The sequence below is a fragment of the Vicugna pacos genome, chromosome X (genome assembly GCF_048564905.1).
Source record: "Vicugna pacos chromosome X, VicPac4, whole genome shotgun sequence".
Classification (NCBI taxonomy): domain Eukaryota; kingdom Metazoa; phylum Chordata; class Mammalia; order Artiodactyla; family Camelidae; genus Vicugna; species Vicugna pacos.
Genome location: NC_133023.1, coordinates 29451642 through 29595820, shown reverse-complemented (window position 1 = coordinate 29595820; position 144179 = coordinate 29451642). Strand labels below are relative to the sequence as shown.

The 144179-nt window shown below is 38.4% G+C and overlaps 2 protein-coding genes across 8 annotated transcripts; one reads left to right on the top strand and one right to left on the bottom strand.

The window, feature by feature from the left end:
- Positions 1 to 610: 610 nt before the first annotated feature.
- OTC (ornithine transcarbamylase) lies at positions 611 to 55991 on the bottom strand. The gene is made up of 10 exons (XM_006211834.3): positions 55915 to 55991; positions 44182 to 44320; positions 42623 to 42704; positions 32659 to 32746; positions 17717 to 17870; positions 15678 to 15800; positions 10220 to 10273; positions 9990 to 10139; positions 7471 to 7608; positions 611 to 1670 (listed from the first exon to the last, which is right to left on the bottom strand). The coding sequence occupies exons 1-10, from the start codon at positions 55989 to 55991 to the stop codon at positions 1611 to 1613; spliced, it is 1065 nt and encodes a 354-aa protein (XP_006211896.1). The 3' UTR covers positions 611 to 1610.
- Positions 55992 to 80817: 24826 nt separating this feature from the next.
- Positions 80818 to 143014, top strand: RPGR (retinitis pigmentosa GTPase regulator). Of its 7 annotated transcripts, none has more exons than XM_072956683.1 (19): positions 80852 to 81088; positions 82537 to 82662; positions 83151 to 83243; positions 84694 to 84756; positions 86813 to 86971; positions 88853 to 89002; positions 90489 to 90647; positions 95247 to 95402; positions 101607 to 101731; positions 103158 to 103343; positions 104298 to 104469; positions 109250 to 109347; positions 110102 to 110167; positions 112482 to 112671; positions 113281 to 113423; positions 123157 to 123303; positions 124746 to 124803; positions 126104 to 126195; positions 134169 to 134652. In XM_072956683.1, the coding sequence occupies exons 1-19, from the start codon at positions 80926 to 80928 to the stop codon at positions 134373 to 134375; spliced, it is 2553 nt and encodes an 850-aa protein (XP_072812784.1). In that variant the 5' UTR covers positions 80852 to 80925; the 3' UTR covers positions 134376 to 134652. The 7 variants fall into 7 exon arrangements, with proteins under 7 accessions (XP_072812780.1, XP_072812779.1, XP_072812778.1 ...); XM_072956682.1 differs by adding an exon at positions 142846 to 143014 and having other exon boundaries at positions 80856 to 81088; positions 112482 to 113423; positions 134169 to 134350; XM_072956681.1 differs by having other exon boundaries at positions 80854 to 81088; positions 112482 to 113423.
- The last annotated feature ends 1165 nt before the right edge of the window (positions 143015 to 144179 follow it).

Below are 144179 nucleotides of genomic sequence, written 5' to 3'. Positions count from 1 at the left end.
AGGGAGGAGAGGGTAAAAAGAAACAGGAAATAAAAATAGCTTTGGAAAAATTAATATTCAGTTTTCCTCCCCTGTTTTCTTTATTCCTGATAATGAAATAATGTCTTCTTAAGATGAAAAGTTAAGAAAGCAAATAAATTCCTACAAGTTTGGGTTGAGAACAGTGTTAAATAGTGTTCATAAAAAAGAAAGCTCTGGGACATTTTGAGGTAAAGTGACTATATTTTGGCAAGAAAATGGTACAAGTTCTTTCTGATTGAGGGAAGGAAATTATACCTTATATTTGGTTCAAAGAATAACCAGTAAAGAGATGAGAGTTCGTCACCATGGGGGACCATTTAGAAAGTGGGAGGATACTCAGGATTATGTTCTTTGTATGTTGTCAGTTTGAGGGAGAGCCTCCACAGCCCACATGGCACCTTCTGGTTAAGTCGTTCCTATACTTTCTGCTGAAAAAAGATAGTCCACAAAACTCCACTCTTTCTTTCTTAAGCGCTCCCAATAAATGGCCATAAACATGAAAGTCACCTTTGATGTTTGCTAGAAAAATTGATTTTTCCTGTAATATTATAAGCCTTCCCCCTCCCTACAAAATATGTTTTATGGCATCTTCATTGCAAATCTAATTTTAACTAAAGATTTCAAATTATATCATAATAATTCAACAATACAAATTTTGTTCACCCACAAGAGACGTCTACCTTTAATTACATAATAATCCAGTAATGCAAATTTTTATTATCTTGAAGAAAAATTAGAGGAGAAAAATGAGCTAAAATGTGGCAAGCAGTAGATTTATGGAAATATCCAGCATGTAGTGTGATTAGATGCATGACAAGCAGGAACATGAAAAAATTAAATTGCTCCTGCTGGAGAATTTTAACCTACGAAAATGTCACTAATGGATCTTCTGTTCCTAGCTAGGTATCCATGGTTTTAACACTTGTTCACAAAGTCTTCTTTAGGCTTATAACATTAAGTATTCACAATAGAAAAGAGATGTATGCTCTCAAAGGACCGTCCTTCCTTCCACAAATGACTGGAAAAAAAACTCCAGAGTTTGGACACAATTATAGCTATTTTCTAAGATTTTCATCATTTGCCTCCGTAAGTGAATGTCTACCTCATTTGCCTGAAAATTGTACTACATCAGCAAGATGGATCATTTGGCGTCCTTGTTGGTCCTGGGGGATATGAACACAGCCCACAGATCTACCAGCAGCTGACTGCCTGGTAAATGTTTACTTATAAATTAGTGTGGGTGATAATTTATTAAGGTAATAAGCATAGATTGCATTTAATGGCTTAGACATTATGTGTTATGAATGCAGTATTTTATGTTTAGTTGAAGCATATGTATATGATTATTAATATGGTACCCAACTGTAACTCAGAAATTGTGAATTAAAGAGTTTAAACCAAGTTAGGCCATGTATTACAGTGCATCAGCACTTAAATTCAGGAAGGTTTCACAATGGCAAAGCAATATCATATCGTTCACTCATACCATGTATCAGGATTTGTTTATTAGATTCTCTTCTCCTTCCCTCATAAACTGACTCATTCTGTCACTGAAGAACACGGTTTCTCTTTTGACAAGCATCACGGAATCAAAACTTTGGCTTCTGGAGCTGAGGCGAGTAATCTGTCAGCAGGGACACCATGACAGCCTAGGATGATATGCAGAGAAAAAGAAAGAAAGAAATGGGTAAACATTAGCAGGAGTCTGCTTAGGGACCTGTGGAGGGGGATCTGGGTTGCAGCTTTGAAGGCCTGTGGTTGACATGTGTTTCCCCAAGGAAATGATAGCAGGGCAGTTCTGAACTAATACTTATTTTTATTTGGATGAAGACAGGTCAGGAGGGATCAGGGTGACTCAAATATATACACAAACACCATGCTTATTTAGGCCTCATTCCAGGACTAGTCGGGGAGAGAGTTGAAATAAGATACCAAGATGGTAGCCGTGACTGAATTTTCCAGTCATAAGTGAAACATAGGTATTGGTTGGTTTTAGACAGATACAGAGTCCCTCCCATCCTTTCCTTGACACTACGGTTTGGGTAGTTGTAACCTGGAGAAGTTTACAATACATCAGATGTAGAGTAGTAAAAGTAAATCACTTGGGTTAATGAATAATGTCTTTCTGACTCTGGGTCCTCATGAAACAATATTTATAACCAAGAGTACAGCTTCCCATTAGGCTGTTGGCTACGAATGCTAATTGTCACTTTTACTCTTCCCAACTTCCACAATAATGACAATAGTAATAATATAAGAAACAATGGTGACGGGTGTTTATTGAATGCTTAACTGTGTACCAGACTGAGGGCCGTACCATGTGTTAGTCAGTTAAAAAATATTTGCCAGGCATTGCACAAGGTGCTGCAGTGAGGTAGAGAGAAGTGTTTATGCGTGATCTCATTTAATGCAACAACCTTCTAAGGTAGCTTCTGTTACTATCATTTATAGCTGAGGGACCCAATCTTGGAAATAACAGAGAGCACAGAACTGGGTTTGGACCCAAGTTTCTCTGACTTCACTCTTAAGAGGTAGCTTTACTGCCTCTCCAGTACTTGCTCTTTCTTTTCAACCGTACTGTACATGTGACCCTATCCATTAGCAGAAGTGCAGGTCTTACATTTAAAATGCGTTCATTGAACGTATTTATTGAACAGCTACTGTGTGCTGAGCCCTGTGCCGACTGCTTTATGTGCATCATGCTGTTTAGTATCTATGACTACTGGGTGAGGGAGGAAGAGATGTCAAATACAGATGAAGAAACTGAAGCATAGGTATTTTCCTGAGTGGTGGTAGTAAGGGATGGGTCTGTACCTGCCTGGCCTAGACCTTGACCACTATGCTCAGATGACACTTACCTCATTTAATCCTCACAACCTTATGAGTTGTTTCAATTTTATCCCCATTTTCATATGAATAAATTGGGCTTAGAGGAGTTACAGTACTTGCCCAAGATCACACAGAGAGCCAGAATTATAATGTGATTTCCAAAGCCCACGTTCTAGAACCAACCAGTACTCTATATTGCCTTTAGGCTACAAAAATGTATTGAGCACATATTTAGGGGCAGGTACCATTTGTCAGGTACCATTCTAGGTATGATGAAGGACATTACAGACAATATCAATGCTCTTATGAAGGAATTTTCATTATACGGAAGGGACAGGCAGCAAACAAATAAGAAAATATCAAATAGTGACAGATGTTATTAGAAAATAAAATAAAAAACAGGATGAAGGAGGCTGGGGAACCACTTAAGAGTGGGTGGCCAGAGAAGACCTTGTTAAAGGAATGACATTTAAGTTGAGATCTGAATGACAAGAAGAAAGTGGGAAGGTCAAACTCTGGGATAAGAACATCCTTCAGGTAAAATATTTTAGAGTTTTCTATGGTTTCCTGGGACAACATCTCAGGTTTGGTTTTGTTTTTAATGGTCATTATATGTGTCAAATTTATTTTCAAATGTTAAATCTTAATCAGTTTGGAGTAGAGATGCCAGATTTAGTGAAAGAAAGGAAGAGGAGGAAGGGAGGAAAGAAGGAAGGAAGACAAATTGGCATTTTGGATAAATGACAATTTTTTTAAACTATATGTTCCCAGAAATTGAATGGGACATATCTATACTAATTATTTATTGTTTATTTGAAACCCCAATTTAACCAGGTATCCTGTATTTTATCTGGCACCCCTGACTTGGAGAGAAGAGACTATAGAAGACTGTGAATTACATCTGCAATATCGTTGTAGTTCTAAGGGTCATCCTGATAGCAGTACTTTGAAGTGTCAGATTTTTTGGGTCCCTTTAGGTTACTTTAGCTCCACAGTAAAGTTTGTAGGCAGAGGAATGAAACTACCTGACTTTTCGTGAGTCCTTCAGCTTTACTCATTATTGAAAAATACAAAAGCAAACTTTGTGGGGAGGAGAGGGTGTGCATGTTGTTTTTTTCAACAGATCCAAAGGCCTGTGCACTATGGAGAGAATTATGTGATTATTGGAGTGTTCTGAACAGCACTGCTGGAAATCACCCAGCATGGAGGCCTTAAAAAGCTCCCCTGAGTACTGAAAGAGTGCATTTTTGCTTTAAAAATGTCCTATGCTTTTAGAACAAGCCCTTCAGCTTATTTAGTTATTACATCAGTCATTATGGGCACCTTAGGACTTGAGGCCAGATTGTATCTTTCCTTCCTTCTTCTGTCCTGAAATTATGTGTGTAGTAGAAATCATTCTCTAGACAGTAGTGCTATCCAGTAGGACTTTCTGCAATGATGGAAATGTTCTATGTCTGTGCTGTCAAATACAAATAGTGCAGCCACCAGCCGTATGTGGCTATTGAGCACTTGAAATGTGGTTAGTATGTCTGAAGAATTGAATCTTATATTTTATTATATTTTAATTAGCGTAAGTCTAAATTTAAATAGCCATATGTGCCTAGTGGCTACTGTATTGGATAGGGAAATTCTAGAGGAAAACACGTGTTGTGCCTTTGGAACATCCCAGAAAAAACTGTCACAGCAGTGCTGAACCTAAATGCCATTCTAAATAAGCTAAGAAGAATTTCTTGGCCTATAAAATAGGAATTTAGACTTAGACAATCGCTAAGGTCTCATCCCACTTGAAAATGTCATGTTTCTATGAATTGTACAGACCGTGTGGGAACTGCACAATATTCATTTTTTTAAATCTCCAATGCCTGGCAGCGGGCCTGACACACAGTAGACACTCAGTATATGACTGCCGAATGAACTTGACTCTAATCAGATGACTCAGAGACATAAAAAAGATAGCGTGTGTGTCACCACCTCCCTTCCAGAATTCATTGCAGATATCACTAGTCAGTTTTGCCACTTTTTCTTTCCAAGACCACAGGCAAGCTTAGAACCTTCTGAACATAGGACTCTAAGTAGCCTGTTGATGAGATTGCGGACCTAAGATTAAAAATATTTGCCATCTATATAGCTTGATCTGCTTATTTTATCTGTGAGGAAACTAGGACCTAGGGAGGTAACACTTATGCAAGATGACACAGCTGACTCGTATCAAAGACAGAGAATTCACATCTCCTCACTCCTAGTCGAGATTAGATTCTCTACCTTCTTTTAATATGGCCATGCCTCTTGTTTTCTTTAAAATGTATTTTCCCATTAGGGCAAATGGGTACCTCAGCTAGGTGGGAGATGGAGAGATGGTGGTAGGACTTAGAAAGATGGAAAATGGGTGGGCATAAGATTTCACTGTGTGTTTGTATATATATATATATATATGCACACGCAGGTAGATATATTCTTGTAAACATTTCAACTATGTGAATACATTATGTACTTAATTTTTAAAGTAAATTCAATTAAAATATGTACTTAGTAAGCTTTTTAAAAATTCAGAAGTGCAGAGCATCTTCATAAATGATATTTTAGAAAGCTTACTTTTAATTTCCACCTCCCCCCACCGAATTTCTAGAAAGGACCTTTAACAGATTTGGGTTGATTTACCTTTATAACTTCAGTCATATTCTGATAAAGAATAGAGCTTGAGGAAAATTTTTTGCTACATTTCTTCCTGAGGTATATGGTTGGAGAGCTCACATTTTCTTTTTTGTCATCTGGATCTTTGCTACTCAAAATGTGGGCTGCAGGACAGCAGCATCTGCATTACCTGGGTGCTTGTTAGAAATGCTGAATCTTGGGCCCCATCTCAGACCCCCTAAATCCAAATCTGCACTTTAACAATATCCCTAGGTGATCCCTAATGGACATTAAAGCTTCTAGATGACGTGACAATTATCATTTTAGCCAAAAGTTAATGTCCTGAGGTGGCAAGCTGGAAGGTACAGTAAAACAAATATCATCCCTCTTATTAGACAAATTTAGGCCTGATGTACAACTTTTTTTTTCTCGTGCTATACAGTGTAATCTTGTTTATCTATTCTACAATTTTGAAATCCAAGTCTATCCCTTCCCACCCTCCACCCCCCTGGCAACCACAAGTCTGTATTCTCTGTCTATGAGTCTATTCTGATATACAACTTTTCATTGCAAAGGGAGTCATGATTGGCTTCTAATCAGCCAGAATGGAGCTCAAATCTCTCCTGGTCACTGCATTAGATCAACAATGAAGATGATAATGGTGATAATTATAATAACAATATTTACAGTGTATTAGATAACATGAAATGTTTTACATGTATTATTTTAATGATCACAATAACCCTATCTACCCCTATTTATAGATTATATAAATAATTAGCAGACAGTCCTTTCCAGCTTGTTTCTGTCTACTCCAGATGTTGAAAGCTATAAACTACATATCCCAGACTCCCTTGCACCTGGGGTGCAGGCATGCCACTCAGCTGCATCTTGGAGCCATTGTGACTTGGAGCCATAAGTGAACATGCAGTGGAAGCCATATTTGGTCAATTGGATCTCGTGGTCCATATGCAGGTGGAGGTATCTGGTTCAGCTGGGGAAGCTATAATGGAGTATCTGACATTTAGTTTCCAGGGCATTAGGTACCAGGCTATGTGTGGCTGTGTCAGTGGTGTTTTGGCTACAAAATAACCACAGTGTTATTGGGCAATGTTCCTGCCTGTGTTGTTTCTGAATATGTGGTATACAAGAATGATTCACTGCACTCTCTCTCCTAAGAGATTATGGGAGGTGTCTAAAACTTGAACAAATTCCTTTTTCTTTATTAACCTGGAGTGGACTCTATTGTTTGACAGTTAGACTCTGGATGGTTTAGTAATTGAGATGAGTTAAATCACTAAAAGCGGTGCTAAATTGTGGCACTTGAGTATTCTGATTTCCAGAGAAGAAAGTAATGTTTGAGATATTGTGAAGCAGAGATGTGAAGTTAATATTTCCTAGAATAGTGGTGATGAAGATGAAACTAGTGGCATTTTGTTAAAGAGACTAATAATTTTTAAGATTAGTTTTGCTGCAATTCTGCAGATGTTCTATATCTAAAAACAAACGTGTCCGTATGGCTAAAGTTAGTAGAGAACCAAAACAATTATCTAGGCAAGGAGAGAAAGGAAGAAAGAGGGGAGGAAGGAAATAAGATTTCTTTGAATGCCCATTTTGTGCCAGCCACTGAATTAGGGGCTTCTATAAACATTATCAAGGGGATTACAAAATTACTGCATAAGAATTTACAATTTATAATGGTTGGCAGGCAATGGTGGCAGGTGCCCAGGCTGATCAACAACAGTAAGAGTTTGGACTAAAATAGGTATATTTAGATGGGGATCAGGTTTACTCCATTAAAAATACACAATAGATGCTAATAAGCAATAATACTCTATTATGAACTTTCTGAGGAAAAAAATAGATGCCATATCAGCAACTAATGTAGGTGGATAATCCTGGTTGCTTATTATTTACCAAAAGGCACGAATGACCAAGTTGGGGCCACATGGAGAACTCCCTATCCTCCAGTCTCCATTTCTTGCTTACCATGATTGTCCATTTTCTGTTTTCAGCCTCTGGGAAGACTAGTGATCGTGGAGAATAAAACACTTCATCGTCCACTTCTTCTGGCTTTCTGGGCAAGCAGTGTAAAAATGTCCAGTCAGAGGCAGCAACTTTAGCAGTCTAAAGAAAAGATGAAGGTAAGACTGTGTTTTGACTATTTTATGCGGCTATCACATTTGTCGTCTTCAGAGTCAGAGTCTCTGACTCTGACCTAGAGTCAGAGGTCAATGCAAAGGGAGAGATCAAGGGGAAGAGTGAGGGTTTAAGCTCAAGGCACCCAGCGGAAATGCATATGGTACTTTCAGCTTACAAACCTTTATAGTCATTTTTAATTTGGAAGATTATCACTCCAAATTAAACCACTAACTCAATTTTCTGGTACTCTGTCTAGTGGGATAGTGGACGTTTCAATAAAGAGCTCTACTATTGTAATATGTGGCTAATAGCAAAAGTCACCAATTATACCCCAGTATATTTTAAAGGTTGCTTTTATATCCTTGTTGTTATATTATTAGCTTATCTCCAAATTATTGTCTTTAGCACTTGAAGCATACTTCATTACTAGTTAAAAAAATTTTGAAAAAGAGCTCTGAGATGGGAGTGCATTAAACAGGATTATGGGCACTATGCACTAGATGCTTCATTCTTTTTTTTTTAATTGAAGTACAGTCAGTTACAATGTGTCAATTTCTGCTGTACAGCACAATGTCCCCGTCATGCATATACATACATATATTCATTTTCATATTCTAGATGGTTCATTCTTAATGCAAATGTCCTAACAATTTTAATTTTCTCCAACAGTTAATGCCTGAAAGTTACATTTTCCCATCCATTTTCATTGTTCACTTAGATTCAAAACTACATTCCCTCATAGCTTCTTACCTCAAAGTTACTACCTTTGTACTAAATTTTTTTTTGGTTTTGTACAAAAAACAATAGAAAACGGGCCAAGGATATGGTATGATGTGATGTGATATGATGATATGAATGGATATGACAGCAGTTTTATAGAAAAAAGATATGGAAATGGCCAATAAACTTGCAAAGGTGTTTAACCCCATTAGTAATCAGAGAAATGAAAATTTTAAAAAGCACGAGATATAGATTTTTAAATATTAAAAATGTAAATAGCAACAAAGAATGGAGAGAGTGTGGAGGGAGTTTAAATTGTCAATCCTTTTTGGATGGGCAATTTAGCAACATTCCTTGTATTTTAAAAAGTATATGCCACTTCACCCAGAAAGTCTTCTTCTAGGGATCTATTCTCTAGTAATACCTGCACAAAGAAATATATATATAAGGATCTTCATTGCAGCATTGTTTATAATCGGCATAATTGGAAATAGCCTAATTTTTCAACAGGAAGCATTTTAAGTAAAATATGATCCACTCATACTTTGGAATTCAATGCAGCCACTGAAAAGAGTGAAAACTATCTAAATGAATGGACAAGAAAACCTAAGATTTGTTATTTGGAAAAAATAAGTCAGAATAATACGTCTAATCTACCATTTATGATAAATCAATATTTGTGTGTGTGTGTGTGTGTGTGTAGGCATATGTAAATACACAGAAGAGGTCTGCAAAGAGACACAACAAATTGTTTAACAGTGGCTACCTCTGAGAATAGTCACTGTGAAGGGGATGGGGAAAATACATTTTTACTTTTTATTTTTCAAACTTCATTACGTTGTCATGTATAAATAAGGAGCTTGTATTTATATTTTACTTTATCAATAAAATATCTATTGGAATTGCTCGATCACTTTCTCCACCAAAACAAATTAGTTGCTCTGCAGACAGAATCCCAATGTACATCTGACTTTGAGGGTATTCCTGCAGAACAGCGGTTCTCAAAGCATGACCCTGGAGCAGCAGCATTGCATCACCTGGGAACGTGGCAGAAATGCAAATTCTTGGGTCCCACCCCTGACTTACTGATTCAGAATCCCTGGAGAAGTGATTCCTGCCAGCTGTGTAGTAACAACTCCAGGCAAGTCTAAGGCATGCTCGAGATTGAGAAGCATTGCTTCAGTCTTCAAGAAAGGCATCCGATTAGATAGGATTCTCCTGGGAATGCCTTGGAGGCAGGTAGTAAAATTCAACTGAACTTGAGAGTCCTTAGAAAACAGAGGTAAGGACTAGCCTGAAGTACAGAATTAAGGAGCTTTTCTTAGAGAAATCAGAAGAAACTGCAACAAAAGTAACATAATGTCTCTAAACAAAGAGTGAAGCATTCCAATGTCTCCAGCGCTGTGAGAGGGAAAAGCTTGCTTCTTTCTTCTGCCTGGGCTGCAAATTCCTTCATCCCGGGCAAAAGTGTCTTTCCAAAGGACATAGCTAATCTTCAGGAGGAGAGAAATCACTGGGGGATAGTCAGTGAGTCCTCTATAGGAAATGAAAGGACAGTCTGCTCTCCCCAAAGTGAATGAGTGATTAGATGCTTCTGACCTTTATGAATGGAATTAATGAACCTTCAGAGAGGCATCAATTTGTACCTTCATTGTAACCTGGTAACCTTGGAAGGCCTGGAGCCGCCTCTTCTTCTCCTCTTCTTGTCCCATGCTTATCCAAGTGTCTGTAATTAATACATTGCCTCCACGAGCCGCTTCCAATGGATCATTCGTCAGTGACAGCTTGGTATCATTCTAGCAGACACAAACAAGCCGGTTAGAGAACTTCATGGGACAGAGAAGGACAATTTGGACTTTGCACATAAGGAGCATACCTCCTTGGCATACTGCTCTGCCAACTTGGTTATATTGGGATCCGGCTCATAACCCTGCAGGGGGAAGAATTAACAGCTATTTAGGTAATTTTATTAATTATACTTTCTCATATGTAAGAAAGTATGCATTATTGTCCTTTCAACAATATTCCCTCTCTCCCTTTTTTGCTGTAAGTTGTAGCCCAGCCATGTTTAGTAGAATAAGATACTTCCATCTAGAATTTGCAACCTTCATAGTGCTTTGGGGAATTTAAAAAGTTAATCAATTGCCCTGTTTTTCTTTTATGATCTCTGCCCTCTTTAGTCATTCAGACCAACGGGGTGCGGTGCTTTCTAGCTCTTGGTAGCACGTCTTCTTTTTCCTCTAATAGTTTAAGAGGATTATATACGTAATTCTACAACTTAATGCATTTTTGTCTCAGAGTCTTTCCACAAGCTGTTTTTCTTTTTAATGCCTTTTTTGTCTGAAATGCTTTTTCCCACCCACTCCATGTGGATAATGCTTGCAGGTGTCAGCTAAAATGTTTCCTCCTCAGAAAAACCTTCCCTCTCCCCCTCAGTTAAATGCTAAGAGCCCACATGCACACATCTTACTCTTTTGCGCTCACCGGCAGGTGTTCTGAGTGCAGGGCGCTTGCTTTGAAATGGCATTTTCACAGCAAGTATACTGTTTTCGCTGAAATATATTTGTTCGGGATGGTTTGGTGAGGGCAGGGTAGGGGCTTGGGTGAGGCAAGTAAGGTGCTTCGGCACCAAATCTAAGGAGGCACTCACTGTCAGAGTCGTGCAAGCACAAATTTTAGACCATAAGCACCTCGCTTCCTCACCCTGGTCTCAACCCTAGGTGAGGGGACACAGTGGGAACAGCTAAAGCCCCCCAAGCTATTCCAAATCCCACAGGTAGCCCCTCTGCCTCCATCCTCATCTCCAATCTGTTCCGTGCAGAGCAGCAAGAATTGTTTTCTTTGAAGCTTTCAATATTTACTACTTGTTTCTTAAGTCGAAGATGATTAAGGGTATCAAGGCTCCAGGCCAACATCTCCTGCTTCTGTCTCTTTTAATTTTTCTCAACATCTTGCTGCAGGAAAGCCAATCTCATTGTCATCCTTGTACATGTCTTGCCCTTTTCTGCCATCACAGCCTTTTGCCCTTGAACACCTCCCCCTTTTCCCCTCCTGGGCCCATCTTCTTCGGAACTTGTCAGCTCCTCCCTTGTCAAAACTGTAGCCCAGCCTCACCTCCAGACCCTCCATGTGAAAGGCTTGTCAGTCCAAACACCGTAATTATTCTCACCTTCCTCCATCCTTCTCATCCTCCTGAAATCTTAGAATTTATCATGACTTGGTTTTAATAAATTCTCAGTAGGGAATTGTGATGGGTGCTGTGATGTGCCACCCAGACCCCCCTTCGTGAATAAAGGGCTGATTCCCCCAGCTGCTGGGCGTGCTGCCGGAAGATGGCGTTCAGCTGTCAGCCCTCTTTGGGCACTGCCTCAGCTGCAGAGAGCCGAGTCACCCAAGGTCACATACCCTTCCAAGGCCAGCTGCATTCAGTGACTGATTGACGGGAGGGCATGAAAACCTGACTCCCTCCTCCCAACTCAGGACAGCCCTAAATGTCCATCTCAGATCTAGAACTCTCCATAAGGTCAGCCGAGGCTGTTCTTGGCCCTGCATCGCAGCTCGGCTTCTCCCTCCCTCTGCCACTCCTGCTTCCTTCCTGCTCCCCCCCTTCTCAAGGGCACGCCCTAATAAACATCCAGCACATCCTGCAGGCTGAACTCTCTCAGAGACTGCTTCCCAGGAAACTCAACCCACGACAGGCATGTTCAGGTTTATTCATTTGAAATTGCGTTTATTTGCATACGATTGTCTATCATAGTTCCCTCTCTCATTACAGAATTCTTGAGGAAAGAGACTGCTCAGATGATGATGCCTGCAGGCATTTTGGCAGCTTTATCATCCTCAAATAGCCATAAATTCTGGAGCTTTGTATATTGGAATTTGGGAGAGGTAATTGATAAAGGCTTGCTAATTTAGGAATTCATGTTGTGACCATTCATACTGGTGAACATAAATGAAGCGGCTGGGCTATTACCCCATGTACCTCCTGCCCTGAAAATTCAGCCTTCCCTTTGGAAGGCAAGTTTTCTACTCCCTAAGTATAATCATTCTTAGAGAAAGAATCAATAAATACTTAGAGAACCAACAGAGAGGTTTGGAAATTAGAAAATCACCCAACCTTGCATGCACTGGGCCATGACTGAGAATACAAAAAGGAATGCTTTACTCACAGCTCAGCTTTCAATACTAAACCACTCATTGGCTTTTACATAAATCTTAAAACCAGACTAAGAAGGTGATTAACAAACCCAGTTCCATCTAAATATTCACTTAGAACAATGTTAAAATCATTACCATCAATAGTTTATGGAGCAATTTTACAATCAAGGACAAAATTATGTTTTCTTGAGCATGTAAGTCATTCTTGCTTGAAGAATGGGGAAATAGATGAATTATGGCTTTGGAAACTTTTCAGTGCTTTTTTTTTTTTTTAATGGAGGTGCTGGGGATTGAACCCAGGACCTTGTGCATGCTAAGCATGAGGTGTACCACTGAACTATTCCCCCACAACTGCTTCTTAAATTTACAAGTCTTGCTTTATCTTTAAAGGAAATAGGTCTATTTATAAATTGATGGAACAACTTATGCACTTCAGATTTTCCAGAAGACTTTTTAAAACTCGTACTCCCTCCCACCAAGATTTAACCAGGTTTTAGTACTCTTTATCATTTAAATGAGTTTCTGCATAAGAACAGCACTGAAATTACTCTATAATATTGGAATTTTTCCTTTGACGTTAATAAAACATCTTTGACATGCAATAAAATGTTGAAACCATATATTTCTCCAACAGAATAAAGCCTTTCCAAAAACACCTTATAGCAGGGAACAATTATTGTTAATGTATGTTTTATCTGTAAAAACTAAATGCAGTAATAGTTTGCATTAATATAGAGCCTTTCTCCAAACTAGATTTGTAGTGAGCGTGTGCTAAGTCTTCCCATAAAATGAAGAAGAACCGCCTTATACACATGTCAGATCTGGCCCTTTATTTCAGTTCATGCTGAATGAAATAGAATTATCTGTTGTAAGAGTTAACTTTCTCAGTCCCCAAACTCAGTCCCCTTATTACTATGATAGGGTGACTTCTAACATATGCTGGTGACTTCTAACATATGCTGCTGCCTATGCCTGACATTTCTCCTCTGGCAAGTGTATTAGGTAGAAGTGTGTCCTCCAAAAATTCATTCCCAAGCAGAACCCCAGAATATGGTGTTTTTTAGAAATAGGGTCTTTGCAGATGTAATTGGTTAAAAGGAGGTCATACTGGATTTGGGTTGGCCTGAATTTAATATGTCTGCTATCCTTGTAAGAAGAGGAACACTGGACAGAGAAACACGAGCATAAAAGGAGGAAGATGGAGGCAGAGATTGGAGTGATGCAGCCACAAGCCAAGGAAGGCCTGGGGCTGCCAGAAGTGGGGAGAGACAAGGAAGGATCCTCCCCTCGAGGTTTTGGAAGGAGTATGGCCCTGCCAACACTTTGACTTTGGACTTCTAGTCTCCAGAGCTGAGAGAATACATTTCTGTTGTTTGGAGCCACCCAGTTTGTGGTCATTTGTTATGGCAGTCCTGGGAAACTAAGGCAGCAGGGTGTGCTGACTGAAACTGGTTTGGCAAGAATACTAGGGAAAAGCATTTGGTTTGGTTTTGTTGGTTTTATTTGGCTTTGGCGGGATGCAGCAGACAACGTTGGTGCTCCACCCAGATGCCGTCAGAGGACCCCATTTTACAGCTTTCACTCCCTCTCCCAATTTCAGTGCACTTGGAACACCTACCACTCATAGTTCTTCTTCAGCAATTGGCCTCTGGCTAGCCGGCTGCTTTTCCTGCCAAAAGTGCCAGGGGATTCACCACCCCACCTCCCCACCCTGCCCTTGACCAATGACCGCTTCCAAGGATAAGAGCCTACCTTCCTTGTCCCAGGTTGGGAAGACTCTGGGTCATAACCTACATGCCAGAACTCACTGGTCGGATCAGGCTGAAGCCCCCTGCTGTGGGACTGTGCCTGACATGGCGCTTGGGTGACCAAATCACCCTGGTTCGCCTGTGACCCTCCTGGTTTTTAGCACTGATAGTCCCATATCCCCAGAAATCCCTCAGTCCATCTTAAACTCAAGAAGCAGAAGCAGGGGTGGGGGATTTTTAGGCCTCGCATAGTCAGCTCTGAATGTCTTAGCTCATCGAAGTGAACCCACAGCAGTGACTACTGAGACAACAGCAAACACATGCTTGGTCAGAAATACCCGGGTGCACAATATTTTGAATCGTCATCTCTTAATGAGAAGGTCAATTCTCTTACTTCATTTCTGAAATGGTTTCTCTTTAGGGGAGTTTTCCCTTCAAAAGACTCCTGATAGGAAATTATATGTAATGAGAAACACAATGGTGCAAAGAATTCAGTAGAGATGGGGTATATAAAAGGTTCTGTGGGGATCCTTTAGGGCTGGTTTGTGTATGAAACTCTTACAGGATTAGTTTTTATCCCCTAAAAGGCCTATTTATTCTGTATGAAGCTGGGAGTATCTTAACATAGAGCTTCTCCTAAGGGGATCTGCACTTTTTCCTTTGGGTGTATTTATTTATGAATTTATGTTTTTGTGTTGGCAGAATATTTACATGTTAAAAAAATCAAACCATATAAAAAGATTTGCTGTGGAAACAAAGTCTCCCTCCTACCTCTATCCTTGAACCTCCCAGTTCCACTTCTCAGAGACAATTATTACTAGTTTCTTGTGTATCAAAAGGGTTACTCTGGACCTATAAAAGAAGCCACATTTTCCATACATTCTGTGGGAGGCTGATAGGTAGGAAGTACATGAGGTCAACTTCACAGCCAGAACTCAGATTTAAAAGCGCCCTTGAATTTGAATTCTGAAATATCAAGCTGGTGTAGACGCCATCACTTTGTCCTTCAGACTAGATTGATTTTTTTTTTACCGAATTGTAGTATTCGAAAAATGACAGCATCCTCCCCATGCCTTGGAGCACTGTCTAGATTTCATTACTTTCTTATACCTTTGTGATAGCAATGCACAGGAATGCCAGTTATCATAATGGCTGGTTTCAGGGCATCCAAAGGGATAATTCAGATGTGCTTTTAACACAGACTCACAGGATGAAAGACATCAGCCAAGACTATCTCTTATTGTAGAGATCTGAAATTGGGCACTCAAGAGTCCAGAGAGCTACAATAGTAGGGCTAGTAATATAACTTAAATTTTCTGGGCTCACCTGTGCTCTCCTTGAATAAAAGAGAGGTTTGTTTTTCACTAGGTAATTATGTCTAGGAATAATTTAAGAGGGGGTTAGTTTCAAGGCAGAAAGTTTCCCTACCTTTGGAGTAGCCACCTGAAGATGCATCCCGAATTTCGCTGCACTCATCATGATGGAGTGCAGGATGTTATTCCCATCCCCAATCCAGCTGAGGGTAAGGCCTTTCAGAGAGCCATAGTGTTCCTGAAAGGCAAAGGTTGGAGGAGATTACATCTGAGAGGAAATTCAATTATGTGAAACAATTATTAGGAATGGTTATTAAGAACAATAAATAAGGAAAATAAAGGAAACAGTCTTCATCTCAATTTTAAAGGCTTTGTTGGAATGAATAAACTACTTTTTTTGCATTATACAGGGCATTTTGATAACATGAAAGTACAATCACAAAAAAATAGCAAATTGTCCAAATATCTTAAGCCAAGACATCATATGAGCTCATATAGAGACTCATATTTTCATATATTTCAAATCTGAACCTTTGTTGTATTTATTCTTTCATTCAACAAATTGAGACCCATCAATGTCCAGACACTGTTCTTAGCCCTAGAAATGTTACAATGAACAAAGAAGACAAAAATTACTGCCTTTACGAAGCTTACACTTGTTGGTATAGAAAAGGAGAAATACAACGCACCTAGAACAGTGTAGCATGGTAGTTGAGTATGTTCCCATTTATATAAAGTTGAAAAACATGCCCGTTAATACTCTTGGTTGTTTATGGGTATTGATATGTGCAGTTAAAGTATAAATGCATGCTTGGAAATTATAACTACAAACACCAGGATAAAAATTTCTTTGTGGGGTTGGAGGAAATGGGATCAGGGAGAGTTACACAGTGGACTTCAACCCCATCTGTAATATTTTCTTTAAAAACAAAAAATTCTAAAGTAATATTTGGCAAAACTGTATAATGGGCACATGGGTGTTTTACTTTTCTTCAAGTGTCTATAGGTTTCATATATTTTATACATTTATATAGTTATAAAGATAAGATTTTTTTAAAGAGAAAGGCTAACTAATTTGGAGATCATAGAACTACTGGGTGGCAAAGCTAGGATTTAAATCCAGGTCCATCTGATTTCGACTCCATGCTCTTAATAAGGTGCTATTTATTCATTCAACTCCTACTTTGAGTATCTCCTTTATGAATGCATGGTACCAGGTCCTGCAGGGGACAATATGATGAATAGAACATTTCACTGTCCATCAGTGAATGTATTAATATAGTACTGATGAAGCCCCAGGGGGAAGCATTACATAATCTGGCGTATATGTAAAGCCACACCTACAAACAGTCACTTGGTATCTAACATTGCTATATCACCCTCTCTGCATTAATCTTATCTTCATTACCAAAGAGTTTACTTTTGAGTTTAACTTCACATTTGCACGTGTGTAGCTTATTCAAATGAGGAGGAAGATGGACCTGTCCAGTTTGTCCTGTCTCCCCAGAATAGTCCATAGACACAGAAGGTATGGTTGTCAGAATTCCCAGTGGCAAGACTATGTAGATTGGCTGTGGTAAACCAAATGGGACGAATCTTTCAAAGTTATTAACGTTCTTAAGTTGAAGGGCCGTGGCTAAGTTTGAGCCTCAATTCTATAAATTCTGCATGCTTTTAACTCCAGTCTTAAACAGTTTATTAAAATGATAGAAAATGGCCTCCTTGTCAGAAAGTGGTTTAATCATTGACCATTTTGAATATTCAGAGCACTCTCCACTAATCTTCACTCCCAAGCCACAGAGCCTGATGTATGTGGGATTACATAAAGATTTTTGATTTTCTGTGCTCCAGCATTCCCTGTTCATCCACCATGTTAAATATGGCACCAAAAAGCAAAGTGATTGAAAGAACAGGGGATGAGAGAGGGGTTAAAAATGGTTGGAAAAAGGTTTGAGAATAGAATTATCTTATAATCTGTTTTTCACAATGCCCTGTCTTTGCTGGATATCTAGATGCACACATATGCTATAATTCTTTGCCAAGATGATATTTGAAAACAAAACATCAATACCATGATTTAAATGCTTCCATGTAGAGCTAGTTAGGGATTATTTATTGATTTTGCTCTTGTGTTAGGCAAAGAAATAAGCCAACCTGGAGCGTGAGGTAATCAGCCAGGATCTGGATAGGGTGGTACAAATCGGACAGCCCATTGATGATTGGGATGGATGCTTCTTTAGCCAAGATGTCCAGATCTGATTGTTTATACACTCGCGCCAACACTGCATCTGTCATGCTAGACAACACACTGCGGCAGACCAAGAAAAGATCAATCAAAGTTGATTATGATCAATAATTCCTTCTTTAATATAGGATCTTTTTTTAATTGAAGTACAGTCAGTTACAATGTGTCATTTTCTGGTGTACAGCACAAAGTCCCAGTCATACATACACATACATATATTAGGATCTTAAATAGTGATAAGAAATGCTAATAAATTGGAACTTTTATTATGTTACAACTACCTATCAACATGACAGACTGAAAAACTAATAATAAACACGTAGTCAGTAAAGAAGCCAGATGTTGTTCCACTGATGTCTTAGCCAGTGACTACTGATTTTAGCATTTTTACAGAGATAAGAAACCAATTGTAGGCCTACCAGTTGTGATGATGAATTATCATTGATATGTGGCAGTTGGTAAAGTTAAAAGGAACAATACCAAAAAAAAGATATACAAAGAAAAATTAAGGCCGTCTTCTTTAGAGTAACCAGCTACCCAGCCCTATCTGATACCCTAAGGGAATGGGTCCCAAACTTGGGTGTGTATCAGAACTAAGTGAAGGCTAATAAACAAGTCCAAGCTCCTGAAATAGGATAGACCCTGGGTCTTTGTACTTTTACCAAGTTTCCCAAGTAACTCAGAGAACTTTCAAAAGTTTCAGAACCACTGTCCTAAGACAGGCTATTACAGTAGAAGAATTTTAAATCTTCTCCCCTTTTTTCAAAAGCACAATACAAATTCCCTTCCCAGTACAGATATGCTGATGTTTCATACTATAGAATGCAGGCTTTTAACTCTACCATGGGAAAGTTACTTAAATGGAGGTAGATATCCCAATAGGGTCTATAATTATAATCAATTATCAATTCCCTATTTCAGAAGAATTGATTAATTTTATGACACTTAAAATTCTATGAGAGTGGGAGGTTGAGGAGTGTTTGACCCCAAAGGACTTTTTAAAATATATATCACTTCCTACAGTGTGTAGAGATAGGATTTAAAAAATCTGGGTTAGCCACTGTAGTTGACCTTCTGGAATCTCAGTCAGAAAAACAGATCTGACTTCTGTTGTAGCCTCTCAAATCATTTTAGGGAGCTAGGACTATAGGCTGCCAACCTCTTATGACTTTCATGAACTTTACAATGTGTTGTTGAGTTTTGCTAGATTTAGTGTGTATCACATGTAAATGTTATCTTAACCTCAAAAATGAGAAAACCAAGGCCTTTGAAAACCTTGAAGTAATTAGACCAAGGTTGAGAAAGGATGAAGAAAGATGAGGCTGAAACAAGGAGATGCTAGGAGAGCAACTGGAGGAGTCAATGCCCTATATACTTGAGTTTTTCAAGAATATTGAGAAAGAGCAGTTGTGGTTCCCTCCCTTGAAAAATCCCAAGAGCTCCGGAAGCAACCAAAAGGCAAGCACGCATTTACTTGCCTTGTTTATCATGTGGAGTTGGTATCCCTGGACCCTCTGTGGTATACTCCCATGTAATAGTGACTGGTCTGCCTTTTGAGGTTGCCCAACACCTCCTAGAACAGAGGTTCTCGACCATGGCTATGCATTAGTATCACCTATGGAGCTGTAAAAATTCTGATGCCATATTCTGCCCTTTGGAAGTCTAAATCAGAAGCTCTGCTGGGGGCTCACATCGATATTTTCAAAGCTCCTCAAGTTATTTCAGTATGAAGACAAAGCTGAGAACCATTGTCCTAGAAAACAGACTGAGTGAGGCGGTGGGAGAAGCATGGGATACTCTGCTGCTGGGTAGAACAATGGATCAGTGTAGAGGAGGAAAGTCTTAGTTGCTGAAATCTCGTACTATGAGAAAAATAAGGGATAACAACATGATATGTTATACTGGAAAGAACAAGATCTTATACACTTATAACAGAAGTACAGTTGACCCTTGAACAGCATAGGTTTGAACTGCACAGGTCCACTTATACATGGATATTTTTCAGTGGTAAACACTACACTACTACATGGTCCATGGCTAGGTGAATCCATGGATGCTGAGGAATGGCAGCTACTGAGGGCAGACTGTGCATATGTGGATTAAGCCCTGTGCTGTTCAAAGGTCAACCGTGTTTTCCTTTTAGCTCAGTCACTACCAGGAGTGGTCGCATGGCAACAGCAGTAGCTATAATCTTTTCTCCCTTCAACACTTGTTAAGCATCACTAGTGCCCAAATTTTGGTCTTAATATTGTTCTGTACATAAAAAGGGAACCAGAAACTATTAGAGAACAGTTAATTCCATGTCCTTGAGATAAAATCAGTATAGATCTGTAATACTGTTGTTGCCAGGAAGCAAAATGATTTTAAAAATAGCAGAGGCAGTGCTAAAAGGAAAAAGAACCAACTTAAACATTTGTCAAGTTGTGATCATTTACAGTAAAAATCATTAGGCAAAACAAGTTGCATGTATAAAAGGCCATGATGCTCATAAGAGCTAATATAAAGAAAATGTACAAAAATATGATTGTAATATCAAAGAAGGATGACTATTATCACATACATTTAAATTTATTTACTTAAGTAAGTAGGAAAGTGCTTATATATAACTGTATAGATATGGATAGGTATTTCATGGGGTTTTGTTAAGTATATTTCTGTTCATAAAGTATAGATATGTGCCATTTTTCATGTGTGTAAACCATAAATAACACAACTTATAAGCCAAACAGTCCTAGAAATAGTCAAATCTGTAACATAAATGGACAAGCCCATTAGCATTTGTGGTCTTATATGAGGTAGAAGACTAGTCTTGCAGTTAACTAGCACCCGTTGCCATATACAGTTTCCAATTAAAAAGATGATACAACCGTTTATTCCAAACTAATAACTTAGTTAACTGTCCTGACGGAGAAATCTAAATTTTCAAACTCACTTTCCTGTCTCTCTAGGAATGAAACTTCTTGGTGACCCAACTAACTATAAAACAATGCCAATCAGAAAGGCATATATTTTAAAATATTGAAACCAGGCCAGGTAAATATATCATAAAAATAGTGAGGAGGTTATATAGCCCAGTGGTGGAATGCATGCCTAGCATGCACAAGGTCCTGGGTTCAATTCCCAGTACCTCCGTTTAAAAAAAAATGAACAAGTAAACCTAAAATTACCCCCCCATTAAGAAAAAAAATGAAAAAAAGAAAAAATTAATTTAAAAATATATATCATAAAAATATCACAATGACTCATATATTGCCAGAGATTGAAAACAAATAAAAATTAAAGAATATCCCATCTTTTAATTTCTTTAAAAAATCAGAATTCATATGAAAAACAGAATAAGGATCCTATGGCAGACAGAATAATGCTCCCCAAAAGATGTTCATGTCCTAAGACCCAGAACTGTGAATATGTTACCTTACATGGCAAAGGAAGTTTTGCAGATGTGATTCAGTTAAGGGTCTTGAGATGGGCAGATTATCCTGGATGGGTCCAATATAATGACAAGGGTCCTTATAAGAAAGAAGCAGGAAGTCAGAAATGAAAGAAGATGCTAGCTAAGTTGCTGGCTTTGAAAGGGAGGAAGGGAGTCATGTGCCAAAGGATATAGGCAGCCTCTGCAGGCTGGAAAGGCCAAGGAATTGGATTCTTCCCTGGAGCCTCCAGAAGGAACACAGCCCCGTGGACTCATTTTAGACCTCTGACCTGCAGAATGTAAGATAATAAATTTGTGTTGTTTTGAGTTGCTAAATTTCTGGTAATTTGTTTAAAAAGCAGCAATAGGAAATGAATATCAGAACCCATGATAAAAAGTGAGGGAGAAATTGGGAATTTGGGATTATTAGATACAAACTACTATATACAGAATAGGTAAATAACAAGGTCCCACTGTATATACAGCACAGGGAAGTATATTCAATATTTTGTAATAACCTATAATGAAGAAGAAAATATATACACACATACACACACACACACACATATGACTGAATCGCTATGCTGTACACCAGAAACTAACACAACATTGTAAATTAACTATACTTCAATAAAAAAATCTAAAACTAGGTGATAAAAACATATTCAACCCTAGCGGCCAGAAGCTGCAATTTAATTCATCTTGAACTTAGCAACCATTTCCTATAACCCAACCAAAACTAACTGGTCAGCAATCCACTTAAACTGCATTACTAGCTTCTTGAGATGATTTTTTTTCTTTCCAGTCTAGTAAAATTACACACATACATTTAAATTCCAGGACCATATAAAAATAAGAATAAAAAGTAGGGGTAAGAATGTAAACAAAATCAAATCTATGATATTAATAGCATTGTGCTCAGTTTTGTTGTTAAAATATTCATCAGCTCTGTAATCAATGTTGTGTTTTATGTGTATATTTTCCTTTTTAAAATATTTAGAGCATTCAAGGAAATCTGAAATGCTAGGCTTATGATTAAAATAAATGTTTTAAAGCATTTGATTAAGTTGCAATCAATATTTAGATGGTTGAGGACACTTGTTTTGTTCATTTAATATGTATTTGATTTAGTGGTTGTATAAGTAGTATGTGAATGTTTAAAGCAATCGTTCTGAAACTTGAACATGCATCAAAATCACCAGGAGGGCTTATTAGAACACAGCCAGTTGTGTTTCTGATCCCAGTAGGTCTGGGTTGGGGCCCAAAAGAATCGGCATTTCTACCAAGCTCTGGGAACTGCTTATGCTGCTGGTTTGAGGATCACACTTTGAGAACCACTGAGGAATGTTTAATCTTTTACGTTTATAGAAATGCTAAATTCGTAAGATTAATATATTGGACTATAAACTAAGTACAAAGAATACAGAATATTCCTATAGGCAGAAAAAGCCTCTTGGACATTAATGCATCTACGGGCAAAAGAGAGTATGACAAAGCTTAATAGAAAATGTCACTTCAGTCCTTCAGCCACAGAAACTGCAGGTGAAATGAACTCAACGACATGGGGGGAAAGGAGCAACTCCCAAGTTGTTTTCACATTGGAATCACTTGGAGAAACAAAGATATTAAAGGCCTTTAAATAGACAATGAATATTATTTTGTCAATGATGTTGCTTTCTGCTTTATGTTTAAAGTTGCTATAAATCATAGAGAAATCACTGTTCGTATTTTTCGTCTTCCAGTCTACTAAAGATCTTTTAAAGAAAAATCTTTTCACTGGAAACAATGACAAACCTGTAACTCAGACTGGACTTACAGGCCCATTAACAGTAATCTGGGCTTTCTATAGCTCTCCATCAATTTAACATCCCAGCTTTAAACATTGTAAGAGCTGTGTTATGTGTGTTAGAAATGAAAAGTTGACAAGTTAAAAATACTCTCTGGCTCTGTAATGACTTTTCATTTTGCTCTTTTCATTCCAGTTGAATATTAGAGTTCTCTTTGCTTTCTGGTGGATTCCCGCAGCTTTGTAGATAATCTTTGGCATGTGTCAATAATGGTAGCAAAACAGTTTTTGCAAAATCCAAATTACCCAAATTTAAAGTTTCTCACACCAATCAGTTTTCTCTGGATGTTTAATTGCCAATATTAGGATTCGAAAAAATAATTAACAACTTAAAATATTTATTCAACTTGATTTCATCTAAATGTTTAAAATGTGGTCTATTTTTTCCCCATCATCTCTTTTCCTGCTGTTGGCAGAAAAAGGAGAAGCATGGAATAGGACTGAAAATGGAAAGATGGTTCAGGAGATAAAATGTTAACTTTGATTATTTCTGGGTGATGGCAGTATTGGTGGTTCTAGCTATATTTTTAAAATTTCTTTTAGTATTTTCTACCAAAAGGAGTATGTCTGTAATAACCAGAAAAAAACCGTACCATTCAAAAGAGGAAGTTTCTCCCAAACATAATTTTGAAAGTAATTGAAAATGAACTAGGGCTTCTTAGAGTAACGGCTAATTCTCAGCCTTAGTGAAGAAGTGTACAATATGAGCCTGGAACATCTTGCCATATCAAAAAGCCAGGGAGTTATCAAAGACTAATAAAGTTATGTCAGAATGACCCAGTAGCTAACTCTAAGACAGACTGCATTGGCCAAATATGGGGCAATTTGCACACCAATAAGAATAATAACTGCAATGAATTGAAAATTTCAAATATATTCAAATGCATGATTTTATGAAGATACGAAAAAAACAGAAGAGCATTGAGAAGAGTCATAGCAAGATCAATTTTAACTCAATTTAAAAAAGAACTCTCAGTCAGTTTGTATGAACTCTGGTCAGAAAAGTCAGACTGTGTAAAAATGGAACAAGATAGCTCTGTATGTTAAGAATGGCCTGATATTGGATATTTTCGTGTCAGCTCAGGAACAATTTTGAAGGAATGGTGTGGAAGAGGCATAAAAAGGATGCTTGATCTAACTAGCTCATAAAGATCTTTCAAACCTCAAGTTTCTATTATTCTTTGATATTTTTTCCCTTTGGTATAAAATCAAAACTTGTTTAGAAATTAACTAAAACACCCAGAAAGCCAAAACAAAACAATAAATACCATAAACAAAGTCTCCCATGGCCCCAGGAAAGCCTGATGCAGAGTCTATGTGGTTGAGTAAACAGATACTAAAAACAAAAAAAGAAACAAATAAACAAACAAAACCCCAAACCCCGGTAGTGTGCTGGGCCAGATCTTAAAAGCAAACATGGATGTTAATGAGATGGGCAATCATGAAACAATCCTGATGCTCTTAGAAAGAGCTAAGTTGTTCCTAAACTATTGGAACATGGTGGATGTGTTGCAAAAGCCAAAGGCAAACAGAAGTTGTGTTCTCATAGTGTCTTGCCATGCATTCTTCCTTTTGTCCCCATCCTACCTTGAATCACTGTGTGCCCCATAAATTCCAGTTTGTTATCAGTGACATCGCCAACCAGTTGAACAGCGGACTGGAGAACAGTGGGAGGAATTTTTGGCTGTTCATAATGTCACCATTGAGAACCCTATAATCATTCAAAAATGGGCATTTTCTATTTTTATTTTTTATGGAAGCAAGTCAAGGTCCTAGAGGAGACATGGATTTTATCCCCAGTGTAAATTGGTCAAGGAATAAATTTGTTAACTGTCTCCCTCTAGGAGGGAGAATATTCTAGTGGTCTGATATCCCTACCCAAATTATAATTTTAGTTACGTCAATATAAGGATGATGAGGAAACAAGATAATACCTTCAGCACACCTGGGTGGCCTCCTCTCAAATGGGCTGATGTTGGAAGAAGCCCAGGGATGTTGAATGAAATTGCCATATGCAGTTTATTCAGGAAGTTCTCTATAATGGCCAGTTAATTTTGACTCACATGTTAGTTTGTAGTTTAGAAGACGTCGGAGATAAATGGGTATGGCATAACAGCATTCAGAATGAACTCCGCAAAACGTGCTATAGGAATTTCTGTGTTGGGGCAGCATAAGCTTCTAGGAGACCACAAAGGTGGCCAGAATTGAGTCAGAGCTTGTCCTGAGAGATTGCGTTAGGCCATAAGTTTATTCAATCAACATTACTTGAATTTCTTCTGTGTGCGTGTCCCTTAAAAGCACCATCTGATTTATCCTCATATAACTGATTGGGATAAGTATTTGTATCCCCATTTTATAAGTGAGGAACCTAAGACTCAAAAGCAACTGGTCCAAACCACAGGGCCAATGTGGTATGAGCTGTAACTTGGACTGAAGCCCAACCCTGCTTCAAAGCCCCTGCTCTTTACATTATGGCAAACAGCCTCTAAACTATGAATACATCATAGTTCATGTTGTGAAGGACTGACTTCCATTACCATTTATCCAAGGACATACAACTGCCATGCTGCTACTTTCCTGGTGGCCTGTGTAAATATTCACAGAGATACCATATTTCCTATTAGGTACAAATTTATTGGCACCTAGTTAGGTACATATTTCCCACTAGATGCCAATATTTTAAAACATTTTACTAAGAAACCTAAGTAAGATGACCTTCTTTGGTGTTAATATCATTGATATGAATATCTTAAGAACAGTATTCCAGCTTTTCAAAACATTCCTTTCAATGTGACAATAGTTCACTCCTCTTGAGGACTGTGTCTCATCCACAAATCCCTTTATAACTTCCATTATTTGAGCTATCAAATGACAATGATTTGAGACCCTTCCATGTTGCTGCAGGGGCATGTGGATATGTGGTTGTGTAGTGGGTTGAATGGTGTCTCCCAAATTCATATCTACCAGGAAACTCAGAATGAGGCCTTGTTTCAAGTAGCATCTTTGCAGATGTGATTAGTTAAGATGAGGTCATACTGGGTAGGGTGGGCCCTAAATCCAATGACTGACATTCTCATCAGAAGGGGAGAGGATACACAGAGATACACAGAGACGGTAAAGATAGAGGTGGAGATTGGATTGATGCAGCTACAAGCCAAGGAAGGCCAAAGATTGCTGAGAGCCACCAGGAGGTAGGAATAGAGCAAGGAAGGATTCTTCCCTACAGCCTTCAAGGGGAGCATGGCCTCCTGACACATTGATTTTGGGCTTCTAGCCTCCAGAACTGTGAGAGAATAGATTGGTGTTGTTTTTAAGCCACCAAGTTTGTGGCAGTTTGTATGGCAGCCCTAGGAAACAGTGGTTTTAGCTGATTTTCCTTTCTACTGGTTTTACACTGGCAGAAAATACTTTAGCAATCACTACCATAAGTAAATTACATCTATAGGGGAAGTAATTAGAGCAGAACAACGTTACATTATTTTATATGGAGCCCTTCATACACATGGTTCCTGAAGCCGTTTTACTAAGTACCATATTAAAGTGAAAATGACTGTGAAGCTATTATGCACCTTTCAATAGTGGACTCAGAGCATTAGGCTTGAACAGCTGTCATTATGGAAGAAACAGAAAGCCTTGAAATTAGAGTGATAATGTCCCACTGCTGTTGCTAAGTTTCATCCATTTTAACTTCCAAAGAATAAGTGATCTGAGTCATACTAAGGTGTCACTTCTAAAAAGACAAGCCCAGAGTGAGGGGGAAAAAATAGAATATCCAACTCTTAACCCCAGTAGAGCACCAGAGAACTGACAAAATCTGAAAACACTCTTAAATCTGAAGTAAATTTAACTGAATGTATATGTATATCTTTTGTGTCTTTTAATATAGTAGCAGGTGGAAAAGAGTCACTAAGAGATTTTCCCAAAGAGGGAAGTGAGCAGTAGTCGTTCTATCCAGTGGGAGCTTGGCCCCACAGGGACCACACTGAACTGAGGAAACAACTCAAATCTTAGGGCTGTCCTTCCATGGGTGTGCAGTACTCTCCCTTGCCAGTTACATTATGTCTAGGTAAAGGACGTTTGGCAAAATCCAGAAGAGAGATGATAGCCCAGTTGTGCAAAAAAGAGTTAACATAGCACATGGCTATCTTCAGAAGGCTAGCTTACCAGTTTGGCCCTTGGCTGGCATCTGGGAACTTGGACTTTGGGAAGATTTCCACCATACCTAGGAATAATACGGATGGCTCACTACCTAAACTGTTTGTAGAAACAGTATGGATTATGCTGAACACCTGCTTTCCTTCTGGGAGTCTAGAATTTGGGTTCAGGCTAGGCAGAGGGTGCCTATGTGACCAGCGCCTAATAAAAGTCTCATGCAATGAGCTTCTAATGGTCTTCCTTGGAAGACAACATTTCACACATGTTGTCACAAATGATTGCTGGGGGAATTAAGCATGACTTGTGTGACTCCACAGGGAGGAGACCCTTGCAAGCTTGCGCCTGGCCTCCCCTGGACCTGGCCCCATGCACCTTTTCCCTGTGCTGATTGTGCTTTGTGTCCTTTTTTCATAATGAATCTTAGCCATGAGTATGACCATGTGCTGAGTCCTGTGGATCCTCCTAATGGATCATTGAACCTGAGGGTGGTCTTGGGGACCCTGACATACCAGCTCCTCCACTATATCAGTTGACAGCTCCATCTCAGTGCTCCTCTTCACTCCCCACAAGCACCCTCAGATTACACAATGCTCAGCTGAAACTTAGCTAAGGAGAATTCACCCACTATATTATGAAAACTGAACAGGTTTTATTATTGCAGTCAAGTAAGAAAAGAGCAATACATTTTATTTTGAATATTTATTTAGGTGTTTTTTTGTTTTTTTTTTTTTTTACTCCTTGATCTGATTTTTCCTTCCTTTGGTGTCTGAGACAGGACCAAGTTGCAAGGGTACATTTTTTTTAATTTGCAAAGTTTAAGTATGTTTATTTGCAGATGTAAAAACATTTCTGGCTGTCCTTCTGTTCCTGAGTGCATCAAGCTTGTTCTTGCCTGAAGTTTTCATACCAGCAGTTCTTTCTGAGATGCTTTTCCCATAGCTGGCTCTGTCTTTTCAATGAACTCTCAAATTAACTGCCACCTCCTCAGAGAAGTCTTCCCTGACCACCCAACCTAAGTGACCCCCAGTCCACCCACAGATCGCCTTGCTTTGGCTTCACCATAGCACTTACTTCCACCTTCTATTCTATTCACGCTTTATTTCGTTGTTGTTGTTGCTTAGTGAAAGCGTCCTCCCTCAAGAATGTAATTTCCACTTGAAAAAGTATTTTGTTTGATTTGATCAGCACTCTATTCTCAGTGCTAAAACAGTGCCTGGAAGAAAAACTAGGCATTCAACAGATATTTTTGAATCAATGAATAGTTAAATCAGTTGACTAAATAAGTGACATTTTGGAAATTGCATTTAACAGTTTTCAGGAGACGGGCCCAGTTTGCTTTTTTCTTTTTTCTGTTGCCACGTTCAGTGTATTCCCCATCAGGTTCTTTTTTTCACCGATGGGAAGACACTTTTTTTGTTCCACCAGGCCCCCAAGGCAGCCAGAGAGGCAGATAGAGAAGCAACACCGTCAATCAGTGTCAGGTGTGCACTGTTCTCTTGACTCGAAAGGGCCAGCGCTGTCATTTAAACATCATCCAATCTCTCTGCATCTTACAAAGTTTAACTTCTACAAAAGGCAAGGACGCAATTGCTATGGATTGTACCACGTGTATCAGCAGGGTAGATGTCATTAAGATTCATTTCCTTGCTTTTCCTGTTCAATTACTTCTAAGAAAGGCAAGTGGATTTCTCTTGTCTTCTTCAGTTTAGATTTATTGAATGTCTGAATCTCAGCCATATCTTGTTTGTCAGATATTTTGGCAGATTAAGCAGTAATGGGGTGCACAAAAGAAAGTCAGATTTCCACGGTAGCTACTCTACCCCTTTTCTCTCATCCTCATCTCCCATTCCAGCCTCTTCTGATATTGCACTACGCTTATTTTCGCTGGACCCTAATGATTTCCTCCTGTCCCTCCCTAACTGCAGGTCCAGAGCCAGGTTCAGCCTTCTGCAATTCTCTCGCAATGATACTCGGAAGCTCCTTTTCTACCCGAGTTTATACTTCGATTTCTGCAGCTCTCAACTTTACCTAAGGCCTTTATCTCCAGTGGCTCAGGGACATTTGTACTTGGAGGTTTAACCTTTAATGCAATATGTCCAATGCCTAATCTATCACCTTCTCCCCAAAGCAGAAACTCCTTTCATTTTCCTGCTTCTGCTAATATATACGTATATATTGTAAGAATAACAAATCTGAAATTATTTTGCCTCCACTATTAGGATACCCTTCACATTCAGTTAACATGAAACCATATTATTAGCTGTCTCCTCTTTACAAGCATAGACTTACAGCACAACAGCCCAGGATTACTACACAACCTCCCAATTCAGGGGCTCTCAAAACGCCGTCCAGCCACCATTGCAGCAGAATTTGAATAGCTTGCTAAAATACAGATTCCCAGACACCAACTGAACCCCAACCGGCAGAATTAGAATTTCTGAGTGTGGGACTTAGACTTTTGCATTTTAACAAGTTCCCCGACATAATTCTTAAATCAGTTTTAGAACCCTTGGAATTCTCTCTCTTACCTCCTATCTTTGCAGATCCAAATTTCTCTGCATCAGTTTACACATAGTTTACATCGGGGCACACCTCTGTAAGGCCTCTGACTTTATATCTAATACATCTGCATACATTTAAGAATGTAAAATGGACCTTAGGGATGAGACCTCCCCCAATTAATAGAAGAGGAAACTAGGATCCAGAGAAATTTTCACCTATGGAGGTCACAGAGTAGGTAAAGTGGCAAAGGTTGGATTAGATCTCAAGTCTTGTGATTTCCAAGCCATGCAGAAAAGAGTTAACATAGCAGTCCTGACTGCTGTCCTTTGAAAGGACTGCTTGTAAGGTTGGCCCTTGGGTGGAATCTAGGAACTTCAACTTGGGAAGGGTTTCCACCACTCCCAGGACTGATAAGAGTAGCTCAGTATGCCTAAAATGTTTTTACAAACAATATGATCTAAAATTAACACCCACTTTCCTTCCAGGAGTCTGGAATTTGGGTACATATCAAACAGAGGATGCTGTGTGATCATCCCCCAATGGAAAGCCTGGGCACTGAATCTTTAAGGAACGTCCCTGGTGGACAACATTTTACACATTTTGTCACAACTCATTACTAAGGGAATTAAGTGCATTCTGAGGACTCTACTGGGAGAGGACTCTTGGAAACTTGCACCTAGTTTCCTTCAGATTTCTCCTCATGTGCCTTTTCCCTTTGTTGATTGTGCTTAGTATACTTTCACTGTAATAAATCATAGCCATGAGTATGACTAAATGCTGAGTCCTGTGAACCCTCATGGTGAACCATCAAACATGGGGGTGGTCGTAGGGACCTTGTGACACACAAGCCAGTGCTTCCCATAACTTATTTCACTACTTCTCTCATAGGCTTATAGAAGAGACAGTAGGGGTAAGTCAAAACAGTATGGCCTTAAAAAAACGGCATGATTTAAATGCTGACTTAGCTACTAAGCTCTATTACTTCTCTGAGTCATGGATTCGTCATTTATAAAATTGGGCCAATAATACTTACCTTGTAAGAATTTTACAAAGATTTAGAGATAATAGTATAAGAGGTCCATAGTATACACCCTTTAAGGAGGAGCTATTATTTTCCTTTGAGTCTTTTCGATAAGACGGAATGATCAGAAGAAATCCTGTGAATCCAGTTTTACGTATCCATATATCTGTATAGCAGTGGAACTAATTATATGCACTAAAAGGTCCCAATCATGCTGGAACTTGTGAGCAGATTGTTTTTTCCCAGGATCTGTGTAGAGCTCCTCTAACTAAGTACTTGCAGTGGGAATTGTTGTGTGGAGAGCAAGCACAGAAAAGAACATGTTTCTACTCATCCTCAGCTTTCAACCCATGCTTAGCTATTTGTCTCTTGCTTTTTGGGTCCTGCCCACTCCATTGATTTCTGGGCTCTGACCTCTTTCTGGCTGCCAACCTGCACTCCTTAGCTCTTTATTGGATGCTCAGCTATTCCTCTTCCAACCATTAGTTCACACGTAACTCATTCATCATCATTCACTTGATCCTATATAGAGGATCCCCATGGAAATTTCTTTTCTGGTTGTGTCCCTGGCTTTGTCCCTTAACCAACTTGTAATATTTGCTCTTGAATAAAATATATTTCACTTTTGTGGAAATGGAATTATTAGACAAATATAATTCCAGTCAGTGGCAGCATATTTGGAAGAAAAACTCATTTATGTTTATTTATTCTTTTTGTCCCTTGCATCCAGAAGATGAAAACAACACTTCTTAATCCTAACATTGTCCCATCTGAAATAACATAACTAAAAGGTTTAAAGATGAGTTGTTTCAAATATCTTCAGCAATTCAAGTGAGGTGGACCGTTTAGTATATACTAGGGTAGCCGCCATGAAAAGCAAACAGTGCCTGCAAGGAGTTACTTTATGGCACACCATTTTCAGAAAATAATCATTAGTCTTTGATATCAAGGGCAAAATATGTAAACAAAGACATTTGCTCTGGATTTCTCAATCAGACATGATATAATGGTGAGAGCACTGCATGGGGAGTCAGGGGGCCTTTGTTTCAGCCTCTGTAGTATAGTGGTTAACAGCCTTTTCCCACCTCCACTTTCATCTAGGTGGGGGTGAGGGGTGAGCTACTCGTACTTGCCAATAGAATGTGAGTGAAAGTGACTGCTGCTTTCTTGCTAAGGTGGCTTTGAAGCAAGTATCCTGTCTCCATGCTCTCTTCCCCTAGCTCCTGGCTGGATGTTGACACCCAGGATAACCTTGGAGGCCACATGTTGAGGATGGTAGAGCCACTCTCATCTAGAGTCCCTGCATGGCCACATAAATAATCAGCCCTCCCATCTTCTCAATCAGGAACATTTGCACTATGTTAAGCCATTGACATTTTGAGATTTTTGTGTTATAGTAGCTAGTGTGTCCCTAATTAAGTTGTCTCACTTCTTTATGCCAATCTGTTTGGGTTGTTATAAGGATTAAATGAGTTAGAACAATGCCTGACACATAATAAACACTCAATAACTGTTAGCTATTAATATCACTACCTGCTCTGATGCTAACTGCTTATGGGTCATGGAACAATGTCAATTTCCCTGGACCTCCATTTCTTCAAGGGTAGAACATAATAGTCAGGGTTGATGACTAAATTTCCCGAAGGTTGGAATTTTATAATCAGAAACCTCTTCAAATTGCTAAGAAAAAAATTTATCTTAACCCGTGGAAAGTGGCCAGAGGATGAAGGACATCAGGGAAAGTGGTCAGAGGATGAGGGACATTCAGAACATCAGGGAAAGAGGGAAAGAAGGAAAACAGAGAACAGTCCAAAGGATGCTGAGAGGGAAAACCATTATTTAAAGAGAAGCATATTTTCTTTTCGAAATTTGTCCATCAATTCTGAAATAAGCTTCAAAGAGAAGATTTACAAACCGGGCTGTGTCCGTGAGACTTTCATTCACACCCAAATGAATGTCTTGTGTGGTCAGAAAACAGGGGTGTCCTCCCAGAAGTGCAAAACCTACAGTAAAAGAGAGAGAAAAAAAGGCATTTTGAAAAAAAGAATTAACTTAGCAAACAAAATGATGAGGAATTGGCACTATCTCAACTGAAAAGTGAAAATCTTTCACTCTCACCAGCCTCTCTGATAGGAAATTCTCAGGGAGAGCAAACTGAGGAACCAGGAGAAGCAGGTGAAATTTTCTGTACCAGCACTTAACTCTCCTTCAGATGTGTGCCCACCTCTCCACCCTCTTGTTCAGAACCAGGCGATATGGGGCATTGTTCTCTTTTAAGGCTATTCCTCCTTTTTATTCTTTAAAATACATAATGATGTCAACCAGGAAAATGGGAAAATAAACTGTAGTATTGCATATCATGGATTACAATGGAATACTACTCAGTAATAAAAATGAACTACTAATATACGCAACATGGATGAATCTCACAAACATTAAATTGAATAAAAGAAGCTAGACACAAAAGAGTAGATAATGTATAATTCCGTTTACGTGAAACTCTAGAATGGGCCAAACTAACATAGAGTGGCAGAAATTAAAACTGTAGTTGCTTCTGGGGAGGGTGACTGGCTGGGAAGGAGCACTGATGAACTTTCTGGGGTAAGAGGAATGTTTTATACCTTCATAGAGTTTGTAGGTTACATACCCATATACATGGGAATATGTTTTCTTCAACACTTTAGAACTGTAAAGTTAAGAGCTGTGCATTTTCCTATGTATAAATTATACCTTGATTTTTAAAAAATTAAAAATAAAGTGAGCATTGAGATGGCAGTTTCAGGTCACTAAAAGTCAGCATGATCAAAGGGCCATTCAACTGTTCTATTTATCCTTCATCCAAGACAAGGCTAAGATCACTCACACATTACCCTCACCACTCTTCAATCCTCCATGGAATGTGAGATTACTGCAGACATTCCTTTGGTCTGAGGAGGATGACGCAGAGAGGGGTCTACCCCAAACTCTGTGGGCACAAGCAGGGCCCTTTTATCACGTACCCTGGGCAAAATTATGTGAAATGGTGACATCCAATTAGAACTTTACTATTTTGTTGGGGGGAGGGTATAGCTCAGTGGTAGAGTGCGTGCTTAGCACACATGAGGTCCTAGGTTCAATCCCCAGTACCTCCATCAAAAAATAAACAAACAAACAAACCTAATTACCTCCCCCTGCCCCCCCAAAAGAACTTTACTATCTTATTTGAGACAGATTCAATAGGCAGGCTTTCTTAGATACACATGTAAAAAGCAAATAAGTATAATTATAAGATAGAGACTTGTCTGAGGAATCTTGCAAACATTACTTTTTTCCTCCTTGTTGTAATATACCTAACTGATCTTTTGGGAAATATGCAACAGTCACACTTTTCTAATCGCACCTGTTTCCCATGAGAAAGGAGGAAATTATTAATCGCATGGTGAATTGGGGGATGAGGAATCTTAGACCCATGAAGGAGAATTTGGCCCAAAGTTTCATGAAATAACCCACTGAAGGCTTAACACAATTTGAATAATGCAATTTGAATACAGACAGGTATTAAATGAGATCAACAAATCATTTTTGTTAAGTGTGAAAATGATATTGTAGCTATACAGGAAAATATTCTTATTTATTTGAAATATGCACACTGATGTATTGGGGATAAAATGTCATTATAGCCTTCATTTACTTTAAAATATTTCACTGACAAAAATGAATAGACAAGTCAAAAAAGGTGACATATTAACAGTTGTTAGATTGATGTAAGGGGTACTGGTGTGTGTTCATTATGCTCATCTCCCTATTTTCTGTTCATTTGAAAACTTTCTTAAGCAAAAGTAAAACAAAAATATCCACAAGGAAGCAATTGTTCTCATTTCTGTTACTACATTAAAAAATAATTGTATTCTACCTATTTAACACTTAAAAGTATTCCCTTAAATATGCCCAGACCAAATGGTTTTTAGCTAGAGGCCACTATGTTCCGACTCTAGAATGACTATAGTCACAGAGCCCTAGCAGGTGGTGGCACTTCATAAAGTTTCTTCTGTTAAATCCTTCACTCAGACAAAGAGCATATTAGATAGTATTATAATAATTTTATGAGAAAACAAAATTATGGTTACCAGAGGGGAAGGGGGCGGGTAGGGGGATAATTGGGAGTTTGGGATTAGCAGACTATATACAGAACTACTATATACAGAATAGATAAACAGGGTCCTACTGTGTAGCACAGGGAACTATATTCAATACCTTGTAATAGCCTATAATGAAAAAGAATATATCTCTAAACATATATATAACTGAATCACTATGCTGTACACCAGAAATTAACACAACACTGTAAACTGACTATACTTCAATAAAAATTTTTTAATTAAAAATTAAAAAAAATTTTATAGACAGGAGTTTTGAGAGTCAAAGAGTCTAAAAACTTGTTCAAGATTGTTTTTAAGAACCTAGAGCTTTACCAAAGGGGAGCCGGCCCCTGAGCCAACTTCCATTGGGATCTACAGAGACAGGATGACATAGTGGAACTGGACTCAGTCTTCATCTGGAAAATCAGTCAGTTTGCCTAGAGCCCTAAGATCCCTTGCAGATCTAAGGTGCTACATGACAGGTAGAGTCAGAGAACATGAAACACACCAAAAGTCCTACTTGCTATGGATCCTGTAATAAAGTATCTGACTCAATTTATGATGTTTGATTGCTACCAGCTTCCAAGCCCATCGTCACTCTCCCTTCTCCTTCTGCCCTATATCTGGGCAAGCTGATAAGAAGGTGCAGATGCTTCCTCCTTTGGCACTAGCAGGAGGTTCAAACTACACAAGTCCTTGCCTGTACATGGGAATCCTCACCCCAGCCCACCCCCAGCCCCAAGCACAATAAAAGCCCAAGCTAATACCATTTCCTTGCTCTCTAATGCCACTTTTGGACCAACTTTGGAGCCAGCCCACCCTCCCCAGAAAGCCACATTATGTGAGTAATAAACCTTTTCATACCCTCTTGGTGCATGTGTGGTGTCCTCACTGTCAACAATCAAACTAAATTTGCGTGGGAGGCACATCTTGTGTCTGTTGAGTGACCGCAACAGGTCTCAGCCTCACAGCATGGTTCTGAAATGTACTCATTCATTCTCAAGTATGTGTACATTGAATATGTTATATGTTACATATTGACAAATACTATATGAAAAATAGAGCAGGGATGGGAGATAGGGACTGTATGGAATTGGAGCTGTCATTTTACCATGATCAAGGAAGCCACAGTGAAACATATCAGACAGTGGAAAGACCATATCCTGAGGTCCTGAGGAAGGGTCAGGACTGGTGGGTTCAAGGCACAAGAAATTTGGCTTGGAAGGTAGAGTGTGTGAGGAGGAGAGTACTAGGCGGTGAGGCTGCAGAAGGACGGTGGGGAGGAAGCAACAACTTTAACTTTTGTTGGAGTAAGATGGGAAGCCATGGTAGGATTGGAGCAGAGGATGACACGATTAGACTTATGTTTTAATAGAACATCCATAGTGGGGGAAGGCAGAAGCAGGGAGACCAGTCCGAAGACCATTGCAAAAATCTGGCTGAGAGTTGAGAGCTTGGACCAGCATGGTAGCAGCTGAAGCAATGAGAAAATGACTGAATTCTTGATATATGTTGAAAGTAGAGCCAGCACTCAGTTGATAACCTTACTTCCTACCTCAATGAAAAAAATGGTAACAGAGACCTTCCAGATTCCATCACCCCATTTTCTCACCTGCCAGCATTCTACTTCCCTTCCTGTTAAGCATAGATGGACTTGCCATGCCCCATGTGTGCACTGGAAGCCATGCCCCCATTCCTACTCATGGATGTTACTCTAACAATTCTTCCCTTTCTGCCTTTCATTATCTGCATCTTGAATAGGCTCTTCTCATTTTTTCATTCATTAATAAAACATGGAAATGTTAGCTATCTTGATTGTGGTGGTGGTTTCATCTATCATCATTGTGGTGTATACATCTATCAAAATTCATCAAAGTGTACATCTGAAATATGTGTAGTTAACTGTACAGGAATCATACCACAATAAAGGTGTTAAAAATAAAAAATAAATAAAACAACAAATGCAAACTTTCTCTTATGCCTATTTCCCCTGCCAGGTATCCATTTAAGTCTTTGCTTTCCTTGCAGCAAAACTCTTGTTTTTAGTTTCTCTCTCCAGTTCTTGTCTCATTTCCCTTAAATCTATTTCTATAAGGCTTTGGCCCCCCCAACACTGCACCAAAACTCCACTCACCAAGTTTACCAATGACCTTCACATTGCTACATCCAGTGGCCATTTCAGTTCTTATTTTTCTTGACTTTGCAGCATTTAACAAAGTTGTTCACCACTTCTCCCGATAAGCTCTCTTCACACACCATCCTGGACATCACTACTCCTTGCTCTTACATCTACCTTGGTAGTTGCTCCTTTTCAATCTCTATTGCTGGTTCCTTTTATATTCCTTGACCTTTTAATGTTGATGTGCCCCACGGCTAGTCCTTGGTCCTCTTCCCTCCATCTGCACTCATTTCCTTTATAATTGTATCTGGTCCCATGGCCTTAAGTACCATCTGTATGCTGATGACTCTCAAGTATCTCTAGACCAAATCTCACTCCAGTACTCCAAACTAATATCCAAGTGCCTTTTCAACATCTTCACTTGTGTATCTAATAGAAAGATCAAACTCAGTCCTTCCAAAACTCATCCTGCCCAACCTGCTCTGTCCCGCTCCATCCTGCTCACAGTTGCTTAGACAGAAACCTTGAAGTCATCCTTGACGCCTCTCTTTTACCTGATACATCAGGGATCTTGTTGACTCTCCCTTCAATTCATACCCCGCATCTGACCCTCTTGCCCCTTCCTCTGCTACCACCCTGGCCCCAGGCTTTATGTATAGCGGCGACCTTCTGACAGCTTTTACTGCTTCTACCTTGTCTCTGCCCCCAGCCCCCGCATTAGTCTCAACAGAGCAGAGAGACCCATTTACAATGCGAGTTACAAAAATAATTTAAAAATAAAATAGTAATTGCAATAATAAATAAATAAATAGATAGATAAATAAATAAATAAATAGATAGATAGATAAATTAATTAATTAATAAATACATGCAAGTTAGATCATCTCCCTCTAGTGTTCAAAACTCTCCAAAGACGCCTCCATTTTATGCAGAGTAAAAGGTGAAATTCAAATAACAGAGTACATGTTTTTCCCTCAGTTCCAGGCAGTCTTCTCCTTGCTGAGAGCACTTATCACCTTCCAACATACTATATCATCCACTTATTTATTATGTCTATTGTTTATTGTCTGTGCCAGCTAGAATGTCAGCTCCATGAAGGCAGGGATTTTTCTCTGTTTTGATCGCTGATACATCATTCTCAGGGACCTAGAATAAATACTGGTACATAGGAAGTAGTCAGCAAATACTTGTTGAACAAATGTCGGAAGGATTTTGACTCTAGAGAGAGGACCCATTCTTTTCATTTGCGAACATCTCCTAATTTTGTTAATGGAATTTTCTATTCTGTGTAAAGTGAGCTAATGGAATTTAGTGATGATTATAATCACTCATCACTCTTGAGTACTTAATCTGTTTCTAAGCAGGGAAAATCACCCAAACAAATATGACTACTACACAGTCATCAAGGAAGTATTCATCGTGTACCTACTATGTGCCTAGCACAGGGGTGAATGCCATTGAGGGTTTGGGGACTGTGGAGAAAGGTTTCAAACAAAGTTTAAGACCTCCTGGCAGGTCTGCTCCAAGTCATAGTCTTACTTTGACTAGAAGTCATTCTGGTAACAACCCAGGATTAGTTTGTTGCCTTTTCATTTCTCTCTTTGTGCTGTAAAGATTCTCAACCAGCCTGAACTTACAAGGTAGGAGTAGGAAGAGGGTCTACAGAAAGTGTCCAGAAGTAGGAGTCAAAGCCTTCAACAGTTCTTGAAGGAGATTAAATGGAAGGACTTTACCTCCAAGAAGGGATTGCCTCTGCAGTTTTGGTCATTGATCAAAAAGAAGCCTCAGACCCCAGTCCAAAACACAGGTCAAGCATTCACCAGTTTATCAGACCTGGATGGCAATAAATGTTTCTGGAAGGTGTCAGAGATTCTGAGAAGTCACCGGGAGCTGCCATTGCTGAGGAGAGGAGGGCAGAGGAACAAGTTTCTACTCTCTCTTCACTCTTCATCCACAGGAGTTTGTTTTTATCGATTTCATTTGTTTATGCGTACACATCAGATCTTTTTGAACAAAGGATTTCATCTGTTAATATCTCAACTTCTGTCTGGGAAAATATAGTATACCTTATTTTGCTCTTTCTTTTCCTCACAGATCCTTGCAAACTTTAGAAGAAGGGGTATAGATAGAATGCATGCGCTGGAAGTATCAGAGCTCTGAGGGCTCTTGCTGGTAGAACTAAGGCAGCTATTAACCTCTCTGTGCTGCACTTTCATACCTGTGGAATAGTATCGCGGTTTTTATATTGATGCCTTTGTTAAGATGATGCATTCTAAACAGTTTGCCAAGCACCCGCTTCTATTTCACCTTGAAAGTCAAATACCAATGTTAAACAATGAAAAGAACCATCTCTTAGATTGCTCTGTGCATTTTTCTATCAGCTACTGCACTTACCGAGATTAGTAAAAATGTATTCCTCTATCTGCTCAATTAATTTGCAATAAAAGAATATAATCATCAGTAGACACACAGGAGAATTGTGCGGTTTGCCAGGCAGGCATGCACAAAGAGTGCGGGAGGAATGAATGAGCTACAACTACACACAGCGACATCGATACAGCTCACAAACTTAATGCTGAGCGAAAGAAGCCAGACACAAAAGAGCATATGCTGAATGATTCCATTTCTATAAAGTTCGAAAACAGGCAAAAAGAATCTATGAGGTTAGAAGCCAGGATAATGGTTACCCTTGGGTGGGGGTAGTAGCGACTGGAAAGAGGTACAAGGGAGGGCTTCTGGGTGCTGTTAATATCCTGTTTCTCTATTTAGTATTAGTTACAAGCATGTATTCACTGGAATAATTCATTGAACTGTATACTTAATGATTTGTGCACTTTTCTGTAGGTATCTTACACTTAAATAAAAATATTACATGAGCAATTAATATGGCTTTATTTGGATGGAGAATTTTATTTTGTCCCCTGAGATAAGTAGACATGCTGCTGTATCTTTGCAACTCAGGCTTGGGATGGAATCCTCAAGGACTGTCCTTTGAGGAACACCCCATCCCAGAGGCTGGCACAAATCAGGGGTAGTGATAGACAGTTTTAATCACATCCTAGTTTCATTCTAAATACCAAGGTAACAGGTTTTGATGAAAAATTGTGCCAATGGGCAACTATTAAGATGCACATGTACACAATAAAAATGTTCTGCCCTGTTTTGGGTTGAGCTCTACCATTTCTGTAAGCATTTAAATTGGCTGCTTACTCTGACTAATTCTCCTACTGTTGAGTTTGGCAGGATGCCACATGCAATTAGACCCATGGGTATTTATTGAGGATAATGATGAATACTCTGTGAACCATAACTTTTATGGTCATATGTTCCTTTTTCTCGTGTATTTGTTGTTGTCGTTTGTAATTTTGTGCAGATTTCATAGTGTGTCTTTATGGAAAACCGTCATTTAACAAAATGCTTAATGCCACCTGTAGAAACAATATTACCGGAGTAAAACATGTCCATGTGCGAATTAAATTAGATACTTTAAAAATACATTTAACAATGGCTTCCAATCCTGGGTCTGCCATTTATTAGCTAGCTATATGTCTGTGAGCCACTTGCTGAACCTATTTCAGCCTATTTTCCTCAGTGGTCTCACCCTCGTAGAGGGGAAGATTGGCATGAGGATTAAGTGAGATAATCTATGTAATTAATGTAGAGCACTTGGTACAGGGTCTGCACCCAAAAGCTTATTAAATCTTCACTCTTGGTTTTATTAGTAGCTTAACTACCACATTATATGTGAATGGTAAAGCTGATAACAGGGATATTTGAAATAAAAAATAACATTCAAAGAAAAGTGGTAGACAATAGCAACAACTAAGAAAAAATAATTTGAAAAAAACTTAAAATTGAGCAATTTCTACGTATTAATCAATCCTTTTGATGACTTCAAAAAAGAACACCTCTCTAAAGTAATAATGATTTAAAAATGATAACCAGTGCCAAAAGGAGCAGAATCTGGAAACTGGCTGGTTTATACAGTATTCATTTTTCCTTTACTAAACGTCAGGTGTCAGTGTGACCTTTCAAAGGACCCAGCTTTAAAGAGCAAAATGTTCTCATTGGTCTTCTTCCTAGGACTTTAAAGATTAGGTGACACCTTATATGTTTTCTTTCTTCCTCCTTCCTTCTCTCAAGGGGCAAGGGGAGTGCATTAGTAAGAACACTAAACTTGAGATCTGAATCCTGGTGCTATTTGTATTAATTGCATGAATTTAGCAAGACAGTTAATCCCTCTGAACTACACTGTGTTATGTATTTGAGGTACCGCATTACTGATAGTTACAAGGCAATAATTGCATGAAGTAGTTGCTTGCTTCTGAGCCCTAGAAAGCTCTGGTGCTTGTAAGTAGGATAAGATATACAAAGAATCAACCAATGTGTTTTTGTTCATGGTACCTCCTCCTCGATCCTATCCATTTGCCCATTTGGGCAGTCATATTATTGATTCAGCAGAGGTCTGATGGAGCAAAACTGCCGAGAGAAAGAGGAGGTGATGTGTAACAGACCTTTTGAAACTCATTACAGAGATAATAGTTTGAGAAAAAATTGCATTTCAATAGCCTAGGATTTCAGGATCAAACAAGAGACTTGAAAGAATACGTGAGTAGTCAGAACCAGTTTTTCCTCCTGCTTTATCACCTGGCCTCCAATACTGGGAACTGGGAGGGGAAGAAGAGTGAGAGAGAAGAAGGAACAGAAATAGAAACTGATGGATCTTTGACACTGTATCCTGCTGTCTGTCCCCCAGGCCAAGTACTGAAGTGTGGGGAGCATGGAGCAAGATGGAAATTTCAGATGAGTTTGGGGGACTCCAGAGCTGAGAATATCTGTGTCTTCTTTTAAGACAGAATTCGAGGAGAGAGCAAATGTTATAGAACTCCCTGGCACCCAGAAAGGGGAAGGAGCGATAGAGTAGAGAGAGCCTTGCAGTACCTCTGTGCCAACTGCCGCATGCAGAGCTGCCAAGAAGTTGACAGAACCAAACCAGGAGGTATCTCAGGTCTTGTGATCAGAGTGAAGCAGACTCCACAGTGAATGGGAGCCAGTCAAGGTCCAAAAGAGATACAGAAGTCCCAGCAGATTTCAGTATAGACATTTGATGATGGTGTCCTGATTACTAATGACCAGATCCCCATAGCCTGAGATGCCTTGACATTAAGATACTCTCCAGGGCTTAACCACGACGGTGGGGAGAGGGGAAAGAGACTCTAAATTGACAAAGCAAACACTGAAACGAATGAGGATTACCTAACATTGCAGAGATTGTTTCCACCATCCAGCAAAGTTGGTACAAACAAGAAAAATCTCTTTACATATTAGAAACATGCACATTTCTTGCTCACATGATTTGGAGGTCTATGAATTTAAGCCCACTGACATCTTGTAGTGAACACGAAGAACTGTTTGGGACTTTTACGCAAGTCCTCGTGGAATTCCTACAGATGAAGCTAATCTTGCTGCCTGCAGCTTCTGTGAGAATTGGAAAGACCTTTCAGAGGCTTGCCACTACTCCCAGTGCCAGTGTTTTCCCTTTGTTCTTGCTAAAGAGACAGATGCCCCCGGGGCTACTTCTCCCAGGTCCTCACCCTCTGGCCCCCTCGTCAACACAAGTGCCAGTTTGTCTGTGGACTCACCTGTTTCTGTGGACAATCTTGTTCGAGTACTTCTTTTTTCAAAAATCATGCCTAAGGACTTCCCTTGCAATAAAGGCAAATACTGAAAATCAAGGACAAGAATACAATGAAAATGAAAAAGACATTTTATATCCCATATCAAGGATTATGTTTCAAAGCTTATTCTTTACATTATCAGAAAATGTCGAATTATTAACACTGCTCCCAAGTAAGCCTTCAAATGTTATTTAAAAGGTGAATTTGAAGTGGGTTTTTTTTCATGTTCTATACAAATGGGGGAAGGGAACAGGAACTCCCATAGCTTATCGATGTGTAATGAGAAAGTAGGATTAGTTGCTCTGGGTTCAACCTGAACATTTGTCCCAAAGGATATTCACATTTCATACCAGAAGCATCTTCTTACTTAAATTCGTGGCAACCTCTACTAGTGTTCAGTGACCTTAAAGATGCTTGGTTAGGAAATGTTTCCTCAGCTCGGAACGTGCTACTTGGTCACCACATGGGGCACTCAGACTCCTAAGGATGAAGCCCCAGAGTTTCAGCTATACTTTCATCATGCATCCTCGTGAGAGTGCAAAGGGTTTGTTTCTGAAAGTCATTTGGAAACCATCTGGAGAGTTTAGGTGTGGGGTTGGGCTCTTCCTTCCTTCCTCTTCTGTAGATGGACTTGCCAGTAGGATGAGTTCTAGAACAATTAGATTCCTGCCAGCTAACCTTCCTCACCACAAAGTGTGAAGAACAAACACCTGGGGTCTTGGGGGACCTCTTCTCCTTATTTCAGGCCTTCTATAGGAACGTCAACCCTTAGTAGTTGGAGTCACTCGTGTTTTCAGTTCGTTCTTAGAAACTTGGAGAGCTAGTTAACTAAATTAGAAAGTCAAGGTTGTGTAAAACTTTCTCAACCTGAAACCAGCTCTTTCAGATGCTTTTGAACAAGCTTGGAATATGAAAATGCTTTCACAATTAAGCAGTCTAAATGAAGCTGCGGCATTAATTAAGCGTGTTTCAAACGTAAATTGCTCAACATGCAGAATAATGCTTACAGCTAACCACTGTATCCCCTGTCTTAGCCTACTTCGTTACCATTTAATTGTTTCTTTGCTAATCTAAATTTTTTAACACTGTCACATCATCCTGAATTTTCTGAAATTATCCTTATCATGATATATCTGATATTCATCCACAGTTAAAATTCGTTGCTGGGGAAAAAAATGTATCATCCTTATTTTTAACTCAATAGAAAATACACAGAGAAAAGAAAGAAGGTATACATATAAAATCTTTCCAGAGAAATGATTCCTTAGGTTTTGATTAAGTTAATAATGAATTTCAGCATTCCACATGAAAGAAATGCAATGACTTGTCATTGAATAACTGATTTTTATGCTTTTCATATGCCTGTACACTCAGTGATAATCAGTTACCTTGACTGTGTGGTTTCATTACTTAGCTACTGTTTATGAATTTTAATGTATTTTCTTTTCCCTCTTTCTTGGGAAAGGCTGTTTTTTAAAAGGCTGATTGGTAGCAGTGGAAGGTAATATGGAAATGCTACATACCTCTCCTTTCTGTTTTATCCTAAATTTCAGGTCTGCTGATAGCCATAGCATATACTTAATTTCTTCTCCTGTAAAGTTCTTTAGAGTGAGGAGGTCACGACCCTTCAGCTGTACTTTATTTTGTAGTGGTTGTCCACATCTACAAAAAAGAAAAAAATAAGAACGAGAAAGGGAAATTTATATTTAAGAAAAAAAATCATGTCCTACGGTAATTCATTGTTTAATTCTTGAAACAAACCATAGCAATTGGCGTGTAGCCTCATATATCTCTGCAAAGTGCTCATGCCTTGAAATTGGTATGTGGTTTACATTTTAGATATCCAGTATTTGAATGTTGAAAGAAAAAAGAAATTTGAAGAAAGAGGTTAATTTTTCTCTGCTGGAAATAACCACGAGTGGCTTTGTTACTTAGTAGTTGCACAACTTCAGGCAAGTTACCTAACCTCTCTCTGCACCTAAATTTTTCACCTAGAAAATGAATATAATAATCTTACAGGGTTATTCTAAGGGTAAAATGATTTACTACATGGAAATCAGACAACATCTGGCATATAATAAGTATTTGGTAAATTTTAGCTATTATTATTGAAATCATTACATGGTACAAACAGAATTCGTAATGTACATACAATAGAAAATAGTTTCATTCTTTTTCCCCTACTGCCCTTCAAATCTGTTCTTGGAGATTTGTTCTTTTCTTGTCCCTGGTCAGACACAATGGACCCTGTTACTTTTCCAGTAACTTTCAAGGTAAAAAAGGTCCTCTGCTTCCTTTATTCCCTCAAAGAGTCTCAGTGAAAGAATGCATAATTTTTAAAAAAAACTTTTAAGAAAGGTATTGCAAGTTAACACCCTTTTCCTTCCAGCCCTTGCCTAATTCAAACTGGCCTCCTCCACAGAGGGAAGAGGGACCATAAGCTGTCTCCTCTGTTTCTCTGCCTTCAGTTCCTCCAAGTAAAGCCAAGGGAAGGTGAGGAGCTGAGGGCCAGGCAAAGTCTGGCTCTGTTCTAGCAATCTAGCATTGGTGTAGGTGCTTGAGGCTGATTCTCTTCTGAGATGCTTTTGCAGGTCCTTTGGAGAACTCTCTCATCACTGGGAATGTCTCACAGCAGTACTTGATAGTGGACAATTACATTTCCTTTGCCATCCAAGGAAATACATCCACATTTTTCTGCCGAGATCTCCCCAGCTTAGTGCTTCAAAGTCTCTTGGTCATGATGTGAGACCATGCCACACTAAGTATCTTTCTCCATCTATATTGGTCATGGGAAGCCCTGCATGTTCTCTGCCCTGACAAGAGTCAGATCCATCCCAGTACAGACACTTGTTCTGTCTACCGTCAAAACAACTAGCCACCCAGTCCCTCTTACTTCAGATTTTCCAGGTATAGGCCTGACATCACTCTACTGTGTCCCCAAGCTCTCCTCTTGTAGATGTTGGTGTCATTGGAGCCACTTTCCCTTGCTTGAGGTGAGGGAAGAGTACTTCTCCATGTGGGCACATCATCCACAATGGTAACATTTAAAAAATCCTCTTCAGATCTACAACTCATCTCTTGGTTTCTGCAATCCATTTGAGAAGCTGGAGGTAGTCACCAATGAGTTGTGTGAACGAAAAATACTGCAAACCATTTCAGTCAACAAAGGATGCTGAAGCCATCAAGTCACCGGTGGCTGCCACCCCCCAGTGAAGACAAGCCTGCAGCCTGGCCTCTGCAGCCACTCACAGTGGTGCACTCTGAGAAGACTCAGAATAAGAAAGGCCAGGATACTGGCCCTAGATAGCTAGGTGCTTGTCAAAGGGATGAATTCAATGAGCCCACATGTTTGCTTCCTCCCATACATAGAAAAGCACTAAATGCTTCAACTTGAGATGCCTGGTTTTCTTTAGTTAACAAGTAATCTTTTAATGTTCCAACTACCTGGTCTTTGTTGTAAAGCTCCTATATATCCTAGCTCCTCCCCTGCCTCTTAGGAGCAGTCCCTCAGAGCGGTCTGAGAGGCTGTCATCCTGGACTCAAAGGGGTTCGTGTCCTCAGAAATGTCTGCCAAATAAAACATAACTCTAAACTTTTAGGCTGTGCATTTATTTCAGTCAACAGTTGCAAAACTAATTCTTGCATATCTCCTTTGCAAGTCCTGGTGCAGTGGTCTAGCATCTCACTTTGGAATGAGGGAAGAGTCAGCATCTACCGGGCCTGGGCAGAAACTAAGATAGAGTCCCATTTTAACATTCTGTTACATTGTGATGATAGTAATTGCCATTTGGGGTAATCAGTATATAAGATGGACAGCATTTATTCTTTCAGTATTCCCAGTTATCTCTATTTAATGATAATTAGTATCATATACCACGAGAAAACGGGAATAATCAATTAATTTGACTAGGAACAAAACAACTGTCACAAAATGATCATGTTTGAATTTCAACTTAAGAAAAAAAGTGTGTGCTACTTGAGATGAAGAATAAATTCTCTAGTGGAATTTATGTCTTTTTGCAGTAATGACAAGATGATAGGTAGGCAAATCACAAATTCACTCAATTTGTTGTTCCCACTGCATGTTGTCAAATAACTTAGACAAATGAGTATTTCACTAAGTATCCAACTTTCTGACAGAGTTTATTGGTTCATTTAGTGCTCAGTAGGTGAATAGATTTTTTCCAGTAGACCTTCTTTGACATTAAGCCCTTCAGAGATTCTAGTTATTAAGGAAAGGAGCTTCCATAAAAATAGAGGGTTTGAGGGTTAGTTGGCTAAAGGTCGATTGATTTATTTAATATAAGATTTTAATTACATACTCAACTCCAATAGAAATTAGTGTTTTGAGCTTCTATGTGGATCAAAACTTTGGTCAACAATCCTATTTCAAAGAAGTACCATTGTCTTCAACTTTCAAAAATATGTGATTCATATACTCTCCAAATGGAAATTTCTCTAAAGCTGTTGTCCTCCATTTTTTTTATTACAGATCCCTAACATTAAAAAAAACTTGAAATGGATCCATAATGTATGTTTACTTACTTTTAATATACGTGTTACTATTCTAATAGATTATGCACATAACAAAGCATAAAGAAAAATAAATTAATATTCTAAAGTTTAGACTAAGAAGATCCAAATATTTTAAAAATAAATTTATAAATACACAGAAAAATTTTGCTGGCTAAAGAAGTTTCTAGTCTAGATATTCACTTTCTTCCTTTTACTGGAACCCTAGTAAAAAGCCGACAAAACTGTCCAAGATCTGGATAGTGGTAGTCAGTCATTTGATAACTTTAGAGACATGGCAGTTAGGCAGGACATTTGTTTTTACATATATATTTTGGTTTTATGTTTGGTTCTGATAATATTAATTAGCAATAATATTAAGCAACACTTAGAATGTACAAGGACTGCTTTATTGCAAAGTAAAATCTTTGTCTGATATTCATACATTTTTCAGGGTCAGCTGGTTTCTTCTTCTGGGGATCTGTAAACAGGTTTAACATGTCTGGCCCAGAATGGAGGCGTAGCAGCTTAATCTTTGCCAATTCACATTTAGGGCAGCTTTGAGAATATTTTTTCTTCTGGAATAAGGTCCAAGCAACATTAAATCACAGAAGATAAACTCTCTTGACTCCATGTCGTACAACAACACATTAATATTTCATGGCTTAAGACTTCCTCCAATATTATTTTTAAAGGGGAAGGAAAAAAGCTTTCCTAGAAAACCCCAGTCCCTAGGATTCAAGGAATTTGGGAAACATCACTATAATTGTTGAATTCACATCCATCAACAACAGAGAAAACAACCCACGAGCTAATTTTCAGGTCTTTTTTATTACATGGAGCTCAAACTCAGTCTCCTGGCTATTTTGGAGCCCGCAAAATCTGAGTCTCCAAACTGTGGCACTTCAGGGATTCAGTACCTGCCCCCACTTTCAGCCCCTGCAGGGTTTGGTTGTATCTACTCCCCTCTAAATTCTCATGGCCTACAGCTTTCACTTAAGAGAATACCATAGACTTTAGAATTGTGGTGTTGTTAAATATCAGAGAAAAAATTGGAAATGGAAAGGAAATGAAAATTTTACAGGGAACTGAATTTTTCTCCCTCTTTTCCATGAAAAGAAATAGAAAAATAATGATGAAAGAGAAGGACCAACAGCCCCTTTAGCTACTTCAAAAAAGCTCCAACTTCCAGCTCTTATTACCCAAACAGAAGGCAGATGGGGAGAGGTAAAAGGTCTTTGGGGCTTTCTCAAATTTGTCCTTTCAAACAAGTTTCTAAGTTGGAGGTAGGGTTAGGGTTTGGGTCACAGTTAATGATCTGTTGTTGGGGTCATGTTGAGATGCTCTTTTTATTTCTCCATTGACAGATCTGAGTTTAAAGATAGGAAGAAGACACAAACATCCTGCTTGAATCCTCCCTTCTTGTCCAGACCTTTCATTTTCAAATTTATATAGTGACAGAAACCTTATTTCAAATTCTTTTCCTTAGACCTCAAGTGATCTGCAAGTCCCTCTTTGTGACTCTAGTCTCCACATGGCAGCAGCTGATAATGTTGCCCTCACCCCTGTTGCTGTGGGATGACACCGCCAATAAATCAGTAAATGTTAGCAGGTAAGCTTTTTTTTTTAAAAAAATACAGACAGTTCTGGCTTTGCACAGCAATGAGGGAGTGTAAAGAACTATTAAATCCGAAACGGTTCAAAGCAACCTTAGCAATCAATGGAGAAAATCACAATTGTTTTGTGACTTAAATTTTTTGGTCAAAACATTAAAAACTCTCTTATTGTCAGTTATAAATGATTAAGGAAGTGAAAAAAATAGTAAAATTGATATATACTTGATACACTGTAATTTAAAACATTAGAAACATTGAGAATTAGTGTTTTATTTCTTTGTGAAATCTATCAGGAGTAGTTTGAAGAGTGTATGTGTCTTCTTATTGTCTAACTTATGATACAGAGCAAGGATCTTTTCTGTGCTGTGGTGAACTGTCATATTCCTTTCTAAGTGGGTCAACTTCCAACATTTTATCCTTTACACTCCCAGTATTGTGAAATCTCTCTGAGAATTCCTTTTATGTGAAATGTTTTGCTGGTGTCACTTCCTCTGGAACATCTTTATACTTTTTGTCACAACCTCTGTCTTCATTTACATAAAGAAGTTTATCTTCACTAAGTTCCTCTGGCTGCAGAGATAGAACTCCTCGAACAGTAGCGGGGTCAACAATCCCACAGTCAGCTATTTCTTCTAGAAATACATTTGCATCTGATTCAGAGTGAACTGCCAGTGTTACCATTTTTTATTTCTCTACTGCACTTTCATCTCTGTCAGACAATTCCCTCTTTTGATTATCCATTTTTATAAAATGTCCCATGGACTTATCAATGGGAGAAGAGAAGGCAGAACAGTCATACTCTTTGCCTTCTATATGTGAACTGAGTAACAGCTGCACAGTGGGCAATCACCAACAGACTTTGAAAGAAGTGATGTGATTGGTCACTGATCATGATGCACACCTGTGATTTACATAGTGATTTGTAGACTGAAGAGCTAGCAGTGAAGTTTTTACTTTATGCAGCTACTGACAATTAATTTACCATGGCAACTGAAAATTGACCTGTGTACTTGGAAGACTGGTATTATTTAGCTAAACTGTGATAACTGAAATTCCTTCATATTAGGACCATGCAAAGGAAAGACTGCCTGTACTTGAGATGCTTTCCCCTCTTAGCACTCTTTTCAGATATCACTCCCTCTGTCCAGAACACTCTCCCCTCAGCTCTCAAGGCTGGCTCTTTCTCATCCTTAGGCTGGGGGCTTAAATATCACCTCCTGTGAGATTCCTTCCTTGACTGTACTAAGTGGTCTCCACTTTGCTTTCATTTTGCTCATAACACTTGTCACAATTTTTAATATGTATTTATGTGTCTGTTTATTGCTTACTTTTCATCTCCCCATTAGATTATATGATCCAGGTTGTCAGGGATCCTACCTGTTTTCATTCATTAATATATCCCAGTGTTTATTGGGATATAGTAGGCATTCAAAAAATATTTCTTAAGTAAATGGGTAAATGAATGAGGCAGAAATAAATCAATTTGTATAAGAAATTCAGCCAATTTCTGGGAATAAATTTGGAGAGATTTTCCATGATGGATTTTCAATGTCCTGACTCAAGTCTGATGACAAAAAAAGATACCAAGAGCCCCTCAAACAGAATTAATGTTGAGGCAAGAGCAAGTATGGGCCATGGCCCAGGCTGAACGCAAGGCCTAAGAGTCATAGAGGAGAACTGACTGTGGCCTAGTACATTGCTAAAGCTTACATCCCCTAGGGCTCAACCACTCCAGTACAGTATTTGCACTACTGGGAACAATGGTTGGATATATGGATGTGAAACAAAAGCAATATAACCTTGGATCCTAAGGAAAGCAGTCTGAGTCAAGTACAAAAACCTGGAAAACTGGGAAGAGGACCTGGTGAGATAAGTTTGTGCCCATAGCACCATGAGGGCCAAATCCAAAGTACATTAATAATGAACTATACCAAAATTTTGGTTAGCTCTCTCCATGAACCCCTTTTGGACAGAATAAGTCCCCAGGGTTCTTGGGGACAAAAAGGGTGGAGAGGTAGGTCTGTACCTCTGTTGTACCAGCCTGTGAGTGCTCGAGTGGTTAACTGGAAACAGTTTTTTTAATTGTACCTCAACTGGTGAAGAGGGTCATGCTGTTTACACCACTGAAAAATCATTAGAGTAGTCACCACCGTTCTCAATTCTGTCCAGGAGGTGGGGCAGGAAATGTTGGCTTTGGGAAAAGAGCTGTTTTTCATAGATATCAAGAGCTAACCAGGAAAATTTATCACTGGAAGGAAAGCAAACACAATGGTTCCAGTTTAAATTCCTATCCTGTTTACTATGTCCTCACAGACCTCCCCTTGGCTCCAAAATGGAGCTGCCACTCCTTGTTCCCTAAGCTACTTAAAAATTAGAGGAAAGTAGACAAGCTCCACAGTTGTATCATGTTGGCTGAAATGCCTCCACCACAGGTCCCCCCATTTTTTGTGGTCTATATCAAGCATTTCCTGCTTTTGGGGGATAAACCCACGCTCAAGTTAGCCAGGTCAAACTGCTGGCGTCAGTGACTCTTCAGTTCTCAAAGAGACCCCATGCTTCAGTTGGAAGCTGCTTATTCTAGTTCATGAGCACCTGAACCAAGGCCAGAATCACTGTTTTAGTGTTCCCATAAAATGCTTGGTCTCCTTGTACTCAAGTGTGTCTCCTTGGTAAACCAGATCTAAACCACATTATCATTCTTCAGCCAACACATAACAGGAAGGATACAATATTGAAGAAAACAATGGGAACCATGAACAGATTTTCCGTCAAAACTGTCATTGCAGTCTAGTTGAAGCTAGAGCTTTTGAAAAAGGCAAGACTTGTTCATTACATTAATTTTATCCCTGGAAACCCCAAATTTCCGGGATTTCTCAACCCCAAATCACTGAATGCTAAGAAGTCAGGCCAAGGTAATAGTAGATCCTTCTGTTAGCTTTACCCAAATATCTTTCTAGCTAGAAAATGGAAGAGTATTCTCTATGGCAGAATGAAACCTTTCATTAATGGAATCTGCATTTTCCAACTGTAGTAAATTGTTTGGAGTAAGGAGGTGGGGGGACCTGGATATGTTCCCTTCTATAATTGTATTCTGTTGGAAGACAAAGTGCTTAATTTGAGTAAAATGTGGCTCATCATAAACTGACTTTTCCAGAATAGGAAAAAATTCAGTGTTAAATGATATTTTGATCCCCATGGAGAATTTGAGATAAAGACTTTAACTTCTGGAGGCATAAGAGAGGGCTAATACGCCTAATGGCTGAGATTTTGGTTTCTTTAACATTGCAAACTGATACAAAAGGCATACTTTCTTGATGTTTTTTTCTTCTTTACTGAGATATTTTGGTTATATCTTTAAAAAAAGGATATTGTGCAGGGGTAGATTGGCCAACTTGATCAATTTGGAAGGATCAAAATAGTCAAAGCAGTGGAATGAAAAGTGCAGTGGGTTTAAATATTCAAATTCAAGTCCTAGTTTACCCTATGACCTTGGGAAGATCATTTTCCATCTTTGGCCTTAGTCATCTGAAAAAGTAAGAAAATGAACTAAAAATCAGTAATTCTTCATGTCTTTGTCTTCCATAACACTCAGGCAGTTTATAAACACAAGATTTCCCACAGGCCACACAGAAGCCATCTGAATTCTCAGTGACCTAACTTTAATTTCATCCCTTTCTTTCCACCTTGGAAAGCCATATTGCAATGCATGCAAGGAAGAGCCACTCTATTTGCACAAAACCCTTGAATCTGATCCTATTGATTTGGGAAAAATGCCCAAATCATTTCTAAATTTTCTTCATTATTAATAACAATAATAATAATTTATTAATAAAAATATACTTGCAACCTTCCTCACTGTTGCCACATGTTCCTATGTGATCTAAATTACTATTGATAACTGGTTTCTAAGATACCTTAGATGGTCAATATTCAAAAATCATGGAACTTTCCCCTCAGCTGAAAATTGAAGCGTGGGATGAGAATTAGCTTTGTGCAGACCTACAGTCAAAGGGTTGGAAACCCGAAACTGTCGAAAATCTGTGGCTGCCTCTGTTTCTTTTATCAAAATTAGTAAATTTTGAAATTACTAAATTACTGAAAATAACAAACTAGAAATAAAACCCCAAGTCTACTGTTGGCCAAGAGAAATATCATGCACGACCCCATTCCATTCCTGGTCTCATGCCTTGTATAGTTCTCTGAAGTCAAGAAATAGGTTTTATAAAAGGCATTCATTTTCAGTTATGATGGAAAATGTGAATAATCAAAGAGAACTGTTTTCTCTCCTCTGCACAAGAGCACAGATGGCCTGTAATCACTCCGTCTGTGTGTCCACGTGTGTATAGATGGGCATGTGTGGGATGAAGGGGACATAATGAGATCTGTAAGCCCTTAGAGAGGTCTGGAATGAAATACCTGAAAACTAGTCACCTCCGGCTCCAATCCATAACCTCCACAGAATTGGGTGGCTTAGCTCAATATTCTCTGAAGGAATTTCTATTTGTGAGATGAAATTGAACCGCACTTACAAATTGGTCTTCTCTGATAAAGAAAGAGATTTTTTTAGTGGTTTCTTTAAAAGCTATAAGTGGTTTCCTTAATAGGCAACAAATCATAGGACACTGCCTATTATCCAAACACGCAGCCAGGCTCTAGGGCCTTGTTTGTGAGATGAAAAGCCTATGGAATGGGTGTTTTTAGCAGTCTTGGTGTCTGATCCTGTTGATTTTGTAAAAATAATGATGATGATGATGATGATGATGATGATGATAATGATAATAATAATAATAATAATAATAATAATTGACTAAAAATGATTGATCCTGTGCAGATGGCTTCAGCCTCCCTTGAGCAGTGATTTTTATCATATCTATGGCGCTATGGCTGCTCACTTCAAAACTGTGCAGTCCCTGTTTGGTAGCATTGCCAAACCCTAACCACAGAGTTCCTACTACTCTCTAGTGCTAAACTCATGTGGGACATTTTGTAACAAGGGCCCTCCACCTTTCCCAAGTGGGACGAGGAAAAAAAGGACCCCAAATCTCTGGAGAAGGCTGAAAATCAAAGTAAAAGTACCATACAGGCAGAGGTGACGGGGAGATGTTCTCTGTTGTTGAGGGGTCGTCAAAGGCTGTAGGTCTTATTGGAGATCAGCAATTCTGAATTCATCTAGCTGGCAGGTAAGTGTGGCTAACTAAAAGAGTAGGAAAGAAAAATACTCACGCTACATGAAAGTGACATCGTTTCAACGAAATGTCATTTTTCAATGGAGACTCATGTTCTTAAGTTTCTAATAACATGAGTGCTTCAAGGCTTTCATATTTTCAAATTGCAGGTATGGATTTGGGCTGATTTAGCCATGCTTTTGCCTTAGCCCCCAATCACTATGGGAGATGGCTAGCCAGGATTTTCAGAATTGTAGTCTGGCTACTAGATATAGAAAATAGAATATTAGTAAATACCAAAAATGCCTAAATATTTGGATGCAATTTTACTTGCAAAAATTTAACCTATACTAATGGTAAAAAATGAAATCAGTCATCACTGTGATTTTCAAAGACGAGTATAAGTTTAAGTTCCAAGCTTTGGTTATTCATTCAGTTGATAATTTCCAGCTCAGTGACGATTCTTTGTTAAAAACTATGGAATAAAATTTCATCACGCCTTTATCTGGTATAACTCAGTGGGATGGAATGAGAAAATAATGAACATTCATCTGTTGCGTTATAGTTTTCACACACATTATCTCGCTGATTATTGCTAGACTGTGACTTCATGTGTCTGGAATGAAATAGCTGATTTACCTTATTTACCTCTGTATCTCCAACACCTTGCTTAGGGCATGGCACGAAGTAGGTGCTCAATAAGTATTTATTAAATAAATGATTGAACCATCCCGTGATGTAGGCTGAGCAGTGATTACACTTTCTCCCATGTTATAGGTGAAGCGACACCGCAGGAAAGGTTAGTGGCTTGCTCAAGGTTGTATAGCCAGCGAGTTGAACCCAGTTATTTAGTCTCTAAAACCTGAGCTTTCCTTCAGATTCTGGGCTTCTGTGGTCTAACTCTGGCATTAATTAGTAAACCCCATAATCCCTCTGGGCCTCATTTACCTTATCTGTAAAATAAGAGAAGGCATTCTTCTGTGGCTCTGAGGCCCCAACTACATCTGACTCTATGGGCTTAATTTACAGTATTATTCACAGTGTTGGTCTGGCTTCTGAGTGACTGTCATGATGGAGTCCAGAGAGTCCAGAGCTGTCAGGTGGCCCAGAGAAGGGAGGCCCAGCGCCACTTCCTAACAGTGGGAGAAAACTTCAGTCTAGAAGCTTCCAATTTTAGAAGGTCATTGAGGTCGTTTTGAGGTTGGTTTAGGTTGTAAAGAGGCATTGGGAAAATTCAAATTGTTAACATGCAACTACTCTAGGAGCTCTCTAGCAACAGTGTCCGAATTTGATGGCCTTGCTTAATTCATCACCCCTGTCCCTGTCCCCACAGACACACTCCACGCCATCTTCCACCATACGCATGCCCAATGACTCTGAGCAGGATATAGTTTTTATAATGAATTCGTCAGAGATGGACTCCTTTCACATGCTATGAACAATTTCAGAAATAGATTTCAGATTTGGATTTTATTCCCAAAATATCATTATCCTCATCACATACAAGGCTTCTTTGCAGCAGCTTTGTAAATATTTATCTAGCCATTCTTTGGGATCAGTTTTTCCAAAGAGCAAGTCAGTCCCCATGCCCTAGAATGATATATTGTTTTCAAACAAACCCAAATACAAGCTGAAGGCCCTGTGCAAATTAGTTCCTCTAATTTCCTGCAGCCAGTTGCTCCTTTAGAATGTACACAAATGGAAGATGTCAAGAACATTTAGTCTGTTATACCTGCCACAATTACCCCCACCCCCTACCCTCCGGCGCCCAGTGAAATCTGATTACAGGGGACTGAGCAATGAAAGCTCAGCTGGAATTAGAGACAGCTGTCTCCAATAAGGGTCGAGCCTGGCACTACACCCTGCAGAAAGAGGCTGTGGGAGGCTGCACTCCTCTGCAGAATAGAATTTCATTTATCACCATGGTTCCGAAGTCAGACTCAACTCTCCGACCATCACTTACCGAAAATTTCGAACCACGAATCTGGGACCATTTCTAAGAGCTGCATTGTTCAACAGAATCCTGAAATTAAACAGCATCTTCTTTTGACAGTGTAAAGGATGATTCTGTTCTCCTGCAAACGCCTCACCAAGGTCGCCAGTGGGGTCCACGTGAAAGCTAAGAATGCTTCCAATTGCAGTGAGAGAGCAAAGGTAACATCACACTTCAACTACCTTATCAAATTCCTGGTTAGAGATACTGCAGGGCAGGGTACAGGAGCGTTTGAACTTTAAGCCAAGCTCCACCGCTGTGTATTTTTTTTTTTTTGAGAAGGAATCCTGACTCTTTTGGTGCCCAGACGCCTCATTTTTCATAATATATTTATGCTGTCACATACTTGTACAAAATCAATTGACAAGTACTCATTGAGCGGATAATATATGCAAGACACTTCAGTGCTGGCTGCTATGAAGGTACATAGAAATAACTCACTCAGAAAATGTGAATTGGCAGTGCAAAACCCCAGGTGTAGACGTGACACTGAGTATTTCCAGGGGTATCACTTTCCTACCTCTAAGGCCCAGACTTTCCACAAAAACAAATAGGAAGATGTATCCTGGAAGCTATATATATACATATATATATATATATATATTTGGTAGAAAGAAGCTGGAGTGGGGATAGAGATGCAGTTAAAAAAAATCTCAGTCCTGGAGCTTCCATTGTGCCTTGCACATAGTAGGTCTTCAATAAATAAGGAGTTGCCTATTAATTAGAGCAGAAACCCATAATCTGCAGAAGTGAGGAGGGGGTTACCAAATGTTCCTCCCCTGGCAGCCTCTTCGGATCACTCAGGGGCCATCTCAAGCTTCACACTCATTCATTCATCCAAAGTTATAAATGGGATATTTTCCAAATCTATTCTGTGTCAGATACTGGGCTAAGCTGGAATTTCAGAAAAGGAAGATGATCTCACCTTTGCAGAGTTTACAGCTCAGTAAAGGTCACAGATTTGTAAAGAAATATCCATAATACAAGCCCATAGGGGAGGTCCAGATAAAGTGCCCATTGCGGGGAAGAGGGCATACTCTAAGCTGGGAAGGGTGGGAGGCAAGGGAGGAGGGCAAGGGAAGCACTTGCTAGACATTTGTGGAATGCAAAAAAACAAGTGTCATTTCAAAACCAATTATGGCCACTTCAGGGGCAGGGATGGTCGTGATGTCATAATTCATATTAGCAGGGAAGTGAATCTTGGCACTGTTCTTTCCTACTTACAGAGACTGATGTGGGATAAAGAGAGGGAAAGACAAATTCCCAAACCTCTGCCACATCTTCTGTTCTGGAAAGATTATTCCAGGCAGAAGCAAGTGTTTGCAGAGGCATGGAGGTGAGAAGGCATATAGCAAATGCTCCGCGTGGGAGAATAGTTGGCTGCTTTGTTTGAAAGGACCACCTTAAAGTATCATTGAAGAGACAAAACGGGCCCATTGTTGGATAGGTTTTAGAGAGCAAATTTGCTCTACCTAATACAGGAAAGGAAAGTGGATGTTTGCAGGGAGATTAAAAGAGAAGAGGTTAAACTGCATGCTAACACAAAGCCCATATCTTCAGTCAAGTGTGCTACCTACACAAACAGTTCATATGAACAATGCTTGGAGAGAAATCAAGAAGTGTCTGCAGTGCTGTGGTAGGGAATGTGGGCAGCACTTTTGAGATGCCAAAGCAACACAGAAACCCTTAGTTCTATGGAAGTAGGAGTCAGTCCCCCAGAAAGGACTAAGAAAAACTTAAATGCCCCCAGAACCCCCACAGAGATGGGAAGAGAGGAGTGTACCATAAGTGGGATAAGCTGAAAGGCAAGTTCACTGAATCTCAAAAGACAAACATCTCAACGGACATCTGGGTCATAGGTGGAAAAACACCATACAGGGTTTGACATTCATCCTCAGAATACATTCAGGTGCTCTTCTTGACCCACTGTGTGACTCCTCTCATATCTCTTCGACTGCCCGGTTTAGCTCCAGACCTAGTTCCCTATGTTCACCCAGCCCTCTATTCACTCATTTCTCTCTGCTACCAACAATTGTAGGTCGGGTCTCTGTGCTGGGTAGGCTCTGAGGGATATAGTGATAACCAGGAATGATGAGTCTCTTCCCACATGGAGTTCACCATTTGGAATGACTTCAGGTCACAACTTCTGTGTCGGTTCCCTGACCCCATGACCCTAACCAAGAGAGTAAGGCTTGTTTCCTGCTCCCTTGCCTCAGGCCCTGTGGAACCTCCAACTTGACTTATCCCTCATCCAGCTTCCCTGGGGTTGGGGATTAGATGGGGTTCCTGGAGGACATGGCACTGATCCATGATGAATTGGGAAGAATTGGGGAATTGTCAAAACTAGAGGAGGCTACAAAGGATATTAGAGCAAAGGATGGAAGCTGTGAGTAGACCTAGAGGAAGAAACAAATAGGGTGTGTGGGGTACCAACAACTGGAGGGTGAATCCACTCCATCATTGACAATTTAAATGAAGCACTGCACCACCAAGCCTACTATGAAAAACACAAAACCTTTAGTGTCCATGTCCTGCCTGTACCTCCTTGGTCTTCCTCTGCATACCTGCTGCTTCTTAATGCACATGCCCACAGCTCACTGGCTGAGGGTAAACACCTCAGACTCGTCATCCCGGTGTGGGCAACCTCACACACAGTGTCTTACACACTTGTCCGAAGGTCCTCAGTGGGACTAAGCCTCCATTGCCCACAGTAATAACCTGCTGATCAGTGTGCCCTTTATTAGCTGCCTTCCTTCACTGTCTCACTTCCCTCCCTCCCCTACATGTACTTCCTGGGATCATCTCCCAAATGAACCACTTGAACCCAAATCCCATTCTCAATGTCTGTCTCTGTGGGAACCCAATCTTTGCCCAGGTCTACCCTCTCAACAATTTTTCAATGCTCTGCTCCTTATTTTTCTCCCAGGCCCTCCTATCTCTGATTTGGTACCTGGGCTTTCAAGTGTCAACATCTTTGTACCCTCTACCATAGGAAACATTCACTCTCAGATTTGTCACGGTTACCCTACAACTGGTGGTATGCTGGTAAATATTTAATAATCAGCTCTTCAAAAAACAAACAAAGCTCTGATTGGTGGCATTGACCAACTTGTCTGATATAAATTCTCTTACCATGGACAGCTTCAAGCTGCCAAAGTGACATCACTGAACACAGAGTTGGAAAGAGAGGCCTTCAGATTGGCTCTTGTAAGTCATTGTGAGCTGGCTCCAATAACCATTGCCAACAACTCCCACCAAAAAGGAGAATTCTCTCAAGATTAGGAAAGGAATAATGGAACCAGATTGTTGAGGGCCTTGAAATCCAGATTATGGAGCTAAGAATTTAATCTACAGTCAAAGGAAGATTATTAAAGTTTTAGAAGTGGAGCAGACAAGGGGACATATGTCATTATCTGCATTGTGTTTTAAAAAACTTAATCCAGCACCACTGTGTAAGAAGTACAGTGGGGATAAAATGGAGGCCAAGAGACAGAGGTTATTGTGTTATAATAAGGGCCTGAGCACATACTGGGGCTGTGGAAATAGAAAACTAGGGGTGGATTTAAGAGAGATTTAGGGATTAGAATCCACCTATCAGAACAATTGGTTGGATATTCAGAGAAAGGAGGTGGAAAAGCTAATGAGACTCCAGGATTTCAAGTTTATCCTATCACATTTGAGTCTAAAATTCCAAATAGCCAAATGACACCTTTGGGTGTTAGTTTCCTGACATTTAAAATTTGTAAGCATCACATATGAACTTTCAATATTTCTTTGAAATTGCTACTCTGCTTCCCTAGTGAAATCTAAACACTGAAGAGGGAATCAATATTATGTAAAAGAAAGACTTATGGGAAGGATGGTTGAAGATCAGATGGGATCTCTGGCTGAGTCACTAGCTGTTGATGAATTTGACCAAGTCACTTGACTCCTCTAAGACCCTCAGACTCCTCATCTGTCCAGCTAAATGTTTTATAAAAATGGGCTATTACACTGCTTGGGAAACTTAAACCTGCTAACCAAACATGAGGTATAGTGTCTAAGAGTCTTGACATAGCTATTGCCAAAGATCTATTGCAAATTTGAGCTCTGTGCAAATAAGACATATGGCTGTTACTGCAGTAAGAAGTTCTGTTTATTTCAAAGTGTTGCTAATTACATAAATACTTTTTATAGCTGGTTGTCTGGAGTCTTAAGATCTTGAGAAACCACAGTATTTGCATGCAGTACACACTTTAGTTACAGGCTCTGCAGGATTGTTTCTGGTAATCTATCTTCCACTGGATGTGAATAAAGACACATGTATTCCTGTCTGAGACCAGTAGCCATCCTGTGACCATGAGGAGAAGCAGCCTTAGGATGAAACTGCGATTTGGCAGAGTGAAGCAAGAAGGAATCTTAGTCATTCATAACATCCTTGGGTTGTAAAAGCAACCAACCTCATGACTCTCCCTACCACTGGACACCTTGTTACGTCCTTTTTGCTTAAGTCACTCTGAATTGGGGGTTTTGCTACTTGCAGTCAAATGCATGCTAACTAATACATAATTAGGCTTAGGTTTTTGAAGGTTTATTTCTACTGTAACAACAGGGAAAAAGTGATGTCTTTCAAAGGTGTGGATTCTACTTCAGAACTTATCATTTACTGGTTGAATGACCTTGGCCAAGTCAGTTTCCTTACCAGCAGATGGAAACAGTATTCTTTTTCTCACCTTTTTTTTTTTGGTTAAATGAATCTATTTGATATGCTTTGTTATTTTTACATTTTTAAAATTAGCATACAGTAAACTCAACTTTTTTTTTGGTGCACAGTGCTATGAGTTGTCACACATCTATAGATTCATGTAACCACCACCACAGTCAGAATACAAAACAGTTCCATCTCTTCCCCAAACTCTCCCTTAAATCCTTTTGCAGTCACACCCTCTTCTCACCACTAATTCCTGGCATATTGATCTTTCTCTCTCTTTATACCTTTGCCATTTCCAGCATGTAACATAGATGGACTCATACAGTATGTGATCTTTTGAGACTGATTTCTTTCATTCAGCATAATGCCTCTGAGATTCATCTGCATTGCTGTGTTTCTCATTATTTTGTTCCTCTTTTTTGCTGACTAGTCTTCCACTGTATGGATAGATCATCGTTTGTTTATCCAGTCCCCATGAAAGGACATTTGGGTTGTTTCCTGGTCTTGGAACTTATACACAGAGCTGCTACAAACATTTATGTATAGGTTTTTGTGGGAACATACATTTTTATTTCTCTAGGGTAAATATTTAGGAGTAGAATGGCTGGATTATACGGTAAGTGTATGTTTAACTTTTAAAGAAACTGCCGAAGTATTTTCCAGAGTGGCTGTACCATTTTGCAGTTCCCCCAGTGATGTATGAGAGCTCCGATTGCTCCATGTCCTTGTCAGCACTTGGTTTTGTCAGTATTTTTCGTGGTTGCCACCCAGATAGGTATGTAGTGATTTCTGTGGTTTTAATTTGCATTTCCCTAAAGGCTAATAATGCTGAGTATCTTTCCATGTGCCATTCATACATCTTCTTTGGTGAAGTATCTGTTTGTTGTTTAATTGTTTGTTTTCTTATTTTTTAGTTTTGAGCATTCTTTATATATTCTGGAGACAAGACTTTTATTGAACATATGATTTGCAAATATTTTCTCCCAGACTGTAACTTATGTTTTCATTCCCCTGATGGGGTCTTTTGCAGAGCAAAAGTTTTAAATTTTGATCAAGTTCTTTTTATGGATTACACTGTCAATGCTGTATCTATGAACTCTTTGCCTAACCCAAAGTCACAGAGATTTTTTTCCTACGTCTTCTGAAATTTTTAGAGCCTTGCAAATTACATTGAGATCTATGATCCATTTTCAGTTAATTTTTGTCTAAGGTATAGGGTTTAGGTTGAGGAGTGTTTTTTTGGGAGGAGGGGAGAGGCATAAGAATGTCCAATTTCCCTTTTCTTAAGAGATCTCTGTGTCCTAGGTCATATCTAATTGGTGAAGAATCAAAAAAAAATCCTTTGTGTTAATGTCCCTGGAGTCCTTCATAAACTGTAAACCTGTGTCCTGTTATAAGAATGTATTCTTATGTGGCTTGGATCTGCACGGGAATTGGCAAAAGAAAGTAAATTAGAATTATGATAGTGAAGTAAATCACTCATCAGCTGGCTACTATTATGTTCCTCTCCACTTGTAAATATGTCAACCACAGAGCTCCTGATAATCTGAAAATTACTTTTTAATTAACAGATGGTAATGGGACTTTGTCAAAATATTGATTCAGGGGTGTTTTCTTGCTACATCACTGCTAAGTATTTGTTCAAACATGTAGGCCCTCAGGGAAGTTGGAAATCAGTGAAGATTATCTCTGATCCGCTCTCCACCCCCTTTCCCACCATACCCTTTCAACTGAGGCATATGAAAAGGGTAGACAGGGTCCTCCATGAAGACCAGAATTCTGAACCAGAGTGTGAAATGCTGATCATCAAATTCAAGTGTAATCTCTCTTCTCTGTTGTCTTATAAACCACATGTCCATTGAAGTCATTCTTCTGTTAATCATTTACTCCGGCAGTTGTTGATTTTAAACAGAGCCTAGAATTTTTTAGAGCTTAGACAGGGACAAAAAGCTTGAGTTTTCAAACCTGGTGCTCTTTATTTTGTAATCTGGTAAATTTAAGTGTTCGAAAACAAGATTGGGAAATTTAGACACAATTTATGAGGTAGGAAAAGGGTAAATAAATATGATCCCACCTTTATGTCAGTCAGATGAGTTGCAGAAGGCAAGGTTATCTTTCATGAGCACACTTTTATTTGCTCAAGCTCCCACCCAGAATCCTACAGCCATCTCTTCCCCCATAGGCTGATTCCAATTCCTCCCCTTGGAAGCACAGAGGTCAAGTTGTGCATAAAGGAGATTTATTAGCAGACCAAAGGCTATCGGGCATTAAGCAAACAAGGAAATCACAGAGGTTCAAAGTTCACAGTGTCTCGACAATTATCTCTGAGGCTCCCTAGGACTGCCAGATACTTCTAGAGTCTGAGTGATCTGGGGGCCCTGTGAGGCTATTGGCATTGCTTGCTGCTGCCCAGGGCTTGGTTTAGAAGCACTGTCCCAGTAATAAGTTCCGTAGCGATATTCTCCCCTTGGGCTTAGGACACGCATACTGAATATTCTCAAAAACCACTGCTTAGTGAATGCCTTCCCTGCCCATTTCTAGTTCTTGGTGAAAGCTACAGTCATGTTTGTGGTTGGTACCTCTCTCCAGATACTACTTGAGAAGTCCTCTTGATCTGCCTTTTTGTATTTGGCCACATCTACTAAACAAGGGCTCTGCCCTCACCTTAAGCAAATAGGTAAACACGGCCTTCTCTTAAGGCTACTCCACTAGTAACAATTTTGCAGCTTATAAACATGGGACCTACCCAGGGTATGGAAGATAAACTATGGGAATCTTGTCTCCAAAACAAGAGAGAAACAAGCCCTTTTCCTGGAGCTTTTCTGAGTCTTTGGAGTCTGAGTTGTGGGGATTGGGCACTTACCATTACCATTTCATCCTCCAGAATTCTTTCACTGGAGTTCAGCATCCCTTCTGTTAGAGAATCAGGAAATTCATGGATTGTCTGGTGATCCTCGATTGTTACGCAGTGTGTTACCATTAAGGAATAAACCAATCACCTGGGAAGCAATATAAGGAGACCTAATCTAGTGATGTAGGAGTCAGTCCGTTACTGCTGGAGAGCTCTTCATCATGAGCAAATTCCTCAGCCTCCCTAAGCCTCAATTTCCTCTTCTATAACTGGGGGTACTAGCAACTCCTATGTCATGGCTTTGTTGTTTAGATGAAGTGTGGTCATGGATATAGAGTACCATAGCACAGTACCTGGCTCGGGGTTCAATAAATGTTAGCTTTTATTGGTTACTCCCATCAGTACGCATGGTAAGAGCCCCCACTCCTGTCCCAGTTGTTGGCTTATTATAGTCACTTTCCTAGAAATAAAAGTGTAGAGGTGCCCTGCTTTTTTTCACCATAGTCCTCTAAACTAATCAAAAATAAGAAACAAAAACGACGCTTCTCACTGAGGACCTATGATGTGTTTTCTTCTCTCTTTTCCTTTTCCCTCTAAATATGATGGGAAAACCAGGGACTTTATTTGCACTCAGTACTTCAACTGCCTAACTGTTCAAGTTTCTAATCTTTTATTGTCTGATAATTTTCCTTCTGAAACCTTGCCATGCTGACCAACCTATCCCATCTGAGATGAAAAGGAGATAAATTAATTAATGATTGTTAAGGGCTTAGAAAATACAAAGGACTCTATAAAGGCCAAGAGCCATTATTGCCTTCCAGTATAACAAAACAGTATCATAAAAATGGATCATCAAATCTCTTTGCTACCATGGCCACTGCTCCTTTTGCCAGTTAAAATTTACATCGATAGGCTATTTGGTCAAAGCAATGAGGGACACGAAAACAATCCTGCCATTTTCTAAAGTAGGTGTCCCTCATCAACTAACATAAAATGACTGGAGACATCAGGAATCCATTCTGCCAAGTCCATATTGGAATAAAATAGGCACATCATGATCTTCCCCCACTTGCGAGCTCTTTGCAGTGAATGTGCTGTCCCTTTCTCTCCTACATGTATGAGTTAGTTTATATCACTACCAGGTGTTTGTTCCAATGCCCCCTACGTCATAGCAGCAGGACACAGGACAGAGAGGATAAATAATCCAGATAACCTTGGATTAGGTAGAGGGCAAAGAGCCAATGCAATTGAGTTTAGAAGAAACTGTTTAATCAACTTAAAGAGAAAGCTGTTTGCTAGTTTTCCTATTATGATTCCAAACAGGACACCATTTTATTTTATTCTATTTTATTATGGTTTTTCTTTTTTTACTGAAGTGTAGTCAGTTTACAATGTTGTGTCAATTTCTGGTGTACAGCATAATGTTTCAGTCATACATATACATATGTATTTTACTTTTCATATTCTTTTTCATTATAGGTTACTACATGATATTGAATATAGTCCCCTGTGCTATACAGAAGAAACTTGTTGTTTATCTTTTTCATATATAATAGTTAATATCTGCAAATTTTGAACTCCCGTTTTATCCCTTCCCACCCCCTTTACCCACTGGTAACCGTAAGTTTGTTCTCTGTCTGTGAGTTTGTTTCTGTTTTGTAAGTTCATTTGTGTCTTTTTTTTTAGATTCCACATAGAAGCAATATCATATGGTATTTTTCTTTCTCTTTCTGGCTTACTTCACTTAGAATGACAATCTCCAGGTCCATCCATGTTGCTGCAAATGGCATTATTTTATTTTTTATAGCTGAGTATATTCTATTGTATAAATATACCACAACTTCTTTATCCAGTCATCTATCCATGGACATTTAGGTTGTTTCCATGTCTTAGCTGTTATAAATAGTGCTGCTGTGAACACTGGGGTGCATGTACTTTTTCAAATTAGAATTCCCTCCGGATATATGCCCAGGAGTGGGATTGCTGGATCATATGTTAATTCTCAAATAGGACAGCATTTTAAACTAATCAGGTGTCAGTGCCATACCTGGAAGTCCACTTATTTCTTTGTGTTTGGAGAAGCCTGGGGAATTTAATAGGATTCTACAAATGATTAATACATATGGAATCATGCAAAGAATTGGGTTTCCATTAGACAGTCTGAACATATTCACGACCCAGGAGACAGGGTCGTTTTGGAACCAAATTCATATAAAAGTGTTTAATGATTTTGAAATTGACTACAATTTTCAAAACATTCTGTGATATTTTTTCTTTTATATCCCGGCACTGCCCTTTGGTTTGACAAAGTAATGTTGGCACCTGACACTATTCCTTAACATTATTAAGTGAGTATAATTAAAAGTTATTTGCGTTCAATTATTTGCTTATCTGCTTCTTTGATTGTGCTTTCTCTTTTCATCAATACCAATTTTAGCTTCATTTAATCAAAGTGGTGAAATAATTAGATAGATAAGAGATTTAAAGTAAAACTGATGCATCAACCTTGATAAGACCCTAAGGCCTCCTGGAATATTAACTTCCTTTATCACTGTTCTCCCTAAGGTTCACCTTGATTTTTATATGCATTTTAATTTGGGAGGGGGCCGGGTACTGAGGGAGCTATTAAAATCAACATGAAATGTCAAAAAGCGAGTAAGGTCAAAATGCTTCAGTATCTAATACTATAGGAGGAATTCCATAAATACTATGACCTGCTGACATATGTAGAAGTTCCATTTACAAGGAGAAACTGGGTTCAAAACGATCATTTAAAACTACTCATTAGATAAAAGGAAAGATCTTAGACTCTGCATTTATTAAACTTTCATTGTAAGCATAGTACTTTCCTTACTAGATTCTGGAGAGGTCTGAGATCATAGAGTTAGACATGGATGGACCCTAAATATGTTAGTCCAACTCCCTCCTCCAGAGGACTAAGGAAGTACACTGATTTTTCTCAAAATCAGGCAAGGGAAGGAGAAAGAGAAAGCAAGTGAGAGAGTGAGACATAGAAAATGGCTTCTGGACGCCCAGTGAAAGCTCTTTCTATGGCTGACTGACAGAAAACGAGAGATTTTCACTGCCCAGCATCCAAAACCCCCTCCAGTTCTCATCGAGTGAGTATTGGTAGAGTCTTAGTGTAAAACCCTTCCCTCCCTCTCTCCCCCATCCTGCAAAGCCAGGTCATGGGCACGTGATCCAGCAGATGCTCTTACGTGGGGCTTTGAATCTTGAAGGACTAAAGAAAAAGAGCCCAGGAGATGATATTTATTGTGCTGTAATCTACCAGCATTTCTGCCTATGTTCAGTGACTAGCACACTCTTGCCCTAGTGACTAGGCCCAGTGGTGGCTGTGTACTTCAGCAAAGTCAGCAGTAACGTCCTAAGCGAGTCTCCTGCTGCCTAACCTCCCTAGTTTCCCCTCTTTCTCCATTCCTCTCCAGACTGTCCATTAATTCCATGCGTTCCCTGATGATTTCCCCCTAAATCTTTTTTTTTTAACCCCAAGAACTCTGACTCAGAAATTGTTACCACAAAGCGAGTTACAGATGGCTGACCCTCAGGGAAAAGTGATAAAATCAGGATTGGTTGACTGACATCAAAACTCCCCTTTAGAAATACAGTGGCAAAACAGCTGATTAAACCATTGCTTATGGTCACCTGGAATGCTGAATGAGACTATGATTTAAGGAGAATAGTTTGAAGGGCATGTAGAGTTCAATGACAGCCAGTGAGATAGCTGCTTCTTACAATGAATAGCTTGATGGTGAAAAAAGTCATCTGGCTCCGCTGATCTGAGATGGCCAAAGATAAACTCAGACTTTGGTCTGATCCTGTGTGCTGATGAATTACAATATCAGTGGTATTCCCAGCCCTGACAAGTTTCTTAGGTGCATATTGTGGCATTATTTGGGTTAGACTGAAGGCTGGGAAATTGACATGGAAATATATGAGAGGATTTAGAAGGCCCTAAGAATGCTGAACCCTTAATTCTCATTCAATCTCCCTTGTCAGCTCAAGCAATCTCTCCTAGCTTGTCTGATGAAACTGTCCTTTCCTTGATTGAAGATACTCCTTTACTTGAGGGAGTTACCTTGCAAGGTGAAGCCAGTTCTCTTCATCCTTCCCCACCAATCCCCAAGATTGTCAGATTTCAGCATGACCCTGTGGGAAGGAGTGGCAGTGACAAAGTCAAAAGCCAGAGAAGGCCAAAGAACTCCTGGATTTCTAATTTATATTGGAAAAACTCTGGGAAGTGTGTGTGTGTGTTTGTGTGTGTGTGTGTGTGTGTTTGTGTGTGTGTGTGTGTGTGTGTGTGTTAATAGAGTATAAGGATGCTTGATTGAGGATGAGAAATGTAATTTTGGATTGGTCTGAATCCAATAATTCAAGATTCACTGTAGATTGAGCAGCTATAATTGAATCCAAGGGGTAAAGAAGGGAAGTGCTCTTGGGGGCAAAACTTCAAGCCGTATACCTCACTGGCATTTTACCTTGAGGGGGAGAAGCCCTGAGGCATGGGTCTATACCAATTCATGAGCAGTAGTTAATGGTTTGGCCGGATGATTAGGGGCATAGAAGGAATAAAATTAAAGACTGGGGGACAAGGTTTCGAGAAAAATGTGGGTGGGCTTCTCAGAAAAAATATTGATGTCTCTTGTGAATACGCACCAAAAAGCACACAGTGTACGAGTCTCTTATGTCTGTCTCATTTATTACTCTATCCATTAAAAAACAGTTACACTGCATTTTAAGGACATACATATAAATGCTTCCTATATAAATAACAGCTGAAAAAAACCAAAATTGTACTGGAAGAAATACCTGTTCAATATAGATATTAATAGCCCAAGAGTTTAGGTGTTCTATCAGGAAAACATTGATTAAGGTCTTCTATTGAGTGGACTTATTATATTACTTGGCTGGCCAACATTTGAACCCTCAACTAGATTTGAAGATCTTAGTCCTGCTTTCTTGTGTAAAGATCTAGAGAGATAAAGGGACCTTCCTAAGATCAGGAAATGGGGAAGGGAGGAAATGAGAGAGAAAAGACAAACAATTGGAAATAAAAACCAAATCTCTGTACTCTTGTCTGACAGTCTTACTGTGGCAAATTATAAAGGATATTTAGGTCATTTGTTAATGGAGATTTGTCTTTTTTCTAGAGGAGACAGAAAATTGCTTTGTTTTTGAGCTCTTTCTGAACATCTAGAAATCCCCAAATGTGCGAGTCTTAAAAGAAGCCAGCAGCTCAGTTCCCATCAGGGAAGCCAAAGGAGGCAGAGTTTCCTGTCCCCACCCCTTGGCAAAGAGGGTGAACTAGCTTTAGCCAATTGGATGCTCCCGCCCAGGACTTTGCTCTCAAGAATGTAACCGAAAGGTGAAGGGATGAGATTAGAAGCATAGTGAAAGCAGTGGTTTCATCCATCGGTGGCGTCCTAGTCAGATTCCTCCTGCTGGGTGGCTTTCCTTGATCTCTGCCTTTTTAAATCGGTCTCATTCCCCAGTCTTCCCACCAATTCTCTGCACCAGCTGATAGCCCCTAGTATGAGATATCTACCCAGGAAAGCTGATGTGCTTGGGTTTCATCAACGAGCTCTGGGGTCTTCTAGCTTCTGGTTGGCTTTGGCCATTGGAATCCCAGTTGGAGAATGGAGGGAGGGAGAAGGGTGAAGTCAGCAGATTCATTCTCCTGGTTTCCCATGAGGTGGCCATAGGTTGGCTGTTCCTCGTTAGAAATTCACTGTTCCTCTCAAGGTGGCCTACTTTATACAACTCTCCTTCTAAGTTCTAATGAACTCTCCATCCCTCCATCTCTTTGGGCCAAGGGATAGTAACAGTTCCACTGCTGTTAACCTGGGTCCTTGCACTATGCCTTATGGTTGTGCCCCAGCCCCCTTCCAACCCTTCAAAATTTATTCCTTTGTAAATAAACCCACTTCAAATTCTCATATTAAAAAGGTGTTGTCTGTTTGTCAGAAACCTGACTGGTAGGCCTTCAAGCACATTGATTTTCTAGTTAGCTCTGTGCCAAAGAAACCTCGACAGTCTTAGCTTTCTGACAGGAGGGGAGGGAAGGAACAAAGGCCCAGAGTTGGGATCAAAGGTGGAATTTTCAGTGACTTGCAATAAATGAGACTGAATATAGCCAAGGGACCCAGTTGGGGAAAAGTTACCCGTGGAAAGGCACAGATAAAAATATTTCGAAATAGGCTTAGAGTCTTCAAGCCTGATTCCCAATCACAAAGGGCAATGGCAAACAGCTCATGTTAAAAGGAACTTTTGTTCACAGACATACAATTGCTAACAGTCAAGCCATTCATTTTTTTAAGTGTCTGGACAGTCATTAAGTCGTCCTTCCCTCCCAGCCCCTATGGTGTTTTGCACAAAGTAAAACGCGTGTCGGTTCTTCCCCGTCTCCTCCACGGCTTTCTTCACTGTCAGAGAGACACAGCTGCCCCATGTTAGGAAGGATGCAGCATGAAAAAGCTATTAATCTAGCTCCATCTAGGTGCACCAAGTCTAACTGCAGGGCTGCCTCCAGCTCCATTATAGGAGGATGTACATAGTAGTGGCATTTTAAAAACACAGATCATGAAGCAAATTGTGGGAATTAAAATTATGAGGGAAAGTAAATCATATGTAAAAAGCTTCCAGAAAGCCAGGCACTATATCATCTCATGTAAACCACACAATCCTGCAAGTTAGGAGTTATCCTGATTTAACAGGTAAAGAATCAGAGCCAAACAGTAAGCAATGTGCCCAGATGACTCAGGTAACAAGTGGTAAAGCCAGAATTCAAAACCATGCTCTCTCAAACATATTTTCTAAATTGAGGTATGTGACAACCCTTCCCCTCCACCCAGGGGATGCTCAAAACAATCCATCTTGGTAAAGCAAACCAAATATTAGAACTTTTAGCTATGTTTATTTTTTAGCTCATCATTTAAAATCTTTTTGTGTATGTTTTACAATATGTGTAATATATTAGTAGAGTTGTATATCGTATCGCTTCTGCAGGGTAGCTTTTCTCGATCTCGGCCTTTATTTTTTTCTGAGCCTCATTCCTCCCTCTTCTCACTGATGCTGTGCACCAGCTGAGAGCTTGAAGGGCTATCTACCCAGGAAAGCTGATTTGCATGGGCTACATGAATGAGCTCTTATGTCTTCTGGCTTCTGGTTCGTTATGAATGAAGATGTGCCATCTCAAAGTTTGAAGACCACTGCTCTGTGCTCCTTCAAAAGGTGGTCTAGTGTAGTTGTTTGGAGCATAGAGTCTGGAACTGGACGGCATGTGTTCAAATCTCAGCCTTGACACTTTTTAGCTAACTTTGGTTCACTTAACTTCTCTGTACCTCAGGTTTCACTTCTGTAACAGGCAAATTTAAATAATGAATACATAGAATGCTTAGACCAATGTCTGGCACAAATGAGAGCCCAGTAAACTAAGCCATTATCATCACATTACATGAGACTTAAAAGTAGTCATCTAGAAAATTACCCAGTCATTCCACTATGGCCATATATCCCTCACAACTCTTCTTTCAGAATTGTTTCCTGAGTTAGTGAGCCACCAGATCAGATCCATTTCTTTTTAGTCACTCTTTATTTGTCACCCAAAGCATATTTTTTCTTGAAAATATTTTCTATTTTTCATCAATTTAAGTTCCAAATTATTCTTCAATATAAATCTGTTTTGTAAAATCTAATACAAGTACACAGATTTAGGATTTTCACTTCCATGGCTTTTTACAAGAACGTAACTCAAGCTCTGGAGTCTCTTCCAAAAGAGTCAAAGCATGTTCTCAGAAATTTCAGCAATACTAGTCTAAGTGACCTCCCAAAGAAGGAGAAATCTTATTTGGATGTCTAAGCTATGTCTAGCAAAAATAATGCTCATATTCCTGTGAAAATAACCATTTTATTAGAGCATAGTGTAATGCAGGGAATCCAGTCATCAGGGTCAGATAAAACTAAGTTTGATTCCTGGTTCAGTATTTGCTAATAGAATCACTTACAGGTCATTAACACCTGTAAAGTGATTTAATGATTCCTTGCTTGTAGATTTGGGATAGGAGATGAGCTCAGTGAGATAAGAGAGCAGGATGTTGGACGCTATTGTTAGGACTTTCTTTGGCTTTTACTTGAATGAGTAAGAAAGCCATTGGAGGGTCTTGAAAAGAGGAAAGCATGTCATGCCCTTAAAAGGGTTATTTTTTAAAAGGATTGGATTCTCCTGGGTTGTGAAGACTGTTAGGATGGACGCAGGGACACCAGTTAAGAAGTGATGGAGGTACTCCAGGTGAGAGGTAATGATGTTTTGGAGCACAGAGGTAATAAAGGAGACTATGAGACATGAGTTTGCAGATATATTTTGTAGCCAGAAGGGATGATGTAGGTAGAAGGCCTCAATCAGGTATCTGGTATCCAATAAAACCAATAAAGAAACAAAATCATTACTACTTGACGCTCAAAACTTGTACATAAATCAATGGGCAGCCAATCTGTTCAGGATTATTATGAACTAGGATCTTCAAACATACATTTTCCCTTCCTAACATATTTTAATTTTTCCTCAATCGGCAGATGGCATAGTCTCAAGAGTTAGGGTCTTGTAGACAGACAGGTATGGGTTCAAATCTTGGCTCCACCGCTTACTAACTCTTTGACCATAAGCAAGTTACTTAACCTCTCTGGACCTCAGTGTCTTCATCTGTAAAATGGAGAGGCTCAATAAAATATACCCCAGAGAGTTTTGTGAGGATTCAATAAGTTACTGTATGTAAAGTACTTAGAAATGTCTCTACCACATCATAAATACTCATTAAATTTTGGCTAGTATGTTGGCTTCTATTAGTTTTTTGGTTTATTATTTTTCATTTTAAACCTTTTTGTTTTGATTGAAAAAGCAAATTGTGTTCATTATAAAAAAGTTAAAACCATATAGATATGTGTGACTTAGACATTAGAAGGCCCCTCTAATTCCACACCCTAGAGGTAACTACTACAAAATAGCACAGTAAACATTGCTCCAAATTTTTACCTATGTGTATATCAAACCTACCCATGTATTCATATATATTAATTTACTTTCATATAATGGGATAATACTCTACATATTATTTTGCAGCTTGTTTTCAATCACTTAAAATTTGACCTTTAGATATCTTCCCATATAAGTACACAGAAAGCTATTACACTGATTTTCATGGTTGCATAGTATTCCATTGTACGGAAGCCTAATAATTAACATATTCATTGGCTTATTGAAGTCACTTAGGTGTCTTTAATTTTTTTCTTACTCAAACAATGCCACAATAAACATCCTTGTACATATTTTTGACACAACTTTGTATATTTCTGTAGAAAAAATTCTAGAAGTACTTATCTACAGAAGTGGTTATGATGAGTAAGAATTATATGCCTTTTAAAAATATGTATATATAATTTATATTGCCAAATTGCCTTTTGAAAAGGTCATATCTTTTTGAATTCCCACATACTGTGAATAATAATAATAATAATAATAATAATAATAATAATAATAAAAGTGCTTATTTCTCCTGCTAACTAGATCCTGACAATCTTCTTAAACCTTGCCAGTCTAATAGGAAAAATCAGTAAATAAATTGTATTGTTTTATTTGCACTTTTAATAGTAGAGTTAATTATCTTTTTTATTGAGTTATAGTCAGTTTACAATGTTATATCAATTTCCAGTGTAGAGCACAATTTTTCAATTATACATCAACATACATATATTCATTGTTGCATTCTTTTTCTCTGTGAGCTACCACAAGATCTTGTATATATTTCCCTGTGCTATACAGTATAATCTTGTTTATCTATTCTGCATATGCCTGTCAGTATCTACATATTTCAAACTCCCAGTCTGTCTCTTCCCACCCCCTCACCCCTGGCAACCACAAGTTTATATTCTATGTCTCTGAGTCTGTTTCTGTTTTGTATTTATGTTCTTTTTTTTTTTTTTTAGATTCCACATATGAGCAATCTCATATGGTATTTTTCTTTCTCTTTCTGGCTTACTTCACTTAGAATGGCATTCTCCAGGAACATCCATGTTGCTGCAAATGGCATTATATTGTCGGTTTTTATGGCTGAGTAGTATTCCACTGTATAAATATACCACTTCTTCTTCATCCAGTCATCTGTTAATGGACATTTAGGCTGTTTCCATGTCTTGGCTATTGTAAATAGTGCTGCTATGAACATTGGGGTACAGGTGTCATCCTGAAGTAGGGTTCCTTCTGGATATAAGCCCAGGAGCGGGATTCCTGGGTCATATGGTAAGTGTATTCCTAGTCTTTAGAGGAATCTCCATACTGTTTTCCACAGTGGCTGCACCAAACTGCATTCCCACCAGCAGTGTAGGGGGGGGGGGTTCCCTTTTCTCCACAGCCTCTCCAGCATTTGTCATTGATGGACTTTTGAATGACGGCCATTCTGACTTGTGTGAGGTGATACCTCATTGTAGTTTTGATTTGTAATTCTTTGATAATTAGTGATAATTAGTGATATTGAGCATCTTTTCAAATGTTTAAAATTTGGAGTTTTTGGTACAAGCTCCCTGCTTTTGTCCATTGGAGGGTTTGTGTTCTTTTTACTTATATTTTCCTTTTCTTCTCCTTAAAATTTGAAAAAGGCAAGCCATAGGCCAAGAGAAAATATTCAAGTACATAAACTAACAAAGGACACTAGATGTTTACCCAAAAGAAGTTTGAGCTTTGTCCACAAAAAAACCCCACAGCAGCTTTGTTTATTAGAGCCCCAAACTGGAAACCCAAATGTCCATCAATAAGAAAATGGATAAATAAAGTTATATCCTTAAAAATGAACAAGTTATCAATATACACAATATGAAATAATCTCAGAAACATGATGCTGAGTGAGAGAAACCAGACAAAAGAAACTGTACAAAAGACAATACTGATCTATGACTGATGAAAAGTCAGAATGGTGGTTTTTTCCTAGAAGGTGGAAGTGGGGGAGGGAAATACATATCTGGCTTAGGGTGGTTGTTAAATGGTGCATCTACTTTACGTAAATTATGCCCCAGTCAATTTGACTTAAGGGGAAAAATTGTGTTGTTTCTGATTCAAAGCATTTCAATTGTGCATTAAAGCACAGAAAATAATATGTCACTCATATACCACCACTCTGATTTATACGTTAACATTTTGCCATATGTTTTAGATCTCTCTTCTTTTGACAAAAGCAAACCATTACTGATACTTACAATGTTCACCATTCATCCTTCACCCTTCCTTCCTGTTCCAGAGGAAATGACTCTCCCTAATATGATGTTTATCATTCCCATGAATGATCATACTGTATGTTTTTAAACACAAAATAGCATCATATTGCACATAATTTTATTTTTCTCAAGATTAAGTTGTTGAGAATTCTTCATGTCCATACATGTAAAACTGGTTTATTTATCATAACTGCTATATGATATTCCTCTGTGTGAATAAAGTCTATCCATTCATTTACTGATGGACATTTCAATTATTTTCACTTTTTTCTAGAATAAACAATGCTGAAATGAACATCATGTATGCCTCTTTGGGACAGGTTATCTTTTCAACTTTATTTAGTTTTGGCAATTTATTTTCTGATATGATTGTACTAATTTACACCCTCAATAGCAAGTTTCCTGTATTCCTAAACAGTTATTAATGTTAGCACTTTTGCTAACAATGTGAATTTAAAGTGTTATCTCATTATTACTTATTTTTCACTCTCATTTCCAGTAAGGTTGAAAATCTTTTTACAGGTTTATTGGGCATTTGAATTTTTATCTCTGTTAATGCAATACCCTTTGCTCATTTTTTTATTTCTTATCTTTTGCCTTTTTCTTCTTGATTTGTTGGTGTTCTGTACATATTCTGAGTACTAGATCCTGAATTCATTAAATTGTCCATAGTTACATTTACTAGCCATTTCCTTTACTGTTTCTAGAAACTACTTATACTTTCCCACAAGTTAATCCCTTGCTACACAGAGTGTGACTGATGGAGCATTTCCACTAGTATCATCTGGGAACTTGTTTAAAAATGCAGATTTTTGGTGGGAATGTAAATTGGTGCCACCACTATGGAGGACCGTGTGGGGTTCCTTAAAAAAGCTGAAAATAGGCTTACCATATGATCCAGCCATCCCACTCCTGGGCATATATCTGGAGAGAACTATAATTTGAAAGGACACCTGCACCCCAATATTCACAGCAGTGCTATTTACAATAGCCAAGACATGGAAGCAACCTAAACGTCCACTGACAGAAAACTGGATAAAGAAGTTGTGGTATATTTATACAATGGAATACTACTCAGCCATAAAAAAGAATAAAATAATGCCATTTGCAGCAACACGGATGGACCTGGAGATTGTCATTCTAAGTGAAGTAAGTCACATAGAGAAAGCCAAATATCTTCACTCATGGGGTATGATATCACTATCTGTGGAACCTAAAAAATGATACAAATTCTATTTACAAACCAAAAAAAGACTCACGGACATAGAAGGCAGCCTATGGTTGCCAAAGGAGAAAGGGTAGGGAGGGATGGCTTGGGGGTTGGGGATTCACAGACACACATTGCTATATATCTGGAATGGATAAACAGTAGGGACCTGTTGTATAGCAGAAGAAACTGTATCCAGTTTCTTTCTTGTGGTAGCATATAGTGGAAAGGAAACTGGAAGGAAAGTATGTGTATACATATGTATATGTGTGGCTGGGTTACTTTACTGTGCACCTGGAACTAACATTGTAAATCAACTACACATAAATAAAAAATTTAAAAAAATTTTTTTTCTCAAATGTTAAAAAAAATGCAGATTTCTGGGGCCCACTCTAGATCTGCTAAATTAGAATCTGAATTTTAACAAGACCACTAGATGATTTGTAGATGTGTGAAAGATTTTTAAATACTACATTAAATGATTGAGAAAAGTGCAAATTTTCTTCCCAGTAATCCCCACCTGCCTTCTGCTGCTTCTTTACAAATAGAATGCCCTGCCTTTGGACCTGTCCGTCCTCAATTTATATATCCTGGAGCTGCACTACAAAATTTCAGAAATCAAAGAAGCTATTAGAATCTGATTTGTAAATGTGGACGTTTATGGGATTTCATAGTGAGGTTTTCAAAGTGGAGACACACCTGTTTACCTGATTCCAAAGAGAGAGATAAACAGCCATGGCAGTCACATTGCAATATAATTCAAAATGCAAGCCTTGGAAGTTTTGTTCAATGCTGTCAAGAAAGGAATTATTTCAGCTAGGATGCATAATCCATCAAATGTCTTCCTTGTTCCTAGATGCCGCCATCTTTACTTGACACAAAATGCTCCAAAAATGAGTAACAACAAGAATTAACAGAGGAAACTGCAAAGAGTTGTACATGTTGCCAGACGTGTGATGACTTCTGTATATCAACATGACTTTCTGAGGAGCATAGGAGTGTTGGCCACGTATGAAGTAGGGCACTGAAAGAGCACGTGACTGTAGCAGAAAGTCATAAAATTTTACTTTAGAAACCACTGCCTTCTCCAACACGAGGGAGGTGACGCCACAGGTTAAAACCATCTGGCTACAGGGATGTGGCCAAGGAATTTCTTACTCACAGAATGTCAAGTGTGCTCACCCATTTTCCCACCCCACTGCGGTGCACAGGGGCACAGAACACTGGAGCTGACCGGTGGGTTGTAAGAAGGAGAAAAGCATCCCCTCTGGCCTGAAACATTTACTTCCTTGCTTCCTCTCCCTCTTGATCTGCTACAGCAACCAAAGAGGCCAGAGGTCACCTAGGGTGCAGCTACAAGATAGCTGAATTAGTACAAGGTAGTTGAATTAGTAGCCGGGGTCCCTGAGTGGCCAGGTGGAGTGGATCCCCCGCTGACCCACACTGGACATACCGCACGAGTGAGAAAGAAACTTTCTCGTTTGTGTTAAGCCACTGAGACTTAGGTGTTGTTTGCATCGCAGCGTAGCCTGGATTATACTGACGGATACAGTCAGCATAGTGGACACTGCCTTAACACTGCTGCATGTGACTCTGTTCCAGGTGCCATGCTGTGAGTTCTACATGTATCCCACAATAGCCTTCTGACACAGACAACAATATTGTCCTATATAGTATGATGTACATGATATGTATCTACATCATAGGTGTCAACGGTATCTTTGCTATCTAGATGTGAATGTATCATATATAGCAGTAGTTTATTGTGAAAGGAGGCTTTCTTCCTTTCTTGTTATGCTGGAAGTAGTGTCTCTTCTCACTAAGGCCAGTCCCTCCACATGAGAGCTGGGTGCCATCTCTTCCTCCCTTACATCAGTGATTATTCCTTCACTCTCCTGAATCTGTGTGTTTCTCCCCTTCTATTCAGTCTGCCTCTCAGAATTCCCAAGTCTCTCCACGCTTAACAAGAGCCCTCCATCCACCTCCCTTCCTCCTCCAACCACTATCTCCCTTCTCCCTCCTCTCCTAGCCCATCTCTGTCTCCTTCCTCCAAAGCGTTCAGCCTCACTTCTTTCGCTCAGCGTCCCCCACTCTCCAACTACTCCAACATTGGTTCTTCTTCCATCACTCTACCTAACGGCTATTTTCAACACCATGATCTCCGCACGGCTGAGTTCAGTGGACAGTTTGCACCTAACGTCATTTCTCAGCATCCACTTGACAAGATTGCCCACACCCTCCTGTTGAAACCCCATTCTGTAGGCTCTTCATCTCTGGTCACTCTGTCTCCTTTCCAGCTTCATCATCTGTTACTGGGCAATTAAATTTTAGCCCTCGTCACAAACTCATCCCAGCCTCTCTTTCCTTTTCATTCTATAGTCACTTCCCAGTCTTCCACCGAGCAGTCTTTGCCAAGGCTGTTATCACTACATAGACCCAGGCATCCCCCAAATGGGTACCTCTGTCTGGAGCTTCTGCTCACCAGTTGCCGGCTCAGTTCCTCGCCTCCACTTTGATGTCTTAGTGTGCACAAGGCTGGGCTGTCAAGTTCTCCCCCCTCTACTTACTGAACTTCAACCCCTCCTGCTCCTTCCTCTGCATTCCCCATGGTACATGGTGCCACCCTCCCCCTATTTGCTTATGTTGGAACCTGGGAATGGGGTTGCATCAGTACCTTTGGGAATGCTCAGCAGGAAAATGTGCTTTACTAGATTTCAGAAATATCATAACTAAACTAAACCATATCATAACAAAAGTGAGTCGCTGAAATTCTGATTTTCCCACTGTGACTATTATGATGCTTTTAAAAAAATATCAAATCCTTTCCAAAATAATTTAGGGCCCCTTCTTTTGCTGTTGCTCTAAGAGCTATTTGGTAGTCCTGCCCTGCCTAGAAGTCAATAGTCAGACACCATTTCCTGTTGATTCTCCCTAAAATATTCTCGAATCTGTCTGCTCCTCTCAGGTGCCAATGCAGTGTATTTCAAGCCAATGCGATTGCTTGTCTGAATTTCTGAAATAGCCTCTGAACTCTCCTCCCTGCTCCAAATGATTTTCCACAAAGCAGCCAGGCAGAATGATTGCCACAATACATATAACTGATCCAATCAATCCATTGCTTAAAAACCCTCAGCGGCTTCCCGTTGACCTCAGGATAAAATCTGAGATTTAATAGTCCGAAGATCCTGACATTTTGCCATGGCCAGTGTCACCTGTTCGAGCTCCTGGAAAGAGCCAAGCTCCTTAGGACCCTTTGTGAGACAGGAGGGAAAGGGGCAGGACACAAATGCTAGACAAATGAAGCTGTTGGGATTTGATAAAGACTGGCTGGAACTGGCTGAAACCAGCTGAAACCAAGGTGACTTTGAGAATAGCCTGGTCATTGACCTTTAGCTCATTATAGCTTCACTGTAATACTAAAAATCACTCCCCCTTATGCCATGACAATTCTGAGGTGGACCATAAAAGGCCAAAAAGTGGGCAGTGGCCCAATTCCCGGGTAATCCCCACCCTTCCCTGAAATAGCAAGAATATTTCTCCCACTCGTTAGCCTATGAAATTACTTAACCCATAAAAACCTTCGACCTCGTTGTGCCCTGGGACCACCCTCACTTTCTGAGAAGGTCTACATTCTGCCTATAAAGTGTGTATCTCTCTAAATAAACTCACTCTCGCTTTTCTTTGGCTCGTTCTTGAATTCTTTCCTGTGCGAAGCCAAGAATCCTCAACTTGGTGGCTTGTCCTAAGGACCCTTGCGGGTCCCAAGACGTGACATTTCCCTCTTCTGCAACATTTGAATGTGATTTACTCTCGGCTCAGAGCTCTGTCACCCTTCTCAGCTGCTCCTTCTTCAGTTCTTAGATTTAATGTCCTCTCTTCAGATAAACTTTTCCTAACTTCTCACACCAGGTTAATGCTCCCTATTAATCACTTTCTTAGTAACCCCTACTTTGCTTTGTAAGTAAACAATTATTTGTATATTCGATCATTTAATCTCCCCCTCCCAATTTTAATGCAAACTGCCTGAGAAAGTCAATACACGCTGCGGTACACACAGGAATTCAGGGATCCTTGCGTCCGGCTTTGATTCTAGAGCCCATGCCGGCAACTACCACATGTACATACATTTACTGATCCGGGAAGATGGCATTTTGCCTCTTTGTTTGTGATGGCCAAGTGTTGATGCACGGGAGACTATGAAACTGCAGAAAAATAAAACATCTCTGAGCTAATTCTAGAATAATGATGTTCTACTGTTGGTAAATCTCTTTGTGCATGTTCCTGTCAGTAGCGGACTGCACACCTCAGCCTTCTGTGGAAGAAGCGGCGTTGGCGGCGGCGGGGAGGGGGTGCGTTCAGATTACAGGTGGGACTGGTTAAACTGGACATCAGCTCTCCCACTGTACAGTCTTCTCATCCATAAACGGTAGTAACATTAACCACCTTACAGGGCTGTAGTTGGACTCATTTAATCAATTCGTGTTTAACGAGCATCTAGTATATGCCAGGTCTTGGGTTAGATGTTGGGGATACAAATGTGGTTTAGGATATTTAGCAGAGTGCCTATCTCATTTAGAGTTATAGATGGTCACCATTACTAGTATCATTACAGTTGTGTGTTGACGTTTGCCTGTGTCACATGACTTGACTGACAGGGGACGTGATATTTGTGACGTCTGTCACTATCCAGACCCGGGCCCTGGGTGGCCTGGGTCTGCACAAACAAGCCTGCGCGCGCCGGCACAGTACTGCGCGGCGTGGCCGCCGCTCCTCTCGGGGCCACCAGAGGGCGCGCGGCCTCTACTTCTCCGCCCGCTGCGCCTGCGCCTGCGCCGTGCCGGTCGCCCGCCCTCCGCTCCCCTTCCCTCCGGCCCTCGCTCCGCCTCGCGCCCTAACGTCCCGCCTCCGTTGCCCTTAGCGGCTGTTTGTTGACTTCCGGGAACGCGGGAGTCGCCGATGCCCCGAGTGTCGCTATGGGGACCCAGGGGGCTTCCGGGGCCCTCGTCGGGGCTGAGGCGCAGCTTTAGGCCCCACCGAGTCCCCCCCACTAGCTTCCCGGCCCAGGCGCAGGCTTCTCGTAGCGCCATCAGCATGAGGGAACCCGAGGAGATGGTGCCCGGTGAGTCGCGTCGGCGGCGGTGGCGGCGGGCCGGGAGGGAGGGTCCGCGGGCGGGCGGGCGGCCAGGCCCCGCCTCCGGGCCGGCCCCGTCGAGGGACAGGCCCGGGCCGCCGCGGCCCGACTTTGGTCAGAGTTCTGGCTGTACCCCCGAGGGTGACTGAGAGGAAAAGAAAGAAGGGGAAGGACGGAGGGGGAACAATGGGGAAGGGGGTGCTGGTCTTTTTTCTCCTCATTCTTTTAAAGGAGGTTTTCGATGAGTTTCTCGAAGGCAGGGCTACCTTTTACCTCCCTATGAACTTCCCAAATTACTTTCGTCGAGGTGCTCCGGACCTGGTTGTGTACTGAACACAGTAAAGAGTGGGTGACCAGGGGACGTGGGGTTAAAAAAAGGATGGGGAAGACGACTGGGAGGAAGGAGGGAGCCGTTAGCGAGTGGTTTTTTAAGACTTTCCCCTGAACTCCAGAAATAACGTTTGACGTTGTGAGTCGGTATCATGTATATACTGTGTAACAGAGACACGTTTTATGAAGCAGTACTAAGTCTAGCCACTTGGGATGCGCTCAGCTCTTTTTTATAATACATTCCTTTAAAAATGGTAATCGTGACCCCACTAAGTTGATTTTATGACCCACTAATGGATCACGACCAACAGTTTGAAAAAACACTGGATTAAAGCAAAATCATGTATTCACTGAAATATGTATTGCGTTTCTGCCATGCTCTTGACTCAGACACGATTAAATTCCTGCCTTGAGTTCACAACTTAGAGATACAAGAAACTAAACAAAATGACAGTATCATTTGGGGTGTGTGTGTGTGTGTGTATTTAGTTATTGGGGGTGTGTGTGTGTATTTAGTTATTGGGTGTGTGTGTGTGTGTGTGTGTGTGTGTGTGTTTAGTTATTGGGATCTGGTAGGAGTTTTTAGTCTCTCTCCAAAATGGTACTGGATTAAAACTGTGTCCTCACATCAGGGAGTATATAATGACTTCATTTAGGAATGGTAAATCTCAACATCCTGCCTTCTCATGGTGTTAAGGATGAAACTCAATACTGTCCTGTTTCTGTGTGTGGAGAAAAACCCTCAGTCAGGGGCTAGACCACCAGGTGTTCACCAGCATGAGGAGGGCATTGAGTGTATCAGCTCATTGCAGGGAGCAGATGGTCCACCTCATGACAGCAGGACTGCCTCCTTTGTGACAGTTTCTTACTTTACACCTGTAAATGAATAATATATGTTTAATTTATTAGATTTTATAAATAAAACTAAAATGAAGTCTGAGGAGTAAAACTGAATTAAGATGGAAAAAGGAGGTTATAGATGGTCAAGAGCAAAAGCAAAGCTGTTAGGAGACAAGGAATCTTTATAGATAAATTACTGGAAAAATATTTTAGTTCGCAGGCAACATAATAAAAGTTGTGAAATCGAAACTCTCATGTATTTGCAGATTCGGGTGCTGTGTTTACATTTGGAAAAACTAAATTTGCTGAAAATACTCCCAGCAAATTCTGGTTTAAAAATGACATACCTATATATCTTTCATGTGGAGATGAACATACTGCTATTATTACAGGTTAGTATTAAAATCCTAAATGAAGATAGTAATACTTAAAGAATCCTAAGTATTGTAGATGTGTTGTGTTTGAAACATGTTGAAAATACACAGAAAGTGGCTTTTTTTCCTTTTCCAAAGAATTCTTGACAAATTGACATATCAAGGGCGTCTTCTAAATTTTAGTTTCCCTTAGTATATTTAAGTGTGATTTTCTATACATATTACTTTCTTGGAATAAATCTATTTATTTATATATATATTTATTTTATATATATATATTTTTATATATATATATATATAAAATAAAAAATGTTACTGTATAATCTTAGAAACTCTACACCTAACAGAATCTGGCTATAGGTAGACGGACAAGGTGATCTGTTTCAACATGTAAAAGCAATGACAGTGTTTAAGTACAGCTTTTTTACTGCATTGTGATGACTTCATCTCATATTACTTTATCTTGAAAATGCTTCAATTTATTATTTCTTTTTCCTTCCCTCCAGGAAATAATAAACTTTTCATGTTTGGCTGTAACAACTGGGGCCAGTTGGGATTAGGTTCAAAATCAACTGTTAGCAAGCCAACATGTGTCAAAGGTTGGGGTCTTTTCTTCCTTAACGCTTTAATTACTAAACTATATAAAGTACTTTTATATTGTGTAGTTCTTTCATATTATATTATGAATGATAAACCCTTTAGTTCTTTATTTTCTGAGATTTACTTGAATATTACTAGCATTTAACTTTTTCATATGGTATTTAGAATTACTTTTATATGTTAGGGTCTAAAAATCACATTGATTTTAAACCCAGAGACCGCAAAAGAAGTAATGATTACAGTATTACACATGAACATCCTTTTTTTTTTTTGCCTGTTTGTAAACCTACTTAAATGTCACTGTTATTGCATATATAGAAAACAAACAATATGACATGTTAGGATTTTTAGCTCTGTCTCATTTGTTAGAGTTGTGGACATCATGGTTGTATACAGTTGCCGCTTTTATAAAACACACTTTATCCTGCTGTATAGAGTGAGCAGAAGTGCCGAACAAAATATCGCAACTAGGGATTGATTATTACTAGTATTCTTACAAGAACAACAGGACAAAATATTTCCAATTAGGACTGTCCCAGAAAATATGGGACATACAATACCTTTACAAAACTTTCTCCCTGTTATGTGCAAAGCTTCTGCTTGGTTGTAACCTACCAACAGCAATACGTGAATGGCGATGGAGATTCCTTGGGATGTGATAGTAGCTGGATTCTTTATCTTCCTAGCCAAATTTTAAATTTCAGCTCAAAGTTTCAGTATAACTATCATATCCATGCTATTTATAGATATTGTTGTGGAACTTTTAAAGTGTTCTGCTTGTTCAAAAGTATTTATTGAACCATCTACTAAACCATTGGGTTTATTTACGGTGCCTATAATCCTTACTCTCAAATATCTGATAGATAAGCTAGCAGGATTGTCTCTACGAAGAGATCCTTGAGGCCAGGGATTCTGTCTTAGTGATCTTTGCAGCCCCGATGCTAAACATTTAGGAGATGTTCTGTAAATGTTTTTAATATGTAAATGAGTGAATGAAGAACTTTAACATAGGCGTATGCCTATGAGTATCGGACTTGGTGTTTTGTTGCGTGAAGTAGAAAGTTAGCTTGATGATGGTGATGGCAGATTAGGAAACAGATCAGGTCTCAGGTCGGTGAAGAGGCACCATAGCAATGCGGTGGATTGCCGCACATTAATTGCTTGTGGCTTTTAAAAAAATATGTAGATGCCTAGGCCTTACCTCAGAGCAACTGACTCAGATTCTCTAGGGGTGGGGCTGAGCTATCTGTATTTTTCTCAGAGCTCCACTGGTTATTATGATGAACAACTAGTTCTGAAAACTTGATTCATTAGTTATGAATATCACCTTTGGAGTCAGACAGGCCTGGGTTTAAGTCTGTTGCACTACTTGGTTATCATTTGACCTGGATTATTTATCATTTTCATAATCATAAAATGTCTTAATTGTCGTGTTTTTATATTTTTTAGCTTTAAAACAAGAAAAAGTGAAATTTGCTGCCTGTGGAAGGAACCACACCCTAGTTTCAACGGGTATAGTATTCAATCTGTATGACTTCCTGCCCAGTTTGAGGACTGAGGTCTCACTCCAGTAACATTTACGGCTTTGTAAAATTAACAGAAATGGTACATTGGCAACAATAAGATTAGGATTTTTAAAAATGTAAATGGTTAACACACTTGTTTGCCTATATGCAGATAAATGTTGAGTGGCTGAAGGAAAAGCTTCTTTCCTTGGCTTATGTCTAGGGACGGCATCTCCTTACCTGTGTGCACACCTCAGGGGCAGCTTGCTCCTGATCTTGCTCTTCCCTCTTCTTTTCTGAGGGTGAGTGGAAGCCCTCCTCAAAAGGCTATTGATGTGAGTTAGCACAATCCAATCAAAATCCAAACAGGCTTTGTCTGTGTGTCTGTGAGTGTGTGTATGTGTGTGTGTGTGTGAGTGTGAGAGAGAGAAAATTGACAAGGTGATTCTAAAGTTTGAATGGAAAAGCACGGGACCTAGAATAGCGAAAACAATTTGAAAAGATCAAAATTGAAGGACTTAGCACTACTAGATTTCAAGACCTACTGTAAAGCTAATCAAGACACTGTGCTATTAGTGAAAAGATTAAGACAAAGATTAATGGAACAGAGTAGAGTCCAGAAAAAGACCCACAAGTTTACACCCAAGTGGTAGATGACAGAGGTGCCAAGGCAATTCAGTGAAGAAAAGGCAGTCTTCAACAAATCCTGCTGAAACAGTTAGACATCCAGGCCTTGACCATGGGGAAGTCTTTCCTACCATCCTTTTCTGCCACACAGCTGCTTCTGTCTTCAGGCTCTTCTCACTGCCTCGGTTCCCCTCGCCTCTCTGCCCTCACTTATAATTTTCCTTTGCTGAAATGTCTTTTCTCCTTCTCTTATTCAGATTCTTTTAAGATCCAGTGTAAGGCTTACTTCTCCCATGGAGCTTTTTGTGGCTATTCAGCTTCTTCCTCATATCGTTCTCTGAACTGCTTCAGCATTCTATGAACTCTGCTTTGCTCCAGATGTGTTCAGTTGTGTGGGCCAATTCCATGTGGCCTTGTAGTGCCTTCCATTTGAAAGCTAGTCTTGTTTCCTCAACTGGGTTTCATTTTTTCTAAAGTAACATCTAATTTAAAATTTTTAACTGATTCAGGATGATTTTGCCCTCAGTTTCCACTATAATTTAGTGAGGCTTTAATTTCATGTGCATTTTTATGACAGATATATTTAATTTTATTATGTACGTGTTTATGTTTCATTGCTTTAGAGGTTACTGGCAGTGTTTATTACCTAGGCATGATATACTTCTTATGTGATTAATAAAATAATTAACAAACATTTATATAGTGCTTACAATGAGCCAAATGCCATTCTAAGAATTTTATAAATGTTAATTTAATCTTCATAATACTTCTGTAAAGTAGGCACTATTATTATCCCATTTTACAGATGAGCAAAATACAACACTGAGAGGTTAAGGTTAGCTTGCCCAAAGTTATACAGCTGATTAGTGGCAAGCCAGAATTCGCACCTAGGAAATCTGGCTTTGATGTCCTCTCTCCTAAACACAATGCTATACTGCCTTCCTATTTAGCTAAAAAATTAAAATATAATTACACAACATAGAATTTTCGTGTTTCTAATTATATTCTTCTTGTATTTGCCCCATTTTACTTATATGTTACCTGTTATATCTTAGCTTTAATGGGTATGGAAGTTAAAATTAATGAACCACATCTCTTTTGAAATAGTTTGATTTGGATTATAAATTAATTTGGAAATTACTTTCATCTTTTTTGCTCTGAATTAATAGTACTGCCTAAGCAAGAAAATACATTCCACACATATTATGCATTTCAATTGCTACTTAAACTCTAGAATGATTTATGAAATCTCACAGAAATGTAGAGCTTTGTTTGTTTGGCTGTGTTTTTGACACCAAAATGAAGTTCACCAAATTGCAGGATAATGTCAGCTTTCATCTCTCTCCTCTGGTACTAGAGGAACTATGTGGGGTACACCGGCCTGTCTCACAAAGATGGTGGCGATGGTATACTGATATTTTCTTTTCCATGTGCAGAAGGAGGCAAAGTTTATGCAGCTGGAGGAAATAATGAAGGACAGCTAGGACTTGGTGACACTGAAGAGAGAAACACTTTTCATCTAGTTAGTTTTTTTACATCCCAGCATAAGATTAAACAACTTTCTGCTGGATCTAATACTTCAGCTGTACTGACTGGTAAGATTTTTTTCCATTTCAAACTGGGACACATCTCTTTTTTTTTGAGACTAGGATATACCAAGTCAGTAAATTGAAAACAGCAGTGCTGTTTAATTTTCCCTATTGACCCTGTGTTTTTAGAAGACATTAAAAATAGAACTTAAAATCATGACATATATTATAATTTCATGCTTACATACATTTAGAAGGTAATTGTTAAATAAGTTCTAAGCTATGCTATCCATCTGCTCCTTTAGATATTCTTTTTAAACCCCCAAATACTTCATTGAGGTGAAATTTGCATAACATAAAATTCACAATTTCAAAGTGAACAATTCTGTTGCATTTAGTACATTAACAGTATTAGGCAACCACTACCTCTATCCAGTTTCAAAACATTTTCATCACTCTAAAGTAAACCCCTTCGTCAGTAACCAGTTTCTCCCCATTCCCCCACCCCCCCAGCTCCCAGCCACCACCAATCAAATTTCTTTTTCTATGAATTTATCTACTCTGGATAGTTCATACAAATGGAATCACACAATATGTGACCTTTTGTGTCTATATTTATTTTTTTTCCAGATTTCAGCTTAATTTATTCAGCAATAACTCTCATTTACCCATGTCTTTTTTTTTTTGCAAGACAAAATCTTTATTCCATTTTTAACCATTACCAATAGGCATTAACAAAATTAAAAAAAAATTTTGACAACTTTATTGTGGTATAATTTCTGCACAGTAAACTACACATATTTCAGATGTACAATTTGATGGATTTTGATAGATGTATACACTAGATATTCTTAAATATTATCTTCATTGTATGTTCTGAAAGTTACACTTCAGCTTTAATGAAGTTGCTGTCAGAAACATCATAGAAATCTGTTGGATATATGTTATTAAAATGCAGTCTGTAATGTCATTGCATCTCTCTGCCCTCCCTATCAAAATCCTGTATGAGAAATTTCTTTAACTTTTGGAGCCGAGATAAACGAGTCTCACTGAAGCAGCTGCTGGTGCGCGCTCTTTTCCCGTCCTGGGAGCTGTGTGACAGACGCTGTTGCTCTGGCTGTCAGGAGCGCCAGCGCTGTGCCTGCAGCTCCATCCCTTCGTTCTGCCAGCCGCGCAGTTGGCATTTTGACCTCCTCCTTTTGGTTCTTATTTTTTTATGTTCCTTTTATTTGCCTTATTATTAAACCACTTCAAAGCTTTAAATGTCTTAAATTAATTAAAAGATGCAAGTAAATAAGTCTTGATAATTCCTTTCTAAAATATTTCCCTTAGTTTTTTCTCTGACATTGCAACCCTTATCAGAAAGCACGTTTAAGTTAACCTGTTTTTGAGATGCTATGTATGCTAACGCATTTCCTTGTTCTCTGAAGTTAGATTATTTATTTTCAAGTATCAATTGTAAAGTTAAAAAGTTAGTGAAATACATTTATTTAATGTTTTTCTTCCTTTACAGCATCATTCCCACAGTGTTCTCAGAGCAAGGACTTCCAGGCCATTTTGACCTGGGACTTGCGCAGGATAAGTCCAGTGTGACTCGTGCAGACATTCAGTTAGGTTGCTGGTAGACAGCTCGAAAGGAGGAAACCATTTTCTGTTTAGAGACATTCGAATAAGGAAAGGTTATTATAGAAAAGGACATTCTGTCTTTGCTATTGAGATAAAAATATGGACATGTCTAAAGTGATTTACATCAGGTTATTCCCTATCCTTTATCATTTTGGAAACATTTCATAACAGTAGCTAGCTGGTGTAAATGTCAGGTAGTACTTTTCTTTAAAGACACATAATTTTTCTAAATTAAAAAATAAATGCTTTGTTGGAAATATAGTAACTTGCTATCCCTGCTACCTCTGAAAACCCTTTTTCCTCTTTGTGTTTTCTTTATAGAGGATGGAGAGCTTTTTATGTGGGGTGACAATTCTGAAGGGCAAATTGGTTTAAATAATATAACTAATGTATGTGTCCCTCATCAAGTGACCGTTGGAAAGCCTATCTCCTGGATCTCCTGTGGCTATTACCATTCAGCTTTTATAACAAGTAAGACAGAGCAGTTTGGATTTATCATGTTATCTCCCATTTCTAACTTATTACTAAATAAGTAGTAAAATGCCATAACATTCTACAGTTCTATAGAAATATTCGCATGGTAATCCATGTAATAATATAATTTTGGTCTGTTTTAGGTCACAATATTTCTTCATTTCAATAATGAGTGTTTATAATTTCAAACTCTATCTGACATGTTAACTTTTTTTAGTGAATAAAGGTCTGTATCCTCCAGAGAGGTCCAGTATGTGCTTCCTAGTCCTTCCTCTTCCAAGGCCACACAGGACATGTTTTCTCTTTGGCAGTGAATTACAGGGATGTATGTGTGATGTCTCTGCCCAGGGACACTCACATTATTCTCGGAGTCTGAGGCTTTTTTGTGGGTGACTGGTCTTGTTGGCACATCCTGCCAGCAGCTAGTCATGGCAACTGCAACTCCGGGCCCTCAGCGGTGAAACCAGGTGTACATCATCAGTGTTGACGTTTGTGCAAAGCTACCATTTCTTAGCGTCTTGCTAAGCTGGCGTCATTTATTTCTCCAGGTGTACATAACAAAATCATCAATCACCAACACAGAGAACACTCCCAAGGGCCACATTCCCAGGGACTGACCAAAAGTCAGTCAGCCGTGGTTCTCTTGGAGACATGCAAATAATAAACAAGACGTGCTGTGTTACCTCTTTCCTCACACCAGTGGTGATATGTTCTGTGTCATTCTTTAGGTTAGAACATGTATTTACAAGTTTTTAAATTCCTGCTCTGTAGAACTCAGTTCAGTTCATAGAAATGAATAAAAAAGTTCCTGCTTTCAAGAAGCTCATAGTCATAGCACAGTGTGGTAAGTGTGATTACAGAAACAAGTCAATAGTATTAGTATGGACAAGGCAGTAATTAAATGTCACGAGTTCCTTAATAAGAGAGTCTTTCTGGGAGAAGTACCATCCAAGTAACTAATTGAGTAAAATCTGCTATCTTTAGGCTTACTCACCATATTTACTTCACACGTAAATGAGTTTTCTAAAATAAGTTTCATAAAAAGCAATTATTCATTTATTCAACAAGTATTCGTTAAATGTTTAATGTACTAGACACACTGCTAGGTTCTTGCAATACCGTAGTGAGCAAGACAAAATCCATGTCCTCATGGGGGTTTAATGTCTACTCATTTTGCTTTATTAAAAGTAAGAAGAAGTAAGATCACCTTTACATATTGTGAAACAGGTAAAATAATTCTCTAGTTGTTTATCAGTAGTGATGGTCATGAAATCTTCATGAAGATTTTGGATTAAAATAATCAAGGAGAAAGGAAAATCTAGCTTTATTTCCTTACCATTCAGTAAAAATATCTCCAGAAAGGTCAAATTTATTAAATTGAGATTTTCTAAATGTTTTATTGAAAGTGAGAACATATCCCAAAAAGATGAGTATTTCGTTCATGTCTATGTCATCACTGATCACTGTACTTTTCCTTGAATAGCGGAGGGAGAACTGTACACCTTTGGAGAAGCTGAATGCGGGAAGTTAGGCCTTCCGCCAGAACTGCTGGTCAATCACAAAGTGCCTCAGCTGGTGCCTGGAATTCCTGAGAAGGTGATCCAAGTCGCTTGTGGTGGAGGGCACACAGTTGTTCTCACAGGTATGTGTGGACGCTGCCACTCTGTCCCCTACTTTCTGTGGTGGCTCATGAAAAACTTTTTTACATTCATTTATTTTTATTGTGGTAATAACACTTAACATCTGATCTACTCTCTTCACAAATTTTTAAGTTACAGTATTATAATACAGTATTGTTGTCTATAGGCACGATGTTGTATGGCAGGTCTCCAGAAATTTCAGCTTCGCATAGCTGAAATCCTATGCCCATTCATTAGCAGCTCCCCTCTCCCCCTACCCCAGTCCCTGGCAACCACCATTCTAGTCTCTGCTTCTATGAGTTTGACTATTTTAGGTACTTCGTGCAAGTTGCCTTTGCATTTTTTTCCATTAAGATCCCCACCTTTTGTTCCTGTAGTTAATAAACTTTTCTGGCCTATGGGAAAACTTTTTAAGTAGAAAAAAATGAATCTTGTTGAATTGTTTTTGCTAACATAATCGACATTTTCATGATCTTAACACTTTAATGGCAAAAAATAACATTTTTAGCTCATTTCCAAGAATACATTGTTTTCCTCATATATGTGTTTTCCATATTTATTTAAAATTGACACTTTTTTCTGAAATACCTTCATTTGGAGAAGCTCTTGTTAATGCTATTTTCTACTTGTAATTGATAATTCTATTTTTTGTCCACATTCATTTTTTTTAATTTATTTATTTTATGTGGGGGAGGGAGGTAATTAGGTTTGTTTGTTTGTTTGTTTATTTTTAGAGGAGGTGCTAGAGATTGATCCCAGGACCTCCTGCATGCTAAGCATGCGCTCTACCATTTGAGCTATACCTTCCCCCGATAATTCTTTTTTGTGTGTGATATTCACAATGTCTAACTTGGTGATTTCTTTCTGATTTTTACATACTGTTATAGTAATTAAAGAGTGTTGAGATTTTAAATTATAGATAATAAAAAAAAACTTAGAACTTTAATGGTAATGTCACTTTTGGCTTCTGAATTTTGTATTTGGTATGACATATGACTTCTCAGGATTGTACATTAAAATATACTTACTACTTGATAATAAGCTTACAAAATTGATGCTCCCAAATTTGTTCAGCATTAGACTCATCTTGGATAAGTAGTATAAGAGGTAATGCAGTTAGGTAGTGAATGATTGTAATATTTTTTGGTCGAAAAGAAACAGTTTCTGAAGTCACCACTTAATCTTCAGTAACACAAAGCTAGAAGTGTTCTAGACAAATTTTAAAATCTAATTCTCAGATGATAATGCTTAAATGTTGCAAGGTAATTAAGCAATGTTTTATCTTTAGGTTTTCCTCTTGCATCACTTTTCCTTGACTTCCTATTCTAGTCCTAGTTATGCTTCTAAAGCTATAGTTTCCCAGAATTACAATTTCCAGATGGAATCTTTTCAAAGTTTGAAATAATTTTTTTCAAGGTCTCCATTCTACATTTGGAAATAATTCTGAGGTTTAAGTTTTTTTTAAACTTCTGCTGATAAAATGAATTTTCATATAATTTCTGAAAGATTTATTCTAGGAATTAAACTTTAAAATTAATCTTTATAAATTATCTGAAAATTCATCCATAGGCAGAAATGCAACTTATTCTTCATGTGCTATGTATCTTCTCTAGTTTATACAAAGATTGTAGAAAGAATTAATTTATTAGGTGATTGAAGAATATTCTGAAGGACACAAATGTTGATTATGTAATAATAGTGTCATTCAACCATACATTATAAAATACTTTCAAAAATATTTTACCAAGATAATTCATGATTCTTTTAATTATACTTAAAATTTAAAATGCACCAAAGTATGATATTTTTGTGCAGTATTATAGACATTCAGCTTCCTGTGGACTTTGCTTTGAAATTAAACACCATATTGCCAGAAATTGATTGTTTTCTCTAGATTTTGCAGACTTTGGGATCTCATAGACCAGTAAAGTTGTTTTTTTTTTTTTGAAAGTATTCATTTGCTTTCAGAAAGAAAGATTCTTTTTTTTTTTTTTGAGGCACAGTCGATTTACAATGTGTCAATTTCTGGTGTACAACAAAAGTTTTTATATTTTAAGTTTTAATTTTGTAAAAAGAATATGAGAACCTACAGATGGTCGCCAACTTCCATTTTTGCATTTAGCTAAATGTGGACATTGCAAGAAAAATGCCATCTGTTTTTACCATTATATAAAATAAGGGACATTTTCAAAGTGAAAATTAAAAGCTTTTAATTTTATAATAAAAGACATCCCCTTAAGTTGTATAAATTTATCTGTATGGAAAATACACCATTTTACCTATTTTTCCAATTTCTCCATGGACCTTTGAAAGCCAATCCTGGTAAGAAACCTGTGTTCTGGAGCAGCATAGACAGAAATGATAAATATTTAATCCTAACCGATGAAGAAATGGGCATGAAGAGTGTATTGCTCATCAGTTTGACTAAGTTCTAAATTAAACACCTAAGAGTTATAGAATAATTTGCAAGACCTTAAAGCAAAGAATAGCTAGCCATCTGTTCTAGATCATTCCTTTCACTAAAGGAAAGAGCTTGATTAGATGATTCTATGGTGGCCCTCGCAGCTTTGTTTTTCCTTAAACTCTGATCTTAAAATCTATTTAGGTATCATTTAGTAAAATACTTTAAAGATCATTTAAATTAGTTTACTGCTGGTAAATATATTTAAGATACGATATTTAGATGTGACTGTGATAGGTCAGACAATGCGACTACTGCTTATAGCGACAGGGGAAACGATGGATTTCTATTAAGAAAGTGTTAGACTGGGACTGGCATGCACTAAGTGAGGCCGAGTGATAGGTATAACCTTGTATGTCATCCACAGCAGTTACCAAAAGACAAGAAAGGCCTGGGTATTAGATTGGGTCCACAATGAAGTCTGGACTCAAGGAAAAGAAGAACTTTGCCAGATTATGTTTAGACAAATTTAAGATCTCTACGGGGCTACACAAGTAACTATTTGTGAAATGAAGTGTATTCTGTGAAATTAGAGTAATATTTATCTGAAGCCAACTAATAAAATCTGTTTTCCTAATACCAAATTATTTATTAGCCCTGAATTGCATTGTTACAAATGTTATAAAGGTGATATGACTAATAATTATATTGGTTTTTGTATGTGATGTCCTTAGATAAAAGTCTTAGGTCATTTAAAAATAGTAGAAATGATTGTCATTGCTAGGCATCCAAGCACATGAAAGGGAACCTAACGGGATAAGGAGCAAAACTTTTGTAATGTGATTCAGGCTGCCTGAAAAGCCTAATGTCACAGGCTGATATCAGGGAGCCCAAGAAACTTAGAGTAATTGTTGGCCAGCTAGAGATACTAAGCTGAACATTCAGAACTGGAGATATGCTATGTGAGTATTAATTAAACTAAGAGATGATGTTTTTTCCACTAAAATAAAGATCTGTTTGCCCTTGCCTCAGTGTGGCTTTGTATCCTTGACACATTGTATTTTCTTCAAGAAGTAATATGTATATGTCTTATTTATGAAGTAAATATTCTTATTAGACAGAAAAAATGTAAAACTATATGACAATAGTTATGTGTTCATCAATATCCTCCGTGTCAGAATAAGATGAATTAATTAGATAATTACTTTTTAGAAAAATGTCCTTTTACAACTGAATGTCCTATTGTGTTTTAAAACCTTCTTGAATGTTTTCTCATTTAATCCTCACAGCAACTTTATTAAACAGGGATTACAGCATCAGAGAATTTAAGTAGTTTGTCTACTTGCCACAGCTAGTAATGATGAAGGTTTGGGCTGTTGCCTGAATCCGAAGCTCTTGCTCCTACATCAGGAGAGGCAACGTGTTACACTGTGGAGAAGCGGACTAATGCAGTGAACACTGTGCTTCCTAAGGCGGGAGCCAGCCAGAGTTGTATCTAAAAGGACACGTTCATCACCGTTCGTTTATCCTGTTTATGTGCTTTTCTGTCTCTCAAGAGTATATGAGCTAATATTTACTAAGTAATTGGAGTTCCTTTGGAATCACTTTAAAAATGTTAACATAGAGGAAAACCTTTTCCCCTCTTTTCATTATTACTGCATTTCCTAGTAAAGGAGCTTTTCCTGTAAATAAATCTAGCATATCTACTGTAAGTTTTAATTCTCATGCAAATTCTCCTCTGAAATTGCTTTATAAAATAGGTTATTCCATTAAACTACTGTTAAAAAATAAGGAGTCTTTCTGTAGGAAACACTATTCATTTTTTTACTTAAGGCAGTGAAAGGAATTAGCTTAATGACAATTGATACTTTTTAATGAGTTGAGTGGTAATTATAGGGACATTTTAGGTAGTTCACCAAATGACTTTTGTGTCTTTAACGATTCCTTTTGTGGTTATATGTAAAGGATAAAATCAGGCCCATACCACAATTGTTATGATTGTGTACCTTGTCATTTTTCTCTCTCTTCATCACTGAGTAATGTATGCTTAAGTATTAGGTATTCCTATATGAGTATTTCTTTCAGAGGCACTTAACCTTCATTATAAAATAAGGTGGACTATCACCGTCTTTCTAGATATAATGGTGACTGTGTCTGTACCCCTGAAATCCTTTTCTTGTATTTGCCCCTTCCCTTTCAGAGAATGCCGTGTACTCCTTTGGGCTGGGACAGTTTGGTCAACTGGGTCTTGGCACTTTTATTTTTGAAACTTCAGAACCCAGAATCATTGATGATATTAAGGATCAGAAAATAAGTCATATTTCCTGTGGAGAAAATCACACAGCTTTGATAACAGGTACAGATCAGAATTTCTATTATATACTTATAGAACTCAGTATATTTTATTGCAAAATAAATACTATATGGAGTGAATGTATCTAACGTAAGCAAAGGAGTTAATAACTAAGAAAATGGAATTCTTTGTTTAATATGCCAGTGTATAAAGTTGTGAACTACTTTTTAATATTTTAATTCGATTGAAAATCAGTATAAATGATCCAAAGAATTACAGCCTCAAAATACGTCAGTGCTGTCGGAGGTAAGACCATAGTATTATACTTTGGCAGAAAGCTGGAATCTTTTTGAAATTGTATCAACTTGAAGGCTCTCAACTCTGCTCAGGCCAAAGGGAAAGGCCTTCTAAGAAAGAACTTATTTTAAAACAGTCTCCCTGTGTACATTCAGTCTGATAGCTACAGTCAGTCTGAGTAAATTCTTATGATGCTTTTGCCACCAGGAGGCATTTTCAGAAGTAACTCTTTCCTGTTTTCTCCATAGTGGTAGGGAGAAAGGCACCTCAAAAACCATTAGGTAAATTCTTGGGCCCTCTAGATCTTCTGCTCTGTAGTTTCTCCTTTATCCAGGGAGATGCTGCTTTGGGCCTACTTCTCAACTTCTGAATCTGGGTGCTGCCAATGTAGGACTCAATAAAGGTGTATCCTTAAAATGACAGACTCACCTGTCACTAATTAATATACTCCACAATTTTAATTGCTTTGGATCAAAAGGCTCTATAATTTCTCTGTTTCTACCTCATGTTTCTATCTAAAAATGAAATATTAAAAAGTCATAAAGCATGTAGTATTTTAAAATGATCTGGGTACTGGTATTGCTGCATTTTTTCCCTTCTTTTACAAAAGTTTCCGCTATGATGGAGCTCATCTAATGGGGTCTGGTTAGGGGAACTAGGAATCAGCAAATATAAGGTACAAGCATGTACTATCCCTTCTTCCCCAAGGAACCTTTCAGAGAGAACTACCTGCCCATTTTCAAGTATCAAGTGTTCTTGTTAATGTAGCATGAAATGGAACTATATAGAATGTAAAGAATTATTATTCATTCATAGCCCCAGAAGAGCTGTTGATACATACGCCTTACTTCAGGGTTTTAAGCTCAGTTTCTCTGTCCTTACTGCCATTTTCATCAACTCCACATTGCCACTGGTGGTAAATACTTTTTATGGATCATCTAACATACAATGAGGTAATTTGGTTAAACTTTCATAATACCTTTCCTCCTGATGAAAGAAGTCATAGCACAAATAATTGAACATTAACTTTGTTTGACATTTTTGCTCATGAATTCTCCCCAGGGGACGGGTGTTAGGAATTTTTTTTTTCTCCAGGACTAACGAGAGGTAAATGATGAGTTATCTGTAAGTTCTTGCTAGTTCCCCATTAAGACTAGTGGCTCATGTTTTAAAAAGGTCTCTGAGGTTGGAAGTATGATCAGGCGGCTTGATCAGAGTTTTTTTCCTCTGGCCAAAGATAATCAAGTTTAAAAAAAAAACCTTTTTAACATTTTGGATAAATAGATCAGGGTCAAAAACAGGTGGAGGAAAGCAAAAAGATGATAAGGTGTATATATAAAGAAAGGAAATAAATACCTAATCGTAATTATAGCAGTCTAAATTTAGAGTCTAAATGCTGCTTATTGTTTATTTATGAATCTCTTTGCTTTTGTATTTTAAGTTTTGAACTTGCCACTTTACTAAATTATGTTATTATTTCTAACCATTTTTCAGGCAGGTCTTTTGGATTTTCTTAGTATATAGTTACTTTGCCGTCTTAAACTACAAGCTCCCAAATGTGATTTTGTCATTTCCCAGCTTAAAACTCTTCATTTTTTAGCTCACTATTGTTCTTAAGATAGAGTTGAAAAATTCTTTTTTTTTAATTTTAAAATAATTTTATTAAATACATCTTCTTTTAATTTGCCTATTAATTTGCTAGGGCACAATTGTGTTTTAAAAACATGTAAATAAGAATTGTATAATTTTTTTTACATTTTTTATTGAGTAATAGTTATTTTACAATGTTGTGTCAAATTCTAGTGTAGAGCTCAATTTTTCAGTCATACATGAACATACATATATTCATTGTCACTTTTTTTCACTATGAGCTACCACAAGATCTTGTATATTTATCCCTGTGCTATACAGTATAATCTTGTTTATCTATTCTGCATTTTAAAATCCCAGTCTGTCCCTTTCCACCCCCCGCCCCCTTGGCAAGCACAAGTTTGTATTCTATGTCTATGAGTCTGTTTCTGTTTTGTATTTATGTTTTTGTTTTTTCTTTTAAGATTCCTCATGTAAGCAATCTCATATGGTATTCTTCTTTCTCTTTCTGGCTTACTTCACCTAGAATGACATTCTCCAGGAGCATCCATGTTGCTGCAAATGGTGTTATGTTGTTGGTTTTTGTGGCTGAACAGTATTCCATTGCAAAAACATACCACATCCTCTTTATTCAGTCATCTGTTGATGGACATCTAGGCTGCCTCATGTCCTGGCCATTGCATACAGTGCTGCCATGAACATTGGGGTGCAGGTGTCACCTTGAAGTAGGGTTCCTTCCGGATATGTGCCCAGGAGTGGGACTTCTGGGTCATATGGCAAGTCCATTCCCAGTCCTTTGAGGAATCTCCAGACTGTTTTCCACAGTGACTTTCCTTGCTTCCCTCTCCCACTCTTAATGATTTAGTTGTCTTCCTTTACAATTTTGTGTTTATTCTTTTTGTAATTCATGGCAGTTATCTCCTTTCCAGTTATGAATTTCTCATTTTTGTAGCATCCTGCTTCTTTTCTATTTAGAGTAGACCTGTGAATATTTCTTTTAGCATGGGTTTAGTGTTGCTAAACTCTTAGTTTTTGCTTGTCTGTGAAGTTCTTTATCTCTCCTATTCTAAAGGATAGCCTTGCTGGATAGAGTATCCTAGGCTGCATCTTTTTTTCATTCAGGGCTTTGAATATATCTTGCCACTCCCTTCTGGCCTGTAGTGTTTGTGTAGAGAAATCAGCTGAGAGCCTTATGGGGGTTCCCTTGTAATTCACTCTTTGCTTTTCTCTTGCTGCCTTTAGAATCATTTCTTTATCCTTGACCCTGACCATCTTGATTATGATATGTCTTGGTGTGAGTCTGTTTGGGTTCTTCCTGTTTGGGACCCTCTGAGCCTCCTGTACTTGGATATCTGATTCCTTCTTTAGGTTGGGGAAGTTTTCAGTCATGATTTCTTCAAAGACCTTTTCAATCCCCTTTGTTCTTTCTTCCCCTTCTGGAACCCCTATTATGCGTAGATTGTCCCATATTATGCTTTATATTATCCCATAGGTCCCTTATATTGTTTTCATTGTTATTTATTTGCTTTTCTCTCAGCTGTTCTGATTGGGTGCTCTCTGTTGTCCTGTCTTCTAAGTAACTTATTTATTCCTCTGCATTATCTAGCCTGCTTTGTACAGCCTTTAGGTCAGCTCTCATCTCTGCAAATGAGTTTACTAATTCTACTTGGTTCTTCTTTATAGCTTCTATTTCATTTTTGACCTATTTTATATCTCTAAACACTATTTCTTTTAGTTTCTTCAGTACTTTGATCACTCCTTTTTTGAAATCTTGATCTAGTAGGCCATCAATGTCTATTTCCTTGATCGTGCTTTCAGGGGATTTCTCTTGCTCTTTTAATTGGGAGTGTTTCCTCTGCTTCTTCAGATTGCTCATGTCTCTCTGGCACTGTGGCTTAAGGAGTATCAGTTATCTAGTTCTCCTGGAGACGGTGTGCTCTTAATGATTTTATCAAGAGGTCTTTGTGTCTTCGCCCTGTTTCGCGAACTCAGCTTGCTGTTTCCAGAGGCCCTCTGTTGGCGCCCTCGTCTGTGCTGCTCCCAGTGGCAGTCGGCTAGCAGACTGCACCCCCTCCTAACACTGGGTCAGAAGCTGAGCTCTTACCCGGTGGGCGGGTGTGTCACTCCCCCTCCCAATGCAGCAGTCAGATGCTGCGCTCGGGGCGGGGGTGGGGAGGAGGCAGGTGGGCGGATCACACCCCCTCCTAGCACCTTGGTCAGGAGCTGTGTGCCTGCCAGGAAGGCGGATGGCCACCCGCCCTCTCCTGGCACCCATCGCTCTGCTGCTCTGTGCACCTGCCCGCTCCACCTCGGGTCGGTGCTCTGAAGGCGGGCTCAGGGAAGACCATGGAACAGCCCTGACCCTGCTCCGTGCCAAATCTCAGCTCCCTGTTTGTCTTGGTGGTGCAAGTTCTCTGAGGTGCCAGGGCAGAAAGATCCTATCTGCCTCAGTCCTCCCTAGGAGGTTGCAGAGCCCCTGGGTGCGAATTCAGGTGTCAGCCCTGCCCCCGCCTAGGCGCTGCACACAGGAGGAGATGGCGGCTGTGGCTGCGCCCTACCTCTCTTCTCACGAGATGCGCCAGTAATGGCGGCACAGGTCTGAGGAGACAAAGGCTACGATGCCCCTCCCCCCAGGGCACACCAGCCGTGTTGCTTTGCTTTTTTCATAATTTATGGGAGACCGAGGTTGTTCTGCTCCGTATCCCCTCCCAGCCACAGCATGCAGCACCCTGCAGTCCCCCAGGGCTGCCTCAGTGCAGCCGCCCTAGTCCTCTGCCCGGCTCAGGCGGCCTGTCCCGGCCCCAGCTGCTGGCTCGCGTCTCGGGCTGGGTGTCACAGGGACCCTTTGTGCCCGTTTAACTCAGTTCTGTCGGTCATGGGGTGCTCGGGGCAGATCTGAGCCTCAGAGGCTCCCCTTCCGTCCTGCTGGCCTCTCCGTTGGAGGGGGGCGACCCAGTGAAATAGCGCCAGTCCTTCTTTGCCGCTCCCACCCTGCGGGACCGGTCCCACACTGTTTTGCTTTTTCTTCTTTTTTTTTTTCCTTTTCTCCTACCAGATTTTTGGCGTCTTTGTCTTTCGAAGAGGGCGATGTTCTGTCGGAGTTTGGCAGGTGCTCTGGTTGGCTGAGTGGGTCCGTAGATGTGAGTTTTGGTGTATTTGTGGGAGAGGGTGAGCTACGAGCGTCCTTCTACTCCACCATCTTGCTTCTCTTTCCTGAAAAATTCTTAATTTGAACTAATAGGAACCTCTGTGGTGTGGTTCCTTCTTCCCTCTTCTGATTCATCTCAAAGCACTCTCCCCTTTGTGCTCCAGACACATTGGTTGCCTTTCAACTTCTTGATTGTGCTATGTTTTCTCTTGATTCACAGCTTTTGTATGTACTCCTGGTCTCTGCCTGAAAGAGTCTCTGCTTCCTTCTTCTTGCAGCTAAACCCTAATCCTTTTGGCTTTGGTCTGATAGCCTTTCCGAATCACCAGACTAGAAGGAGAGCCCCCTCCTCTGCACCCATACTAGCACCCCTTCCTTTCCTTCTGCTTCCATGCCACTTACCCAGCTTGAGATGGAGGGTATGAAGGAAGGGCTTGGGGAATGAATGTTCAGAGTAGCTGTTATGGCAGTGGGCAAAAGGATTAACTGGAGAGAAGCAACAAAATTACTCATCATCATCATGTGCCCAGCTGTATAGGGGGCCCCAATATTGGTATAGAGACTAGCAGCATGGTTAGTTTATGGCATTTTCTTCAGCAGCATTCCACAACCGTGGAGCAGAAATAAAAGTGACAGTTGGATTGATCTAAACTCATGGTGATTTTTATCTCCTTAGGGGACACATGGCAGTGTCTGGAGATATCTTTGATTGTCACAACTGTCGAGGCAGGGTATTCTATGAGCATTTAGTAGGTAGAGGCCAAGGATGCTGCTAAACATCCCACAATGCATGGGACAAACCCATATGATCAAGAATTATCTGGCCTCAATTGTCTGTAATGCCAAGGTTGAGAGACACTAATCAAATCAGTGACCTGAGGAAAAAAGAAAATAGATTGTGTTGGGATGTAGGGGTCCAATATACCAAAATCTCCTTCCCCTTGAGAAGATGGTGTGTATCATGAGATCTCATGCTGGATTGCTGCTCCACACAATGCCTCACACGACTGGCTCTCAACTTCACAGACCACCAAGGGCTTAGTGATTTATTCTCAGAGTATCTATTTCCTAATGTTTTGTGTGGGACCACAGAGACCATAAAGAGTGTGAAAACATCAATGGATCAGAGTGAATTCAATGCAAAATTTGAAGGGATAATTGCAATTAAGTTAATACTTGTCTGTTTAAAAATAGATCCATGAATGTAACACTCTCTCTTTTTTTCATTTTAGATATAGGCCTTATGTATACTTTTGGAGATGGTCGACACGGAAAATTAGGACTTGGACTGGAAAATTTTACCAATCAATTTGTTCCTACTTTGTGTTCTAACTTTTTGAGGTTTATAATTCAGTTGGTAAGGGTATTACATTTCACTATGTACATTTTCATATTCCTATGTTTAAGTCTTTCAGTATTTCATAGAAAATATGTACTTTTATGTTAGTATGCAATAATAAATATACTTGTTTCCTGAAAGCCCAAAGTCAGACATCATGCCACTCTGAAAAATCTGTTCCTTTCCTAACATTCCTCCTTTAACATCTTCCTTTTTGCCCTAATCTTGACTCTTCTACTTTGTTCTCATATGTCTCTTAAGAGACTGTTCCATGCCTGGAGACTTTGTGTTTCTGTAGCTCCCAGCAGAGTGCCTCACTCATAGTGGCTGACTATAAATATTTGTTGAATTAGATATCGCTTAGACTCTCAAATCCTGCACAGGCGAAAATCTGATAATAAATGAAGAGTTTTGAAAATACATTTTATTGGCTAAGTGTTATTTGGATAAGGTGGTGGTTCAGTGTCATCCCCATCAGGCACTATATCTCTGTTGTTGCTAACACTTTGGCCAGTTAAGAACTATAGGCTTGAAAATTCTGTTTACTTAGTGATAATAATATCACTTGAAATTTGTTCTTCAAAGGCTCAGAGCCTCATGCTATGGGACACTTCCATCCCTTGATTTGACACGTTTAATGAATGCCTGCTCGATATATGATACTGGACTGAGGATGAGGAATACAAAGCATACAGTGATGAACAAAGTGACCAGATTCTCATTCACTAAGCCTATAATCTTATGGGGAAGATCAATCTTTAAAGTGCTACACAAAAAAAATATCAATTTTAACTTTGAAAATACTATGATGGAAGGGTTCAGAGTATGCTATTCTGTGCCACCTTGTAGAACACTATAAAGATGCTAAAAATCTGTATTGCAAATACTACACAATATTTTTTAAGCATTTTATCAAAAATGTTATTTCTCAAAATCCTTTGAATGCTGATTTCAGTTTTCATTGTTTCATCATTGTGTATGCTTACATTTTGCTCTCAGGACTTTAAAGTTTTAAACTTAAACTTCATGTAAAGAGAAAGACTTGGAGACATAATTATCCCAGGAGACTGATTTATTCTTGGATCACTTATTTCCAAGTAGAACTTCTCTGAGTAATTTTTTCAAGTTGTTAATGTTGTTCCCAGATTAAAATAACGTCTTCTAATGTATAAGGAGAAATACAATATGCTAAATAGTTTTTTCTCTATATTATATATTAAATTGAAAGTAAAATGGTATGTTAAAGTATTCTAATTTTCAGTAATAGTATTTAAAGAACATATATTGTATTTCTCATGCGTGTGTATGTGTGTGAAGAAAGAGATTCACGTGGTCAGTCAGTCAGTATACTGGTAAGTTAATGTTTTGTAGCTGAAAACTGTTAAAAACCCATTTGTGTCTGAAGCCAATGTTGATTAATTTATCTGTGAATTGATTTCTGCAGGTTGCTTGTGGTGGATGTCACATGCTAGTTTTTGCCACTCCACGACTTGATATGTTAGAAGACAATGATTCAGATGAAATGAATGATTGTTACTTACCTTCATCTACATTTTTGCCCATCAGCGATCTGACCTCAGGAACTGTCTTGAATAGATCTTTATCAGCACGTATGCGTCGAAGAGAGCGGGTACAGCTGTGGCCTCTTCTATGTAATAGTATCGTCTAGCCCTGCAAAACCCTGGAAAACAACAAATTCACTTTCTTTTTAAACCGAAGAAGGGTTTTCTTAGATCAATTTACTAAACAAGATTATTAGAATTGAGGGCTTACAAACTTTTACAGTGAATTCAGAATTAAGCTGTTAAACACACAAACTAGAAAACTGGAATTATCATGAATATTTTTTTCTTATAAACAGTGGTACTTACCACTGTCTTACCACCTCAGATTGAGTGCTGAGTTGTTTTCTCAACTACACGTGAATTGACTTCTACTGTGCTTTTATTTTTTGAAGAAAATACCTCATGAGCAGTGGAAGCTTATATACTATAAATAATGAAATGTGGAAAACAAAGAAATAAGGACTTTAGTTTGAGAGAGGGAGTGTTCTTTCTCAGTTATATTTGGAGATTCTCTTCCTGTGCTTTAAAATTATTATTTCAATGATACTTATATTTTAAAAATACCAAATAATTTTAAAGGAAACATTCCTTTAAAAAATTACTGTAAGTTCCAAAATGTATTCCTTTTGAGGTAAAAAGGTTGAGTTTGGCTTTTTACTATGGAAAAGTATATATGGAAAGATTGAGAAATATCCCATAAGTTTTTTTGTAGTTGTTGCTTGTTTGCATCTTACGAGTAATCTTTTGTTACTCAGGGAAGGCAGAGAAAACACATACACATTTTTCCCCTTTTTGTGAAAAATAGACTTCCAAATTGACAATTTAGAGCAACTTAGATACAGAAGCAACAGGACAGAACATTTTTGAGCCCTTGGAGATTATTAAGAAGTGAATGTTGTGGGACACTGACCAATTTTGAAGTCTGTCTCTTAAATATTTTTAGCAACTTTAGGGTAGTTTGTGTCAATATTAAATATATAACATCATCTAACAGTTTATTGAACCTATTTATTTTAAAGGAAAAATCTCCAGACTCTATTCGAATGCCAAGAACACTACCTCCAACTGAAGGGACTCTGGTACCACCCACTTGTTTTTCACCTCGTTCAGTTCCTTTCTGTGTGTCTGAAAGTGATCTGCTGGAGAAAATTATGCCTGAAAAGGAGGGCTCCATGCAGCCACTGGAACCAGGTAACATCTGAAGCTCTGCCATCTCTCAGAAAAAAATGTACCATTTGTTTCTATTGTTTTCATGTTTATCTTAAGATGTTTTCTCCAATTAAATTGTTTTCCTCCTAGTTAGGGACTGACACCCCTCATTTGAACTCCAATCCAGGAATACTCTAACTAATAGAAAGCATCTTCAGTGATCCTAAAAATCTCATGTAGCAGCAGCAGCGTCCCTTCATAGAGCAGTGTATAGCATACCTATTACCTTCTCTTATGTTATCTCCTTCAAACCCAGAAGCAACTTCATGAAATAGGTGGGAGTTCTCGTCTTCATTTTTATAGATGAGAAAAGCAAGGCTTGAAGAGATTGAGTGACTTGCCCAAGGTCACTCAGTTTGTAAATGAATTGAACAGGATTTGAATGCAAGTCTTCTGGACCTGTGTGGAGTTCTGCATTTAGGCAATATAGCATCATGTTAAGAGTGTGGGGTGTGGAGTTACACTGATCTGCAACCAGACCAGCTCTGACATTTATTAACTATGAGACCAACTTTGGGAAAGTTTCTTAATTTCTCTAAGCCTCAGTTTCCGTATCTTTGAAATGAGTTTAAATAATACCTGCTTTACAGAGTATTGGTGACAGTTAAATGAGATAAACCATATAAAATACTTAGCGTTGAGCCTAGCGTCTCTAGAAACCTCTTAATAAACATAGTCTTGGTTATTAACACCTCTGCCTCACTGCCTATTAGATAGATTTCATGTTTTAAATTGTAATTCCACCTCTTTAGCTATTATACAGTTTCTTCCAAATAATTTGGTTTATAGAAATTTGTGTATCTTAGGAGTGTGTTTATGTTACTGCAGGGAAGATACCTGGATGATAGGGGCAGGACAAGAAGCCAGGGAATCAGAGTAAGCAGTAGGTTTGGAAATAAGATGGTGATCTGAGCATCTGGGATTAAGAATCGTGGCACAGATAATTTTTAGTATCTTAGGGATCAGGAACCTAGACAAAAGATGGAGGTAACAAAGGACCAGAAACTCAGGCAAGAGTTGTGGGCCATGGAAATGGAATATTATCTACAACTAGGACTTTGTTAATGAGCTGGATTTCCTGCATTTCACCCACAACTTTTGTATGTTTCCTTTTGAGATAAGAATGACTGGCACTCTTCAGCTCTGTACATGGGAAAAATAGATTCTGACAACAGTGTGTATAGGGAAAAGAGAAGTTTATAGTTTAGAGTAAGTTGTTTCCCACTTCAAGAGATCTGAATGTGAAGATAGACAGGATTTTGTAGCTTTGGAGCAAAAGGAAAAGCCATCCCTTATCTTTTTGTGACTGTTTGCTAACACTGACTTAATAAAAAAGTATTTTGAAAGTTGTATCCAACATATAAGGTGACTTTTTCTAAATTATTTGCAGACTAATGGAGGGAAGGAGATCAGGGAAGACATAGCTGAGAAGGTGACATTAAAGCTAAAACATAAAGGACAAGAAAGCCACACAAAGAGAAAGGATGTATATATTCCAAGCAAAGAAAATAATGTAGGTAAAGGTTTAGAGGCAGTTTATAAGAGAAAGAAGACCATTGACTCTATAGAGTGAGAGAAAAGGCAGGACAAGATGATGTTGGAAAAAGAATGTTCATTGTTTTACAGACCATGAGAAGCCTATTTGATTTGGGTGTTTTTCTTAAGTGCAATAGAAAGTCATTAAAGGGTGTTAAACAGTGGAATGATGTCCTCCAATCCAATTTAAATTTTAAGATGATCACTTTTGCCTGTGTGTGGATGTAGGCACACCAGACTAAAGGTAGGAAGAAACCTTAAGAGCCTGTTACCAGAGATGATGGTGTGTGGACCTAAGGTATTTGCAATGGAAATAGAAGGAGGCAAATTTGAAATACATTTTAGACATAGAACCAACCGAACTTGCTAAACTTGTTAACAGATTACACAAAAATGTGTAGGCAGGAGGATGGTTGACTAGTTTGAGGAAAAAAATTACAAATTGAGCTTGATACAAGTGTGACACATCCAAGCAGAAATATCAAGCAGGCAATTGAAAATGAAAGTATAATCTTCAGAAGAGAGGTCTGGACTAGAGATAGAAATTTGGAAACCATCAACATAGAGATAGTATTTGTAATCCATGGAAGGTGATGAAATCACTTATTAGAGAATAACATAGGAAGAAAAGAGGGCCCAGGATTTTGTCCTGAGACTTAGATGGTAGGAGAGGAAGAGCCAGCAAAGCCACCTTCCTCATCCTTGTCAGACAGTAGGATAGGAGGAGGGAAGTGAGGAGAGTAAGGTCATGAATTCAAAGTACTGCTCAAAAGTTAAGGAAAAGAGAGTTCAAAGAAGCATCCTATGGATTTGGCATCATGTAGATTTTTGGTGACCCTGATAAGAGTAGTTCCAGGGAAGATCAGGAGAGAAGGCAGAGTGTTAAACGTTGAGACATGAATGGGAATTGAGGAAGTGAAGAGGAGGTAGGGTGTGTAGATAGTTCTTTTGCCTAGTTTGCTCATAAAAAAGAGCAAAGAAATGGGCTGGCAGGTAGAAGGAGATGCGAGGTCAATGGACAATATTAGAGCATATTTGTGTGCTAACGGACATGAGTCAGTAGTCCCAGAGATTGGTAGCATGTGAGAGGGAGGGTGTAACCAAAGGTGCAAAGCTCTTGAGAAGACGGGAGGAGCTGGCCTACAGTGAAGTCTTTATTAAGAGGAAAGACACGTTCTACATTTTAATACGAAAATGTAGGTAAATGTGCACGTTTGTTGGTGAGAAGATAAGGCAGATCAGGTCCGATGATTTCTATTTTCTCAGTCAAGTATAAGGCATGACCATGAGCTTAAATGATCTACTGTCCATTTTCCAAACCTTCTTTCTCTGCCATCTCTAATCTATTCTGCTTAGTACTTTCTATGTTAATCTCCTTCAGGTGCAGTTCAGTTCCCATCTGCTCCAGTGTCTTCAGAGGATTCCTAATATTTTTTAAAATAAGTGTGAATTTTCCCATATAACTCTCACTTTCTCTTCTAGCTTCATCTCTCAGTAGCCTTTTTCTTATAACTTAATTCTTAATTTAGGTTACAAGTCTGCACACTGGGCCATAGTACAAATCTAGCCAGCCACTGGTTTTTATAAAGTTTATTGGAACCCATTCATGCCCATTCATTTGTGTATTGTCTGGCTACTTTCACACTACCATGGCAGAGTTTGCATAATTAGGACAGAGACTATACGGCCACAAAGCTTAAAATGTTCACTGTCTGGCCTTTTACAGAAAAAGTTTGCCAACCCCTGATTTTGATCAAACTGAGCTCTTCATAGTCAGACTTAGTGGAAAGGCTGTGAAGTCAAGGCAGACTTGAGATTGACACTTAACACCAAAAGAGTCACTGAACCTTAATTTATTCGTTTGTGAAATGGGGATATAACATTTACCTCTCTTGCTGTCATGGAGTTAACCTGATGTGTATAAAAGCCTATGTTCCAAGCACATGGTAAGCCTCCAATACAAGCCATTCCATGTCTTCTGTTAGCACCAGGCTTATTTTCTTCTCCATCTACCTCCATCTCTGCCTCTCAGAGTTCTACTTATCATTCCCTTTAACTCCTAAGTGAAACATTCCCTGATTCCAACTTTCAGATGTGATTTCTCATTCCCCTATATCTTATATTTTGTATTCCCTTCTAGACTATAAGTTCATTAAGAATTAGTAGTTACTTCAATTGATATCACCTACATAATACCTCACATGGGATAAAGACAAACTGATTATTTGCTCATTTGAATTGAATGAATTTACAAGGGAGAGATCAGTGTAGACTGGCATTTTTAGTGAAGACTTCATTAAGGAGCTCCTCTCAAATAAATATACGGGTGCTAAATGGAGGTATAGTAATTGAGAAAAATGTAAGGCCAAGTAATGCTTATAACTTTTAATTATCTGCTTTATGATATAATAACCTAGAAGTTTTCTGTGAGATTTTCTAGGTCCTTGTACTAGTTTTCTGTTGCTACATAACAAAATACCCTAAAACTTAGGTTACAACAACAAACATTTACTATCTCACACAGTTTCCAAGGGTCGGGAGTCTAGGAGCAATCTAGCTGAGTGATTTGGTCTCAGGGTGTTTTGTATACTTATACTCACACTGTCAGTTGAGGCTACAGTCATCTGAAGGTTCGACTGGGGCTGGAGGATCCTCTTCCAAGCTCACTCACATGGCCGTTGGCAGGACACCTCACTTCCTCAGCACATGGGCTTCTCCCTGGGGATGCTCACAGCATGGCTTCCCCCAGAGCCAGTGATCCAAGAAAGTGAGACAGAAGGTGGACAGTGGGGATCAAGACGTAAGGCACAGTAACATCACAATTACGTCCACTTTATTTTATTGGCCATACAGACTAATCTGGTACAATGTGAAGGGAACTACACAAGTGTATGCATAGCAGGAAGAAGTGGGTCGTTGGGGATCTTTTTGGGGACTGGCGTCAATGTGCTTGATACCTGGGCAGTATTTATCCCAAAGGAATAGTGTTTGCCTGTTCATACGAATGAAGCAGTTATCAGCATCAAAGTCTTTAAATTTTCCAAAAGAGACTTTAAAACCTGTTTTCACTGTGAATGGATTCTGTTCAATTCCTTTAATATGCGATTAAAGGACCTCAGTAAAATTATAACTGTACTTTTATATTACAGAATAATTTCTGTTTATTGTCTAGTTATCTTTTACTTTTCTTTTGAAATCTGGTTTTCTTTCTCTTTTAATCATTCAGATTATTTTCAATATAAAATGACCAAAGAGAAAGAGACAGACAATTTTTCATCAGTGGATTCAGAAAGCCTTGGAGAAACTACTGATGTCTTAAATATGGTAATGATTTTCCTATTTATATGATCTAGATACAAGATTGAATTTTAGTTCTTCATGTATTTGTATGTGTATGTCTGTGTATGTATGTACTTCCTGAGCCGTTAGATGCATAGAAAAAAAAGCTTTTTGTTTTGGTTTTGATTTCATTCATTGTTTTAAAATCAGTTTTATTGAGGTATAGGTTACATATAATAAAATTCATTTCAGGGAGGGGAGGATATAGCTCAAGTGGTAGAGTGTGTGCCTAGCATGCACAAGGTCCTAGGTTCAATCCCCAGTACCTCCTCTAACAATAAAAAATAAATGAACCTAATTACTTCACCCTCCAAAAAAAAAATTTAAAAATAAAATTTAAAGTTAATGTAAAGAACTTAGGTAGCGTCAAGTGAAAACAATGGAAATCTTCATATCATGTTTCCTATGTAGCCAAGTAGGTAATCAAACATGTGTCCCAGTGACTTTAGGAATCTAAGGTATTTTCAAATCAATGATTTTGTACACTCCTGGGTCATAGAATGTCAATTTGGCTGATCAGGTAAAATACTATGTCCCTTCATAGTATTTACTAATAAATAAAATCAATCAATCAATCAATCGTTTCAGCCCTCACATTATTAATATGCAATTGAGAGTTGATTGTATTACCATCTGAACTGTTTAGTATTAATTTTATTTATGTAGATTTTAATGTATAAATATATAATCATATATAGTCTTTATTCTTTTTAGAACATATTTTTTTAATTTATTTCAGACACATATGATGAGCCTGAATTCCAATGAAAAAACATTAAAATTATCGCCAATTCAAAAACAAAAGGTATAATATAGAATAGAATTATTTTCTCTATGGTGGGTAAGAACAGTTTAAATTATTTATATTTTTCTTGAAAGATTTCTGGAAAGAACACAAGAAAGGTAAGCATTCACTTTAGGATTTAAAAGCGAGGGGTACAATATATATAGCCTCACTTTGGGCTTACTCTGTTGGTATGTATTTTCTGTGATACAACAAGAGTGGCAGAATTTCACTGCTGAAATCTGCCCTTTGGAATCACTAACAAGTGACAATAGCCTTACCTTGTTATTATCAAGACAAAAGATTTTTATTGCAGTTCTTATGTATTGGAAGAGGCTACTGTTTATCAGAGTGCCTCTCACATTTTGGTCAAGTATGACTTTGGGTGAGTTACCTTGCTGACTTTGCAGGATGATAGTAACATCTTTTCTAGCTCTAAAATTTTGTGGGTTTAGTTAAAATATTTGGTAATAGCTTTTACAATGTTTGGAATGGGCTTTAATTTATCAAGGAGTTGGTAACATGATTAAACATTTGGAAATTAGTCAGAAACTATGCATGGGTGATAAAGAGAGACTTTTAATGAATAACAAATGAATAGCAAGAAGAAAGAATAGTCTGGTTTTCACAACCCTGGAGAGATAAAGGCCTGCCCTAAAATCATTTGCTTTTCCTGGCTTTAAGGACCAGTGAAGTGAGAAGATGAAGGGTTGGGGATTAGAAAAATAAATTGGAGAAATGTAAATTGAAGGACGAAGGCTACAGAAAACACTTAATTTCTATTTCTCATGCCTTTGCCACATTGTTAAGCAAAAAAATCCTTAAAATCAAAGTCACTGAAATGCAAGAGAATCTTGCTAAATTATAAAAATTTGCTGCCAGTCCTCATTAGTCTTATCTATATTTTACTGAGAGGCATGCTGAATAACAGCATTCCTTTTGAATATGGGAGAGTCGTTCTCCAGACACAGTTGTGGAAGCTCAGTGAATGTTGACTGATTTATTGACTGACTGTACTTCCAAGCAGACGTCTTTTGTGTGTCTTTCCTTCCTCTTAAGACTCTGGGCTCTGCCTCTTCTGTGCTGCTTTATTGTGCAAAGGAAATAAAGGCACATACGTTTAGAAATCATTTCTGGCAACTTGGCCTCTGTCTCTCTTAGGGCTCTTGAAAGAATCGTGACTTTTTAAAGAAGAGATCTAGAACAAGCAGAAAAGGAAGCACTTCCTTTTAGACTAATATATGTTTTATGCTTCAAATAGTCCTTTGAAGTAGAGGCCCTACCAGGTCTAGTTTAGTCAATAAAAAAAGATTTATTATAGTAATTCTATATATTAACTTTTAACTCGTGCCGTTTTAAGAATCTGTTTAGCAAAAAGATGACCTCTTCCTAGGCCTAGCACTCATCACAATTTATAAAACTTGATTTAGTGAGGTTTTACTATCTAGAGACCCAAATTCATTTACTATTTTAATTTATTAGCTTGTAGAATTTAGGTCAACAGTTTGATTTTTGCCTAATTTTGTCCATCAGGAAATTAATTTTATATTCTTAACGTATCATTAAAATCTCAATGTTTCATTTCAGAAGTTTTTTTATTAGTTTATAAAGTTTTTAATAAAATCTTATATTTTACCATAAGTATTTTTATAGTGTTTTTTATATATGCAGATTATAATTAAAGAATATAATAGATAAAAGGAAGAGGGTCAAAACTTTGAAAACTCAAAGATTTTGTTTTGAAAAGAAAAATATATTCATTATTTACTATATTGATAAAAGAACATTTCACTTGTAGTTTTCATTTCAGATGTCTTTCTTCTAGAAAAAGCTATTCATTATTTTAAGTTTTTTAAAATTTCATATTTTCATTTTTTTAAATTTTGTGTATTTCACACAATCAAAATTTGACAATTAAAACATTAGAGAAGACAGAAAAGCATATATTTTTGAGCAGTATTTTGCTCAAATTATTATTTGCTCAAAGTATTATTGCAAAATCAGTCTGGAAATATATTTAATTGATTCAGATTAAGAAAAGGGGCAGAGAATAAATATTGATGATACTGTGAGTAATGACAAAATTAAGGTAGATAGCAGATTTGAAAGTGAAACACAGATACATGTTACTAAATCAAAATTAGGTGCTCTACAGACTTAGAGAGTGGCATAAATTATCCTCAGGAAAAACAAGATCTGAGAAAATGTCTAGTAAAACTGAGCATTTTTATTCTAGTGAAACTTACAATAATGCAAAATCTTGGCAGTATTTTATAATAGATAAGTTACTTTGTCAATTAATAGTAGTATGACGATGACTTCAAAAAATTTACAGAAACAAGAAACAATTGAGAAACTGAAGCAGCATACAGCTCAGACTGAAAATGATGATAGTAATGAGTATGAAAGTGAAGAGATGTCCCAAAAAATGAAAGAAGGGAAAACATATAAACAACTTTTGGCAAAAGGAATGTACGCGATGCAAGCACCTGTGACCGTGGAAGCATTTTCAGATGAGGACGTAGGTAATGACTCGGGCCAGCACAGCCGTCCAGCCAACACCAGTGCAGAGGGTTTGCAAAAAGGGATATTTAGACGTGAAAGTAAGCATGGTGTCTATCCACTTAATAGTAAGGAAATAGAAAAAGAAAGTGATGGAGGACACAGTCAGAAGGATTCAGAAGCAGAAGAAATAGACTCTAAGAAGGAAAGTGATCTGGTGAAAATGACAGGTCCTTATATAAGAAAAAGTGAAGAGAATAGAAAAAATATTGACATGTTTGACAACTTACCAAATAGAGATATGAATATTGAGGATGAAGAAAATAAAAATTTTGTTAAGGAAAGTAAAAGGAACGAGCAAGATGTGCTCTTTGACAGTGAAAGAGGATCTACAGAGGAGCCAGATAGTTACTTGGAAGGTGACAGTGCAAGTCAGCAGGGTACAGCTGATGGATTCGAGCAGCCTGAATCAGTAGAATTTAGCAGTGGAGAGAAGGAGGATGATGAAGTGGAGACTGATGTAAACTTATGGTATAGCAGAAAATGTATTGAACAAGGACATGAGGAAGAGATCGAACACAGAATGTCCAAATTCCTAACAAAATATGATTTTAAGTGTGACTGCTTGTCAGAGATCCCAGAGGAGCAGGAAGGAGAAGATGATTCAGAAGGAAGTGGAATAGAGGAGCAAGAGATAGAGGCAAATGAGGAGATGCCTGGAGGAAAAGAGAAGGAAGCAGAGCTCCTGTCAGATGACCTTACAAACAGAGCAGAGGTGAGTGAAGGTGAGGGAGAGCCAAGGGGAGAGGCAGAGCACCTGCCCGAAGGTGGAGGTGAGGGGATTGGGAAGGAGGGGGATTCAGGAGTGGAACGGAGACGAAGTGAGGAAGTGGAGGAGGAGAAAGACAGGGCAGAAGGAGAAATGGAGAGCCTGGGTAAGGGAGAGAAAGACCTGGAAGAGGAGGAGGAACAGGAGCCAGAGGAGAGGGAACAAGGCCATCAGGAGGAAAGAAAGAAAGGGATGGAGGAAGGGGAAGGGGGAGAGCAAGGAGAGGGGGAAGGAGAGGAGGAGGAAGAGGGAGGAGAAGAGAAAGAAGAGGAAGAGGAAGGGGAGGAGGAGAAGGGAGCCGGGAAAGAGGAGGGAGAAGGGGAGGAAGAGCCAGAAGGGAAGGGAGAGGAGGTGGGGGAAGGGCAGGAAGAAGAGGGGGGAGAGGAGGAAGGGGAGGGGGGAGAGGAGGAAAGAGACAAGAAAGGGCAGGAAGGAGAGGAGGAAGGAGAGGGGGAGGAGGTGGGGGAAGGGCAGGAAGAAGAGGGAGAGGAGGAAGGGGAGGGGGGAGAGGAGGAAAGAGACAAGAAAGGGCAGGAAGGAGAGGAGGAAGGAGAGGGGGAGGAGGTGGGGGAAGGGCAGGAAGAAGAGGGAGAGGAGGAAGGGGAGGGGGGAGAGGAGGAAGGAGAGGGGGGAGAGGAGGAAGGGGAGGGGGGAGAGGAGGAAAGAGACAAAGGGCAGGAAGGAGAGGAGGAAGGAGAGGGGGAGGAGGTGGGGGAAGGGCAGGAAGAAGAGGGAGAGGAGGAAGGGGAGGGGGGAGAGGAGGAAGGGGAGGGGGGAGAGGAAAGGGAAGGGGAGGAAGGGGGACAGGAGGAGAGGCAAGAAGGAGAGGAGGAAGGAGAGGGGGAAGGGCAGGAAGGAGAAGGGGGAGAGGAGGAGGGGCAAGAAGGAGAGGAGGAAGAGGGGAAAGGGCAGGAAGGAGAGGAGGAGGGAGAAGGAGAGGAGGAGGAGGAGGGGGAAGGAGAGGAAGAGGAAGGAGAAGGGGAGGGGCAGCGGGGAGAAGAAGCAGAGGAGGAGGGAGAAGAAGAGGGAGAGGAGGAAGGGCAAGAAGGAGAGGAAGAAGGAGAGGGAGAAGGGGAGGGGGAAGGAGAAGAAGAGGAAGAAGGAGAGGGGGAGGAGGGAAAAGGGGAGGAGGAAGAGGAAGGAGAGGAGCAGGAAGAAGAGGGGGAAGGCAACCAAAGGGAAAAGGAGGGGAAACTGGGGGAGAGGAAAGAGGAAGAAAAGAGGAGGAGAGAAGAGGAGGAGGAAGAAGAGGAGGATGAGGAGGAAGTGGAGGGGAAGTCCCAGGAGACAGGCAATGAAGAAAGGGGAAGGCAGGGAAGACAGGGTGAAGGAAAAGAATCCAAAAAAGTGAGGGAAAGCAGAGGATCTGTGAAATACAACAAAGATAAAACACATCCCAAAAAGCTGATTGCTGAAAGGGAGGGAAAGGGGAAAGAGCATGAAGTACAGAGGTTCAAAATGCCAGTGCGGTCAAAACAACTTTTAGAAAATGGGCCACCAGCTTCCAAAAAATTCTGGAATAATGTATTACCACATTATTTGGAATTGAAGTAACAGATTTTAAATTTGACCTGATTATGTCCAACCAAACAGTTTGAACACTTTATGCATATTGGGCACTCAATACATTCTGTTAAACTGATTTTATGTCATGGTTACTTTACATGTGGTACAATAACAACTGATAAAGGTAACTTGGAGGTACTGGCAAATTTTGACTCCTCCTAAACTAATATTTTGGTGTATTTTCCCCCAAATTATAAATATATAACTAGAAAATATGAAAAGGCCATAGCATATAATTAGCATAATTCCTCATTAAAGACAGTTTTAGGAAATAGGAGTATACTATAGAAATACTTTGTGTATACAAACAGGTCCCTTTAAAAATGGCACAGATCTTTAAGGGTTATAAAAATGTCTGCTTATAAATATGTTAGCATAATTTTTTTCAGTCTATGATTACAATTAGCCTACCACATAGAATAACTTTATAAGAATGGGTGGTAATCTAAAGCTAAAATGAGGGATTCACATTTTTTTAAAAACAGTACTATCTTTCTACCTTTTATGTGTCCTTTTTTGCAATAGTCTGCAAAGTGACAGCTGGGTTCTGAGCTTAGACTCTAACGTCTGTTTTGGTTATTGTTTGATAAATGACAGAACATCTAGTGAAATGGAGATAAATGTATATTCTGGAAGTATAAGAAGCTTGAAGTATTTATTGACCCAGCAAAGCTATTCATTGGGCTTCCGTTTCCTCATCTGTAAAATGGAATGGATTAGATGATAGGATAAATATAGCCGCTGTAACTCTTAGATTCTTTCATTCTAACATGTTTATTATTTGCAGAAGAAAAAACTTTTAAAGAAAAAAATTATACTTTACAATTAATTTAGTTTTCTATAAAATGTTCTTTCCTCTTCAAAGGTTATGGCAGCTTTAATGTCTTTTGTCTTCTGTAATTCTGTATTTCTAAACGCCTATAATCTCTGAGCTTTCACTGTACTGTCAGACCTCCATCCCCAGTGCTGTCATTCCCAGTGTCTCTATACTTACCTTCAGTGTGTTCTTCATGCACTGTTCTGTAATCCTGTGTGCTGCTTGTCAGAATGTTTTAAGTAAAATAAAAATTAAATGTATACAGTCAGTAGTTGTTTGTGAAAAGAGAAACTCATATTAGACATTGAACTTGAGAGAGGCTACATTTCCACCAGCGTAATATCATTGTGTATAATGCAGCTAGTGTGTTCGACTATTGTTTACCACAGCTTTCCCTCCCTAGTCCCTTCTATATCTTGGACACCAGGGATTTCTTATACTTTCTTTTATCAAGGAGGATTTTGATGGTAACCTTCCTGTGAATTTTGTGTAGTTGAATTCTTTGCTTGTTTGATTTTCCATGAATGAGAAAGAATATGGGGAGAAGGACTAGGACAGGAAGTGAAGAAGTTCCTAGGAGCAATTGTAAATTTTGTCGTAGCTGCAAGGCTCTCTGGTAGCTTCCCCTCACTAACCAAATATGCTGATTTGGCACTGCACTGTTTACCAAATCTCCCACATTCATTAGTGTTAGTAAGACTGAATTAATACTTTGGCTAAAATGTATGTGCTGTGTTGTTAATTCTAGTGCAAGACATGGTTATTTTAAAAGTAGATTTAGGATTAAATAGCAAAGAAGTGGAGCCCATGAAAGAAAAACCTGTAAGCAGAGGAGAAACTCTTAAACTTCAGTTATTAATGTTAAAGATATGGGCATTCATCTTCCACTGAAGAGATGAGCGCCAGCAATACTGAAATGATGTTCTGAAAATCTGTCCATCTCAGTATTTGAACTGTTCTCGATAACCATTCGTAAACAGCATCTCTTACCCATTTCTTCACATTTCCCTGGCCAAAAAATTTCTTTCTGTGCTCTTTTAGAAGCAGTAATTCATGCAGGCCTAGTGCTCTGGTCAAAAGAACACTGGCCTAGTCATTTTGAGACCTGAATTAATACTTAGTTAAAAAGATTGGAATAACTGGTTCCTTCTTTATCGTCCCCATCTACTGGTTGATCAAGCTTTTACTGTAGTTTATCAGTAATCATTTCTGAGGCAAGTGTGAATTGTGTATGTAGAATCCATTGAGTTACAGTTTCAAATGAGGACTCTGGCAGAAAACTAAGGTAAGCTACAAAGGAGTACCACAGAAACATGCCACTGCTGCTGGCCAGCAGCACTCCAGGTGAGTGCAATTGAAATGTTCTATTTCACTATAGAGGTAAATTTGCTGTATACATTTATATTAAAAATAAAATGCTACCATGGAGGAAGGTGCTGTAATTCCTTCATTCTTTCCATTGTGAAAGTTAAATATGATATTTTATGCGCAGTGCCTGACACATAACTTATATTTGGTACATATTATTCATTCAACAAATATTTATGTACCAAGCACCAAAAAGAGAGTCAGAAGCTTCCCCAGATCAGGTGGATCTCAAGAAGTGAGGGCTGCTTACAGTCAGCCTCCTATGGCTCTCTATCCTATCAGGGATGTTAGGTGGGTATAGATTTCTTGAAAGAATACCAGGTAAAAAGAGTTCCTGTGACTCTGCCTTAAATGTTGCTTAGCAATGCCCTTTTGTTTCCCGATACCCCCATGTTCTTAGCCAAGACTGCCCAAAGATAAAAATACAATTTGAAAACAAATCTATGGCTTTCCTCCATTAAATCCCTTAATAAGAAAAAAATAGTTTTGCACCTTGGGTATGCAGAGAGTGAGATATGGCTCCTGATCTCAGGGAATTCTTGGCTATTTCTACAGACTGACCAGAAAATTTACCAGTACAGTAAAGTGCTTCAGGATGGTACTTCAGCTGCCAGTGAGAAAGGCTAGGAAAGGGCTCCCACAAAGTGATGGTGAAATGCGAACTGAGTCGTGAAAAGTAAAACCTAACCAGGCAAGGAGCGGGCAGGGTGACAGGAGCCAGGCTGACGGGAGCCAGGAGGGGATTTCAGTGTGACTACAGCCTAGAGTATCCCTTGGCCTGGATAGAGAGGCACAGGACCTTCAGTGTTTGTAAATGTTAAACTGCAAGAGTAAGATGATCACACTTGGGCTTTTGTAGCGTCATTCCGGCAGCAATATGGAGGGTGGACTGGAAGGGAACAGGACCAGAGTCGGGGGCACCAGTTGGAAGGCAGTTATAGTAGACCAGGCAGAGACTGGAGAGGAGCTAGACTAGGACAGTGGGATGGAGAGTTGGGAGTACGTATTATCAAGAGAGATTTAGGGGTAGAATTGGAGGGCTCAGTAAAGAGATGGAGCTTAGAGGGAGGAAAAAGGTCAAGCTATTCTTGTTTCTGGCCTGGAGGATTGGGTAGAAAGAGTGCCGTTCACAAAGGCTGAGAACAGAGCAGGGCAGGTTTGGGAGACTGCTTGGGGCTTGTTGATCCAGGAGATGTTCAGCAGGCAGATACACGTCTGGGTCTGGAGCTCAGGGAAGATAGCTGAGTATCACCGGCTCATCAATGTAGTTAAACTTATGGATGAATGAGAGCCAGTATTCATAGTGTGAAGAGAGAAGAGAACTGAAGAGAGAATTCAGGGAAACATCAGTAGGTAAGAGGAGGTTGAAAAAGGGAAGTCTGAGGAGGAGGGAGGGTAGGAACACTTTCTAGGAGACAGAGGGGCCCCCAAAGCCACAGAAGAAGGAGCAGTGGAGGGCTGCACAGAGGGCCTGGGGGAGGCCCAGGGCAGAGCTCACATTGCCGTCAAAGAGTGAGCGCCAGGAAGTCTGCTTTGCAGAAAAACAGAATGAGAAGTAGCTTTTGAGAAATAAATATCTAAAAGCGCTACTGGCATATTTCTCAATATAGGAAGGGAGACATATGTTCCAGAGATTTTGCTGCTCTGGGGGAAAAACATCTAAATTGGTTTTTTGCTGTTATTATATACAATAATACATAAGAATAGGATGTTGCTGAAGTGAGTTTATCAGCAAAAAAAGAAGAGTCTGCAATGCTTTAAATATCAGTGAGGTGGTGGAAGAACAACTCTGAGGGCAGCTATTATGGTCTTCAACTTATATAGGCAGAGCTGGGGAAGAGCACAGCTCTGTGGTGCGGTAGGCCTGAGTCCCTGTCCCGGCCTTTCACTGGTTAGCTGAGTGGCCACCTGGAAACTTTTTTTTAACCTTTCTGAGTCTTATTTCCTTCTTTTAAAAGGAGGGGAGGTCTTATAATAATTAAATTAGTTAACGCCTGGAACATGTTAGGGGTGCTCAGCAAATGCTAACCTATATCACTCTTAATCACCCTCTCTGATCACATCAAGTCAGGATAGTGCTGCCCTCATGAATCTCCAAGTCACTGACTGATGTGCAGGAGTTTAGTCCTGTGAACCTCACTTTTATTTAAATACAACATAGCAACCTCCCAAAAAATTAGCTTATGGAAATGAAATGAATTGCAATAATGATAGCCCTGAAATGTGGAGTAGAGTGAACCTACCATTATACACCATACACGGGTCAAATATTGTCCCTCAACATTTGAACCATGATGAAAAGGCTAATCGCACTCACATGGTTAGCCTAAAATTTAGATATTAGTGCTTTCACAGGACCATAGATTTCCCACTGAATCCTAATGTTTTTATCAAATAGTTAAAAAATAATTCATACATTGAGCATAATCATGGATCGTTTAAGATAAAATATTCTAAGGAAAAAGAAGGGGAAAATAATAGTGTAAAACTGAAAATGAGAATAAAACTGTATACCAGCAAGGTGTTCTGTACCCTGAGCACGACGTTCATTTTTGCAGGCCACTTATCAGAGTCAAGTGTAATATATTTCATGGTGGAAATATAGGATTAGGAATGAAGTAAGGGATTGGCACATAGAAAGAAGGGGAAGTTTACAGATGATAAGGTCTTTAGAAGCAAAGAATTAAGTCACAACTGGTAGCCCATGGGTGCAGTCTGGCCTGCAGACTGAACTTTCTTTGTTTTTAAACATTTGAATCAGTTGTCAACATTGAAATATTAGGAGACTTTACATTTAAAAAAAGTTTCTTGGACTTTTGGAAAATCTGAGGGTCTGGGAGCATCGTGTCCTGTGGCAACACTGGCCTGCAGCCCAGCTGAGCACCGCCCCCCACTTCCTGCCATCCAGGGCCTGCTCCTAACAGGCATCTGCCTTCTTTCCTCTCTTCCGCTGGCTGCCGGCCTCTGGCAGAGAATACGGGATGTGTATAAGAGGATAGAGCAAAGAAGTGTATACTTTAAATGAACTATTTTCTAGTGGTAAGATCTGGGACATTACGGCAAAAAGTGTCCAAGCTTGTTTTTTGACAGCCTCAATGCACACTAGGGATTCTATCTTACTTTTTATAGAGTGGCCTTTATAAAATCACTTCTATTTATATACAAATACTTATTATTTGCTCATGTTATTTTCTCTGTAAACAATGTTTTTCATGTTGATACAATCCCTCCCAGGTAGGTGTTGCTAATGTCATTTTTCCAGTTTACAGATAGACTGTAAAGCACATTAAGTAGGTGCCTTGCTCAGGCCAAGAGTAGTGGAGCAAAGCTTAGAAAATAGTGTTCAGGTCTTTGTGTTTAATGCCCTTCCTACTCTCTCCTGCTGCCTCAGTGATTTCTAGAGTAGCTAAAACATGAACTTATATGTCAGCTCTTCTTGTCCTAAAAAAAAAAAAAACCTTCAAACTGAGATTTTTAGAATATACACTTTCCTACCTGACATAACTTAGATATAAAGTTTTATGCTCCATTAACCTATTTGGAAAACATTTCTGTCCTGTATGACATTGAGGCATGCCATGAATCCAGAATTGTAGCACAAAATTTTATGCTTTATTGTCCTTTTTTAACTTAAACGTGCTTTTGAAGTTAATACACAGGCAAATATAGATCTCATACATGTATAGCTCAGTGTATTCTCCACAAACTGAACACACCCATACAGTCAACATCCAGACCTAGGAAGTTCTGGTGACAAGAATATATTTAAACTTTAACCTTTCTTTTTATAAAATGACAGTATTCTGCCAATCTCTCCTAAACTGTTTCAGTTTGAAGGTAAGTGCTATATGTGACTTAAAGTAGTTGTCCAGATGTATATAGATTAATTTATGTGTGCTTAATTTAGTGCCAAGTGCTACAATTGATGATGTGATTTCTACTGTAAGTGCCATTTTCCAAGAGTATCCTCAAACTTAGAAAATGGTATAGTTCCAAAGGTTCATTGTTATACATTTATATAAGGTTAATGAGTAAAACTAGTTCATTATAAAAGGGATGAGTGCTTTGCATATTTCTAAAATAAGGTAAAGCTCCATGTTTCTTTTTGTAATAGCATGATATCCTATGGTTACATTAATACCTTAGTAAACTGGCACAATTGGAGTTGACCCAGGTCCTAGATTAGTCAAACTCTCCAGGTAATGACTTTGATAGAAAACAGCTCACTGACCCACCCTCTGGGGGATAAATGGGCAATCTGAAATTCTCTGTCTCAGGAGCTCTGTTCTTTCTAGTTGGCCATCATATATGCACATTTATGAATACATCTGTTTATCAGGCCTAAGTCTTAAATCTAGTAATCTTGCTTCCCATTCCCCTCCAAAGTAAAGTGATCTCCGATCATTTTAGCTACCTGTAATGTGCATCTGGCTAGCCATAATATATAAGTCACTTAGAGGGGAAATCATGCAGAAGAAAAGAAAAAGCTTTAGATGTTCTTGGTAAATGGTAGCTACCTTGTCGTTAACCCTACCCAACCTAAACGTGTAGCACATCCTTTAATATACCTCCCTACCCCAGTACTCTGTTCCCCTCTCCTGTGTTCCCCTCCCAAGTGCACTGCCTCAAGACCTTGAACCTAAGTTAAGCCCTCCCAGAGTAACTTCTGAAATTCTTTTTTAAATCTGAAGGCTTCACTTCTGGATTGCTTGTCCTCAGTGGAATGCTATTAGGCCATACCCTTAGTGCTACTGGCCTGAGGATGCCACTTATATCTCTTACAAGGTGTGAAATATAATTACATTCTCTCCCTAGCCTGAACTCTCATATTTTGTATTTTTGCCAGAAAAAGAAAAGGTGAGTTAATTATTAGAGGCGTTCTTTTCAAACCACCCAGAAAAGATTCTGTTGGGTGTCAGCCTTATCCTTAGCCCAGTGGCCAGTAGGAAGCTGACCATGAGAAGTTACTTACAGTGTTGAAGGGACATACAGGGTATATATGGTCTCAGGCAAGTATGGCCAAGGTGAACTTTATAAAAACTTTCTTCAAAGGAGTGAATGGCACAGATTACTTACTGTGTCATCTATTTTAGGGGTCGTTATGCCTTTAGTGAAATGTATAAATGAAAAGTATAGGAAAAAATATCCAATAAGGAGTCTAGTATGACAAAAAATAATCATTATTCCACCCAAAACATGAAATGGCAGGGAAAAAAAACCCTCAGTGTAGAATAAAGAATAAAACTAATATTTTTGCCTAATAAGCATTAGTAATTAATATGCATTACATGATTTACCTATCAAATTTATATACAAGCTGTTCCATAGTTTGGATTAGCTGGACAGGAGCCAGATGGACTAAATTCTGCCTCTGTTTGGTTTTCCATCTGCTTTAAATAACCAAGAGCAAACCACTTAAACTGCCTACTTAAACTGCTTTATCTTTTTCCCAGAATGTAAGTAATTATAGTTACCTCTCTCTTGTGAATATTGGTGAATTATACTTCTGAAGTGATTTTAAATCACTATGTTTTGGAAAATGAACATAACATATAGAGATGATTATGTTATAATGCTACAGTAGGTAGAAAGCTTTTTAACTTCTCTAATATTTAAAAGCATCCTTATGAGACAGCCCAGAAAGCATTTTTCTTTTTCATTTTAACCTTACAATAGGTGCTAAAAGAACTTTGGGAACCCTAGTCATTGAAAATGTTGAAATAGAGCAACATGCATGAAATCCTTGGTGAGGTAGTAATGACATGCAGCATGGATTATGCAGTATTTTAGTTCTTGACTTTAATATTTGAATTCATAGTCTATGTGTTCTTTGAGATGCTATAAATTATTTGTGACAGCAATATCAAATCTCTGGGGTTTTTTTAAAAAAATATTTTAACTCTTCCCTGATTATCAAATTTGTCACAGGATCATGAATTTTCAGAAGATGAAGAACTAGAAGATGTGAATAAGGATATTGAGGAATATCTAGAAGGCAGAAAGAAAGCTCCAGGTGGCAATAAGAGTGCTCCTGCAGATGACCATAGTAAAACCACTGACATCTCAGTTAAAAAGGTATTGACAGTCGTTGAAAAGATATGAAGATACATGCTTAAATCCTGAGATCCTGCCTAAGAGAAAGCATATGGGTCCCCTGGTTTCTGCAGAGGGCAGATTCCAACTTCCTTGGAAAACAGAAATACTTCTATGAATAACCTTGTCCATGTGCTAGAGGAAAAGCTTTGATGAATTTATGGATCAGGCACCCCTTTTTTTCTAGCATTCTTTCCACACTTGTTGGTAGCTTTCTGTTCCTCACATGAGTGGAAGTCAGTTGTTATGGGCCAGTATAGTACACTGTTGAGAAATAAACCAAGATCAGCAGTGGGTGCTTGAAATGATAAAATTACAATGTTAGCAGCCCTGTACTGATAGCAGAAATGAGGTGTGTTTGCAGGCATATGTGTGTATATTTACATGCATATGGACAAATGAAAGCTGCTCATAGCAGTGTTTGAGGTTGTGATCAGTTTTGCACAGATGTGTTCTAGAAGAAAGTATTTATAGGAGGAATGGGAGGAGGCATCCCTGAGGAAGAGAAAGTCATCCTGAAAGTGGAGCTAGGGATGCCAAGAACATCTCTTCCATTTGGCAGTTTTGCCTAAGAGTGACCCTGCTAGGAGACAGTTGGTAGGTTTGAAATCCTTCATTTGCTAGCGCTAGTCCAGATTCATTTTGGAGGTATGGAATTCAGAAACCCAACCTGAATGATACTGCATTGATTCATCTTCATTTTCATTTTTTTGGACCTCTTGCAAAGAGCCCTGAGTTAATCATGCCTTCTCATTGATGAAACATCATCATCACTGGTCTGTGTGAGGCTCTTCTCTCTTTATTTAAATTGACTCCCTTTGAGCCCCATTCCCCTTTTCCCTAACGTAGAAACCATTGACACATGCTTGTCCTTTTATTTGAATGTGTACTTGTAAAACATGTATTGTTGTTACATGTCTATGTATTTTTAATTTATGAAATGGTATTGTGCTACAGAGTTCATTCTCTTCCTTGATTCCTTCTTTTTCCAAGACTCCTTTCTCTCACTGAGAAAAAAACATGTCTTAGCAGTTACTGTTTTCTTTCAGAGGGAGAGAAACATTCTGTTTTATAAGGAACATTTATAAGTTCCAGTTAGGGTGGTCCCTAAATTAGCATAGAACTCATTAAACTCCAATTTGATTATAAAATGTTGAGCTAATTCATACAACAATTAATGTTGCTGAATCCTCTCTGAGTAGAATTCTTGAATATATAATTTTTGCTAATCATGCAATTTTAAGCTAAGAGGGACATTACCAATCACTCAGCATCTAAGGCAAGAGTCCGGCAAAGAGAAGTAACTGTCACATGTTTATGTTGTTAGCTAGAGGCCAACTCTAGAACCCTGCTTAAAACCAAGACTTGGTTTTCTAGCCCGGCACAGATATGTTTTTTATTATATTGTTTCTTATTGTTTATAGGACAAAAAAGCCAAACAAGAGGAACGGGCCATTCATGAATACAATGAAAATCCAAAAGGTGTGAGCATATTTGACTTCAAAAGCATACTTTTAAAAAGGCTAGATACATGGCATACTGTATCCATATGTACATATAGATATATATCTACATATATGTGCTGTAACTGAGTATAGCTTACACACATGAATTCTATTTTATACTTTATTGTCATGTGACCATCATAATAAGCTATGAGATATGTGGCACAGGCTTATGTGTTCTCATTGATAACCACCACAGCTTCTTCACGTAAAAATATTCGCATCACTCATGGCTGCTCATGTGTCAGTGTTAAGTGGTTTAGAACAACGTTTTTACTACTTTTTTTTCCTTTTCAATCAGTATTATTAAGTTGGGCTTTTGTCCTAGATCTCAATTTGTATGTCTGGTGAGCACTGCCAGTCCCCATCGCCAATGTCCAGGATGGCCTGTAGCCACAGCATGCCATCCAGTTATTTCCCCCAGCGCCCAGACCTGAGTCTCTGATCTCACCACAGACATTTCAGAGGAGTCCTTTCCTAAGCCTTGCTCTTGATGTCAGAGAACAGGTGCCACAAAACAGAGGAGATTGTGATTGCCTTTGAATCCTACAGTTTCTACACCCAAATCATCATTGTTTTTGCTGTACGACCCCTGTATTATGTTTCCACACCATCACATCACAGTGTGCCTTTTGCTGTGTTCTCATTACAAATAACAAGATAGCCATAGTAGTGGATATCTGATCTGAACTTAAGCAGAAGAAGTAGTTCCCCTAATACTTTTTTCCTTCTAACTTCTGCAGAAAGAGTAGTAAGTTTCAAAATATTTTAAAGAAAATGTTAAAATATTTGCCATCTCTAACTATTCTTAGCATATATAGCCTGTTAAAAAGAAATTAAATATAAGATTTAAGTCATTGATAATATGAAATTAGAAGAATGTATATGCTTCATGGGTATATTTTAGAGATCATTAGTCAACTATATTACATGTGGATTAATTTGAAACACCAAAAAATAGCATGTCCATTTGGGTACAGATAATTTCATTACAACTAGGTTAATTTTTAAAAAAGGTAATTTATATTTTAAAGAAGTCTTCCAAAACATTTACTGTTACCTTTGCTCTATTTGGGTACTGGGCATCTAAATATTTATAATATTGTTGTCATTATGGGATTTTTGCCTCAACTTTTCAGGAAATACGCAGTGGACCTTGTTCACTACTCTTCAGTGTTATCGCATAATTCAGGGTTGACAGCGTTTCACTGAAAGAGTCAGGACTTTTCTTTTTCTCATTAGTTAGAAAGAATATTTCTAAATATATCCTATTGTAGGAAATATGCGTGATCGTGCACAGAGCAGTTCTTCAGAAATCCTGGAAGATAGCGAATCAACACCAAGTAAAGACATAAACAAATCAAAGAAGGTAAGTGAAATGAATGTTTCATTTTAGTGTTAAGGCCAAAGTATTGAATTGCTTCTTCTACTTTTTGTATAGTGATATACATAATTTAACTCCTGTAATATGAGTTTTTATGGCCCAGGAACATACAAAGAATTTCAGGTGATGTTTCACATTTTAATGTGCATATTTACTTACTAGACTTTAGATTAGGAGTTAGGTTGCTCTGCCAAAATGTAATAGCGTGTTCCTTTCAATCACCCCATCCATGCTGATTCATCATACAATAAAAGGTATGTAAAAGAACTCTATTGCTTAAATTATAACAGTATAATATCCTGAGAATCTAGAAGTGAGTAAGGCAAAGCCAAAACATAGGATGAATGAAAAAAATAAAGATGATTGTGCTTAGAAAACATTACAACATGCTACTCCAGTCTCTCCTGACTAATACCTGTTTTGGAGTTGTTAAAAGTCTGATGGATACATTTCTTCTTCTTGGAAGTAAGTTACTCTTCCCACTTGCAGAAGAACTGTATTTAATCATGAAATCAAATTTCCAGGTGGAAGTGTTAGGAGGAAACATGAAAGAGAAGGAAAATGAACGACTTTGTTAATTCCTATTCAACTTTAGGTCTCAGCTTAAATGTCATTTCCACACAGAGACCTTTTGTGAACAGCTGCACTTATATAAATTATTATGTCCCATTATTATTCTCTCACATAATACCCTTTTCTTATCCTTTTTTTCTTTTTTGCATGAGGGGGGAGGTAATTAGGTTTGTTTGTTTGTTTGTTTATTAAGTGGCGGTACTGGGGATTGAACCAGGACCTCATACATGGTAAGCATGCACTCTACCACTGAGCTATGCCCTCCCCTCTCCTTCCACTTATTTATCACAATTTATAAACACATAGTCATTTGTATTTTTATTTACTTTATTTCTCTGTCTCCCCATTGGCCTTCTGTTCCATGGGGACAGAAACTATTTTCTGTTTTGCTTTCCAGTGTGTCCTTAGCACTTAGCACAGTTCCTGGTACATGGTAAATGCTCCATAAATATTTTTGGTTGACAACGAATTGTAAAATGTAAGGAGGTTAAAAAAAAAAAAGGAAAGGATGAAGGTAAAACCAGGAGCCGCCTTTAGAGTAGCAAACAGCCTGTCTTTGGGTGTATGCCACTCTGAAATTCCTTTCAGAATTACTTCAGAAATTTCAAAAGTTCTTTTAGCCCAAATCTCTGTATTGTTATCTTTTACTAAAAATTACTTCATGACCATTTTACCTTTATAAAATTGTAAGTTTAGATTACCATACCCAAAAGATATCTGTGACTTGCTCAAAGGACACTTCAGAATTATTATTATTCTTAGAATTATAACATATAACACCAAAACATTTCATCAAAGTTTAGGAACATTTTATATTCTCTGTCAAGTAGAGCAGAACATTTAACAGATATTTTACTCTACTCATAGCGTTCCTGTGAAAACTTTTTTCTAATTATGAGAGCTCAGGGAAAGACTCTGGAAAAGAAAGTTAAATATGTGGGAGAGGGTTGAAAAGAAAAGGAGTCAGGAGACATAAGAACCTCAGGAAGAGGAAAAGTGAAGTGAAGCAGCAGGAAAAATAGTTGAAGTACACCTCTGACCAAAATGCATATTCTAGAATACGTGATCAAGTTTCAGGAACTTTTTAGGTTCTCCAGTCTTCAGCATTGTCCTTAGGTGGTAGATTTGGATGCACAGGACAGGGGAGGGCTGAGCCAGGGAAAGAATGCTGTGTGGGAGTCAGGTGGCACACACCTGTGGCAGCAGGCCAAGCAGGGAGCCCTACAAGTCCATGGCACAAAGGTGAGGTTGGGCCAGGATACAGAGTGCCAGGCTGAAGAATTTGGTCTTAAACTTTGATTCTGCTTAAATTCTCATTTATACCTAATGGAAAAATTAGTTTCAGTAAGTATACATTTCCTTGGTTAAAGGAAAGAAACAAAAAGTTATGAAAATTATATTTAGAAAGTCAAGCAGTAATAATATATTTCCTACTTAAAGAATAGTCTGTTATTCTGCATATTTTAAATAGGAAATAGATGATTTGGATGAGGTTTTCTTCAGTCATTCCCACATGATGTGTTTTAATCTACAATATCCCTAACCTATTTACACCATCTAAGCCAAACAAATCAAACTATTTTTAAATCTTGGAAAATAAATGATGCATTAACTCATATCAAAATAAACATGTTTGAAACTTTGCATTCCATCCCTTAATTAGATAGTCACTCCAAAGATAATCTTCAAAAAAAGAAAAGAAAAAATTACACTCTTGGTGTCTACAAGACAGAATTCACCTTTGAATTTTGTTTGGATGATTTTTGTTTCAGATAGCCAAGTTAGGACCCATGATTTTAATCATCAGCAGAGATCTTTTAATGACTGCTATATCTGGAAATTACCAAATATTGCTTTTCCAAGCTGTAGCAAATTTGGATCCACAGTTAGCCACTAAGGAAAATGTGCTGTTGGCTTAATTTCCACCTAAGTAAGCTAATGAAAAAAGCAGTAAGTTTTTCAGATATTAAAAATAATTTCCCATCATGGAATTAATTTTTTCATGTATTTATTTAGTATATATTTACTGGGTGCCTCTTATGTGCCAGGCACAAGGCTGAATGCTACGGTCGCAGATGTTAAAAATCCAGTGCCATCCCTCAGAAACTAGCTAGAACATGGCAGATTCCTAGATAGTTCCCCATGCCAGTTCACAGTCAGTAGATTTCTTATTCATTGCCACTACCATAAATATGAGACTGAAGTGAGAATTTCTCCACGAAAAATTATGCCTGTGGATTCTTGCCTTTCCTGGAAACTGCCTTCTCTCTGATGCTACGCTTTGTTCACCACGGGAGAACAACTCAGCACGTTTGCCTCAGGTACACAGTTGGCTTTCCTCTATAGTGAGGGAATTCTGAGGTATGGTATATGGTATATGGTATATGGTATATGGTCTCCTGTTACTGTCAGTTTTTCCCAGGCTTAAAACCTGAGACAGCCTCTTTCAGACCTACCCAATAATTGCTCCCCTGCATTTTTAAAAATAGCTTTATTGAGATATAATTGAAATGAACTATACATATTTAAAGTACATAATTTGATTAGTTTTGACATAAATATACACTTGTGAAAGCATAATCAAGCACGATCAAGAGAGTGAAAAGTGCCGTTATCAGCAGGAGGTTCTTTGTGGCTCTTTGTGATCCCTGTCTACACCCCCAGCCCCCTGCCATACTCAGCAAATCACTGATCTGTTTTCTGTCATCCTACATTTTACATGTTCTAGATTTTTATGTAAATGAAATCCTATACTGTGTACTCTTTTTTTCTTGGTTTGTCTTCCTTCACTCAGCGTAACTGTTCTGAGATTCATCCATGCATGTATCAGCAATTCATTCCTTTATATTGCTGAGTAGTATTCCATTTTGAGTTAATTTCTTATATGGTAAGGGTGTGGATTGAAATTATTTTTGCATATGGACATCCAATTGTTCTAGCACCATTTGTTGAAATAAAAAGGCTATATTTTCTCTACTATATTGTCTTCATACCTTTGCCAGAAATAAATTGATTTTTTTTTATGTGAGCCTGTTTCTGGACTCTATTCTGTTCCTTCGATCTGTTTATCTTGTGCCAGTACCACACTGTCTTGATTACTGAAGCTTATAAGTCTTGAAATCAGGAACTGTTAATCAACTTTGCTCCTTTTCAGACTTATTTTGACTATACTAGACCCTTTGTATTTCCATGTGAATTTTTACAATCAGTTTGTCAATTATTGGGAAAGAAATGCCTGCTGGGATTCTGTTTGGGGATTGTTTTGACTCTACATATGAATTTGGGAAGAATTAACATACTAAGTCTCATAATTCATGAACATGAAATTTCTCTTTATTTATTTATTGATGTCTTCTCAAAGTTCCTTTAGCAACATTTTGTTGAATTTTCCTTACCATGGAAGTTTAGGTCACTGATAATAGGCTTTTTGTGCTATAAATTTCCCCTGAAGTACTTGATATGTTGTTTTTATCTTCATTCAGTTCAAAATACTTTATCATTTCCCCTTTGATTTCTTTGACTCATGGGTTATTTAATTTCCCCCGTTTAACATGTTTAGGAGTTTTTCAAGTGATCTTTATGTTATTAATTTCTAATTTAATCACATTGTGATTAGAGAACATACTTAGTATGACTTGATTCCTTTTAAATTTATTGAGACATGTTTTATGGCTCAGAATCAGGTCTATCTTGGTAAATGTTCTTTTGAGAACAAGTTTGAGAAGCTACTGTTGTTGGGTAGAGTGTCCTATCAATGTCAATTAGATCAGGTTAGTTAACAGTGTTCTTCAGGTATTCTCTATCCTTTCTAATTTTCTGTCTGCTTGTTTTATCTGTTATTGAAAGAAGAGTATTAAAATCCCTGACTATAATTGTAGAATTGTCTGTTTCTCCTTGTACTGCTATTAATTTTTGCTTTATGTATCTTAAAGCTGTTATTTGGTTCTGTAATGTTTAGGATTTGTTATATCCTCTTAATTAATTAACCCCTTCATCATTATGAAATGACCTTCTTTATCCCCAATAATATTCTTTACTCTAAAATCTACTTGACCTGATATTAATATAACCACTCTAGCTTTCTTTTGATGAGAGTTATCATCTTTTAATATTCTTTTACTTTTAACCCATTTATGATTTTACATTTGAAGTTCACTTGATTTAGGCAGCATGTAAATGGATGTTGCTTTTTTATCTAATCTGAAAATATCTGCCTTTTAATTGGAGCATTTAGACCATTTATATTTAATTTGATTATTGATTCCATTAGGTTTAAGTTATCATCTTACTGTTGGTAGTATTCTTCTTTGTCTCTTAAAAATGCTAGTTTATTTTATCTGATATTGATACAGCTGTACTAGTTTTCATTCTTTCATTTTTACTTGTGTTTTATTTTTTAACATTTTTTATTGATTTATAATCATTTTACAATGTTGTGTCAAATTCCAATGTAGAGCACAATTTTTCAGTTATACATGAACATATATATATTCATTGTCACATTTGTTCCTCTGTGAGCTACCATAAGATCTTGTGTGTGTTTTTCCCTGTGCTATGCAGTATAATCTTGTTTATCTATTCTACAATTTTGAAATCCCGTCTATCCCTTCCCACTCTCCACCCCCTTGGGAACCACAAGTTTGTATTTTATGTCTATGAGTCTGTTTCTGTTTTGTATTTATGCTTTGTTTTTTGTTTTTGTGTTTTTGATTCCACATATTAGCGATCTCATATGGTATTTTTCTTTCACTTTCTGGCTTACTTCACTTAGAATGACATTCTCCAGGAGCACATGTATACCTAAAGTCTAAAGTTAATTAGTATTCTTTTTCCCAGATAATACCAGGATCTTAGAAGGGTTTTCTCTCCTATCATCACTTCTCATTTTACATGTTATTGTATCAAGTATTTAAAATTTTTTTAGCCTCATCAATCCAGTATCATTATTTGTTATACCACTTTCTTTATTTACTGTTCTTTTCATATCTTAGATGTCCTTTCTGGAATGCTTTTTATTGTTCCTGAAGAAATCCTTTGGTAGTTACTGTCATAAATTTCTTCCTTAGTTAACTTTTTCAGTTTCTATTCACTTGAAAATTAATGATAGTATGGCTGGTTGACAGCTACTTTCTTTTAGGATCTGTTCCCATTGTTGCTATTAAGAAATTTGCTTTAGTATAATTGCTGGTAACTTAGCATATAAACTGTCATTTCTCTCTGGATGCTTTTTACATTGTTTGTTTGTCTTCGATGTGCTTCATTTCACTATGAGATACCTAGGTGTGAGTTTTTTTAATTTTAACTTTCTTCTAATCCATTATGACTCTTGAATCTGAGAATTCATATCATTCATCATTTTATGAAAATTCTCATCCATTTTTGAGTATTTCCTCTCTCTTCTTTCAAACTCCAGTATAATCAAACTTTTCATTCTGTTGTGTGTGTCTTTTAAATATTCATATTTTCTATGTCTAAGTGATATTTGGGGGAATTTCAGAGCTTGTCCGTTTCATAGTATCTTTTCAGCTGAGACTAATCTCTAATAATTTCAGTTATTATATTTTTCACATTTTGAAGTAAAATTCTATTTTGATTCTTTTTCAAATCAGTCTGATCTTTTAAAAACTAGTATCTTGTTTTATGCTCATTGTTTTTATTCTAGTCCTTTAAATAATTTAAGCATACTTATTTTATATTCTGTATTTAGTTATTCCAATGTCAGACATCCTTCAGAGCCTAAATCTGTTTGTTGCTTTGTCTGACTTGCTAACAGTGTCTTGTTTCCTTCTGTGTTTTGGAATTTGGATTGTGAGTTCATGTTGAACCAGGACTTTTTGTGGAAATTCTTTAAAGCTTAGATTAGGGTAAATTCATCCATAGAGAATTTGTATTAGTCTCTGTTAGCTCCTCTGGCTGTTAGCATTCCAGGACCACTTTCATTTAATGTCTCAGTTAAGGGTTTCACACACACACCAGTAATGTAGATGTGAACCCCAGGCTCATATTAGGAAAACATTGTTAGGCTGAGAGAGACATGTTATTTTGTTATCTCTCAATGTTTGTAGGTGGACTTACATTAAAGGCCTAGTCCCTAGAGGTTACCTACTTTATGTAGGGAAGGGTCTCAGTTCTAATTTTCCATATTTTGTGAGGTCAAATCTGTTAAAATCCAAGACTTGAAGTTATAAGATCAGTATATGCCATTTCAATACTCAACTCATCTCTGAGGCTTCCTGCTCCCTCTTCATTTTTTGGCCTACAAGAATTTCCTTTCATTTTATGTGAGCTTAGCTACACATTATAAAATTCTCTTTTGTATACTTCCTTAAGCATCTCTTGGAATTTTGTAATGGCAGAATTTTTCAAGATGTGTATTCCTCCACAATAGCAGGAACAGAAGTTCTTCCATTTTAGTTCATAGACTCTTTTTCTAGACACTGACTTTTTGGGTTAAAACTTTTCACTCTAATTCCTCCATTCTTTAAGGCTAAAGGTAAGTTATTATTAGTAGCACCATTTCAATTTCTGAAGGAGCCAAGTCCTCAGCTGTTTTTGTTTTTGGAATCTTGTCAAAACCATTATTTGGATTGTCACTCTTTAGAAGTCTTGTTTTCTGTGTGGCTAAATCCTCAAAGGGCTCAAATCACTTGGAACTTTTTAGTTACCGTCTTCCTTGATGTCTCCTGCATATGTCTTGTAGGCCACTTTCTTCTTGATGTCTTCCTCCCCTGACTTCTGAGCTGCCTGTTTTTCCTGATTTTGTTCCTACAAAGCTCAGTCCCCAGTTCTGGCTCTCTTCCTTTCACACTTGGCTTTTCCTCACTCTCTTTTTTACTGCTCTCTCTTCTGCCCACCTGGAATCCCTGGGTTATGGGGTCTACTTTCATCTCTTCAGCTATTACCTGCACTCTGCCTGTCCACAGCCCTGGCCTCCCCTGAGGAGCAGATCCATATATCCAACTGCCTACTCAGACCCCTGGGGCTCCCACTGCCATCATTCAGCAGCACTAACATTTTGCCAGAGTTGTGATCTTCAGGAATGTAGATGTATGTCCTCCTCTATAATATCCTGGTTTTCATCTTTTTTCCTCTTGTAGCAAAACAAAGTAAAATACTAAATTTGTTCTTTGAATAAAAAGAATAACATATTACCAAAGCGCTGATAGTGTTGAAGGGTAAACCCAGAAAGGTCTTATTTTAGGGAAGAGTCATGATTGTGATTGGTAAAAGAAAAAAGGCTGGTGGAGGTTGAGAATGTACCATTGTGGTGTCCCGTAAAGATGTGATGAAATATGTTAAGACTTGTTGAAAATTATACCCCCTAAATACTATTAAGTGAATATTTCACTTACTGAAATGAATTCTTTTTGTGCATTTTTTCCTAGATTTTCCTCCTTAAAAGGATGTCATTGACAAGTCAGAAAAGTATGCAGAGTAATAATGACCCGCTTCCAGAGATAAAACCAATAGGAGATCAAATAGCTTTTAAAGCCAATAAGAAAGATGCTAACCAGAACGACATGGGGCAAAATCATCAGGACACCTCACCCCCAAATACGGAGAGAAGGTCAAAATCTTGTACAATACTATGAATATATAGTTACGTTTTCATGGTCACCAAACACGTAATTTATACTTGAAAACAACATTTGCGTTCTAAAGGAAAGTTTCTGATAAACTTTTAAAGATATAACTTAATAATATGTTTTATTTGGTTTGAATAGTACGACCAGTTTTGATATTTATTTAAATGCCGATATTTTTGACAAGCAGTTTCAAAATATGTGTATCTCAAACTCTCCTTCAAGTGTTGTGGCTTTAACTGGTCAGTGTTGTGATATAAAATATATTTTTATATGTGAAAGTTAAGATACTTCATAGTTTTTACTAAACAATTCTACTTCTTTATAATTTCATAAGGCAATATTTGCAATCTTATGACACTGTGACAATTTTTAACATATTTGCAATTCTCAAAAACTGAGTCAAAATTGTTTTTAATGAACATATTTTAATAAACTATATCTGGTTTATTAAACCAGATATATTTATTTATTCATATTCACCCTATTTGAATGGGTGAATATGAATAAAATTTGCAGGTACTTAGAGTTATCAGTTGGTAAAATGAGGGCAAAAAAATCTAATTTTAAAATACTGAAAGATGCATAGTGCATTTACCTCTGAGTAAAAAAAATATCAGGGCAACTGTATAAACAGTACATCCTTGTGGAGAAACTGTTGAAATTTCTTTGCTTCCGGCTTCTCCCTTTAGAGAGGTGATCTGACATGAAAACATTGTAGATTATGTGGTATAATCTGCACTGTTAGACCATGCCACAGAGCGCCACCATAGGGGAACCAGACACAGCCAGGCTTGCTCCTTTCATCTGTCTCTAGCATTGACAGTGGTTACCAAGGTTGGCTCCATGCCACGGTGCTCTGCCACAAGGAATAGGAAGGGTAAAGCTGTGGAGTCTGACCTGATAGAAATGTTGCTTTCCTATGCTCACAGGTGCTACTTACTTAATGGAGCAAACTACCTTCATTTTTCCCATTCTAGCTCTGACTGCAACATTTTCTTATTCAGTCACAATGACCATTGCCCAATTTAAACAAAGAAAAGGAAAAAAGCCCCATCTTTGTTTTTCATTCACAAGGACTGTAAGAGTGTAGAGTAGATGTGATTTTGAAATCTTACAAAACAGTCTCCTATGTAAATATTACATTTAGTGGAATTCTAATTTTATTAAAGGTAAATTTAATTTAAAAATTTACCATTGCCACTATAGTACTGGTACAGTATTGTAAAAGTACTTTGCCAAAATATAAGCTGTAGGAACCAAGTGGAAGTGAAACTCACAAATAGTGCTAAGACATCCCAGTTGTGATAGGCAGGATTCTAAGATGGCCGCCAAGGTACCTACCTGCTGGTGTGCTTGCCCTGAATAGTACCTTCCCATTGACTGTGTAGGGGAGGGCAGTGAATATTATGAGATATCACTCCATTGCTTATATTATATTACATGGAAAAAGTGAAATATTTTGCAGATATAATTTTATAAATTTATATAAAGTTAACTTTAAGTTAGGTGGACCTGACCTAATCAGGTGAGCCCTTTCAAAAAAGCTCTAGATACCTGAAGTGGAAGAAGTCAGCAATTCAAAGCAATAGAGATGCTCTCCTACTGGCCATGAAAAAGCAAACTGCCACATTATGAAGAGGGCCATGTGCCAGGGTGAGAGACTTCTAGACTCTGAAGGCCTCGATCCTGCAATTGCAAGGTACTGAATTCTGCCAACAACCAATGAGCCTGGAAGAGGAACCCAGTCCTCAGATTAGACCACAGCCCTGGCTGATACCCTGACTGCAGCTTTGTGAGGCCCTGAGCAGAGGACCTAGCTAAGCAGTACCCAGGCTGCTGACCCATGAAAACTATGAGATAATAAATATATGTAGTTTTAATCCACTACGTTTATGGTGATTTGTTATGCAGCAATAGAAACCAGTATCAGTTTTATTCTGAGAAAGGGCCTCTCGATGGCAACTCCCAGAGCTTCTGTAACAAACTACCATAAACAGTGACTTAAAAACAATAGAAATTTATTGTCTCAGTTCTGGAGGCCAGAAGTCTGAAATCAAGGTCTTGGCAAGGCTATGCTCCCTCTGAAGGCACTAGAGACATTCCGTGCCTCTCTAACTTCTAGTGGCTTCAGGCATTCTTTGACTTGTAGATATATCACTCCAATCCTGTGTCCTCACATGACATTCTTCTTTTGTATCTTCACATTATCTTCTGTGCATGTTTATCTCCATTTCCAAATTTCCCCTTTTTAAAATGGCACCAGTCATGTTGGCTTAGAGACCATTGTAATAGCCTCATTTTAACTTGATTACTTCCTTAAAGGCCCAGTTTCCAAGTTCTGAGGTACTGGGGGTTAGGAATTCAGAATGAAGCCAAAGTTATTATCACAGACCTCTACCCATGGGAGACCCAAGTGACAGTAGAATGAGATGAGTAGAGATGAGACTCTGAATAATTATTTGAGGATAAAACCAGGCTGATTTCTTTATCATGCTCCTGAACTTCAATTAAACAGTTTTCTGCCTGCTTGGATGTTGTGAGGCTACCAAAATGGAAAATATTTCCATCCTTAAAATTTCCTTTTGCCAGAGCACATGGTTTAAAGATTTTTCAGCTGATAGTAAGTTCTTTAAAAAGCTTAGAGTATCTTTTTAGACAGAACTTTAAAATGCACTTTACTTTTTTTTTTACCTTGTAAGAATAATAAATCAATAAGCGAAAAGAGGAGATAAATCAGAAGGTTGGAAAGTCTTCATCTCAGAAATGAGGATGATATTTGATTAAATTGAACAAACAAAGTGCCTTTAAACCAGAGATCACATAACTGAAGTGTTTTCACAGGCTAAACAGATAATCATATTGAAGCTGCTGCCTGTCTGTTCTAGCTGGTAACTGCTGTTTCTCAGTACTGGGCCCAATATTGCCAGACCCTCAGCCATTTTAAAAAGAAGCTGTACATTTGGGTTTTTACATAGACAACTCATTCGTGTACGTGTGCAGGCATTCATGCATGCATATAAACAGCCAAACCCTAGCTGCAGGCCCTATTTGGCCCAAAGAGAGTAACTTGTGTGACCTCTGTTTTAAACAGAGTACATTATTTTGGCAAGAGAAAATTGTTTACAAGGAGAATATGTTGAAAAAATTACTTAGGCCCTGAATTGATCTCAATTGTAATCTTCCCTAGTTTGACCTCAGATTTAAGCAGGCAATGAGAGTTAAAGAATTAATTAGAAAAGTGATCATTCTACCAAGAAGGTAATTTTTGTTGTTGCATACACATGCATACTAAGCCTTCTTGGGAGTGTGGAGAGTTGGGAGGGGATAATGGAGTACAACTGTATTGAAGAGAATGAACTAAGATGTTTCTGCTGGAAGAAGCCACTTGAAAGTTAAGAGACAAAACACAAACAGGCTTAGTAAGCAGTCACTCCAACAATTGTGATGGATGGCGACTTTGGCACAATGTTAATACACAATCCTAATCACTGAAATGTCAGGAAATGTTATATTAACCCTAAAATTATTTACCAAACTACAACAGGAAATCTTATCTGACCAGGCCAAGCTATATTCCCAAATAGTTCCACTTGCTTTCATTTTCATCTGGTATGTATAATATGTATATTATGACAGATGAGATGTCTTAAAGGTAAGGTCAGCAGTGGACTAGAGAGCTGATCTAACTTTAAGCAATGTACAGGCATACATTTTTATTTTAAAAAAAATCTTATGTGGTTCAGTGGTAAACATCTATCACCAAGGTGAAAAAAAATTTTATATATTCTAGAAAACCTTTTGAAGTTTCTCAGAAGCAATCTTTACAAGTAATTTGTTCAGAATTACAAGATATTGAATAGAGTTCCCTGTGCTGTATAGTAAATCTCTTAGTTAGTTTATCCTTCCCCTCCTCCCTTTCCCCTGTGGTAACCATAAGTTTGTTTTCTATGTCTGAGTGTTTCTGTTTTGTATATAGGTTCATTTGTATTATTTTGTAGATTCCACATATAAGTGATATAAAGTATTTGTGTCTCTCTGTATGACTTCACTTAGTATGATATTCTTTAGGTCCATCCAAGTTGCTGAAATGGCAGTATTTCATTCTTTTTCATGGCTGAGTAATATTCCATTGCATGTGGTTATTGCTTTTTAAACCAATCATCTGTTGATAGGCACTTGTGTTGTTTCCATGTGTTGGCTATTGTAAATAGTTCTGCTATGAACATTGGTGTATGTGTATCTTTTCCAGATACATGCCAAGGAATGGGATTGCTGGGTCATATAGTAGCTGTATCTTAGTTTTTTAAGGGACCTCCTTACTGTTCTCCATAGTGACTGCACCAATTTACATTCCCACCAACAGTGTGTGTGTGGGGGGTCCCTCTCCTCCACACCCTCTCCAGCATTTATTATTTGTATATTTTTTGATGATAGCCACTCTGATGTGAGGTGATACCTCATTGTGGTTTTGATTTACATTTCTCTAATAATTAACCATATTGAGCATCTTTTCATGTGCCTGTTGGCCATCAATATATCTTCTTGGAGAAATGTCTGTTTAGTTCTCCTGCTCATTTTTTTTATTAGATTGTTTTTTGGATACTGAGTTATATGAGCTGTTTGTATATTTTGGATATTAACCTTTTGTTGGTTGCATTGTTTGCAAATATTTTCTCCCATTCTGTAGGTTCTCTTTTCATTTTGTTGATGATTTCCTTTGCTGTACAAAAGCTTTAAGGTTTTATTAGGTCCCATTTGTTTATTTTTGCTTTTATTTCTTTTGCCTTGGGGCACTGATCTAAAAAAATATTGCTATGATTTATGTCCTAAAATGTTTTATCCATGTTCTCTTCTAGGAGTTTTATGGTGTCATGTCTTATATTTAGGTCTTCAAACCATTTTGAGTTTACTTTTGTATATGATGTGATGCAGTGTTCTAATTTCATTGATTAACATGTAGCTGTCTAGCTTTCCCAGAACCAATTGTTGAAGAGACTGTCTCTTCTCCATTGTATATTCTTGCCTCCTTTATCATAGCTTAATTGACCATAAGCATGTGGGTTATTTCTGGGCTCTGTATTCTGTTCCACTGATCTGTCTATCTGTGTGTGTGTGTGTGCACCCACACGCACACGTGTGTGCCAATACCATACTGTTTTGATTACTGTAGCTTTGTAGTATTATCTGAAGTCTGGAAGGGTTATGCCTCTAGCTTTGTTCTTTTTCTTCAGTATTGCTTTTGTAATTCTGGGTCTTTTGTGATTCCATCTGAAGGATTATTTGTTCTTGCTCTGTGAAAAATGTTCTGGATAATTTGATAGGGATCACAATAAATCTGTAGATTGCTTTGGGTAGTATGGCCATTTAAACAATGTTAATTCTTCCAATCCAAGAGCATAGGATATCTTTCCATTTCTTTGAATCATCTTCAGTTTCCTATATCAGTGTTTTATAGTTTTCAGCATATAAGTCTTTCACCTCCTTGGTCAGGTTTATTCCTAAGTGTTTTATTTTTTGATGTGATTTTATAAGGAATTTTTTTTTACTTTCATTTTCTGATATTTCATTGTTAGTGTAAAGAAATGCAACAGGTTTCTGTTTGTTAATCTTGTATCCTGCTACCTTGCTGAATTCATTTATTAGTTCTAATCATTTTTGTGTGGAGTCTTTAGGGTTCTCTATATAAAGTATTGTATCATCTGTAGATAATGACAGTTTCACCAGGTCCCTTCCAATTTGGATATCTTTTATTTCTTTCTTGTTTGATTGTTGTGGCTAGGACTTCCAATACTATGTTGAATAGAAGTGGTGAGAGTGGGCATCCTTGTCTTGTTCCTGAATTTAGCAGGAAGGCTTTCAGCTTTTCACCATTGAGTATTATGTTGGCTGCGGGTTTGCCATAAATGCTTTTATTATGTTGAGATGTGTTACCTCTATACCCACTCTGGTGAGATTTTTTTTAATAATGAATGGATGTTGAATTTTATCAAATGCTTTTTCTGCATCTATTGAGATGATCATGTGGCTTTTGTCTTTTCTTTTGTTAATATAGCATATCACATTGATTGATTTGCATATATTGAACTATCCTTGTGACCTTGGGATTAATCCAACTTGATCATGGTGTATGATCCTTTTTTTTGTATTCTTGGATTTGGTTTGCTGATATTTTGTTGAGTATTTTTGCATCTGTGTTCATCGAAGTTATTGGCCTGTAATTTTCTTTTTTGTAGTGTCTTTATCTGATTTTGGTATCAGGATGATGGTGGCTTCCTAGAATGAATTTGGGAGTGTTCCCTCCTCAATCTTTTAGAATAGTTTAAGAAACATAGGTATAAGTTGTTCTTTGTATATTTGGTATCCAGTTCTGGGACTTCTATTTGCAGGGAATTTATTACAGATTCTGTTTCACTTCTAGTGATCTATTGGTCTGTTCAAATTATCTGTTTCTTCTTGACTCAGTTTTGGAAGGCTGTATGTTTCTAGAAACTTGTTCATTTCTTCTGAGTTGTCCATTTGTTGGCATATAACTGTTCACAGTATTCTCTTATGATTGGTTTTTTATTTCTGTGGTGTTGGTTGTTATTTCTCCTCTTTCATTTCTTATTTTATTTGGATCCTCTCTCTTTTCTTCTTGGTGAGCCTGGCTAGAGGTTTGTCAATTTTGTTTATCTTCTCAGAAAAACCAGCTCTTTGACATATTGATGATCTTTTATATTGTTTTTAGTATCTATTTTATTTATTTCCTCTCTGATCTTTATTATTTCCTTCCTTCTGCTGACCTTGGGTGATTGCAATGGATGGAGGTAGGAGGAGGGTATAACTACAAAGTGATAGTATGAGACAGTGTTTTTGGAGTGATGGAATTGTTATGTATCCTGATTTTGGTGATACTGCCTTAAACTATACATTATAAAAATTGTCCACCCAGTAAAAATTAAATGATTAAAAAATATAATCAGAATATACTTTTTTAAAAAACCCAATTTAGTCAGGTAAATTATATGGACTTAAAATAATGAGACTTGAAAATCTAACCTTTGATCTAAAGGTAAAATTTGGGTTATCTTAAAGTAGTGGTTCTTAACTAAGGGTATATGCAAAACGCAGGGAAGGTTTTCAGGTATCACTGCCTATAACCTACCTGGTTCTGATTAACTAGGTCAAGGCTAGGGCTGGACATGGCTTTTAAAATGGCTTCTAAGGTAATTGTGATATAATAGCAAGTGGAGAATAATTGATTTGAACTGACAAATTACTACAAAACTTCAGAATGTTACCTATCACAAGCAAACTATTATAATAGAAGAAATTTCCACATTGTTTTCTCTGAAAGATACTAGTTGTATTAGTCTAGGTAGTTTAACTTTTGTAACAAAGACTCTCCAAATCTGAGTTAATGCTGAGTGTTTATTTCTTGGTTTTGTCAAAATACACAAATGGTATGTACATGACCTTGCCCCACACAGTAGTTTAGGAACCTTGTCTCTTACCATTTGGTGGCTTTAGTATTCCTTGGAGTCTTGGCATCCTCCAGACCTGGAAGTTGTATATATCACTTATGTCCACATTCCACTGGCGTTCACTGGCAAAGGCCCAACTTACTGCGAGGAAAATTGAAAAGTGTAGGCTAATTGTGAGCCTAGGAAAACAAGGGCTCAACACAATTGAATATACTTACTCCATGTGCCAATGGAGGGCATATCCATGTACTTTCACAACTAAGAGTGAAGGACCATGGAATACTTTATACTTTTTAAAATTTAAAACTCTTTCTAAGACATTTTCAACAGCATAAAAAGCCAAGTTTCCAAAGCATAGTTGTGTGTTACTAAGAATACTGGAAAATACATAAAAGAGTTTAATTTGGACTTTGGAGGCCTCCCCCCCCCCAATTCTTGCTTTTAATCACAAGGACCTGCTGACATCACCCCTGATTATTTCCCTTGTATCGCAGTGAATGGTCTCGTCCTCCAGGGTTTATTTTTCACCTCTGTTCCTCTCCAGAGTATTCAGTGAAGAGCCACATAGATGTGTTTCCTCCCTTCCTACCTCTCACACAGACAGTCGTGTGGATTAAAGAAAATTTCACTCATTACACATTCATTGTTACAGTATATAAAAATATTCTCCATGTCTATAACGTGTACCATGTATCTTAGTGCATATGATAAATTGGATGTAGTCAGTGTGGTGAGCATCACAGAGGTACTCCAAGAAGAGTACACACATGGAGTGTAACCTTATCCCATTCTTCATTCTCCACTTAAGTACCAGAAAAGTGATTCTTTGGCTTTGGTAGTGATTGCAGCAGCATTTGTATGTGTGGGAAGATGTAGAAAGAGGAAGAAACAAAAATAGAAAATGTCTATGATCTACTGAGACAGAAATTTACCCCCTATTTTCATAGAAGGGCCTGAACATCAAACAAATGGAATAATCAATACATTTTGTCTGTTTCCTATGTTTGTAACAGACTGCATTTGCATTGATTTGAAAGCAAGTTTTGTTTCCAAGAAGAGATGGCTTACAAGGGATTTTATGCCTCCTCCTTCCTGAAAAGCTGACTAGAGTAACATAATTGGATAGTGTTTTGGCCATCTTTCACAATCATTAATAAAGGATTTACTCCAGCCACAAATACATCAAAGTAAGTATTTTCAGGTGTCAGAAGAGAAAGCACTCCAAAAGACCACACCTCAGTCTTCAGCATGAGGTCAGTGTCAGAACTACATTGTAGGGTTATGACTTCTTAGTGGCAGGATTTGTTTATTTAGAACACCAGCAAAGTTTACTTCCATCAAGGATTGAAATATAAGACACAGGACTCAGGCAGTGTGTGAGTAAAGCAATAAGAAAAGGAGGAAGAAGTATGGGTAAACTGATCAAATCAGTGTGAGCTGGGCAGTGAGTGTGTTTGCAAGCCTGTATGTCACTTGTGCCCAAAAATTCCCCATGCTGTAGATTTTGCACTCGCAGAAGGAGGCCTAGCAGAGCACTCTCCTCAGAATTGATGTCCAATACTGAGGAGAATGATCGTAAGAGAGAAAACTGAGAAGTTGGAAGAAATGTGACATTTCATAAACCGTAAGAGACATTAAAAGGAGGCCTTTCAGGCATTGAAATGGCCAAGGTTGAAGAGAAATAGAAACCCAGATAACACAGAGAGACATGAACCCTCCCTCTGAACTATGTGGATTTAAGCATAGCTGAAGAAACTGAAGGAATCTGACTTTATAATACAAGCACAGTACACTTTCCTTTGAGCAACTACCTGTCATGTCCAAGTTTCTGAAAATAATATAAATGATTTTATCAATGATAAAATAGCCAGGCAAACCCTCTAAATCTTGGGGCAAAAATCTGATCTCCCAAAAACTACTGCAGGAAAAGTTCTTATTATATCTGTGTAAGGCTCAATGGAGTTGGCAAATTGTTTTAATATTTCAACAATTAGTTATTAACCACCTCAGAACTTTTCAGGAAACAAGAAAGTAGAAACATAAGCAACATTTGAAAATAATTTTCACTGCCTTTTAGAAATAGCTTTTGTTTTAGTAGGAAAAGACTAGTAATTTATCCTCTCTACCTGCCAAAAAATAGAACTTAAAAGAAATTGACCAAACTGATATTTTAAACAGCCTTTAACATTTTTCACATTAGGTATTGTACTTTTCAACTCTAGAATTCTCGTTTGGTTCTTTTTTATGATTTTTATTTCTCCATTAAGATTCCCTGTTTGTTGGCTCATTACCATATTTTCTACTAATTTATTAAACATAGTTTGCTTTAATTCCTTAAACAAATGTT

Coding starts and splice junctions, on each gene's coding strand:
- RPGR (XM_072956677.1), top strand. CDS start 80,926: ATGCCCCGAGTGTCGCTATGGGGACCCAGGGGGCTTCCGGGGCCCTCG. Junction 86,972..88,852: donor TACTTCAGCTGTACTGACTG/GTAAGATTTTTT, acceptor TTTTCTTTATAG/AGGATGGAGAGCTTTTTATG. Junction 89,003..90,488: donor CCATTCAGCTTTTATAACAA/GTAAGACAGAGC, acceptor TTCCTTGAATAG/CGGAGGGAGAACTGTACACC.
- OTC (XM_006211834.3), bottom strand. CDS start 55,991: ATGCTGTTTAATTTCAGGATTCTGTTGAACAATGCAGCTCTTAGAAAT. Junction 17,871..32,658: donor AGTCTCACGGACACAGCCCG/GTTTGTAAATCT, acceptor GGTCTGCCGCAG/TGTGTTGTCTAGCATGACAG. Junction 15,801..17,716: donor CTGATTACCTCACGCTCCAG/GTTGGCTTATTT, acceptor TTTGCCTTTCAG/GAACACTATGGCTCTCTGAA.